The sequence below is a fragment of the Corylus avellana genome, chromosome ca5, assembly GCF_901000735.1.
Source record: "Corylus avellana chromosome ca5, CavTom2PMs-1.0".
In the NCBI taxonomy this organism is placed as follows: domain Eukaryota; kingdom Viridiplantae; phylum Streptophyta; class Magnoliopsida; order Fagales; family Betulaceae; genus Corylus; species Corylus avellana.
Genome location: NC_081545.1, coordinates 28,826,897 through 28,928,319, shown reverse-complemented (window position 1 = coordinate 28,928,319; position 101,423 = coordinate 28,826,897). Strand labels below are relative to the sequence as shown.

At 35.8% G+C, this 101,423-nt stretch overlaps 12 protein-coding genes across 16 annotated transcripts; 5 read left to right on the top strand and 7 right to left on the bottom strand.

The window, feature by feature from the left end:
* Positions 1-7,337: 7,337 nt before the first annotated feature.
* On the top strand, positions 7,338-15,131 carry LOC132182280 (T-complex protein 1 subunit zeta 1). Its single transcript, XM_059595478.1, has 15 exons — positions 7,338-7,643; positions 7,730-7,793; positions 8,502-8,637; positions 10,018-10,169; positions 10,358-10,405; positions 10,568-10,660; positions 11,347-11,453; positions 12,218-12,332; positions 12,441-12,527; positions 12,793-12,997; positions 13,119-13,213; positions 13,739-13,807; positions 13,904-14,011; positions 14,129-14,247; positions 14,743-15,131. The coding sequence occupies exons 1-15, from the start codon at positions 7,510-7,512 to the stop codon at positions 14,816-14,818; spliced, it is 1,608 nt and encodes a 535-aa protein (XP_059451461.1). The 5' UTR covers positions 7,338-7,509; the 3' UTR covers positions 14,819-15,131.
* Positions 15,132-18,235: 3,104 nt separating this feature from the next.
* LOC132182749 (uncharacterized) lies at positions 18,236-20,353 on the bottom strand. Its single transcript, XM_059596080.1, has 2 exons — positions 20,280-20,353; positions 18,236-20,196 (listed from the first exon to the last, which is right to left on the bottom strand). The coding sequence occupies exon 2, from the start codon at positions 20,174-20,176 to the stop codon at positions 18,566-18,568; it is 1,611 nt and encodes a 536-aa protein (XP_059452063.1). The 5' UTR covers positions 20,177-20,196; positions 20,280-20,353; the 3' UTR covers positions 18,236-18,565.
* A 4,476-nt stretch (positions 20,354-24,829) lies between these two features.
* On the bottom strand, positions 24,830-29,498 carry LOC132182447 (uncharacterized). Its single transcript, XM_059595692.1, has 3 exons — positions 29,306-29,498; positions 28,651-28,798; positions 24,830-25,139 (listed from the first exon to the last, which is right to left on the bottom strand). Exons 1-3 carry the CDS (start codon positions 29,358-29,360, stop codon positions 25,061-25,063), a joined length of 282 nt encoding a protein of 93 aa, XP_059451675.1. The 5' UTR covers positions 29,361-29,498; the 3' UTR covers positions 24,830-25,060.
* A 3,392-nt stretch (positions 29,499-32,890) lies between these two features.
* Positions 32,891-35,712, bottom strand: LOC132181098 (uncharacterized). The gene is made up of 3 exons (XM_059594163.1): positions 35,569-35,712; positions 34,240-35,483; positions 32,891-33,325 (listed from the first exon to the last, which is right to left on the bottom strand). The coding sequence occupies exons 2-3, from the start codon at positions 35,445-35,447 to the stop codon at positions 33,214-33,216; spliced, it is 1,320 nt and encodes a 439-aa protein (XP_059450146.1). The 5' UTR covers positions 35,448-35,483; positions 35,569-35,712; the 3' UTR covers positions 32,891-33,213.
* A 5,213-nt stretch (positions 35,713-40,925) lies between these two features.
* Positions 40,926-44,371, top strand: LOC132180828 (14-3-3-like protein A). Its single transcript, XM_059593797.1, has 5 exons — positions 40,926-41,033; positions 42,103-42,616; positions 42,788-42,910; positions 43,394-43,510; positions 44,105-44,371. Exons 2-5 carry the CDS (start codon positions 42,131-42,133, stop codon positions 44,177-44,179), a joined length of 801 nt encoding a protein of 266 aa, XP_059449780.1. The 5' UTR covers positions 40,926-41,033; positions 42,103-42,130; the 3' UTR covers positions 44,180-44,371.
* Positions 44,372-47,548: 3,177 nt separating this feature from the next.
* LOC132180938 (ultraviolet-B receptor UVR8) lies at positions 47,549-54,087 on the top strand. The gene is made up of 11 exons (XM_059593949.1): positions 47,549-47,790; positions 47,907-48,051; positions 48,190-48,300; positions 48,383-48,443; positions 48,630-48,748; positions 50,735-50,820; positions 51,017-51,218; positions 52,314-52,367; positions 53,065-53,178; positions 53,589-53,645; positions 53,731-54,087. Exons 1-11 carry the CDS (start codon positions 47,759-47,761, stop codon positions 53,956-53,958), a joined length of 1,209 nt encoding a protein of 402 aa, XP_059449932.1. The 5' UTR covers positions 47,549-47,758; the 3' UTR covers positions 53,959-54,087.
* A 76-nt stretch (positions 54,088-54,163) lies between these two features.
* Positions 54,164-59,746, bottom strand: LOC132180939 (membrane protein PM19L-like). 2 transcript variants are annotated; one of them, XM_059593950.1, is made up of 4 exons: positions 59,265-59,746; positions 59,011-59,188; positions 54,428-54,497; positions 54,164-54,345 (listed from the first exon to the last, which is right to left on the bottom strand). In XM_059593950.1, the coding sequence occupies exons 1-4, from the start codon at positions 59,395-59,397 to the stop codon at positions 54,166-54,168; spliced, it is 561 nt and encodes a 186-aa protein (XP_059449933.1). In that variant the 5' UTR covers positions 59,398-59,746; the 3' UTR covers positions 54,164-54,165. The 2 variants fall into 2 exon arrangements, with proteins under 2 accessions (XP_059449933.1, XP_059449934.1); XM_059593951.1 differs by having other exon boundaries at positions 54,428-54,476.
* Positions 59,747-59,984: 238 nt separating this feature from the next.
* LOC132182564 (RHOMBOID-like protein 9, chloroplastic) lies at positions 59,985-63,722 on the bottom strand. 2 transcript variants are annotated; one of them, XM_059595847.1, is made up of 7 exons: positions 63,578-63,722; positions 62,927-63,422; positions 61,962-62,139; positions 61,655-61,820; positions 61,132-61,302; positions 60,718-60,872; positions 59,985-60,374 (listed from the first exon to the last, which is right to left on the bottom strand). In XM_059595847.1, exons 2-7 carry the CDS (start codon positions 63,414-63,416, stop codon positions 60,137-60,139), a joined length of 1,398 nt encoding a protein of 465 aa, XP_059451830.1. In that variant the 5' UTR covers positions 63,417-63,422; positions 63,578-63,722; the 3' UTR covers positions 59,985-60,136. The 2 variants fall into 2 exon arrangements, with proteins under 2 accessions (XP_059451830.1, XP_059451831.1); XM_059595848.1 differs by having other exon boundaries at positions 62,927-63,376.
* Positions 63,723-66,505: 2,783 nt separating this feature from the next.
* Positions 66,506-73,615, top strand: LOC132181528 (uncharacterized). Its single transcript, XM_059594784.1, has 13 exons — positions 66,506-66,773; positions 67,245-67,342; positions 67,449-67,535; positions 67,624-67,792; positions 67,876-68,448; positions 69,025-69,167; positions 69,265-69,462; positions 69,591-69,681; positions 69,774-69,942; positions 70,679-70,789; positions 70,935-71,031; positions 72,437-72,549; positions 73,295-73,615. The coding sequence occupies exons 1-12, from the start codon at positions 66,579-66,581 to the stop codon at positions 72,504-72,506; spliced, it is 2,001 nt and encodes a 666-aa protein (XP_059450767.1). The 5' UTR covers positions 66,506-66,578; the 3' UTR covers positions 72,507-72,549; positions 73,295-73,615.
* A 250-nt stretch (positions 73,616-73,865) lies between these two features.
* Positions 73,866-82,064, top strand: LOC132180422 (uncharacterized). The gene is made up of 9 exons (XM_059593230.1): positions 73,866-74,209; positions 74,316-74,362; positions 74,523-74,625; positions 75,811-75,897; positions 76,648-76,731; positions 80,505-80,558; positions 81,062-81,142; positions 81,353-81,398; positions 81,513-82,064. The coding sequence occupies exons 1-9, from the start codon at positions 73,925-73,927 to the stop codon at positions 81,593-81,595; spliced, it is 870 nt and encodes a 289-aa protein (XP_059449213.1). The 5' UTR covers positions 73,866-73,924; the 3' UTR covers positions 81,596-82,064.
* A 1,974-nt stretch (positions 82,065-84,038) lies between these two features.
* LOC132181062 (uncharacterized) lies at positions 84,039-88,146 on the bottom strand. The gene is made up of 5 exons (XM_059594112.1): positions 87,879-88,146; positions 87,747-87,791; positions 87,329-87,622; positions 87,010-87,191; positions 84,039-84,518 (listed from the first exon to the last, which is right to left on the bottom strand). Exons 1-5 carry the CDS (start codon positions 88,093-88,095, stop codon positions 84,327-84,329), a joined length of 930 nt encoding a protein of 309 aa, XP_059450095.1. The 5' UTR covers positions 88,096-88,146; the 3' UTR covers positions 84,039-84,326.
* Positions 88,147-90,559: 2,413 nt separating this feature from the next.
* On the bottom strand, positions 90,560-98,014 carry LOC132181410 (uncharacterized). 3 transcript variants are annotated; one of them, XM_059594617.1, is made up of 8 exons: positions 96,924-98,014; positions 94,881-95,180; positions 94,246-94,371; positions 94,025-94,101; positions 92,823-92,889; positions 92,669-92,746; positions 92,404-92,512; positions 90,560-90,856 (listed from the first exon to the last, which is right to left on the bottom strand). In XM_059594617.1, exons 1-4 carry the CDS (start codon positions 97,822-97,824, stop codon positions 94,037-94,039), a joined length of 1,392 nt encoding a protein of 463 aa, XP_059450600.1. In that variant the 5' UTR covers positions 97,825-98,014; the 3' UTR covers positions 90,560-90,856; positions 92,404-92,512; positions 92,669-92,746; positions 92,823-92,889; positions 94,025-94,036. The 3 variants fall into 3 exon arrangements, with proteins under 3 accessions (XP_059450600.1, XP_059450597.1, XP_059450599.1); XM_059594614.1 differs by having other exon boundaries at positions 94,025-94,105; positions 96,924-98,012; XM_059594616.1 differs by having other exon boundaries at positions 90,560-90,847; positions 94,025-94,105; positions 96,924-98,012.
* Positions 98,015-101,423: the final 3,409 nt, after the last annotated feature.

The window sequence follows — 101,423 nt, the reverse complement described above, 5'->3', positions numbered from 1 at the left end:
AGCCTTACGATGAGCCTATTAATTCTCTAAAGTACAAACATTCCGCTTAACTTTCAATATCTTTAAATTATATTGTGAGAATCTGTGTATTTACTTTAAGATATATTTCAACCTAGTACATACCAAGTGTTCACTTTTTATTATTTGTATTATTTTATGTCATACTTAAGTTTTAACATGTAATATTGTTACAATATAGGTGTGTTAGCACCATAATAAAATTATTATATTTGTCTTAATAACTTTTTTTTTTTGTTGCGAATAACAGGAATGGTATCAGGACAAGGTGGTAGTATTTGCTTTGAGCTTCGTGGCTGTGTTACTCAGATTTGCATGTCCCAGTGCAGCATGTTTAATGTTATTCCATATTGTTTGAATCCAAATAAATGTTGTTGCCCGTCTCGACCTCCAATTGTTTAGCTTGAGAATTTTATAGATTTCAAGGAGTTAAAAAAATAAAAAAAATAAATAAAGTGAAAAGGAAAAAGGAGGGCTAGAGAGTGTTGTACGAATAAATTGAAATGAATAAAATAATGCTTTGGTATAATCATCAGCTTCTTCCCCTCTCTCTGTTTTTTTTTTTTCATTGTTGGAAAACAAATTCAAGAATTTTCTACAAATAAATATTCAGTCTTAAATTATTTATAATAACTAATAATCCTCAAGAAGCATTTCTCCTACGGTATTAACTAACATTGATAGTTTTGTTATCATCTATGTAGAAAAAGACAACAGAAAGATAATTGTGGAGAAGAAATTTGTATTTCTGATGTGATTTCAATTGTACAATGGAATGGCCTATTTATAGTTGAATGAGGCCTTAAAAGAAAGGAAATACAATAATTACAATAATTACAGAATAAATTAACTTGCAAGAAAACAATCTCTATAAGGAAATTAACTTGGCAACCAAGCCAAGAGTAGGGACCAAGTAACTTGGCAACCAAGGCAAGAGTAGGGACTAAGCAAAGATTCATAATATTCTAACATCCCCCCTCAAACTCTAGGGGGCGAAGCCAACTTGAGTTTGGAGATAAGATCAGTGAGTCGTCCAGGTGGATGAGATTTGGTAAAGATGTCAGCCAATTGATCTGCAGAGGTGACGGAATGAAGATGCAAAATACCTTGCTGAAGATGATGGCGGATGAAATGACAATCAATCTCGATATGTTTTGTGCGCTCATGGAAAACATCATTATGAGCAATCTGTATTGCACTCCTATTGTCACAATAAATAGGGGAACTAGTGGACTGAGAAACACCCATGTCGGACAAAAGCCATCGTAACCAGAGAAGTTCAGATGTAGTGTCAGCAAGAGCACGATACTCAGCTTCAGTACTAGATCGAGCAACAACAGATTGTTTCTTACTGCGCCACGAAATTAGAGAAGTTCCAAGTAGGAAACAATATCCAGTGGTAGAGCGACGATCAGTAGGATCACCAGCCCAATCAGCATCAGAGTAGGCTCGGAGCTCAAGAGATGAATGAGAAGAGAAATGAATACCATGAAACATAGTGCCCTTGACATAGCGCAAAATGCGAAGAACAGCAGCATAATGAGTAGATCGAGGTGCACTCATAAATTGACTCACCAAATGAACAGCATAGGCAATATCAGGTCGTGTAACAGTAAGATAAATAAGACTACCTACTAGCTGCCTGTAGAGAGTAACATCGGATAAAGGCTCACCATCCGTGGCTAGAAGTTTGACATTGGTCTCAAGGGGGCTGCTCGCTGTTTTACTGTCTGTCAGACCTGCTCGGGAAAGTAGATCAGATGCATATTTGGCTTGAGAGAGATAATAACCATCATTACTCGAGGTAACCTCAAGACCAAGGAAGTAGCTAAGTGTTCCTAAGTCCTTCATTTCAAAATTTTGGCTAAGGAAGGATTGAAGAGCACGGATGCCTGAAATATCATCACCAGTAATAATCATATCATCTACATAAAGAAGGATAAGGATAGTACCATTATCAGTAGTCCGAAGAAAGAGAGCTGAGTCATAAGAACTAGAAACAAAGCCTTGTTGAGCAACCACAGAATTGAACTTGGCAAACCAAGCACGAGGAGCCTGCTTGAGACCGTAAAGTGCCCGACGGAGTCTACAAACTTTGTGTGGCGGATGGTGATAGCCAGGTGGAGGGTGCATATAGACTTCTTCTGTAAGATCACCATTGAGGAATGCATTTTTAACATCCATCTGAAATAACTGCCAATGCCGAACAGCAGCAACTGCAAGTAAGGATCTAACAGAGGTCAGTCTAGCAACAGGAGCAAAAGTCTCCTCATAGTCAATACCATACTCCTGAGCAAATCCTTTCGCAACAAGACGAGCCTTATAGCGTTCCACAGATCCATCTGCACGAGTTTTAATTTTATAAACCCACTTACATCCCACTGCAAACTTCCCAGGAGGCAAATCCACCAAGTCCCATGTATGGGTTTTAGAAAGGGCATCTAGTTCATCAGACATAGCTTTCTGCCAAAGAGGGTCAGCACTAGCCTCACGATAAGAGTGAGGTTCGTGAAGAGTAGCAAGAACAGAAAAACAATGATAATCATGGAGATGGGCAGGTGGTGCTCTTACCCTATCGGAACGACGAAGTTCAGGAGAAGGCTCGGGAGTGTGTGATGTAGCAGGAGGATCCGTAGTCGAATCAGGCAAATTAGAAGCAGCCGTAGAAGGTTCGTCCAATGAGCTTGAGTTATCTGCAGATGATCCAGGAAATAAGACAATAGAGGGGTCAGTGAAGACAGGAGAATATGCGGAGGAAGAATGCGGAAAAGGCATTTGACTGGTGAACATTTTATGTTCCCAGAACTCTACATGGCGAGAGATCCTAAGTCGTCGGGCAATGGGGTCATAGCAGCGATAACCTTTTTGAGGGATGCCATAACCAAGGAAGCAACACAAGCGAGAGCGGGGTTCAAGTTTAGTATGCTCATGTGGAGGAAGAGTGACAAAACAGATACAACCAAAGACGCGAAGCAAAGAATAGTTAGGTGTGCTACCATACAAGCGCTCATAAGGAGTTTGGTTGTGAATAGTTAGGGAAGGCACACGATTAATCGTGTAAATAGCAGTGAGAGCAGCCTCACCCCAAAAGCGTTCAGGAAATGAGGCAGAGATGAGAAGAGTTCTTACAGTGTCTAAAATGTGACGATGTTTGCGTTCTGCACGCTCATTTTGCTGAGAAGTGTAAAGACAAGAACGATGAGAGAGGGTCCAATTTTGTTTTAAAAAATTTTGAAAAGATTTCTCATTATATTTCATAGCATTATCTGAACGAAAAATTTTGATGGTACGAGAAAATTGGGTTTGTACCATTTGATGAAAAATTTGATAAACTTGAGTGAGTTCAGAGCGATGCTGTAATAAATATATCCAAGTATAACGAGAATAATCATCAAGAAAAATAACAAAATAGCGAGATCCCCCCTCAGTGGGAACAGGGACAGGGCCCCAAATATCAGAATGAACTAAATCAAATAGTGTAGAAGATGAAGACTCACTTTTATTAAAAGATAAATGTGTTTGTTTGCCAAGATGACAAGAAACACAATCAAAAGATTTTACATCTACTGATCCTATATGACCTTGAGATGCAAGAAGTTGGACACGTGGTAGAGAGGCATGACCCAAACGTGAATGTCATAAGTTGGAAGAAGCAGTGAGTATTTTGACAGCAGCAGCTAAGTGAGTAGGAGTTTGCAAGAATGAAAGCTCAAAAAGATGTCCAATCTTACGGCCGGTCCCAATTAGTTGACCCGTCTGTGGATTCTGCACATCAACACCCCTGTTAGAAAATGTCAACTCCAAACCTAGTTCACAAAGTTGGCCAACTGAAATAAGATTTAATGACAATTGGGGAACAAGATATGTGTTATCAATAGACAAATTAGGTGAAGAAATAGACCCACTGTGACTAACAGGTAACCTAGAACCATCAACAGTATAAATGACAGGGTTGGGAGAAAGGGCAGACTTTTACGAAAATAAAGTGGGGTCATGGGTCATATGATTACAACAAGCAGAGTCGATGAACCATGAATTTTTGCCTGATGTGATGGACAAGGCAGTAGAGGAACGAGACAGAACCTGATGGATTAGTGCCTCAACGTCAGATGCAGTGAGAGCAGAGGATTGAGGTTGGTTCTCAGTGTAAGATGCAGGTGCAGAGGAACCAGATGAAACAACTGCAGCTGTTTGTTGGAAAGGAGCTCGTGACTGATGTCTGTTTTGGAGCTTATAGCAATTAGCAATAGAGTGACCATGTTGCTTGCAATAGTTGCAAATTAACTTCATGGAGGAAGACTGTGGTGTGGATTGTCTAGGAGGAAATTTAGGAACATTCTGAGGTATAGCAGCGACAGCCATATCTGGAGATTGCAAGTGCATAGTGAACCGTCGAGTCTCTTCAGAAATAAGTTCTGCTACAGCAGCTTCCAATGTGGGAAGAAGATTGCAATGTAAGAGAGAAGCCCGAGTGGGTTCAAAATCCGCACGAAGAGCCATCATAAAATGCATAAACTTCCGACGATCCTGATACTTTGCAAATATTTCTACATCTTCAGGATGCTTCAATTGAGGATCTGTAGCGGATAATTGCTCCCAAAGACTATTAGTTTGAGAATAAAAATCAGCAATAGACTGACCTGGCTCTTGACGTGTCTGATAAAGTTTAGTTTCAATCTGAAACTCAAGGCATCATAAGTACAATTGTATCGTGTTGCTAAAAACTCCCAGGCAGCCTTTGCATTCCCAAGCTTGGGGAGCAAACTATGGATGGAAGGAACTGAAGTATTGATAAACCAAGAAATAATACGATAATTTGCACTATCCCAATCTTCAAATCGACTGGCAAATTTGTCGGCTGACTCACCTTCTTTTTGTGTGGGTGCAACAGTTTCTCCACAAATATAACGCCATAATCTCCTCCCTCTCAAAAAAACTTCCATATTTTGAGCCCACAACATATAATTGGAACCATCTAAAATATTGTCAATGGGACGGACAATATTATCAAGATTGGTAGACATTTTTTTTTTCCTCGGAAAATAAAAAAAAAAAATTAAATAAATAAACCTGTGGGTAGTAATCCGGTGTGGCGAAGGTGCAGGTGCAGCCTCAGGGAGCGATCTGGTGTGGCGCTTGCACAGCAGCTAAGGTGCACAAATATTCCGATTTTGAACAACAAGACCTCTAAAACTTCCGTCACATACAAAAAAATAGCCGCAACAAGCGTTTGGTGTATTGTTGAAATAGAAAGAACCACCAAAAAGAACGCTCAAACGGAAAAACAAGAAAATTGTACGGACGGAGAACGGAGGCTTAAAAGAGGCACCAAGAAAACGGTGTCTTTGATACCATGTAGAAAAAGATAACAGAAAGATAATTGTGGATAAGAAATTTGTATTTATGATGTATTTTCAATTGTACAATGGAATGGCCTATTTATAGTTGAATGAGGCCCTAAAAGAAAGGAAATACAATAATTACAGAATAAATTAACTTGCAAGAAAACAATCTTTATAAGGAAATTAACTTGGCAACCAAGCCAAGAGTAGGGACCAAGTAACTTGGCAACCAAGGCAAGAGTATGGACCAAGCAAAGATTCATAATATTCTAACAAACGCAATGGTCTTAGCGAGTCACCCTCGAGGATTAAGCGATATGGGTTGAACCTGCACTATGCACTGCACCAATGCTGGCCTTGCCTTCCCTATTCTTTCCGGGAGCACGCGTCGCGCTGGTGCCAGGCCGAAGGAGCTGAGCTGTACGTGCATCTCGTTGTGCTGGGAATATTATCTTAACATGCTCTATCAACGGGAGGGCCTGAGGAGGAATCAAACCGTGATGGATTGCTTGATTTCTAGTGAACTGATGATGAGCGTGGATTGTGGTTTGTGGAAGAGGGAGGAAGGGAGAGAAGTAGAAACAGATAAAGGGGAGCCCCGAACCTTGCTCAATAGTTATTCATAAGACTAATACAAAATGATTTGGTTTTAACTTTCATCTCTTTACTGTATATAAACTTTGAGCATGTTTATGATTGCGTTGAAAAATAGAGCATTTAAATTAAAAAATATTTTTTGGCAAAAGTTTTATTTTTAAGCTTTTACTAAAAGTGCGTTTTGGCTATTTGGCTTTTTGAACCTTTAAAAGTGTTTTCAATTTCTTTTACTAAACGGATATTTTTTTATTCAAACAGACTTTTTGAATGTTAAATGCACTTTTAAACCTATCAAATACACCCAAATAGGCCCTTAACACTCAAGGGCCCTATATAGCTCATAATTATTAAGAATGTCAATGGTCAAAATACATTTCACAAAATAAATTCAATTAACCAATATTCCATATAATTAAGAGAAAGCCTTAGTTGCATTCTCTTGTATATCTATTAGATATGTGAGACTTTGCAAGTTTACTATATTAAATTTATGATAAATTTGCCAAAGAGATGTACAAGAGAATGCATCAAAGCTTTTCTCTATAATTAATACTAAACGTAAATTTAATATATGATACAATGATTAAGACCAATCTTACTAAATAACACCTAAACTTAACTTCGGGATATGATTCACTTCATTAATTTATTTCCTGGTCATGATTTAAAGTTGATGCACTTAATATAATGCTAATATTGACACGTCTTTTTAAAAAAATAAATGATGTGGTGTCATGTATACTGTTAAAGCATCTCCAACAGTGTAAGACGAATCTTTCTAAACAACACCTAAATTTAATTTTGTAATAGGATTACCTCTATTTCAAATTAAATATATATTATTAATTTAATGATCATGATTTAAAGTATGTGTATTTAATGGTGTACATAATGTAAATGTTAGCATGCATTTTAAAAAGTTTAAATAACGTGGTATCATGTACACTATTTAGATCCACAAACATTAAATTTTGGCCAAATGAAGTAGATTCTCGTCCTGAGTTTATAGTAATGTTACTCTTCACACTTGTTTCATACCGAATGACATAATATGTTTTAAATAACTTTCTATATTAACTACTTAAAACATACTACATAATAAAATAATAATGTTACACTTATTCCTACTTTTTTATATAATTTTTTTACACTTAAAACTAGTTTTTAAAACTAAAATTTTAATATAATGATAATTTTAAAAGCTACGTATATGTGAAAAAATTATTTAAAGAAATGATGTAGAAGCATAAGAAAAAAATGAACCCGATTAAAACTGGATCATTTTTAACCCGGCATGTAAAGACCGGACTCGAACCGAACGGACCCAACCCGACCACAGTCTAATTCTGGAGGGATCTCGCTAGAAATGAACATTAAAAATTAAAATATCGAAGTTCCGGAAAGGAGCCCTAAGACCCCCACTCTTCTTGTTTCTTCTTCTTTCTCCTCAGTCTCTAACCACAGTTCCGTCACTTTTGCAATCGCCAAAGCGGATCGCTCTCTCTCAATCTCTCTAGAAAGGAACCACTCTGGTTCACCGAGGCCGAAGAAGATGTCGCTGAGAGTGCTGAACCCAAACGCGGAGGTGCTCAACAAATCGGCCGCACTGCACATGAACATCAATGCCGCCAAGGGCTTGATGGACGTCCTCAGGACTAACCTCGGCCCCAAAGGCACCATCAAGATGTATATGTTATATTATTCTATTCTTTCTCTTTGTCTCTATCTTTTCTCCGATTTGCTCTCTGATTTTCTCGCATTTTCTTTTCAAGGCTTGTTGGTGGGGCCGGTGATATCAAGCTCACCAAAGACGGAAACACTCTCTTGAAAGAAATGGTCAGTACTCGATTTATCTGTTTGTCTTTCTCGTAAACCCTAGATCTTTTCGATTCTTCAAGTTATACTACCAGCTGTGTGGCATGTGTTACTAGCACTGCATTGCTGCATTTGTTGATACTAAATTTGAGTGAGATTTGTTCTATTTACTGTGTGATACCCCAGAAAGTTAAAGTCCCACGTTGGTAAGTTGTGAAGGAGTTTTATTGGTACTGAGTCCCTCTTCCGTTCCTTACTAGATGAAACTGACTCTATTTGATTGATTAGTTCTTATGGGTGCGTTGTCCTTTTGTTTTTTTTTATCAAAAGATACAATATGTTAATTCCAAGCTATTCTGGAAGTTCATATCTATAAACTATAATATGTGAAGTAGAAAAGCAACATGGGTAGAAGCAGTGAACAGGGATATGAAAAGTGGGAAGGCAGCGCAGAGAGTACGATTTTAGAAGGGATGGAATGATGGATAAGAATACATGCGACTCATTCTGATTAGATGGCGAGCCAACCCCAATTTAATTCGGATTAAGGACTATCATTGAAAAGTAAATATCTTACTGAATGTGACTGCAAATCTTCCTCATGAGCATTCAGATGCTTAACATGTGTTTAAAATTCATGCACAAATTACTGGTTAATGTAATAGTCATGCTACTGCCTATATTTTTCTAATAGTGGTTCATTGCTTGATGTTTGATCAATGGTTACAGCAAATTCAAAACCCTACGGCTATCATGATTGCGAGGACGGCTGTTGCTCAAGATGACATAAGTGGGGATGGCACAACTTCTACTGTGCTCTTTATCGGCGAGCTTATGAAACAATCAGAACGGTACATTGATGAAGGTCAGTGGTGCCAATTAGATTAAAATCTCCCTTGAATTCAGTTATCTAAAACATGCAATATTGTTTTTGGTTCATTATATTGAGATTTAGGGCATGTTTGGCACACGGAATAGCTATTACATTGGGAAAAGAAATAATTATTACTAGGAATAGAAGAAGTTAGAATGGAATATCTATTTCTATTTTTCCTTCATTCTCTGCCCCCGTCTCCCTCACATTCTTTTCTAGTCTTTTCTATTTATTGCTCCAAATGTTAAGTATCAGTGGCATAGTGCAGTGCACAAATGTTGTGCTGAGGGGCTATACGTGGTTTCTCCAATTGTTGGCTTTATTTTTTTAACAGTTGTTGTATGGGAATTACAGCCTTACACCTCGTTATTAACATACTGAACACTTGGAAAAAAAAGTACTTTCTCTGTGTCGAGTCACGTGGTCAATTTGTAATTGGTTGCCTTTTGGAAGTTAACGGAATAACTTCTATCTAGAATCTCCTGAAGCAAACAAATACCATGTTGGAAATACTCGTACTAGCTAAAAATAATAAACTCTAGCAGAATATATTTAGAAGGTTAGCCAAAATTGCTATCATGTTTAAAGATGGGATATCACATGAACTCCCAAAATTTACTGTACAGTTATGAATAAATTGAGAGGCCTTTTTATGATTCAACATGTCTTGTGCTAAAAGCATTTTTTATATTTTTTACAATCTAAGAGCATTCCTAATGGTGGAGCCAAATTTTTATGCAAAATAGCTCCTCAAAACTCACTTTTTCTAGTTTAGCTAATGAATTTTTAAAGGCCTCGTACATCTGATTAGCTCTATTTTTATCTATATCATTCAAATATCTTTTTATTAAAAACTGTGAAAGAATATTCTCATAATGATCCCTTGAAAAGTGAAAAGTTTTGGGAAAAAGAGAAAATAGGTGAGAGAAACAATAAAAAATAAAATGGCTCCCTTGAAAAGTGTTGCTACATGTAGCTTTTTTTTTTGCTAATCCAATCAAATATCCATTTTGCATTTTTTTTGCTAATCCATTGTGGGGGGTTTTTTACAAATTTGATTAGCCAATTTAGATAAAAGTACCATTCGGCTCATCCATTGGAAATGCTCTAAGTGGAGTCAGTATTTTGCTATATTGAGTGGAAAATGAGATTTTTGTTGCCAGGTTGTACCAAAAGACCTCTTTTTTTTTTTTTTTTTTCAAAGAAGAGATGAGGTTGTTGTTCTATAAGTCTCTAGTTTTCTGAAAGGAGAACCAGGTTTAGTGGATGAGAATTTTCCACATAAAGGAAAATCCAGAAACAAGTTATTTCAATTTTTTTTAGTTCTCCATATTTTATATTCATGAATCATGAGACTTATTCTTGTTCCAGGAATGCATCCTCGTGTACTGGTTGATGGTTTTGAGATTGCTAAAAGAGCAACTCTCCAATTTATTGAAAAATTTAAGACTCCTGTGGTTATGGGTAATGAGCCTGACAAAGAGATCCTAAAAATGGTAGCAAGGACAACTCTCAGAACAAAGGTAACCTGTAATTTCTCTTTTCTTTAATATTCATGTTAATAATTTTATCAACATAATCTCCATTGTTTAACAAATGGTCCTTAGATCAAAGGGCATCTCCTTGCCCCATAATGGATTTATGAGTTGTATTAACCTATAAATAAGTCCATTATTTATGGTTTGAATCTGACATTTCCTTCTGTCCACAGTTGTATGAAGCACTTGCAGATCAATTGACTGACATAGTTGTTAATGCGGTGAGTATGACGATGTCGAAATGTATTTATGGCTGCGTGTGAGACTGCTTATTAGTCTATTTAAGATCCTATTTTTCATCTATTAACTGGCTTATGCAGTAAGCAGTTTGTGGTAGACCTTTGCATATTGGTGTTTGGTAAACTGTCCTTTGTATGTGCCAGGTGTTATGCATTCGCAAGCCTGAGGAATCCATTGATCTGTTTATGGTGGAGATTATGCACATGCGGCATAAATTTGATGTAGACACGCGCTTGGTATGTTTATCTTTTATAATTGGTCTTATTTTTGGTAATGAATATTGGATTAATTCTATGAGAATAAAGTCTTTCGTGCTCAAGTTGTGAATATTTGTATTGTATACTTACCCAAAAGGAAGTTGTATTTTATCAACCTACCACATATGCTAGAACCTTGATTGCTTGTACTTTGCTTGTGTGAATCATCAATTTTACCTGCTGCTTTTAAAACTTTTTTTGGTTGACTTTTCTTGCTGTTTTTGGGAAAAGGGGGGGGAGGGTTTTGGTTTGACTGCTTTCTTGTTATTTACTTTCTAATTTGTGTTCAAAAGCATATGTATTTGTGGATTCACTATATTCCTCTTTTGTAATGACATTCATTGTTTACTTTTGAGGGGCAAGAATGTTAACAATTTTGTCAACATAGATAAAAGCACAGTAAAGTATGTTACCATGCATCTATGATTTTGGTGGCTGAGCTCATTGCCAGGGATGACATGTTTCATTCACTACCATCATCCTTTCTCACTTCTAGGTCTTATGAAGATACTTTGCAGTCATGATAAAGCTTCCATTACACTTTTACCATTAAGTTCTGAATGATTTCTTTGTATGGTGTAAGCTTAACAGTAGATTTGCTTATGTTCATGAGTTACCTTTCATTGTCCTACAGTTTCTCATTTAAGCTTCTGTTTTTTTTCTAGGTTGAGGGTATCGTCCTTGATCATGGCTCCAGACATCCTGATATGAAGCGGCGAGCTGAGAATTGTTACATCTTGACATGCAATGTCTCTTTGGAGTATGACAAAAGGTGAATTTTTTTTTTCTTAAGTATGAGAAAAAGTAAATATGGACATGCATATTCAATTAAGAAAGGAAAGGAAATGATATATTTTGGAGTTTGATTTTAATTTTGTATTTCAATATTGTTATTTGTTTAGTGTGTGTATATATATATATATAGTCCTTTTTCTGTTTTTCTCTATTTATTTGGACAGCGGCTTGTTTAGCTCTTTTAATGATTAGCTTTTCTGACTTTCTTGTTCTATTCTCTTCCTTTACTTGGGCATTTTCTTGTATACTTTTTGTGTACTAGGGTTGTGCCCTTCAGCTCTTTCTGATATATATATATATACTTATCAAAAAATAAATAAAACTTATGTATATGTACATGTGTATGTATTATTTATTATTACCCATATATAAGATGGACATTTGTTTATTTTATACTAGGTTGTGGGCACACATAAGATGCTTAATGGTGGATGATATAGGAGTTGACATACAAACTCTTGATTTCTTCCCCTAGTTTTTGAGCTAGTAGCACCGGCTGAGAAGTTAAAGAGCAGTGTCATTTGGATGATGATCACTGCATGTGCTGGTTATCTTTATGTTCAATGTTATCTCAGCTTGTCAATTAGATATTTCTTTTAAGCGTACTTATTTGATGTGGTTTTAAACAATTAGCCCTGATAAATAAGGATTAGAAATAGCTGTACCTGAACTTAGATCACCTGATCTTATAAATAATGTTTGTGAACGCCATTACCTTTTTATTAACCGTTTTCCTTTCAGTGAAATAAATGCAGGCTTTTTCTACTCAAATGCAGAGCAGAGAGAGGCAATGGTTGCAGCGGAAAGGCGTCAGGTTGATGAAAGAGTTAAAAAAATAATTGAACTGAAAAATAAGGTAGTTACTTTAAAATGTGTATTTGTTTACATCGTATGCATCATATAAGTGTTGGCATGTAGCATCTGAGGTTTGTGATATATCACTAATCTTTATGGTTGCTTGCAGGTTTGTTCTGGTAATGACAATAACTTTGCTGTCATTAATCAAAAGGGAATTGATCCCCCATCGTTGGACCTACTTGCAAGGGCAGGGGTAAGTTGTGCACCATTGATGTTGTCTTGTTTCTTATTATTGGTTCATAAATTAGGTGTTCATATACTTATCAAAAAAAAAAAAAAAATTAGGTGTTCATATCATTTGTTAGATGATTGGTCCCTATTAGTTTCTAAAGGGATCCTATGCAGCACCAATCCTGACCACTTATTATTGTCAAATTCAATCCTCAAATAGATGTAAGCAAGCAAGAAAGCATGAGTCTTTACCTTGTTTGTAATTCGCTAATTCTCTGATCTTCTAGATTGTTGCCCTTCGGAGAGCGAAGAGGAGAAATATGGAACGGTTGGTTTTGGCCTGTGGAGGAGAGGCTGTAAATTCTGTAGATGATTTAACTCCTGATTGCCTTGGTTGGGCTGGACTAGTCTATGAGCATATCCTTGGAGAAGAGAAGTATACCTTTGTTGAAAATGTGAAGAACCCTTATTCTTGTACAATCTTAATAAAAGGTACTTGACCAAGAGGCTATTGCAGTGACATTTGTTGGCACTGCTTGTTGAGATGCGTTGTTTTATTGCCATTTGTAAATTCAGTTGTGATGCAATCCTCATTGCCATGATAATGTTGCAGGGCCTAATGACCATACAATTGCCCAAATAAAGGATGCTGTTCGTGATGGATTGAGGGCAGTCAAAAATACTATTGAAGATGAATCTGTTGTCTTAGTGAGTATCCTCTACATAATTTCTTTGAATTTGCATGAAATTTATGAAAGTTCTATCGTAGTAAATCATAGAGACAATTATTTTGTTAGTTTCCTTGATGATGTTTATCCTAATGTCCTTGTTATGCGTAATAGGAGAGTGTTCCCCTGTGTTTGGGCGCTCCTTTTTGTTTTTCTTGTTATATGTTTAACTGGGTACTGTGTACTTGCTGGTTAGCCTTTGAGCCTTTGTATATTGGATTGTTGTTACCCATCACCATTCAAGAGATAATGAGTGAAGAAAGAGAGCAGGAAAAAGGAAAAGGACATATCAGCAACTAATACAAATGCTGGATTAATTGCTTGTGTAGCTACTGATTGTGCTGTTAAACATCAATTATTTTTTCGTATTTTGTATATGGTTAGCTTTGTAAGATTACGCTTTAGCCCATGCTTACCTCAGTGCTTCCCCTAGTTGAAAAAGTGGCTCACCTTTTCTGCTACTGTTTTTTTTAGATGGTGAGTTATGTTTCTTGTCTTTGTTCAGGGTGCTGGAGCTTTTGAAATTGCAGCTAGACAACATCTATTGAACGAAGTAAAGAAGACTGTTCAAGGGGTAACAAAATGTCTTCCAAAATTCAGTGCTCATAAAAATATTTGTAAGCATTGATTATCTTTCTAAACATATCTGGTGTTTACAAACTTGGATCAGCGCGCTCAACTTGGTGTTGAAGCTTTTGCCAATGCTCTTCTTGTGGTGCCCAAGACGCTTGCTGAGAACTCTGGGCTTGACACTCAAGATGTTATCATTTCTCTTACGGTATACTTTCTTTAAAACTCATTATTTATGTTCCTCTATTATTTCCTTTATTAAAGAAGGGGGAAAGAAGCGAAAGATAAGCATGTTTGAGCTTTGTCATGCCATCTGGATGTTCAGGGAGAGCATGACCATGGGAATATCGTGGGATTAAACCAGCACACAGGAGAACCTATTGACCCCCACATGGAGGGTATTTTTGATAACTACTCAGTGAAGCGCCAGATCATAAATTCAGGGTATGTGGGAATCATTATTTGAATTTTGATGCTCTTTTGATGCTCTTGTTGTTCACTTTTTCGGTGTTCACGTTTGTCTACTAAATTTGTTTAGATCGTAAACTTGGCATCTTTCTCTCTCTCTCTCTCTCTCTCTCGCTCTCTCTCTTTTAACCACTTATTTTCTGATAAAGACCGTCCTCTATTAGTTTCATGCTCATTGTTTGATCTCATGAGCTACATTAACTTGAGAAGAATAGTAGTGCTCTCCACCCGCTACCATCATGATGATGGCACATGTATCAAGGGAAGCATATTGGAAAAATCCTTTTTCCCAAGCTTCTGATTCCAAACCATCAAATCTTTTGTTTTTGCTTTTTTCTCTTGTATATATTGTGTACTTGGGTTGTATTTTTTGGATTTTATTGATATTTCTATTATTTATTAAAAAAATTTCCGTCTTTGCTTTTATGTTTTGTGGTATTGTGTGAATGATGCGTGCTACTCTGCTTGCAGGCCTGTAATTGCATCCCAGTTGCTATTGGTGGATGAAGTAATTCGTGCTGGGAGAAACATGCGGAAGCCAACTTAACTCGTGATATTTTTGAGGATGTGGTTTTTTAAATGTGGAAGTTTTCAACTGAATATGAGAAACTAACCTGATGTGAAAAGAGGGTCTTTTTTAGAGGATCGTTATTGAGGGAGTCTCCATTTGCATCTGATATGGGATTTTTTTTTTTAGTGTGCTATGTGTTGTTATCGGTATTCCTCAAGATCCGCAGTTGTAATGGGGGCCTGTCACGAGGAATGTCTTATGGACATTTCTTGCTTTTGATAACCTTTCATTGTTTTAAATAGCACTTTGAAATGAAAAAGTAAACAGACAATCGTTATTTCTACTTTCATTCGGACCCTTCATAATGAGCATATGTGCATGTGTGCGCAATCCATTAGAAATTCTCTATTATTTAATGTTGTAAGATTTGGAACCCCTTTCAGTTAGAGAGAGGGATGCAGGTCGAACTCCGCTGACACTGAAGTGTTTCCATGCGAAGGCATTCCTCATGAATAGATTCGTTAGAAAGATTTTTTTTTTAAAAAAAAAATTTTAAGTAAGAAAGGTACAGAAAACAAAAGCTAAAACTACACCAAACAGAGAAGGAACAAAGCAAGCAAATTAAGGAGGGTCTTTTCTACTCGATCGAGATTGAGCTTGATCTGGGGAGAGGTGGGAGTGCATCTAGTGTGGAGTTTGGAGGTGCCCATTTTGCCCTCTGTTGGGCACAGAAGGTTGAAGGTTGCACTTTTGTGAACTTTTCTGGCCTCTCAATTGTGAGAGGCAGGAAGGGTGGAGATGATATCCGAGTTGATTGGGGAGATTTTCCAATCAGTAGATCTCGATGATTGAGGGCTAGAATGATAGTTAAAGAGTCTCCTTACAGGATGAACTTCTTGAGGTTTAGGGAGACAGCCACGCAGCTGGAAGTGCTGCTAAAGCTTCTATGAGAAATGCTCCAAAGCATCCTTCTAAATCTGTGTAGCCAATACTAGAGCATCAGGAGAAGGGTTATCATGGATGAGGATGACCATGGTTCTGGTGAACCAAAGCAAACAGCTGGCGATTGAGGCAAAAAACCGGGAAAGGTGAATCTCTTGTTTGGGAATGTTAAGAGACTTGATGGGGTCAATACTGATATGGACATTATGCCATGGAGAGATTCCCCAGAGAAAGTGTGTAAGGGCTAAAAAGATTCCCTCCAACCAACTCGAGCAAAGGTACAACTAAGAAATAAATGCTCAAGGGATTCGTCATCACTCTTGCAAAGGAAGTACATTTCACGAGATTTTTCAAGAAGTAGTTCAAGTCTTTTGTGCAGATTTAGCTTTCCAAAGGGCCTTCTATTTATTTTCTGCGAGAGGGAGAGAGTCCTCTAATCAATTTGGAGCCGATAAACAAAATTGGAGGAGAAGGTTCCAGATGAATTATGAATCTAGATTAATTTGTTCGACAAGGCTCTGGTGGAAAATATTTTGGGCATTAGAAAGAAAGATTGATGCAGATTGAACTAAGCACTATTTTTGCTTATTCATGGTACAACTCCAATGGAACTTAAAAATGTAATAGGTTTATAACCCAATCAGTTAATTAAGTGTGTACAGAGAAGATCTATTCCAGTACCGCATTGCGTGACCTGAACTAGTCTTGCAACATTAACTAATTGGCTGAAAGATGACACCCCAAATTGAAAGGAATGAATCCATTTCCATTCTTAAGAAAAGAACCTTGATTTCCCACATGCTCAATTACATGCATCCATTCCAAGTCCGACAAAATTGCACATCAAAGTATCTCGAGTGTGTCCAACTTCGAATGCTATGCTATGCAGCATTGAAAACAAGTACCATTCCTGCAATGGTCTCCAATTCGGCAATTTATCAAATTGCTACCCAGAATTAATCAAACAATTGTTAAATCAAACAGCTGATAAGTCAATCCTCGTATTCCCAAAATTAACATCTTCATACCCAAGCCTAGAGCTAGAAGCATGACTTGAGCTAATACAAACATGCAACTCGTAAATATCTGAAGCCAAAACTCAGTTGCAGCATAACATGCAACACCCAATGGATAAAAACTCTTAGATCATGCATTAAATAATAAATTGTACGTCAAATGTTGCACCATAAAATGGACGCTCAGCTTAGACTCCTGAAGATCCCTTTCCGTCCTGTTGAAGCATGTAGTCTCTCTTCATTTCTTCCGAAACAGAATCATTGGTGCTGCAACAGCCAAAACAACTTCTAAGATATTTGAATATTCATAGTCATATAGTTTAAAGTATTTCCTGACTGTTTTTTTTAATTTACCCTTCTATATATTTTAATTTTTAATTCCATTTCACTACAGACAAGAATGAGATCTTCAAACAATTACGATTGAGCTTTGCATGCACATACAGCAACGTTCATGTCTGAACTGAAGCAAAGAAAATCTGAAAGTGGCATTCAAAGTCTTGAGTATCTTAAGAGTGGAACTTGTAAAAGTCTCTATGACCAGTAGGATTTCCATTACTGCAAATTGACAAATGTTTTCTAGAAAGCTCAATTAGGACGACTAAAAAAATGCATGGAAGCCATAAACAATCTACGAGTAGAACTAAAATTAGAATAAAAGCGTCATGAACATCAGGATCTGAAGTTCTGAACTAGGATTCAAATTATGCATACAGATGCATATGATAGCCAGTTGCAAGTAGTTGGCTTTCATGTGTGTTTTGGCCTACTTCAAAAGCTAATGCACAGGGGACAACACCACATCATATTAATCATCCATTTTCAATTGCAAAATTGAATCTTACTCATAGAATCTTTGTTTGTAATGTTGCTCATGAGTAATTTGCCAAATGGGGTTCAATTAACTTTGATTGAGCAGAGGAAACATCATTATATATGGACATAGCATATGGCATATGCAACATCACAGGTTGTTGGATAAAGTGTATTAAAATGTCTTGCGGATGAGGCTAGTCTGAAGTAACAAAAAATTGATCACAAATTGCATTTTGAAAAAAAGAAAAAAAGAAAAAAGCTGACCCTTTTTGTTTGGCTCATATATCTTCATTATTTCCCCTCTCAATAATCTACAGGTCATATGACCACCTTATTTTTAGATTAATTGGGCCCAGCCCATGCCCATACCAACGTACGTATTTACTTTACATTCCTTTCTATAGGCCTTCAAATGAATAGTCGATGACTAAAATGCATTATTCCCTAAACCCAAAAAAATACGTTGCAACAATTGTGGTGTATAATGAAGCTTATGCATGTGTGGCGTGAAATAAGATGATATTATTATATGGTTATGAATTAGGAAGCTAGAAACAAGATGAATATAAATTGCATACCACCACACATTTCCTCTTCAATTCTCAATTGTGTTGCTAATTCCAAGCTAGAAAATTGCATCGATTGATAATAGTAATTGCAAACCACACACAAGAAGTTTGTGGGTTGGCAAACAAAGGCATCCACCTTCTCTTCAATTCTCAAAGCTTCATTTTACAAATGATTTTATGCAACGAGGAAATGTGTGGTTTAATTATAACCTCCATCCCCAGGATATGTCAACAAGAATGAGAGTTGTAAAATGAAGGTCGAGAATTAATTGAAGATGACTTTATTTGCCAACCCAAAACTACTTGCAGAGGCAGAAATAAGTCTAGTAAAATAAATTATACAATTACGACTTACGAGGATCTCTTTCTAGCATAGACACAAATTTGCTAGCTAGTACAACAAATTACAAAATGATATTTTTCTAATCAATGCGAAGAAGTTATTTTATTCTGAATTTTTTCATACATTCAATCCATAGATGGATGAAGGATTTGCATTGTGTACAGTTTATAGCCACATCTTCATCGAAAATTTCACCGCATGAATCACAAGGGCGAGAGTCCTCAGTTCTTCGGACAAAATTGAGAGGGTGTTGGTGATCGGGCCAAGTAAAATCTCTTCCATACTTTATGTAAGGATGCCTTCCAACTATGCATCGAGGATGAGCAGCAAAGTCGCATTTTTCACAGTAATAGAACCATTGGTTTGGATTTCTTTCTTTTTCGCAAATTAAACAATAACAATCTTCATAATCGTTTTCAGCAGTGTAAGTAAGTAAGAGGGGATGTCGGTCAAGTTCATACTCAACTTTGAGTGGGAGTGTTGCACATTCAAAACCCAAGGCAAAATTGCATTCCTTGCATAAAAATACACCATTGGCGCCCTTAGGCCCCTCACCACAAGAATTGCACTCTTGAACCGAATTTATAGCATGGAAGAGGGAGTGCTGGTGACCCTCATGCTGAAGGGTTTTCATAATCAAACAACATCGGATATCAAGACTGTAGTTACACTCCAGACATGCATAAGCGAAGCCATGGCTAAGACGACGACAAGCATTACAACCTACGGTGTCACCAATATGAAATCCAAATTGGTAGAGGGTAAGCAAATGTGGGTGAGTTGGGTCTTGCTTTTTTAAGGGTAGTCTAGCACATTTGCTATGGAGAAAGTAATCACATTGCTCACAAGTATAAAGTGGGGGGGAAATTGACTGCATACAACCTTCACAGAGCTTATGTTCATGATGAACCTCCACTTGGTTGCGGCTGAGGAATAAGTTATGTTCATGATAGAAATGTTTGAGCTCCTCAAGTTCTTCACCCTCTTTAAAGATGGTACCCTCCTCCTCTATGCTTGAGAGTATGATATCATTTGCTCCAATCCGATTTTTGTGTGCGCAACTCAAGTGGGCTACGAAATCACATTGTTGACAATAATAACCGGCATACTTGAGTTTGATCTGTTTATAACAGAGCTTACAGAATACATGATCGTCGTGCTCCTTGATGACTTTAGCAAGTGAATAGATGAGAGTGAGCAAATGACGATCTGCCATAATTTTGATGGTACGTGGCATTTGAGTACAAAGAGTGTCAACCAAGAGTTGACAAATGCGACATACCTGGGCAGCGCTGTTGCGATCCTCACCACAGAGTTCACAAGTGAAGTGGATCTGTTGAAAGATGGGAACGAATTCGTGTTGGTGACCGTCGTCAGTATTACTTTTGGAGGCACATTCGATGTCAATGTCGAAATCGCAACTATTGCAGTGGTAGAAGAAGCATCTGTCGCAGTCCCTACGGCAGGCATCACACAATTTAGACTCTGATGGTTTTTGGAGAAGAAGGGTGTGGTTTGGATGCGCAAGGTGTTGTATTTCTGTGGATAACTCGGCGCACGACTTGTGAAGGAAGAAGTTGCAGTGGGAGCATATGTAGGCAGGAGCGCATACTGATTTATTGCAACCTAAGCAAACACCTTCACCTCCAAACTCTTTTACAAATATCATGGGATGCTCCTCGTGGCTAAAATGTCGGATCACCTCCATCTCTCTGTCTCTCTTACACGCTGCAAGCACAGATCAAAGCTAAACCCATGAGCTTAAATCAAACAAAACTAAAAAGAGAAATGAAGGACGTCGGAATGTTCACCTTTGAGATCAGTTGATCGAGCAGACCCAATCGAAGCTCTAAATACTCAAATTGAGAGCAGATATTTGTGTATGCCTTGCAATCTTAATTTTTAATTTCCTATTTATTGCTAAGCCTTCGTCATTATAATATCATTTTAATTTTACTCTTTCAACAGCCTTGTCATGCAATGTTCTCTTTTCTTATTGTACTGAACCAGTAAAAAAGAAAAAGTAAAAGAAAAAGAAAAAGAAAAAGAGAGGAAACAGGAAAGGAAGGATAATCAAAGTGCTGGAGTTGGGCAATTCTTTTTATTATTATTATTTTTTTTTTCTGAGCAATCCTTTTAAAAGCACTCATATGTTTTTTTTAAAAGTGGTCTTTAAACAGACAATTTTATTTTCCTCTAACAATTGAATTATTTATTTCTATTATCTTTCAAGTAGATGTTGTTGAGTGAGACCCACTATGGAATTTATTTGCAACACGTTACCTTTGATTTTCGGAATGACTTGTCCAGTTAGTTAGGTATCGAAAATCTTTTGTACACTCATGATTAGAGTTACCTTTGTTATTCAATACAAAAGAGAAAGCGTCAACCGTCAAATTCATGGAAATTAAAGGAAATTGCGTGATATACAATATATATGAGAATTCAACAACCATATGGTCCATATCATTTTGCAATCAGATATATCGATCAATCTTTTCTTCAATTAAATGATTTTCAGCCAAACAGCAGCCCCAATACTCAATCACCACAAAAATCAACAACCCCCAAACATACCGTAGAAAAAAGACAACAGAAAAATATTTGTAGGGAAGAAAATTGTATTTCTGATGTATATTTAATTGTACAATAGAATAACCTATTTATTGTTGAATAAGACCCTAAAAGAGTCCCCAAGAGGTAGTTCAATCGGCTGAGACCACACTTTATGAATTGGAGGTCACTAGTTCGAATCCCTCTCCCCTTTCTTGTGCGGACATGTCAAAAAAAAAAAAGACCCTAAAAGAAATTAAATACAATAATTACAAAATTACATAAAATCAGCATATTTACAATAATGAATACAATATCAAATATTGCAATAATATGTGAAGAATATTTCCGTCATATATTGAAAATATTACGAGAATATTTTATTACATAAATATTACGAAAATATAATATTCTAACACATACTATATCTGGAAGACCCCAAGTCCTACAAAATTCTTCATTATCTTTGCTTCTTGGACACCCACCCACCCCTCAACATAATCCTCATAACTTCCCAATTAATCCTCTAAAGTATTTGTTTTTTTTGTTTGTAAATGGTTTCCATGTCTAATACTTTTTCTCTCCTTCCATACATGAATTGTAAACAGAGGCACTCAAGCACAATCTACGTAATAAAACAACTCTCAAGCCCTTACCAGACCAATCCCATTCACTTCCGAAGTCTTAAACAATACGAATTGTTTTGCAATACCACGAAACTTCAAGAGTTTTCTCCAACTACAACAACACATGTTGGGTTATGGATCGGCCACTGCAAAGCCCAACAACCCTAGACCCGGTCCAAGGCACAAGCCCACTTGAAATGGACCCAAACCGAGACCTAAATCGGCCCAGCCGATACATGATCAGCCCACCAAAGATATATCAATCTTTTACTGGGAGTACAACAGTCTTTCAGGCGATAACCCAACGCTTAGGCACAGCACCCACGTTCGCCAGAGTGTGGTTCAGCTGTCAGCGCCCAATCAAGACACCTGCACCCGAGGGTTACTCGTAGTGGCAGAGCCAGACAGTTCATATTGGAGGTGCCGCTAAAATGTTTTTTAGCACCCTAAAATTTTTTTCTACTCTAAAAATTTGGTAATTTACACAATTACTATAAAAGTTTATAAATATGTGCTCAAATTGATATGTTAGAAATGTAACATGTTGGCATTATATCAAAAAAACAGAAATACAAAAAAAAAAAAAAAAAAGTCCAGGATTGCACCTTACGGTCTCTTAGAAATACAAAATCATTAAGTATCGAATATAAATCGAAGCTTTCAACAATTTCCCTTTGAATATAGAGAACTAAACTATTTGCAAGAAAATCATTCTCCATTTTGTTGCGAAGTCGTGTTTTAATAATTTTTATTGCTGAAAATGCTCGTTCGATAGTTGGGTGCCGTGTGGAAGATTTAACATAAAACAAGAACATGAAACCAGGAATTCCCCAGAAAATTCAGAGCATATAAACTCGCAGAATATTTAACATAAACTCTGGTAGTATAATTACTCATAATTCCCAACAATTTAATGAAAAACCACAAATCCTAGCTAACAATTTAGTGAAAAATTGTGTGCTTTTGCGGTTGAATTTGGGAATTATGAGTAATTATAATTCCACCGCAAAAGCACACAATTTTACAAAATAAACCCAACCCACGTCATATTTGCACATATAATGGGTAGGTAAAAGAAATTTTTTTAAAAAAATTTTTTATTTTAGGGTGAGAAAAAAAAAAAAAAAATTTAAATCTTGGCACCCCCAAAGAATGCTGTGGCTCCGCCACTGGTTACTCGGGTACCCACGTCAACAAGCAAACATGGCCTCCACCCACAACCCATTTCGCCGACATGGCACACATGGATCCTTGGGGAAGTGGGGCCCACTATTCTAGGGGGACAGCTGCTACTTGATGCTTGTAAAAGGGAAGCTCAAATTCATTATTTAGTAATTTGGAAATTTCTCTCTCAAGCTTTCATTGTTTATCTACAATCTCCCTACCAAATCACTTGCTAATTTAGGCATCGGAGCTATTTCCTGCCGGCACACCACCAACGACTCTTATCCTACTCTTTGTTATTTTGTAGCCCGACAACTCCTTGGACATCCCAATATTTTTCGAAAATCGTGCCACGTCAATCCGCGAAAAACTGTCATTAACAACACACTTGAGGGATTTTCACTTACCAAAAGCTTTTACCTTTTAACAAGTATATTTTCACCCAAGCCACCCACAAAGCGACACCCCTAGCAAAAGTCTTGCTCCAATCCTCCAATATCTTCTGCCATATGTAGACGATCTATCAAAATATACTTCTCAACAGCAGACACCCCAAAGCAGAACGCCAAGCTTTTACTTGGATTAGCCTTGAAACCCGAGATAGCAAGAAATTCGGCCAACATAATATCGTTGATAGCTTGGACAGTTTTCAATGTTGCAGCAGAGAAAATTAGTAGATCTTCATCAACACATCCTAGCTAGTTCTTTTATGATGTAGACTAGAGCCCAGGGGAGTTTATGAGGAAGATTGGAGCAGATGCAAGTGTTGAGGATGCTCACGTAATGGTGCCAGCTAGGGACGTCCGAACAAGATCACAAGCTCGTTCGGATGAGTTGTTAAAGAAGGGGTCTCAGAAGACCTCGTTCGCTAGCTCGTCCGAACGGGCCTACAAACAAGGAGCATCCCTTGATGTTAGTGGAAGAGTTGGAAAATAATAATAATATGGGTTAAATAGCTTTGTGGTTTAATAATTTTATTTTTTGCTCATTAGGATTTAGTTTTTATTACTACCTCGAGTTTACATAAAAACGGAGATGGTACTCTATCTAAATTCCGCCCAAAATTTGACGAAAAGTCACGTCAGCACCATCAAAAAACTCAACACGTGTCAATATATTAATTAAAAATTTTAAAATTAAAAATATTATAAAATAATAAAATAAAATAAAAAAAGGAAAGGAGTGGCTCGGGACAAGATGGGGTGGCTGGCCACCCCCATTTTGCCCTTAGGGGTGGCCGGCCACCCCCTTGGGGGTGGCTGGAGAAGTCCAAAAAAATTGCATCCAACAATCAGAAACAAATTGTAACTTCAACGCGTGCGGAAAATAACATGATCTCTTCAAAGAAACAGATCCTTAGTTTTCAAAGGGCCTTCTATTTCTGCAAGGGGTAGAGAGGGAGAGAGTCCTCTAATCAATTTGGAGCCGATAAGCAAAATTGTTGGAGAAGGTTCCAGATGAACCATGAATCAAGATTAACTTGTTTGAGGAGGCTCCAGATGAATTATGAATCGAGATTAATTTGTTTGAGGAGGCTCTGGTGTTGATTCTCAAGTGGAGAGTATTTTGGGCATTAGAAAGAAAGATTGATTCTGGTTGAACTAAGCACTACTTTTGCTTATTCAAGGTACAACTCCAATGGAACTTAAAATGTAATAGGTTTAAAACCCAATCAGTTAATTAAGTGTGTACAGAGAAGATCTTTGATCAGTCATTTTTCTACTCTTCTCTCACTATTCCAGTACCGCATTGCATGACCTGAACTAGTCTTGAAACATTAACTAATTGGCTGAAAGATGACAGCCCAAATTGAAAGGAATGCATTCTGCATTCATATCCATTCTTAAGAAAAGAACCTTGGTTTCCCACATGTTCAATTGCATGCATCCATTCCAAGTCTGACAAAATTGGATATCAAGGTCTCCAGTGTCCAACTTCGAGTGCTATGCTATGCAGCATTGAAAACAAGTACCATTCCTGCAATGGTCTTCGGCAATTTATCAAATTGCTATCCAGAATAAATCAAACAGCTGATAAGACAATCCTCGTATTCCCAAAATTAACATCTTCATACCCAAGCCTAGAGCTAGAAGCATGACTTGAGCTAATACAAACATGCAACTCGTAAATATCTGAAGACAAAACTCAGTTGCAGCATAACATGCATCACCCAATGGATAAAAACTCTAAGATCATCATTAAATAATAAATTGTACGTCAAATGTTGCACCATAAAATGGACGCTCAGCTTAGACTCCTGAAGATCCCTTTCCGTCCTGCTGAAGCATGTAGTCTCTCTTCATTTCTTCCAAAACAGAATCATTGGTGCTGCAACGGCCAAAAACTTCTAAGATATTTGAATATTCATAGTCATATAGTTTAAAGTATTTCCCTACTGTTTCTTTTAAATTACCCTTCTATATATTTTAATTTTTAATTCCATTTCACTACAGACAAGTATGAGATCTTCAAACAATTACGATTGAGCTTTGCATGCACATACAGCAACGTTCATGTCTGAACTGAAGCAAAGAAAATCTGATAGTGGCATTCAAAGTCGTGAGTATCTTAAGAGTGGAACTTGTAAAAGTCTCTATGAACAGTAGGATTTCCATTGCTGCAAATTGACAAATGCTCAATTTGGACAACTAAAAAAAAATGCATGGAAGCTATAAACAATCTACAAGTAGAACTAAAATTAGAATAAAAGCGTCATGAATATCAGGATCTGAAGTTTTGGACTAGGATTCAAATTATGCATACAGATGCATATGATAGCCAGTTGCAAGTAGTTGGCTTTCATGTGTGTTTTGGCCTACTTCAAAAGCTAATGGACAGGGGACAACACCACATCATATTAATCTTCCATTTTTAATTGCAAAATTGAATCTTACTCATAGAATCTTTGTTTATAATGTTGCTTATGAGTAATTTGCCAATTGGGGTTCAATTAATTTTGATTGAGCAGAGGAACCATCATTATATATGGACATAGCATATGGCATATGCAACGTCACAGGTTGTTGGATAAAGTGTATTTAAATGTCTTGCGGATGAAGGCTAGTCTGAAGTAACAAAAAATTGATCACAAATTGCATTTTGAAAAAAAAGAAAAAAAGAAAAAAGAAAAAAGCTGACCCTTTTTGTTTGGCTCATATATCTTCATTATTTCCCCTCTCAATAATCTACAAGTCATATGACCACCTTATTTTTAGATCACATTCAAAACTGAAACACCAAATTTAAAGTTTCACAAACATAAAATATCACTTTGATTGTCTTTTTCATCGGAGAGCTTTTAAGTAGTCATATAGTTGGAAAGTTCATCTTCATGTGCCAGCATACAAAATGTCTTTTCTAGCATCACCAAATAAAGTTAAATTGTATTGATACTGCTGTGTACCATTGACCAAATCTATAATGATGAAAATATAAAATCCCTACGTACCCTTGATAAGCCAGTATCTAGAAACACTCTAAAATTTAATATGAGCAACACCGAAACCAAATGTCATTGCAGAGTAAAAATTAGGTGATGGCAACATAGTCATCCATACCACAACCGTTGCACATGTATTGCAGGATGGCCACAGAACAGGTCAAAGGCAACTTGTTAAATTAGTGTTACAAAAGTTGGATTAAATTGTTTGAAATATAGTGATTAAATGTATTTGAGTTTATGGAAGTCAGCCAGGTATGCCATTGTCCACTGTCACATCTGGAATTGTTTTGCAAATGTGTAAGTATTACAACCCTCGTCTAGTGATTCTCTGAGTTTTCAACAATATTTAGCTGACCGCCTAACCGAAGAAAAAATCTTAGGCCAGCTGTCTTGGAAGGTGAAAGTGAACGCATCAAATCTTTCATACCAACCCACTCCCCCAAAGGAAACCCCATCATCTAGGTCAAAGTGACACTTCTCTATTGTGACACAAATTTGGTGCTCCAATACCTTGATAGAACCTTTCACAGGAGGTGCATGGCTACATGAACTCACTAGACATGAATATTCCTTTCAAGAAATATTCCAATAAATGCATATAGGCACAACGCCAAACAAGTGTCAACGACTACTTCTCCTTATGCTTTCCAAGTATTTTAACCAAGTTCAACAGCTACTAGAGAACAATTTATGAAGAAAGACTTTACAGCACTATGTCCAAGTAGAAATGTATTTGCAAGACCAGCAAAAAGCTCAAAACTTGGTAACGCGGTTAGCCTTTTAGAAGACTTCCCTGCTCTAGAGCATACAGCACAATGAGTACTGAACAGTCGCAGCAAGCTATAAGCAGATGAATATCCTGCTTAGATGCTTTGTAATCAATAATGGATCTAAAGCAAATATAATATCAATGATTCATATTTGTTTTTGTGATGGTATTACCATATTAATCACTAATTGATGCTTTTCCAGCATGAGAGTGAACTTTTACAACCCCATTACAAAAATCCATGCTAACATCACATTTCAAAAGCCAAAGCAAAATCATTAGAGATTTAAGCAATATATTTACAGGATAGTTGGATCCTATGAACAGCAAAAGACAACTTTATTAGCTGTATTCGTGGTCTATAATATAATCTCAGAAGACTAGGTGGTGACAGTTACACAACTTGTGAACATTTCAAAAACGAAGTCACTGTTTCCCCAATTCCACAATCAGAGGCGAAGGGAGGGGAAACCAAGCGCGCCCCCCCCCCCCCAATCAAAATTTATTCACTTCCTTAAAAATTTGAAATCGAGCAATCAGATTTAACTTCACCTAGTCTTTAATAATTTTGAGTTTACTTTATTCTACTACTGCTTTGTTGTTATTTAGGTTACAATCAATCATCATTCATGAAAGTCCACTAAATTATGGGAAGATACAAATTAATATTTTCAATTTAATGAGATTGTATACGTATTTTATTTTCAATAAGGATTTCAATCATATATCAATGTAGTCTGGAGAAAAAATATGAGCATTCCAAAAGATTTTTTTTTTTATTGGTAAGTTAAGCATGTACCCAGTAGGACTTGAGCTTACGACCTCACCCTCCATCTTACTACAAAGGAAGTACCATTTGAGATAGAGCTCATTGGTTAGCATTTCAAAAGAAGAAAGCTTAAAGAATCTCTATACCTTTATATCAGGTGAAAAGAGAACCTATCTGCATGATGCTTAACAAGGAAAAGAGACATCAAGATTCTAGTGGTGCCACTAAAAAATCATATACAACTTAAGGTCCATCATCACCATCTCCAATCAAATTACCCAGTATTGTTTAACACATGATCGAAATTATATTTGCTACCCCATTCATTTGTTTGGTAAAAAACATTAACATTCATCCTTTTGAATATATATTTGTATTTTCTCCTTAATTGCTCTTTTTTATTTTAGAGTTATATCTCCGACCTCACCAGATAAAAAATCTTGTCTTCGTCCCTGTCCACAATATCACTACCAACTTCAGGGCATCCAACTCATGCGTTTTCTTGCAGGTCTACAAAACCAGTCCCTAGGCTTGCTATGTTTATACATGTGAATTAAGGTGGAAAGCTATTTCTGTATGCAAAATATATTTCATTATTTATATTTTCGTTTTCTTCTTAGCAAAGAATAATAGAATCTTTTTCATTTGTGCAGCCAACACCCCTCACAAAACACGAAAAATATCAAATTAGACCATATGCATACCACTAACAAAGACAAACATATACATGCACATACAGATATTTATATACAATTGAAACAAACATACTCCACATTGCTAGCATACATACCAAAAACTTTAAAACAATGAAATGAAATATCGATGCCAATAGGTGTCCGATATACAAAATCACACTTACTATTGATGCAAGCACTCATTCAACTCCTTAGCTTGCTTCCTACACTGCCAAACAACAGATAATGTTCTTCCCAAAGAACATTGAGCATACTTTGAAGTGTACTGATCACACTCCTTTAGCGCCTTCTGCTTCATTTTGCTTCTTAAAGCTGGTATTCGTACATAACAGACATTTATTAGCTCTTTCAAACTCAGATTGGTGGCATACATAAATAACTCTAATTAGAAAAATAAGAAAGACTGCATATAGAAAAATGTATGAAATAAACAATTTCCTAGCAAATCAAAATTTTCAAAAAAAATTAAATTAAATTAAACACTCAATTTCACCTCAACTCTCCGAATTCTCTCTTGAAGCAAATTAGCAAAGGACTTTTAGCTCCTAAAGCGATACAATAAAAAATGTAACAAGGAATTCCACTAAGCATTCAAGAAATCAGAGGAAGTGAAACTGTATGCTCGTTGCCGAGAAATGGTGAGAGAATTGGAGAGATGAAAATTCCAGAATATTCCAAAACTATGAAAAGCATTTGAATCAATGCAAATATTTCTTTGAATTTCTTTTTGTTTTTGTATTATTTTCCCACGCTTTCTTTTTCTTTTTTTTGGGGAACCAAACGGGGGTTTAGGGTTTTTACGTGATGAGAAACCATTACCTTCTTCAACTTTCTTCTTGACGTGATTCTCCCGAGCTTCCTGTACGTATCCCATTGAGGAAAAATGCTTTCAAAGCCTCGGGGACTCGGAGCCCTTCGGATTTCAAAGCCAAGTATCACTATGGCTTTGCTCAAGTGAGAGAGAGATTTTGATTGGATCACCGTGTCCAAATCGCAGGGTCCGGGAGTTTCAGCGTGTAAGAGCTGAGGCGTCTATTTGTCGTTTATCTCACGGGAAGGTGACGATATCATGGCTTAATTGTATGAAGTTTGGGCCCAACTGCCCAATTTCATAAAATATTTGGGCCCACTTATTATCCTGTTGCGCCAGATTCAAGGGTTCCCTCACTTTCCTTTCAGAATAAGGCTCAGAGGGAGGGTGTTGGGTTCCTTGGGATTGGTTGTAAATATCCGAACCTCTGTCTCCACGGGCCACACCCTAGCCACAAGCCTCAGAATTTCAGGTTGGCTGGGTTGCTCCTATCCATACTGCCCGTTGGATCCGAACTAGGTCATACTAAACCCGGATCCAACAGCAAAGAAGAAAAACAGACAAATAATTTTATTTTTTTTCCAAAAAAAAAAAGGTCCCAATCATTTTTTCTTCTAAGCTTAGTTTGAGGGTAATATTGGAATCCAAAGGATCTCTTGTCAGATGTGCTTGTATTATTATATGTCAGAATCTTTCGGATTGTATTTCCTTTTCTGTCCTGTATTAATTTATCATGTTGCTATTTATATTTTTATTTTTTTTAAATAGAAAACATTTTATACTCATTCATTGATAAAAGCTCGCGAGTAAGAGCTCTTACAAATAGAGCAAAAAACTTTAAAACAAATCATAGCCGAAGCTAAAGTTACAGTTATCAACTAATCAGGCCAAATAAAGGCAACAACATCCGCTAACCCATGACTATTCATCAAGTTTAAGATTAGCTCTACACCAAACAGACACCATCCAATGTATAGGTAACGCTTATTCCTCGACCTTGAGAGCAAAGAACCCTATGCCGAAACTCATCCTCCTCGACCCGACAGCCAAGATACCGTTCACATCCACAATCCAAAGGTCTTGACCAAAAATAAAACTGGCTGATCATAGAGGGAGGACAAAACCTTATTACAAACAAAAATATGGGAAATAAAAAACGTACAGGGAAATAAAACAAGAAAGTAAATAACAAATACATGGAAAATGAAAATACAAGAAGCACACAAAGCGGATGACAGCAGCTAAAAGAAGGCCGATCGCGTGTTGGCCAGAAACTAACACGAAGGGTGGCATTAGAAGCTCATCAAGAGGGGATGCGTGAAAAGACCCGGCAGCGGACGGTGGACGACAAAGCAAGTACAGAGGAGATCGGCGGCACACTCAAAGAAACTGGGGGAAGAGTTTGAGTGAATCTCCCAAGAGTGGCACCCACAAAGTGTGCCAAACATGCAAAAACAACAAAAAACAAACACAAACACAACGAGAAGTAAATGGCAAATAACAGGCAAAAACAGGAAAGGAAAAAAGCCACAAAAAACATAACAGAAACAAACCACAGCCAGAGCGACGGGTCCGATGCGAAAAGTGGGATGGACACTGACAGATCCAGAGAGAAGGAAGGCGAGGCACGCGTCGAGGTGGGTCAGACGGAGGAAGGAAGATCGAGCCAAGGCAAGCCGATCCAAAGCCAAGCCCAACCTTGACAAGACATGGCAGAGACAGATGGGGGTGAAAAATACGGCACAGTGGAGAACGGTTATGTGGGCACAATGGCAAAGGGAGAAAGGCAAAACGCCAGAGAACGAGACAAAAAGGAAAAAGGGCGCATAGAATGAGGAAAAACCGCACAAGCCGAAGAGGGATGGAGGAGGCAACGGAGCTAGGGGCATCAAATAAATAGGCTAGCTCACCATGCGGAGGGGGCGAGAGGAGAAGGGAGGCATCCAACGGCCGTCCCTTCTCCCCAAACTTGGGTTTACCTTACCTGTGCGGCTCTCTAGAGAAAGAGTTAGGGTTTTTATTTTTTTATATCATATATAATACTAACAAACATTATTACATTATAAATACACTTAATCACATTAATTGACAATGTCCCCACCAAACTTTCAATTGTAACAATGCCCCTCCAAACTACTTAAACTTGTTAATGTTTCCTCCAATGACGAAACTATCCTTAGTAAAATAAAAATAAAATCCAAGGGTTGGCCAAATTTAAAAATAAAAAAAAATAATAATAAAAAAAAAAAAATCATTTTTATAAGAAATTTTTTTTTAAAAAAAAATCGATTTTTTTATAAAATTAAAAATTTTCTGTCTTTTTTTTATTTTATTATTTTTTTAATTTGTTTTATATTGTGTTCTGTTTTAAAAAAATTAAAAAATTTCGTTCAAAAAAATAACAATTTTCGTTTTTTTTTTTAAAAAAATAAAAAATAAAAATCGTTTCTTTTAAATAAAAATTTCCGTTTAAAAAAATATAGAAATTTTCATTTTAAAAAATAAAAAATTTCATTTTAAAAAAATGGTTTTTTAAATTAAGATTTTCGTTTTTTAAAATAATTATTTTTTATTTTTTTAAATTTATATGCGTATTTTTTTCTTATTGAGAAATCTATAGAGACATTTTTTTTTTTTTTTATTAGTCTTTAGTTAATGAAGGATTTGGGAAATTGGTTTAGGAAATTTTAAATCGAAAACCAATTTACGGTGGTTAATGAAGGATTTATGGTCAACGAAAAATAATTTCAGTTTGACTACTATTTTACGTCGTACTAAAATGCAAAAATCATTTTATGTTGAAAGAAACAGAGTCTAAGGTGAAAGTAGTTTTATAAATTATTTTTTTGATATTTTTATTTTGAAAAAGAGAACAAAAACGAGAAGAAGAAGGAAGTGTTATCAAGTAAAGCTCACTCTGGTTTTCCAAGATAATCAATTGACTTCTTTTTCTTTTTCTTTTTCCATGAACAAATGTGAGTTTGCTAAAAATCTATGTGAGAATTATATGATGTGTTAATCGTATTAAAACTCTAAATGAGAATCACATATTTTAATAGACTACATTAAAAGAATTTTTTCAAACTCAATTTTTATTTTATTTTTAAAAAAATATTTTCAGTGGAAAACATTTTACGTTTCTTTGAGCCTAAATATTCCTAGAAATTGATTAAACTTCCTAAGAGATGTAGCTTAAACCTATGTTGTAGAACTTACCGCCTCAGACTTCATCAGTTACATATCCATCCTAACATATGGAAATGAAAATTGTTGAGTTTGGAGAGGACATTCAAAGCATTTTCTAATGAATAACATGATAATACATATACACATAGCACATATATAGGGTAGGCCTACTGCCAAAGCTGCCTTTGCAGCTTCCATGGCTAATTTAGGCAGTTCATTTCCAACTGAAGCAACTTGAGAGCATTCAAAATCTATTTGCAATCACTTCCTTAGAAATAGAATAGTTATAACGGAGAGGAGGATTTCTTCCGGGCTGAAAGGAAACTTCTTACTTGCTTAATCAACCAATAAATAAATAATCAATTAACTTATAGACCTATCATGCGAGTAAACTATGACAGTTGGGCAAAACCAAAATTAGCATTGAATATAGAGAATCATTTTCTATTAGCAGAACCATAGAACAAAGGCTAAAATATAACATACAACCTCTCAGGTGATGTAATGTGTCATGTTAATCAGGAAACTTAATCCTCATTCATCCCTAGAATAGACAAGAACAAAGCTTTTCTTTCTAAATTCAAAAACATTACACAGAAGAAATTGGAGAGAAAATCCTTCAGATTTCTTCTTTCTCCCTCAAAAGAGTTTAAAAAAACTAATTTCACCTTTACATCTTATAAATAAGTTCATCCCCCCTTCTCCAGAAGGCCATCATACCCTGTAATCTTTAACTTCCACAAATTGCACACTTATGAAACCCAGGTACTCCCCTATGTGTGGAGTCACTTTGACACTTTGTAATGTCAGCCGCTGATATTGCACTACTACTTGATGTGTCCCTATTAAGTGTAATAGAAAGCATGCGGGGTTAGAATTTCATGGAATCATAAGTATAGCATGGCATATTCGGTGAGAGAAGAAAATATGACCTGTGTATTATCCAAATTCAACCAACGTGATAAATGTCAATTGCAATAACTACAACTACTGCTACCAACATTTTCTATGGATACAAATTATGTCATGGCAAAAATCCCTTCCTCACCCATACCTTGTATAGAAGTTAAATTTACTTTCTTTTCTTTTTTAATTAAAATAAAAGCGCATTCTTAAGAAAATTCTTCGCAAACATGCTTTTTTTGATGATCAAATCCCAAAACTTAATAACTCCTATTTAAGATATTCATTGTAAAAGACATATATAAAGCCATGGAAACACACCAGAATCTAACACACATCTTTTCCAAGAGACATGTCCAAAAGGGAAGGGACGGAAAAAGAAAGGCAACAAACAATACTATTCTAGATTATCAGTATTTTGAAGATTGCATTATGAGCGTAATGCGTATTTCATCCTTCGCTACTGTTGTTATGGACTAAATATGTATGTATTCCGCTTCATACTTCACATATATCAAATCAGCCACACCAGCATGCACACTTTCACATATTTCCTCACTATTAGTTAGAAAAACAACACAGTACACTTTATAAGAAAATAGCATCATCAACAAATTTGACCTAATATAAATAAGAGGTTATCTTGACTCTTTTATTTTGGATGATTAATTTTTAATGACGCAAAAAACGAATACAAACTCTCTCTAGCCAAAAGCTAACTAAAAACCAAGAGGCTAACAACCAACATTTTCTTCATTCACCTTAACTTTACCATTCCCACAATAGCATTGCATAAATTATTAAAAAACAAAAAAAAAAAGAAAGGAAAATTTAGAGAAAGCAAGAAACTTACAGTGAAAAGCAATATGATATGTCAGTGGGGGCCTCCGTCTTATATCTAAGGACGGCAACCACAGATATTACAAAAGAGCTCCTGACAATGGTGGCATCAATTATGACAACTTGAAGTTCAGGTGCAGATTGCACAAGGCCGAAGAATCGACCCTCTAAATGAACAAACCCAGGCATACACATGAGCGTCTGATTTTCCACAAACGAAATTCCAAGGCCTTTGAGACTCCCTTGGAGCCACATATCTTTCTCTACATTATAGGCTAGCAAATCTGCATCACTTGTAAGCCAATAAACAGTATTAGCAACTGTAACCGCCCTTTCTCCCCATCCATCCCATCCGATAGGACATTTACGGTGTATTGGGCGCTTGCCGAGACAACTCCAAACACGAAGCTCCACATCATATACGTAAAATATAGCGGAGTATTCTCCCGGGACAACAGGGGCAATAAGAATCCTCTTTGGATTTTCAAGAGTCCCATAAATAAGCTTACGTCCCACATAAAATGGAGGCTCAGGCAAAGGTTTCCACGGTTCCCATTCATTAATTTTGGGTTTATTAATCTTGGGTTCATACATCTCAACCAATGGCCCAGCAGTAGCAGTAGTAGTAGCAGTAGAAGGAAAACCCCCTACAACAAAGAGTTTCTGATCGTGGACTAAAATTAGAGGCTCTATTCTCGAAGAAGTCATGTAATTATTTGCAGGTACCAAATCAGGGGTGCTAGAGGTGAAGTCTAGTTTGAGCACATCGGGAATAATTGAGCGTGGAAAGCAGTAACAATCGGGAACGTGGAAACCACCTATATAATAAATTTCGGATCCTAAAACTGCAACCGAGGAGGCTACTGGAACAAAACCCTTCCAAAAAGGAAAAATTTCTACGGGCTTGAGAGGAAGGAAAGCAGGTACCTGAAGGTGGTACCACCTGGAAATCGGCATTGAGTGATGATCCGTGCGGCCCTCCGGCTGCTGAGTAGGCATACAGACGACGATCTCGCAAGGACGAGTCAAAATTCTGGTAGGATGATGAGAATATAAACGCGCTGAATAAGGAATTGCTTGCATCCGTAGGTCTTCTATATTTCGGGAAGCAGGAGAGAGTTCATCAAATGATGACCAAGAACGCGACCGTCTCAATTTCACTGGTTTATTCACCACTGCGAAGCTTTCCACCATGAAGGATTCCTTAGCCTGCCTAATCATTCTCAAGGAAAATGCTGATGTGCTTCAAATTAATTTCTACAAAGAATGTAACAGAAAAATAATTACAATCACAATACAAACCAACAAATGGAATTAGTAGCAAAAAAAATTAAACACTTACCCAGCTGATTTCTGTTTGGACGCCGAGAAACACGTACAACGGCCAGAGTTGGGCCAAGGTCTCCCACCCCAATCGCTTTCCTCCGCACACCGACAGTGGCCAAGCCACTGTGCTTCAATCCGCAAACGATTTTCTGGAGAGAAGGGACGTAGGGAGGGAGAGAAGGGAAAAATTGCTTTGAAAGACTCAAACAAAACAATGGGCATTTAAATTTTGAATTTCATATTGCTTTACACATAGCATATTCTAAGTTGTTTGTTGTAAAAGACGGCCAAAATTAACAAAATTGGGGGCCGGCAATTTTTATAACATTGCCGGAGATCCTGATCTTAAAAATACAACTAATATTTAATATAATATAAAGATAATATATGTTATAAATATCTACTTATGGTTAGAGTTCTACAACAATTCAAACACATAAATAGGATAAATAGGATAATATGTTTTGATATCCTAATGGGTTCCGGTGAAAACAAGATAATACTTTATTTAAGATGAGAGTTGAACTATAATAGAATTAGAACTCAACACCAAATCCCCCTCTCTCCGGATTTAGTCCTTAGTTTAAATACAATAACTACTAATATGATACTTTGAGAGAGAGAGAGATAATGATGAAAAAAAATGTTGAAAATCCCCTTCAGTAAATTACTGCAGAAGCTGCACGATGACAACTCCCAGAGAGAGAGAGATACCTGCAGGAGGAGTCGACGACGGCTCCTGTGCTCCAGCTGCTCAAAGACGGAGGGTCTGAAGGCTGGGGCTGGAGAAGAAGTTGAGAGGGGAATATTATTTTTTAATTAGTGGACACATGGCATATTCTAGACCATTGGATGAGAATTAATGGTCAAGATTTAAAAAGAAAATTGAAGGGCAATTCGTAGGATGATTCTTTGTTCAACGTAATTAAGTTCGCACAGGCGTTTTTTTTTTATTATATTTTTTTTTATGGAACACTTTTGTTGTATCGTGATTTACGTGATCTTGTTGTATATGATCACTGACCACCATAACTCATATGCATCATGTACGTCCCGTGCATGGTTTGTTTTAAAATAAAATAATGGACATCGACCAGACAAATTGTACTTCACCTTTTTAATTTTGTTGTTTATGTTTTAATCACGCACATCGATTATGCGTCTGGTTGTTGTTGTTGTTGTTTTGTTTTTTTAAAAAAAATAAATAAATAATAACTAATTGGGCTATGATCACAATTCACATCAAACCAATTTGCGCTAACACGTTAAATTACCTTTTAGGCCGAAAGAAAATGATAGATTTAATTGATTAATATTTTATCACTCTCCTTGTGTGTAGGTTTAAACTCTTTTTTAACAAGTAAGATTTAATATGTAAAATATTTAATTGAACTAGAATATAAATATTGGATTTGAACTCATGAGATTACCGGTATTAGGGGCGGACCCACCTTATAGAGTGGGGTCCATGGCAACCCCAACAAAATTTTTTTTCCCCTTAAGCCCTTTGAAAAAAAAAAAACAAAAAAACATCTAATGGCGCTTTCAAAATAACCATTCGAACCCCCCAACAAAATTTTCCCCCTAAAATTTTCCTCCTTCAAATGTTTCCCCTTAAAAAAACCCACTTGGGCCACTTGCCCACTTTAAGAATAATAAAAAATATAAGCTTTTATCAACTAACACATTCCTAGAAGAATAGGAATGCCAAGGAAAATAGGAAAAAAAAAAAAAATTATTATAGGTCCCTAGCCTCACGCAGCCGACTAAGAGCCCAATTTGCCTATTTCTAAGAGCCAGTTTCCCTAGTCTTACGCAACAGGTCGGAATAATCTCCAGAGCTTAAAGACAAAAATAAAAAATCATAACATTCTATCGGTAATGAGGGAGGGAGGTATCCTCAGGGGCAAAATAGTAATTTAGTATATATATAATTGCTTGCATGGCCGGTTGACATGTATCTAGCCCCATTAAAAAGTGACAACTTTTTATATGTGGACAATATAACCAGTGACAATTTTTAGTTAAAATTTGGACAAAAATAGTCACTTGTAAAACTGTAAGGATAAGTATATTATAAATCCTTGAGTCAGTCCGCAAAAATTGAAAACTTTTTTTTTTTTTTTTTTTTTTCGAATTTTTACTTATAGTTAATCGAAAAGGCAAATAAATCCACACCATTATATATTTTCCAATTTTTTAACGGTGTCAGTTTCGATTTTGGCCAGCGTTAGTCAGTATAAGATATTTACAAATTATAATGATCAAAATTAAAAATTGAATCCTTATTTACCACATAGGCAAAAAAAAGGTTGGCTTTGATACTTTGCCTTTTGTTTTGAGAAATGCTGGAATTCAATATTTTTCTCTATTTTTTGCGCTTATGGTGTAACATTTGAACTTGGACTAATAATTAGTCTAGCCAACTTTTCTATCATCATACCAAATTTGACTTTTGGGCTTGAATTAAAAACATATGGAATTGAAACATATAATTCAAAGGTACACGTCACCTCCACCACCTTGAAAATCATTCCTTCTTTTGTTTTTTTTTCTTTTTTCTTCCTTTTACCCTAAAACACATTCGGGGTATAATGCCATAATGAGATATTGGGATTTTTTTTCTTCCTATTTTGTAATTATTTTCAAGTTATTAGGATTTTTTTTTTTTTTATCGAGATGCTCTGCAATACACCTGCAATTCCTAAATCGCGGCAATTCATTTATAATGAAGTGCTAAGATTGCTACATCATGGAAAAATAACTCACCCCTTTTTTTTCTTCATTTTCCTTCCCCTCTCTCTTCGATGACACACGACTATGGAGATTGGAGACTCAGAGCTAGCCAAGGACCCACACGATTTTTTTCTAATCAAATTAGAAAAAGCGGGTTACAGTATAAAACAACCAAAATGGATGAGCACTCCCAACAACAAAGCTCAAATGGTAAATACAGTACAAATTCAGTAACAAATTATGAATCCCGTCCAAAAGGACTCGCATGGAAAAACCTTCTACTACCTTGAAGAGTTTAATTTTACTCTTAAAATATGATCGTTAATTGCAACCTCAATTATGTCATTAATGCAATGGCGTGACTCTAACCTTTTCACGTCTTATAAACAAAAATTGACAACTCATGGTTTTAATGTAATAATTTGAAAGCAAGATGGGTCTTGCTATTCACCAAATACTATATATGGAGAACACTTTTCAGGGTGGATGAATTCCGCGTTAAATACATATAAATTCTACAGCGTGAGGTAGATTTTTATTTTCCTTAATTTTATTACTCTTGATGATATTTTATTTAAATTACATTTTTTTTAATTAAAAATTGAGGAATACTAAATAGCATACTTCAATTATATACTATGTTCATGTGACATTGTCAATTCACTATTAAATTAATATTAATTAAACAAAATTAAATAATAAATTGACAATACCACGTTAGCATAGTGGGATGAGAATATGTTATTTAAACTCTCTTTAAAAAGTAGCAACTCACAAGCTCATATTAACATATTAAGGGTGCGTTTGACATTGTAATTTTATAAACAAAAAGTGTGATTTAAAAAAAAAAAAAAAAGATTGTTTGGAATTGAGATTTTTTTTTTTAAAAAAAATTAATTTTAAAATTTTTTTTTTTTTCAGATTTTTTTGAACATGCATAATTCTAAAGGCTATCTACAATTTGAAAGGCCAATTTATAATTTTGTCAAACGTTTAACTGCATTTTTAAAAATCACACTTTCAAATTCTTATTTTTAGTAGCACTTTTTGAAATCCCAAACCCAAAAGAACCCAAAATTATGGGAAGCATTTAAAGTGTATCCACTAAATTTATTGAATTGACTGCCAATAGATTCTAATCTATGTATCCATATATTCAAATACAATAAATTGTGTCCAAATCTTAGGAAATGATCTAAAAAGATGGCTATAATTAAATGAACAACGCGTTTACAAATAAATTCTGGTTAAAATTGTAGTTTAGACTTCATACCATATAAATTCATCTATGTGCGCGACTTGTGATTTAAAAACAATATAAATTTCCAATGCTACCCCATCTTACTCACATTCACCCATGCCACAACAGCAAGCCATTATGACTTGCTCCCACCGCGACCAAATGGACTCACAATTCAATTTTCGTGTGAATATTATTCTGGCTTTCGGGTTGAAGATGATGAGTTTTGGTTTAAAGTTTTTTGCCCTTAATGTCGAGTAATAAGAACTACTTATACATTAGTTTGAGTCTATTTGACACAAATTTACTGTTTAATTTAAAAATTAGTTATAAATTAACTGATTTTGTATGAATCTGAAATGTAATACGTTATTTTTAACGCTTATAACCTCGTAACTTCAGCTATGATTGCTTCAAAGTTTTGCTCTGTGTTGTTTGAGCTTTATGCTCGTTTATCAATAAATAAAATGAAATTCAACTGTTTAAAAAAAAAAAAATTATGATATTTCTTAAAAATGAAATGAAATTCAACTGATTGCTTCAAAGTTTTGCTCTGTGTTGTTTGAGCTTTATGCTCATTTATCAATAAATGAAATGAAATTCAACTGATTGCTTCAAAGTTTTGCTCTGTGTTGTTTGAACTTTATGCTCGTTTATCAATAAATGAAATGAAATTCAACCGTTTTAAAAAAAAAAAATTATGATATTTCTTAAAACCGAAGCAACCAAAACGTAGCAGTCTCCTCCCATCCCCAAGAAGTAAATCCCTGAACAAATTCATTAAAAAAAACCAATAATACGACAGAAAAAACAGAAATTAAAATAGAAAACGGCGATAATACGACGTTTAGACAGAACTTAGAGCCCCTTCGATACCCAAATGGAGACACCCCTTCGTCATCTTAATGCACAAGTCTATTTATTTTATTTTTTTACTTTATAATTTTAATTAATTTTCAATTTACCAGTCACATCTAGCTTATTAAAAAAATCAGAACATAAAACCACTAGCAAATACTTAAATGAAAAACTCTTTATTTTTTATTCTTGATTCAATTGAGAATAGTTAAGAAATATTGATCAGTTTTATAAATTAAAAATAAAAATAAAAATAAAAATCGGAAGATAAAATAGAAAACGGCGATAATACGGCCTTTGAGGTGAGGGGCTCCATTGCCAGGCTTCTGCATAGCTGTAAACGATAGTCAAGTCCGCCCTCCCCACAACAAAGACGTAACGATGACGTGGTGCCCGGAAGGGCCTGTTGACGGTCAACGCTAGCGTGCAAACTTTCGCTCTAAGATGACATAAAGACCAAAAACTCCCACGGATTCTCCGCCATCCACCACGTGTCGTGCTCTGATTGGTCCATGCTCTTCTTTTCTCACTCGTGGCGACCTTTATTAAACACCACAACCCCTCCTCCCTTTCCCTTCTCATTTCCATTTCTTTCTCTAATTTCACGCACTCAGAGAGACGGAGGATCTTCTACGCGGACCAGAAAGGTATGGTCTCTGAAGCTCTGATCGGTTTCTTTGCTATACAGGCTTAGGCTTGGGGTTGGTTTTAGGGTCAGATCCGATGGATTTTTGTTTGTTTTGGAGCGTTGATGTGTGTTTTGTAGGCTGGTTCTTATGAGATCTAGAGCTATTGTTTGCTCGATTTGTTTTTTCCTTTGTTATTAAGTTATTTTTTGGTTTTATTTTCGGTGTCTTTTACTGGATCTGCTAGATTTGAGCTTTTGACGCTTGTTGATTTGACCGGAGAACTGTTGAGATTTCTATTTATTATTTGGTTTGCAAGGAAGTGTCTGAAAAGAAAGAGAAAAAGGAAAATGATTGGAGTGTGAATCTCGGTTTTGTTATTGGTAAAGACGGAGGGTATGAGGGTATGAGAACCTTTCGTCAAGTGAGTGTCAAATGTCTGTTTGTAATAGTTTATGTGAGTTTGTGGTTCTTTGAAGAAGTTATATATATAGCGTAAGTGTGATTTGATCTGTTTGGTTGCTGAGAAATTTTGAGGCAAGGAAAGAAATAAACGTGTTCGGTATTGGTGTTAGGGTTTGAAACTTCAAGGGAGAAAACAAAAATATTTCTCTGAACTTTTACTAATGCTAAATTTGTCACCTTTCTTTCTCACATATTTTAGCAACCATACTTTGAGTTAATTTATTTTTGCTTGCTATGTTGATGTAAATGATAATAGATTGCTAAGCAATGTGTATCAAGTTATGATTGAGAATTTAAAGTTTTGGATTTTCAGAAAATTGATAATTGTCCTCATTGTGCCTCAATCATGTACCGGGGGTTGGGTTTCATTTTTCTGTATATCACAACAATTTTAGTCATAAGATTTCAATAATTCCATTTTATTTTTGCTTCCTAATATCTGTTAGCAAACCACACAGATGGTCTGGTGATTAGTTGTTAATTGGTGACTGCATTCCAATGTTAATTCCGCATGTGATTTATGATTGTTATGCAATGTTTGTCAAGTGGCTGTATTGGTGTTTGATTTAGAGTTTGTAATATCTAGGTCATCATATTAATAAGAATATTTTGAATTGATTTGCAGACTTGAGTAATTGTTTGGTATAGCAAAGATGTCACCAGCTGATTCTTCTCGCGAGGAGAATGTCTACATGGCCAAACTGGCCGAGCAGGCTGAACGTTATGAGGAAATGGTTGAGTTCATGGAGAAAGTTGCAAAGACAGTGGATGTTGAGGAGTTATCTGTGGAGGAAAGGAACCTCCTCTCTGTGGCTTACAAGAATGTGATTGGGGCCAGGAGGGCTTCATGGAGGATCATCTCTTCCATTGAGCAGAAGGAGGAGAGTAGGGGAAATGAGGATCATGTTGCAGTCATCAAGGAGTACAGAGGCAAGATTGAGTCCGAGCTGAGCAAGATCTGTGATGGCATTTTGAGCCTTCTTGAGTCGCATCTCATCCCATCAGCCTCATCTGCTGAGTCGAAGGTGTTTTATCTTAAGATGAAGGGTGATTACCACAGGTACCTGGCTGAATTTAAGACTGGATCTGAAAGGAAGGAAGCTGCTGAGAGCACCTTGTTGGCTTACAAGTCTGCTCAGGTAGGTATTTCGGTGTTGGTATGTTTTTTTGGCTGACAATCTGCTCAGGTAGCTTGTTGGCTCACCACAGGTACCTGGCTGAGGCTTTTAGTTATGATTGTTTTACACTATTTTTGTGGGTATTTTCTGTGATAATAATTTCTGAGCCTGCTTTTTTTCTTCTTTATACAGGATATTGCTCTGGCTGAACTTGCTCCTACTCACCCAATAAGGCTCGGTCTTGCACTTAACTTCTCTGTATTCTACTATGAAATCCTTAACTCACCTGACCGTGCTTGCAATCTTGCAAAACAGGTATTTTTACTAAATTGCTTTTACTTATTGTTTTGCAGTTGTTGGTATAGGGGTATGCTTTACTAGAATGTGTTGGATTGCTTGATTCCTAGTTGTACATGTAATTTATGAAATTATAGGCCATTCTTTTGGCTGGTTCAAATAAATATTAGCTTCTAAGAAATACATGTTGTCTGGTGATGATTGAGATCTAGATATTGAGTGATCTTTATAATATATCCAAGGGTTTTGTGAACATATCCATGCTTGCTTTAGATACATTATGATAGAGGGATGATTCAATAGTCTTGACTGTAGGTTATATGAAGGTTCTAAACTTTTTATTCCTTTGTTGTAGCATTTTCTTTTATAAATTGAATGGCATTTGTTAAAAAAATTGATTTAGCTGTCTGAAGTTTCACTGAAATTTTGACATGAAGGATTTAAGCCATCCACAAGGTTGTATGCCCTCTTTCTTATTGTCACCCCCTTAATATTTTGCAGGCTTTCGACGAGGCTATATCCGAGCTGGATACATTGGGTGAGGAGTCATACAAGGACAGTACATTGATCATGCAGCTTCTTCGAGACAATCTGACTTTGTGGACTTCTGACATAACGGTTTCTCTCTCTTTTCTCTCTCTCTCTCTCTCTCTCTCCGCCCATGTGTGAGCCCATAAGCATTCATACCCATTGCATGTGTGTGCCACCTATGTGTGTTTGTGTCTATATATCACTTTACGCTGAATTTTTGTTGTCCAAACTGTTTTGTTATCATCCTGAACATAAATCAGCAAACCTACCTACTAGGTTTGACATTAAATTCTTCTTCTTGTGCCCCCCCCCTCCCCCCAATTTGGCATTTGGCATTTATAGAAGGTAAGCTGGTCTGAGCTAGGTTGGTTTGATATTTAACCCGGATTGTGCTGGGGTCAAAAGCATCATTACTAGGTTTGACCTATATGGATGGATCATGGTACCTAAATTATTGAAGCTTACCTGGACCCAAAATTTGTTTCTCAGTACATTGAAAGTAACTGTCAAAATTGACTAAGGTTGAGTTGTACTGATTCTTATTCGTTAATCTAAGTCGTGCCCAATCCGTTAATAGTGGGTGGGGTGGGTGCACAAGTGCAGTTTGTCTATGATTGTTGCTTTCTCAAGTTTTCGTGTTGATTTGTTTTTGCTAAATGCATATGTTGTTTTCTATTCTAGGATGATGCTGGGGATGAGATTAAGGAAGCATCTAAGCGTGAGTCAGCCGAGGGGCAGCAGCCGCCGTCGCAGTGATAAATTCGTAGGATGTGTACTTTGTATTTTTAATCTTGAGACCTTTACATAGATGGCATGTGGGTTGTTGTAGCAGGATTTCATAATGAACTGGTGATCTTGAGTGCTTACATCTGCACTTGGGGTTGAATTGTTCCGAAAGATATGAATGTGCTTTTATTATTGATGGGAAGAATGTGGTTTGGCGTTTGAGTGATGGTGGTGTATAATTAGCGTTGAAATTGATGCCTTTTTTAAGTGTCAGTTGCATGGCAATTTTGGCCCAGTTGTTTTTGCTCTGTTGTTGCATAAAATAATTTTGGTGTATCAGTATACATATATTCTTAACGCTTGGTAATATAACTATTCCGAAGTTAATCTATTATTATACCATTTTCCTGTTTTAATAAAAATTATTATTATTATTATTATTATTATTATTATTGTTATTTTAATGGAATAGCCAGCCTGTTTGGGCTTGCAATTAAGAAACAGAGCTTTTAAGTCAAAAATAATTTTTGGATAAAAGTTTTATTTTTAAGTTTTTATCAAAAATATATTTTGGCCATTTTTAGAGCCTTTTCGGGTCTGCAATTAAGCGCTTCTAAGCCTTGAAAAGCCCATTTCAGAAAAACTAGGATCGTTTGGTAAAATCCTATGAAAGGACTTTCGAGTTTGCAAATGCTTCAAACCCACGTTTAGTCTAAAGCTCAAATTCAAGGCTTTTGACAAAAAAGACTTCTAACCAAAATGCGCGCTGCAATTTTGGTTTAATCAAAATCACAATTGGACAAAAATATCCTAACAAAGTTCACATAATCACAACAATACTGAGATATATATACATATTTTTCCACGTTTTACATCCTCTTCAATGAATCTGAGAGCTGCAAGCCTGCAAACCCTTCTACGATTTGGAGAATTGATGAGCTCGTTGCTTCTCTTCGATAGCTGGATATTGTGGTAAGTTTGATCATTCGACTGGGTCTTTTTGGGTCTCAAAACTCTCAACCGCCATTAATGTATGGATGAGCTTCCGTTGGAATGATGGATTTTTGGGGTCAAAGATAAAGAGATGAATTTTGGAGTTATTGGTTTCTTAGTGCACTCTAGTTTTCTTGGAGCGATTAGAAGAGATTTATAGAGTGAGAGAGAGACGATGGTTCTTTTGATTTGGGCGAGAGAAAAATTTGTGACTAAAGGAGAGAGTTCTTGGAGAGGAGAAAACGCATTGATTTTTTTTTTTTTTATCTCTATCTCTATCTTTGGGTATCTCGTTGTGCAGCAAAGAAAAGTGTGGTAGATATGGGTTTGTCAGATTAACTTTTTTTTTTTCTTTTTTTTCCCTAAATTGTTTCTAGAACATATTTGTTTTTTTATGTTGAATTGTTCCTTTTTGCCCATTCATGTTTCTTTATTTTTTATACTATTATTATAGTTTTGTATTTAAAGTTAAAACATCAATAATCTTTCATGTCTTTTATTGTCATTTTTGTAACTAAAAACACATTTTTAGTTTTGTTACCAAACATCAATAATTTTAAAAAAGCGCTTAAGACATGCCGTTCCCAAACATGTAAACAATTTTTCAATAAAAGCGCTTTTGACAAAAGCTCACAAACAAAAGCTCTATATCCAAAAGCGTTATATCTCACCGCAATACCAAACATACTCTTAGGCTTTTTAGATCCTTAAAAGCACTTTTAATTCTTTTACGAAGTGAATATATATATATATATATATATATATTTTTTTTTTTTTAAATGAATTTTTTGAGTGTTAAAAGCACTTTTAGATTTCTTAGACGCAATTTCAAACATGTCCTTAATCTAAGGACAAATTTGGAATTGCTTTAAAAAATAATGTTTTTAAGTCAAAAAGAGCTTTCGGGCAAAAATTTCATTTTTAAGCTTTTGTCAAAAATGTTTTTTTGGCTATTTTTAAGCTTTTTAGACAATTAAAAGTGCGTTTAATTTTTTTACCAAATGAATATTTTTTTTTCTTCAAATTGATTTTTTGAGTGTTAAAAGTATTTTTAAGCCTCTCAAACCAAATTTTGAAACAGGCTCCAAGTCTTTCTTTTATCAATTTGAAATTCTCTATCTCCCTCCATTAGCTTAGAATTTGGGCAGAGGCTGGTTAAAGCAACATGACCTTTTGGCATGGATGCTTTATGGTAGTGCAAAAAATATTGAAGAAATTAATGATCAGTCATCGCACTTGATGCAAATAGAGAGAATCTTATTCCATCTTTGCGAGGTTCGGAATTCCACAATTGGGTTGACGCTGCTACACTGGTTTGATGCCCTAGCCAATCTGCATGCAGCCTAAATACATTTTGAAACAAAATTAAACGTTTTCAAAGGTGCAATAATTGTGATTACGGGAAGTATTCTTGTTATATAAGAGGGGTAGGGAGGAAAAATGAAGGGGGAAGGCACCCTTAGTTTGAGAGAATGACTGGTTTTATTTTAAGCGCCAATTTAATGGTTTATTATTATTGTAATAATTTTATCTAATTATATGACAATTGTACATGAGTTTGATAAATAATATTAATAGTTTATAATAGTGACAAGGTACTCGGTTTGTAAAAAATTTATATTCATGGTAAAACTATACTTTTTTTTTTCCAACGAGAAATGATACTTTGTTTGAAAGTAAACTCAAACTCAAATTTTGATCCTAAATTTAAAATTTTCATATAGTATGGATGTTTTGAGTGCTTGAAATTTGTGTCTAGTGTGTAAAAAGCTAGGTAAAACTTCGCATTTTTTCATATAATTGAATTCCAAATTTGCATAAAAATTTGTATTAAAAAATAATAAAAGGTTCCTTTGATAACACTTTTTAGAGTATTTTTATAATTAAAAAAAATATTTTTAAGTATTTTATGAATATTTTGTATTTAAAATTAATTAATAATAATTTTATGTTGAAAAATCAAAGAAAATAATAAGATAAGATAAAGAGATTATAATATGTGAAATTAGTTATTCAGGAACTATATATTATTTTTCTCTATTATTGTGTATTTTACATATTATTCAATACTTTTTTTTATAAATATGGAATCATAATGGGAGGTTAAAGAATATAAAAGAGTAGTACATGAATCAAAAAGCTATATTAATATATTACATAAATGTTATAAGAATTTTAAAAAATGACATGAATGTGTAAAATTTTAAAAAAATGAAACAAAGTGGCTATCCACGGTATACGTGAATGAATGCATTCATATATAACATTTTATTATTAGTTTTTATTTTTTTATTTTTGCTGAATGCGTTATCAGAAGAGGCCAAACACGAGGGTAAATGGATGAAGTGACGCTTGAAAATTTATACCTCACCGTTGTTTTTTTGTTTTTTTTTGTTAGATACCTCACCGTCGTTGGTTCCCACAATTTTGTGCTCGTCTTCACCATCATCATCACTGCACCAGCAAACGTATTTTGGAATCGGATTCGCTTTATCCAACCGATAGAAAGTGACTTTGTCTCTATCCCAATACATTTTTTTTTTTTCTTTTCTTAAAAAGGACACTCACACTACCCCTACTGCTGCTTCAACTTCAAGTACTCTCCCAATCCTTCTGATGGCCTCCAACACATCCGCCATCATCGCCTGGTCCGTTTTCCTCTCCTCTCTCTCTCTCTCTCTCTCTCTCTCTCTCTCTATATATATATATATATATATATGGTAATGGAAAAGAGGGAACTTTTTCATATTTTTATGAATCTCAGGGGCTCGGGAGAGGACGGGCAGTTGGGGATCGGGGACAACGAAGAGAAAGAACGGGTTTGCGCCGTCAAAGCCCTCGACTTTCACTCTGTCCGCTCCGTGGTCGCCGGTAGCCGCAACTCCCTCGCCATTTGCCACGACGGCAAGGTCCCCTTCACTACTTTCTAGAACCCTCTTTTTCTTCTTCTTCTTCTATTTCTATTGCTTTAGATTCACTATTACTTATCTCAACTACTGCTGCTGCTATTATTATGATTGATTTTGTTTTTGTTGGGTGGTTGTTAGTTGTTTACGTGGGGATGGAACCAGAGAGGGACACTGGGGCACCCACCAGAGACCAAGACTGAGAACATTCCGAGCCAGGTTAAGGCGCTTAACAATGCTAAAATTGTTCAGGTAATTGCTTAAGTAATGCTTTCGATTTTAAATGCCGGAAAGGTTGGTTTCTCTTTTCATGTGGTCTTTTGATTTGTTGTAGGCGGCCATTGGTGGGTGGCACTGTTTGGCTGTTGACGATGAAGGCCGAGCTTATGCGTGGGGTATTTAATTACTCTTTCTTTCTTTCTTTTCTTAAAGATATCTATATATTTTCATTTATGGTTATTTTGGTAAACTTTCCACTTAACAAAATAGACGTGATTTGATATTGGTTGCTTCGTTTCTGTTGTGTTGTTTCAAAGAGAGGGTTAATAGGATTTGCATTGATGCGTGCGAAACTAATGTAGGTGGAAATGAGTACGGGCAGTGTGGGGAAGAACCGGAGAGGAAAGATGACACGGGTAGGCCCTTGAGAAGGGATATAGTGATTCCTCAGCGCTGTGCACCAAAGCTTGTAGTTCGTCAGGTAATTTAGTCGTGCCAATGCATGGTATTATGCTATAGGTTTATCACACGGAATCCTCTGGCTGTGTTTTGTTTCTGGGGAATTGTCATTGCATGCTTTAAGTGCATGAGCTATACATTTCAATGTTATGGATATTGTTTTTAATGAACTTTGTTTGAGCCTCATGGCATGCAAATGAACTTGTCGTTTTTGGGGAAATGACTTGTCAGCATCATCCTTGCAGGCTGCTATACCTTTAAAATAGATGTTCCATGGCTAGGGACATGACTGAAGAATTGGAAAGTGAGCTCTTTTAAATTCCTCCAATATCTTGATTCTGGACCAAGATCAGAAGAGCTAGAGTCCCATTATGTTTGACATTATACTGACTTTGGATATCTTTTTAACTTGCAATTCAGAAATAGAGGTTGGCACTGGTTTAGAAACTAAGTTGGTGTAGAACTAGTGGTCTCATTAGGGAAGACAGTGGAGAGTTGGTTACTGGGCTTGCAGTTAATCTGGGTGCCTTTTCTAATATCAGAGATGAGTTATGGGGTCTTCACAACGGGCCCTTAGTTTCTTTGGATACAGGTTTGCTAAGAATTGAAGTGGAAACAAATTAAGTGGCCATTATTGCTTTAGTGAATGAAGCATCTGTTGGTCCATTGTAACAGGGATCTAATTCAAGATTATCACAGTTGCTTGATTACGAATGTACCACCAAGCATTCATGTTGTCAAGGTAACTTCTTGTGGGTTGGTTAGTTAATCATGATGTAATTGGGGATAATTTGGCCAAGTTTTGTGGCTGTGTAGTTAGGCTTAAGCCCCCTTTCTAACAAACAGACCAAAAGAAAAAATGAAAAGAATAATAAGAACTGGAATGCTGTATCATTCGTGTCTCGTTTTAAATTTCTCCTACCTAGAGGATGCTCCTTTAACATCATAGTTAATGGAGCATTCTAGGTTCCTAAGCTCCCTTCTACCCTTAACCTTCGTAGTTGCATATAAATATCTAAGCCTTTCTTTTTCCTTTTCCTTGGGTTTATATGTTTTTTTCTTCATTTTCCTTTATTTGTCAACATGGTGTCTGAATGATTTAAGAACCCTTTTTTTTCTTTCTTTTTTCTTTGTATGATGGACATATGCTAGTGCTATAACTATAGTCAATTTATGGATCATTATGTTCATCTTTACAACCTGGAAGCCACCCATGCATATTCATATGCCTTCTACCCAAACTATATCACTCCATTATACTCTTGCTGCCCCTTTGCTTTGGACGGCGAATCCATCTCAACATACATTCTCTCATGTTGAGCTCAACTTTGTGACTATGCATGTGGGTGTTTGTGTGTTCATCTATGTTCTCCTATCTCAACAGTTAGATCAAGGTAGCCAACATTTTTGTTTTCTCCCTTGGTCTTATATTTATCTGTTTATTTGCCCTTATCTGTCGACATGGTATAAAAACAATCTTAGACCTACATTTAGAAAACTTTTATCTTCATATGATGGATATAGTGTTGTTGAACTTGAGGTAAATGTCACTGTAGCCTGCTATTTTGCACAATGTTGTATTTTCCAACCTCTTCATGATTACTTGTTTTGAAACTCATTCGATGAGCTGAATCCACTTGTTTTCAAACTATATTCCAATTCATAGGGCAGTTAATTCCAAAATCATTGTAGTGGTTGCACTTATCCGTGAAACACATAAGCATTTGAAGCTGTTTTTAGCTAAGATGGCTCTTTATTTACAAAATCAGTCATATTGTATATGTCATCTATTCATGCATTGATAAGCATATCAATATTTTGATTAATGCAACTGTAACCTGGGGGTTTAGTTTCTTAAATTGGCATGACAGTAATTTTCTTGTCTCCACCTCTTCTCCCCCTTCTCCATATTTGTGTTTATACATTGACGTGACCGTCGGAATGTGTACGAGATACCATAAGGTACCCAATTTGTGTATTTAATAGCCTGTAATTGCTTATGTCACAGGTGGCTGCAGGAGGAACTCACTCTGTGGTACTTACACGTGACGGGCATGTATGGACATGGGGTCAGCCATGGCCTCCTGGAGACATGTATATTCCCCTTGGACTTAATTCTGTCATTTTATTTTAATTCATCTCTTTTACATTATTAATAAACCGGTTAGCTTGTTACAAACCTTATGGGAGTGTGTTTTACTTCTTCTGTCACACTGTGATAGTTTGCTGCATGCTTGTAAATAAGTAGTCTCTATTTTATGTTTACATATTCTTTATGGCATATTCACAGAAAACAGATCTCTGTTCCTGTTCGAGTTCAAGGTCTTGAAAGTGTGAGGCTCATTGCAGTTGGGGCATTTCATAATTTGGCTCTCCAAGAGAATGGAACTTTATGGGCATGGGGCAATAATGAATATGGACAACTTGGAACCGGAGATACCCAACCAAGAGCACAACCTGTTCATGTCCTTGGACTTTCTGGTCTTACTTTGGTTTGTAACTCATCATTTAAAATCCTTCTGTTTATCTGTATGTTCCATTTCCATTAGGTATTAATGGGTTGCACTATTGATGCTTCCTCTCAATTTTATCTGAATGTGTGGCTTCTGAAATTTCATAGATTAGGCACAAGGTGAAGGGTGGGGCATTTATAAATCCCGGGGTTGACTTACTATGCTTCATCTAGTTGCAAGCTTTTGAGCTTTCAGGCATGACCTTCATGATTGGAAACCTTGGTTTGCAAGGTGCAGTTCAAGTGTGCCTTGACCCAGGACAATATTCTGTCAAAGCAAGTGAAGAAAAAGGGCTTAAGAATCAAATTGGTCAAGCAGTGTGTTTTCTATTATTTACACATTCTTTATCGATTCGTAAATTACATGCTCACTCAATGAGTCTTGAACCCACAATCTTATCCTCCACCTTGTTTTATTAGTATGATTCAGCACGCTTGCTCAAAAGTTTCTAAGAAGCCTTCAACTGAATTTGTTTTGTTGAAATCCACTTGGCTTAGTGTATCAACTTAGTCACCAGTTCATATAGGTTTGAGGTCAAAACCATTGGCACATATTCTGCCCGTTCTTAACAAAGTAAAAATGCATGCTTATCCAGCCAATTTCTTCTTTTCTTCCATCATAATTAGTCTAAAAACCCATTCTAGAGCTCTTGCAGAAACATAACTGATTACATGACATAGTTTCTTTTCAAATTCATCTTTTACATCTACTCTCAAAGATATGAATCTTTGAGAAAAGACTGAAGATTCATTGTGGTTTTCTTCAGTAATGAATCCTTTGTGGAAAGGTTTAGAACCAGTAAAATTAGATCATACACCCTGCTTAACATCAAATAAAGCCGCAAATCTGTTTGCTTCTATTTACTTTCAATTTCCAATGCTTAATTGGTTCTGAGATCTTATTCTGGCTTAGACCTTTTGAGCAGTTCATCTTTGATTTCTGTTATTGACATATAGCTAGGATGGAAACAATGTCTTACATATGTTGTGATGGTTAAGTGTTTAGAAGTGTGCTTGTTTGTTGGTATGCGGTTTAACTTTTCTGATAGCCCCTTTGACCTTTATGCGCCTCTAGGTTGATATTGCTGCTGGAGGCTGGCATTCTACTGCATTGACTGATGAAGGAGAGGTGTTCTCTCTCTCTCTCTCTCTCTCTCTCTGTATTGTGTGTTGTTTAGGGTGTATATCTATTGTGTTGTTATATTTACTTGTTCAGGCACATTTAGATTGACGAAATCAGGGTCTGATCTGGTGACCTTTTGTTTAAGAATATAAATTAATCCCTCAAGAACCTAGATAAAGTTTTAATTAAGTTTAAACATGATTTGTGACGAGCAAAATCACTGTTTGAACCATCTTTTAGTATTAATTTGTCCTTTACTTTCTGTCTCATATTTGGTTTATCTTTTTGTGGTAGGTCACTTTATACGAACATTTAAATGCTTTTTTCAGTTTTAAGGCTATGATTTTGGCTTTGTGGTCTTCTGAAAAATGCAAGAATTGACTTTTCCCTTTGGGTTGAAAGTTATGTACTGATGGCTTCCTGGTTGGAATATCATATATAAAATCTCATCTCTTGAGTGAGTTTCGTCTCTGTGATATAGATTTTGAGTGCCAAAAAGTCGAAATTGGTGATGGAGATAAATGCAGAACAATGCTTTGACTGCACCTTTTTTTTTTTTTTTTTTGCAAATCTTTTCTCCATTCTGATACTTATCATAATGTATTACCTGAATCGGCAACTGACTGAGCGGCCTACTGGAAAAGAAGCCGATTTACACAAGTTTTCAAGTGTATTGCCTTAAATATCAACCATTCCCTTGCAGGTTTATGGATGGGGAAGAGGTGAGCATGGGAGGCTGGGATTTGGAGATAATGACAAGAGCAGTAAAATGTTGCCTCAGAGAGTTCATCTTCTAGCTGGAGAGAACATTATTCAGGTACTGGCATAGTTTAGTTTGCATAGATTCATTTTCCGCCAACCACTATCTATAGATTAGCTTAATTGGAAAGATGGGTGTCTGAAAATCGTAGATGAATGTCCAAATAGTACAGCTTGCAATTATGGTGTCATGATCTGAATAGTGTTGGGTGAGTAAGATACAAATCAAATCTTCGAGTTTCTAACGTATGCCATCTTTAAAGCCAAAGTCATCATTCTTGCGGTTTCATCACCGAAAATAGAAATCCCAAGGGTCTGCTAATGGAAGCAACATTTAAAGAATTTTTGGTGTTTCCCATTGTACTTAAATCCCTTTTTCAGAATTGATTTTTAAATAATCATTACCTGTAAAATCTTTTTTTTTTTTTTTTTTGAATCTAATAAATAATTTGCTCGTCGGTGGTCCAGGTGTCTTGTGGAGGCACGCATTCTGTCGCTCTCACATGTGATGGGCGCATGTTCTCAGTAAGTATCTTGAACAATGAACACTCTCGTTTCCGGAAATGCCATGGTTGTATTGATTGTCATTACTGGTCAATGATTTTGGCAGTTCGGTCGAGGTGACCATGGACGTCTTGGATATGGTCGGAAGATGACTACTGGTCAACCAATGGAAGTGCCCATAAACATCCTGCCGCCAAAAAATGCTGGCAAGGATGCAGCCGAGAAGTGTTGGATTGCTAAACTCGTTGCTTGTGGGGGACGCCACACTCTAGCTATTGTAGAATGGGAGACTGATGAATCTAAACACACAGATACCGATATACCAATTGTCTAGAAACAAGCGTCATGAATTTCAGTCTCTAGAACTTACAACTTTTAAGATCAACAAACCCACATAGAAAGAACAATTTGATAGATAAACAGGTGGGTGATCAGATTCTATAAATCATCCATTTAATGTTTTGCTGGGCTTGTTGCTTCGGATTTAGTGGTAATTGTTTGCAAGATTGTCTCTGCTTTATATACATGGGTGTGAGATGTTTCAGGCGACAGAAGTGTCTGTCTTCTGGGATTCCTGACCCATGGCAATGCCACCGCCATGGTCGTCACCGGAGCTACGATAACCTGGTCCATAGCTGCCGTCAAACACCCCAGCATGCAGAAGCACTAGATATAGCAACTGAGTCATTAGTGATATGAATATGAAGGTCTCCAATGTTCGCTGCAAATTATCAGGTTATTAGGTTAGCACATAGTTTGCTTGAAGGCATGAATGTCCAAGCAATTTACTTGAGAACTCTTACCAAGCGTTTTCCTCTGTGTCCTCCCAAAATGATTTCCTTGCACACTAGACTGCCAAGATATCCAACCAAACTTGAGTAAGAAAAGAAAGTTAGCGTGGGAGTTCAAGATTTGGTCTTTGGTCTTTTGACAAAACATGATTGGAATGAATTTAAACATGATTATTGTTGGGTCATGATCGGCCACTAGAAAGCCCAACAAACCCTAGATCTGGTCCAAGGCACAAGCCCACTAAAGACGGACCCAGGCCGAGACTTAAATCAGCTCAGTCCAATACATGGTCAATCCACCGAGGGTATACCAATCTATTACTCAGCACCCAAACACAGCCGCCACGCTCGCCAGAACGTGGTATAGCAGTCGGTGCCCAATCAAAACACGTGCACCCGAGGATTGCTCGGGTATCCACGTCAACAAGCAAACATGGCCCCAACCCACGATCTATTCCACCAACGTGGCACATGTGGATCTTCGGGAATGTGAGGCTTATTATGCCACCAAAGCAACTGCTACCTAATCATATTCATATATATATATATATAAAAGCCGAGTTTTGACGTAGGGAATGCTTAGAATTGCGACACGTGTCCTCCTAATTCTATTTCCCACGTCTCTCTCTCTCTCCCTCTATCTCAACTTAAATGTCTTCAACTAATTCAATGGTTTAAGACATTTAATTAATTGTGCTAACTCTCACTCTCCCATAATTTGTATTTCAACCGTTTTTGTCTCTCTCTCTCACTCTCTCTCTCCCTCTATCTCCTCTTAAATGTCTTAAACTAATTCTATGGTTTAAGATAATTAATTGTGCTAACTCTCACTCTCCCATAATTTGTGTTTCAATCGTTTTTTATTTTTATTTTTAAATTAATTGTGCTAACTCTCTCCCATAATTTGTGTATATATAAAAGCCGAGTTTTGACGTAGGGAATGCTTAGAATTGCGACACGTGTCCTCCTAACTCTATTTCCCACGTCTCTCTCTCTCTCTCTCCCTCTATCTCAACTTAAATGTCCTAAACTTTTTTGAGAAAAATGTCTTCAACTAATTCAATGGTTTAAGACATTTAATTAATTGTGCTAACTCTCACTCTCCCATAATTTGTGTTTCAACCGTTTTTGTCTCTCTCTCTCTCTCTCTCTCTCTCTCTCTCCCTCTATCTCCTCTTAAATGTCTTAAACTAATTCTATGGTTTAAGATAATTAATTGTGCTAACTCTCTCTCTCTCTCTCTCTCTTTCTCACTCTCTCCCTCTATCTCCACTTAATTGTCTTAAATCTCTCTCTTTCTCCCTCTATCTCAATTTAAATGTCTTAAACTAATTCTATGGTTTAAGACAATTAATTGTGCTAACTTTTATTCTCCCATAATTTGTGTTTCAATCGTTTTTTGTCTCTCTCTCTCTCTCTCTCTCTCTCTCTCTTTCTCTATCCCCACTTAATTGTCTTAAATCTCTCTCCCATAATTTTATATCTGAATTCCTTTCTTTTTTTTTTTAATTAATTGTGATAATTCTCACTCTCCCATAATCTCTCTCTCTCTCTCTCTCTCTCTCATAATTTATGTTTCAACCGTTTTTTTTTAATATAATTTTATATTTGAACCTTTTCTTCTCTCTCTAAACTAATTATATGGTTTAAGTGTCTTAACTATTTCTCTCTCCCATAATTTTGTCTCTCTCTCTCTCCCATAATTTTCTCCACTTAAATGTCTTAAATCTCTCTCTCTCTCTCCCATAATTTATGTTTGAACCAATTTTTTGATTTTTTATTTGTAATGCATTGAGTTGTCTTAATAAAGAATACAAAAGGTTTTCAAATTCTCTATTTCTCTTTCTTTATTTAATTTTCTTTTTATCTTCTCTTGCTTTATGTTTATATCTTAATGTGAAATATATTATTATATATATATATATATTCATCATCATCATAATGCATTGAATTGTCTTAATGAAGAAAACAAAAGGTTTTCAAATTCTCTATTTCTCTTTCTTTATTTAATTTTCTTTTTATCTTCTCTTCCTTTATGTTTATATCTCAATATGAGACAATTAAAATATATAAGTTTTATTTGTAATATATTTAATTGTCTTAATGAAGAAAACAAAAGGTTTCCAAATTCTTTCTTTCTCTCTCTGTTTATTTTTCTTTTTCTCTTATCTTGCTTTCTATTTATATCTCAATGTTCCTCTGTCAATTTCACACTCAAATCAGGAAAAATACAAGACTACAAGAGAGAGGTAGAGAGAGTTTCTAATCGTTGTTTCTCAATGATTTCTTTTCTTTATTTTATTTTTTTGCAAGAATAGTTCTTTTAAATTTTCCAATCGTTGTTTCTCAATGAAAAATTATACTATTCTCAATGAAGAGTAGAATAGTTATTTTCAATTATATTAGTATTTTCATTTTATTCGTTTTTTTTTATCTTTATTTTCGGTGCTTATGTTCTTCCATTTTTGTTTTTGTCCCTTATATCTTTTTCTAATTTTTTTTTCTTCTCTTACTTTCTATTTATATCTCAATGTTCCTTTGTAAATTTTACAATCAATTTAGAAAAAAGACAAGAGAGAGAGAGAGAGAGAGAAAGAGAGAGATTTGCATTGCTGCTTCTCAATGAAAAATTATACTATAGTTATTTTTTTATATATATATTTTTTTCTAGAACAGTTCTTTTCAATTTTTCAATCGTTGTTTCTTAATGAAAAATTATACTACAGTTTTTTTTTTTTTTTTTTTAATCTAGAATAGTTATTTTCAATTAGTATTTTTTTTTCCTTTTTTTATCTTTATTTCCGGTGCTTATGTTCTTCCTTTTTTTTTTTTGTCCCTTATTTTTTTCTTCTAATTTATATATTATTTTTTATTCAAATGATTACTTTTCTTTGGTAAATTTTACATTGAACTCAAGAAATAATAATGAGAGAGAGTTTCTTATCGTTATTTTTGGTTGATAATTTTTTAGTTTGTACATGTTGTTGTTCATTGAGTGATTTAATTTTTTTTATCTGTTTACATGCTTAATTAATGGATGACATTGGTTTTTAAGGTTTCATTGGAATTGAGAAACGTATACAGTAGAAAAAGACAATTCTTTCAATTATATTAAAATTTTATTTTTAGTTTTTTATTTTATCTTTATTTAATGTATTTATGTTCTTCCATTGTTATCCCTTAAATTTTCTACTAATTTATATATTATTTATTCAAATTGAATATTTTTCTTTTGTAAATTTCACATTGAATTAGGAAATGATAGTGAAAGAGTTTCCTATCATTATTTTTGGTACGGTGTAGGATGCTTTTTTAGATTATGTCAATGTTCATTGTGTAAATTTTTTCGTCTTTGTTTCCTGTATGTCTTAAAATTAGTTTCATTTACTTTATATATGTGAAGGATGGCTGTTAAAAAAAAAAAAAATTGGTTATGTTCTTCCATTTTTTTCCCTTAAATTTTATACTAATTTATATATTATTTTTTCAAATTGATTAGTTTTCTTTTGTAAATTTCACGTTGAATTAAGGGAAATGATAGTGAAAAAATTTTCTATCATTATTTTTGGTACGATGTATAATTAGATTATGTCAATATTCCTGCCAATGTTTTTATCTCTTTCATTTTTAAAAAGAAAAATTAAACTACCAACATTCTTTTGTTTACAAAATTAGTAAACATAACTGTAATCAAATATCAATATGCTCATATATTTTAGAACACTTCTTTATTTTTGTTAGTGTAATAGAAAAATTTATCAAAAAAATTGTTTATGAGGAGAAAGTTCAACTCCTGAAAGACAAAAGTTTACTATAATGGATTGTGTAGTGGAGGAGAAGTGGTGTCATTGTTGGAATATAATGATTAATCAATCATTTTGTATAATTGATTAATCTATGTTTTTATTTTGAATTTTTTTTTCCTTTATATTTCATTTTAAACTACATATATGGGAACAAATATTTAATATGTTTCAGTTTATAAGAACTAAAATTTATGAATTTTTAAATTTATTAGATATGTATTGAGTAAAACTATGGTTTAAAAGGATCTTATGAACATTTGTCATTTTTAGTAGCTAATTAGTTAATTAAGAGAAGAAAATAAAAATTGTTGTTGATAATCTTTTAAAGAATTTTTGAGTAAATTACAAAATTAAAAAAAAACCCGGCGCGTAGCACGGGCTCTAAGCTAGTGCCTATAAAATGGGAGCTTCAATTCATTATTTGGTAATATCAATTCTCTATTGCTTAAGCTCTTACTGTGCTTATATTCTCTCAAACTAAATCACTAACTTAGGCATCAGAGTTATCCCTGCCGATACACCACCGACCGCTCTTACCCTACTCTTTGTTATTTTCTTTGTTATTTTGTAGCCCAACAATGGACATCGCAACATTCATCAGGAATTGTGTCATGTTACTCCTCGAAAAACTGTCATCTACCAATTATCACTTTAGCTCATTCATTTTTCGTACAAGTCAAAACTCTCAAAATATATTTTCTATGCTGAAACAAAAAACATTTTACGTCAAAAGACTCAAAACAGTTTGAATATTGAGATTAATTATGTAGAGATGATTGTGTGGAATACCCAAAAGCTAGAGCAGTAATAGCCCAGGAGATGACAGCTGAAGAGCTTGCCCCAGCCAAACTCTCACTCCGCCAAGCCCGAAGATGCACTAGCCCAGAAAGAACAGAACAAACACCCACCACACCAGCCATCAAAGCGAAGATCAACATAAAGCTTGTTGATGGGTTCCCACCCAAATCTGTAAAGGCATCACAGAGAAACACTCAAGAGAGATACCCAGGTAAGGTAACTAGAGAGAGAGAGAGAGGGCATACGGGGGTGATTTTGTTCGCCATTGATGTATTTGTCAAGGGACCATCCAGCCAGTCCAAGAACGATAAGGTACGCCACCAAGTTGGCCACCAAAAGAGGGCCGATTAGGTCTCTACCACGCCTCCCAACGGCCATTCTTATGCTCAAGCTCCACTTGTGTCAAACATACTGACGGACAGAGACCGACAGAAAGACACGGGGTATGGGTGGTTTCTGAAGTTGATGAAAGAATTTGGTAATTGCTGAGTGGTTTCTTGTTGAGGAATTCAAAACATATAAATATACAGGTGTTGTGTATTTGGAAGTGTGTAGTACCGTGGAGCGGTGGAGGGATCGTCATGGAAAGATTTTAACCTCATGGAACTGATGGAAGGAAGTCCAACTCTGTCCTGGGGTTTTGGGCCTTTTGGCTAGCCCATCCAACCTTGGCAAGTTGCCTTTACGTGCATGTATTTGTGCGTTATCAATTCTGTGGCATTTCTAATCTCGTTCAATTATTTTGGGATCTAAAATGCTTTCATTTTTCTTGTAGTATGATTTTTCACATGCCCTTTCTATTGCTCGGAGATTGTAAAAACTTCTTACTTGTGCTTCACATAATATTTATCGATCAAACTGACAAAATAATACGCACCTCCATCCCTAAACATCTCACTAATTTTTTAATCAATATTGTGATATAGCCCATAATGAAATTCAACAACATTTCAAAAAGAGAAAAATACAGGGAAAAAAGAAGAAGACATTTATTCTTCATTTACATATATATACTTGTCTTTATTTCCGACCAAGAATGGCCCTCTTACATGATACAAGAGATTATAAAACACTACTATTGATACACATATATATGTTGCGTCGTATTTCCACAAATCTATGCGAAACTGACAAATTCAAGGGCGTTGAGAGGAGGTTCAATAAAGAAAAGCAAAGAGCTCAAAACAAGAATGAAGATGGTGAAGAAAAGAAGTGATTTACAAGGATCAGAGTATCTTCTAACAAGTGTGATTCCTTCTTCTTGACCACTTCTCGAAGATGCATCATCCAACTGAAGCGTTGGGCATGTTAAAAACCCATATGCTATACCAGTAAAAGCTGCTCCAAAATGTGTCCTACATGCATCAACGGCTTAATTTCAAATTTCAAAAGCAGCATATTAATTTTAATCATTCTATAAAAATTTTGAAATGATTTTTGTTTTATTAGTGAATTGCGCATGTAACCGGTCTCTGGACATCTCAAGAGCCCGTTAGAGATTGCGTTGAGAAATAGAGTTTCTAAAGTCGTAAAACTTCGTTTTTAAAGTTTTTCAAAAGTGCGTTTTGACATATTTTGAGAATAAAAGTATTTTTTAAGCTCATAAATGTAATCCCAAATAGACTCTAATTAAATGAATGACAACAACCCTCATATAGGTCATTTAGCCTAGAGAATTTAAAGTGGTAGGGATGTTACCAGTCATCAATTGGACCAAAATTGCTTAATATGAAGCCAAGAGCAGTAATAATCATCCCCTTCTGGAAAATACTATCTGGAACATCTTTTGCAGTTACATCTTTGTTTTGGAGTTGATAAACCAGCCAAGCTCCTATTATGGCAAACACTGGTCCCTACATGTATGTGTGTGTAATGGACTTAGTTAAATATAGAAAGGTGAAAACAGAAGTGATAAGAATCACATAGAATGACTAAGGGAAATTGATCACAACATAGGCAACCTCATGGAAAATTGCAGGTTTATATATATATATATATATATATATATATATATGATAGCAGTAGCATGTGATCCTTCGAAGGAAATATATAGAACTAATTAAAGCACTGTGGAATCATTGAAAGAGAGGAAAGAAGTTGCAAAAATCTTACTGTCCCACCAACAGTCAGCTCTGGTGTGTGAAGGAAGCTCATCAAGTTGCCAGAAATTCCACCAAGTATATAGATCAAGAAAAATGTAAACGAGCCATAGCCTCTGCAAACTGGAGGCCCAAATGTAAGGAGCCCCCAACAACCAAGAGCCATGTGAAGAAGTCCTGAGTGCTGCACATAAAATAACATTTTTAGAGGTGTAAATGATGGACTTGTGTCTTCCAATAATAAGGAGAGTCATCCCTCAAAATAGGAATATATATAGGATCCTCTCCAATTCATTTAGCATTCATTTCGATTTAAAGTTGATGCATTTAGTGATATTAAAGATGAACCCGTAATGTATATGTATCGTCAGTATATAATTGACACCTATGACCCCGTAATGATTTTATTCCTCAAAATGTTGGAAAATGATTTGGTATGCGAAATAGCAGTGCCAAACACGCTCTTAAACTATTAAATAAAACAAATGCTAAGCAGCTATAGAATGGAAAGACGAACCCAATCATCAATCTTGTACCAGAAACATTGGTGTCACCAGCCTCCACCATTCTCCAACCAAGATCAAATGATTTATTTTTGCTCCATATAATAATGGGAGAGAGAAGAGCTCTAAGTCAGAGTTCCTTATCGGACTTGCCATCTCAAACAGGAAAACTGCAATGTTTATAGAAACCAATGTACCTCTGCAGCCAAGACAAAGATTAAAGAAGCATTAGAGAATTTTCAAACTCTCAGCCATTATTACAAAACATGAAGTGAAAATAACAGCAAGAAAATTCACTGTATCACATATAAAACTTCATTGAAACAGACCAGGGCCTTACATTAAGTACAGATTGGATGTTTCATCAAACTGCTGTAAATCTTGGGAACTTTCACCATCTCTATTTCTTACTTCCTTGTAAATCTTCCATTCCTCCTCATTACCTCTTTTGGAATTTTCACTGTCAGGGACTTGTTTTTCTACTTGATTGCCTTTGGCAGTATGCTCAACAAAAGTAGCTACTTGAAGGAAAGAGAAGATATAATTAAGATCAGTTTTCTTGAAGGAAACAACTACCCACAATCTACATGTAAAGATACATAGAATCAAGCACTGGTCCCACTCTTAAGAAGAAGAAGCATGGTGGTTGGTTCTAATCACTGCATTTAAATGCTTCAATTGCTTTTGTAACAGGAAAATAGACCACTCGTTTTTGGTGTTGTCATCAGAATTTTAAGTTTGTAATTGTCTTACAAAGTGATAAAAGCAGTAAATCACATCTTTGTAAGTTAATCTAGGAAATGAGAATGCTGGTGAATGAGTGAAAATAGTATAGAAGACTTGATGAGGAGTATTGGGAAATTTAGGGGCTGTCCTGAGAAGAAATAAGACACAGGAAACCACTTGAGAAGGTTTATGCGTGTATTGAAAGAGTATAGCAGACACTAGTAAGCTGAAGTCAAGGTTCCATAACTCAATCTTCACCAAAAATGGGCTTAATGGTACTAAATTTGAGTCACAACCCACTGTAAATTTGAGGTTCAATAATGGTAAAGTTTTGAATCTCATCAATTTCTTGATTCTTCCGTTTTTAAGTTTTTCCAATCATTCAGCACAACTTGGGTAGAACACTAATGGAGTCCAAAGGGAGGTGTTCAAAAATTATGGTAGAATCGGATGATCATGAAACTGTATATATATGTATACTAAAACTGCATGCTCTTATCATCTTTCTCAATATGTCAAAGATGTGTAGATTATAAGCATAGCAGCATAGGCATTCTTTGCTAAAACCAACTTACTCACCTGTATTAAGTTTGCCAAGATAGGTGTTGAGAGAATTCAACCACTTCTTTGATCTGAATTCATCATGTCTACCATGCAACTGCCTTGTCTTGTTTGAAGTATTTGAAGGAGACAGATTTGCATCATCTTGGAGTTTTCCAAAATAAGTGTCTAATGAGCTCAGCTGCTCTGTCCTGTTTGAAGCATCTGAAGGTGACAGATTTGCATCACCTTGGAGTTTTCCGAGATAGGAGTCCAATGATCTCAGCTGCTTCTCACTATTACTGGACTCTGATGCATACCAAACCGTTGAAAATGTTTCTCTATGTGAATCATTGTCTGAAATGGATCTTAGATGGACAGTTACTTCAGTTATGCTCCTGAGTGGCAAAGAACCTCCATAACAAAGTAATCTTCTTGGTGCATTCCCTTCTCTTGACATATTCCATCTACTCAACATGTCACTTTGGTCTTTACAAGGCATTTTGCAGCATATCGGAACCACAGCCATGTAAAACTGTTAGTTCCAAGAAAACCAAAAAAAAAAAAAAAACTAATCAGAAGACACTAAAAAAGCTACACTTACAAGAACAAAAGGCCAAAAAAACAAAACCACAAAGGTGAATTATTATGAATGCCATAAAAGGAAAGCAAATTAAAGTTGATTATTACCGACTGGGATGACGGACTATACTTGGTATGAATTCCCAGATATTGGGAGATACTGTTGTACACTGTACAGGCTTAGGAAATGGGCAGTTTCAAGAGTTGTTTGGTACTTCTTAGTACTTCCATGCCTGGCTCCATTAATGGAACTCAGGATTGAAAATAACTGGCAGGATTTGTTTTTTTTTTTTGTAACAACTGGCAGGACTTGAAATCCAACTATTACTGCCTTATCTCTGTTGGTCCATTCGTATTTTGCCACGTGTGACTAGCAAATCCCACTCCTGATAAGTATGGGATTTGCATGGACCCACTGGAAATGTTTGTAGTCTCGACTCTCTGGCTCTCTGCACTCAAATGTCAAAGTCTGACCAATAAGGTGGGGTCTGTGGTATCACGATACATTCATTCAAGTTTCTGGCTTTAATTCCTTGATTTTTATTTGGTGGACAATATCAGAGAGAAAGTCGAGTACAATTTAAACCTGTGGACTGAGACACCTCTAGAGATCTCAGAAGATTTATGTGTTCAGCCGAGCACATCACAATTATGGCAAATTTTGATGATGTTTGAAAAAAAAATTGCTTTTCACTGTCTCACTCTTACTATATATGGAATGGATAGAAGATAATGAGTTATATTTATATATCAATGTATTGATTATCAAGATTTTTTTTTTTTTTTTTTTAAAAAAAAAAGATATATGCGGAATATATATGAAAGAAGAAAATAAGAAAAATCACTTCAAAAGAAAAAAAAATAAAAAAGAACATAAGAAAATAATAACGGTCCGTCGATATCATGGCTTGATTAATTGTTGGTTATAATATTCTCCCTCAAACTAGGCCGAGGAGCAGTGGCAGAGCCACGCCCCTGCAAGCAAAAACAAAGTAAAAATAATAATAATAATAATAATATATATAGAGAAGTAAATGTTCTCTCTTTAAAATGCCTTAATAATGAGTTCTTGAATCTAACATTATATATATATATATATATATATATATATATATATATATATATATATAGAAAAAACATAGAAACATACCTCTTAGGATCTCACGTTGTCTTCATTCTTTCTCTCTTTCACGCTCAAACCATTTCTTACTTGTGGTGGTGTTTACTACGAGAGCAAAACACACATCTTCCACAGTCTAAGAGCCTCACATTGTCCAGAAAACAAGAAGAGAGAGATATAGATTGCTGGCATAGATGCTGCGAAAATGATTTTCTCACAAAGAAATATAACTGTTTGACAGTTACATGCCAAATGTTACCAAAGGTAACGGTTGGGCTTGCCAATTGATGTGCGCCCATATTTTCTATATATATATATTTTTTAAAAATTTGGCCCTCCAAAGATTAAGTCGCGGCTCTGCCACTGTCGATGAGTGAGACTTAGTTTGATAAATAAGGTAGTAAAGTGATCATGTGATAAGAGTTTAGTGAAGATATTGGTCACTTGATTGACAGAAGAGATAAACTTGGTCACAAGTGAACTAAGAGCAACCTTCAAATGAACATAGTGATACTTCACCTCAATATGCTTGGAACTAGCATGAAAATTTGGATTGATAGTAGGATATAATAAAGAGAGCTCAAATTATTACAATACAGCGTAGGTGGCATAGCCAAACGGATCTAATATTATAAAGCACAAAACTAAATCATGTAAGTTCGGTTGAAATAGAGGTCATAGAGCGATGTTCAACTTCAATGCTATTGTTGACCACAGTAGGATGTTTTTTTGCACTCTGTAAAAGACAATTATGTCCTTAAAAATGTGCAACCCATAAGTCCACGAGTGAGAGGCAAACCAGCCCAATCATCATTTGAAAAAGCATATAAATAAAGTGAATCATGGGCTTGAAGGTGTAAGCCTTGAGAAAGAGTGCCCAAAAAAAAGTAACGAAGAAGCCGCTTATTCGCATGATAACACTAATGATATGTTCGGCTTAGTCATTGTGAGATATTGAAGCCCACCAATACGGCTATGAAATTAAATAAGGTTGCCAAAGGAATGTGAAGTATGTTGATGGGCTGGATGTGCACCATAGGACTAGAATCAGTGGAGACCATCACTTGTACGTTTAATCTCAATATTAAGGAAGCAGTGGATAAAATCAAGATCCTTTATAACAAATTCACTGCTTAATAAATAAATAAAATAATGAAGCATAGTAGTATTATCACCGGTAATCATCCACCATATCAACATGGGAAAATTTGTCAACGACAAAATATGAATGGAAGAGATCCCTACGTGTATTTTTTATATTGTTACTCTAGAGCAGTTTGCTCTTTCAATTTAGAGCCATGGAGCTCTAGTTGTCTTATTTTATTAATGAAATCAAAGAAGAATTTATTCAAAAAAAAAAAAAAAAGTTCGAGCAATTTCATTATAATTAATAACGCATTTTTAAATTAACGTGGCAAGGGTTTTTTAATTAAAAAAAATATAATTTTCTCTTTTTTATCTGTCACTTACGGTCTGCTACATCAATTTATAAATTTTTCTAGATTTATTTGTTTGACTCCATATACATGGGTGCAAGCCAAAAAAACAATATTATCTCTACCTTCTATCAAAAGGAAAATAAAAATAAAAATAATCCATGTCACGAATTCTCTAATTTCTCTTTCAAATATATCTAAAATAAAAGTTTAATGCATGATTATAACCATTAGATAGAGACGTGTGATTTATTTTACAAAAAATTTGATGAATAAAATCTCACACGTTGATCCAAAGGGCAACGTTTTTGGACCGTCCAATTTTCCGCGCCTTCCGTAAGCCTTCCAAAATTCCAAATCGCGGGAATTCAGTTTCCCTATATTTTCGTTGATTTTTCAATTTCTCGCGTCCCGCCACTGCCGATAAGAAATAAGAGGGAAGAAACGAAATTCAAAAGAAGTTCAAAAGGCACACGCGCGCCAAGCAACGCTCTCATTTCTCTCTTAAGACAGCAGAAACAGAAAACGGAAACTCTGAAAAGACTTTTCAGAAATGGCCGTTGCTTCTTCGACCTCTGCAACCATTGTATCTGCTAAGGAGAAGGAGAGCAAGGACACGAAGAAGAGGATCCAGGTCGTTGACGACGTTGGAGATAATGGGAACAAAGCGAAGCGCTCAAAACGCCCCGGAGTTCGCGTCGTCGGGAACCGAATCTACGATTCTGTGAACGGGAAGAGCTGTCACCAGGTGATTCCCGTTTGGATTTCGAATTCCCCGTTTCCGTTATGTTTGGCTGACGAGAAACTGAGTATTTATTAATATTCTTCTCTGTTTGCGATCCTACGAGCCCTGAAAAACTTCGCTCCATTAAGCCCGGAGGCATTAATTTGATGTAGTGGAAGTATGGTGTCCCTTTGTGACTTGAATGTCCATTTTTGTTATTTTTGGTTGGTGAGAAAAGCGTGGCATTGTTTAGAAAATGTCCTACTTAGTTGGCTTTACAACTTTGATTTAAGTTATTGTATGGGAAATGCCTACATCGCAAACCCTAGGTTTCAGATTTTTTTACTTGTGGCTATTTGGAAGATTATTTTCTCTTCTCAGCGATCGAATGGAGTGCTAATGACAATTTTAGTTGCTGAAATTTTGATTGGTTGATTTGTTTTTCTGGGATAATTTGCTGATTGTTTTCTTATATCTTTGGATATAATGGTGAAGTGTCGTCAAAAAACAATGGATTTTTCGGCATCGTGTAAGAACCTGAAAGCGAACAAGCCTTGTACTATAAAGTTCTGTCACACATGCCTATTGAACAGGTTAGATTTGATGATAAACTTCTTCTTCAAGTGTTAATTTTGTGGAATAATTGATACTAGTTTTATAAATGCTATTGGCTAATTCATTTGCTTAATATTAACTTAGATATGGAGAGAAAGCAGAGGAGATGGAGATGTTGGATGACTGGAAATGTCCCAAGTGCAGAGGCATTTGCAATTGCAGTTTTTGCATGTTAGTGTTCAATGATGTGAACTACCTGTTATTTTTATTTGTTGTTGTTAGTATTTTTGTGATTCTGAATAAGAACTTTTTTTTCTAGGAAGAAAAAAGGTTACCATCCCACTGGTCAACTAGTGCTAACAGCCAAGAATGCTGGTTATTCATCTGTTTTGGAAATGATGAATGTCAAAAGTCCTGATGATTTGGGTCAAGATGAGGTTGTTGAAATTGCGAGTGTCTCGCCGACGAAGTTGGGTGCTTCAAACAAGGTTTGATAGTGTTTACTTAGTACCATGCACCAACATTTTAGCTTTTGGTTTGTTTGAGTGATGGGGTTTATGTTCCTTCACAGGGATCTGAAGGGGTTTCACCGAGGAAAATGGGGAAGGAAAATTCTTTTGATGGAAAGACTGATGCTGACTTGAATTCTAAGAAATCGGTAACAAACTGTAGTGAGAAGAAGTCAAAGAAAACAAAGCGGGAAGGATTGAAGGAAATGTGTAATGGCAGCAGGGATGAAGGTGCTCACCCAAAAAGAAGTAGCCTGATAAAACCTACAGCGTCTGAGGAGATCTCTAAAAAAGAAGTTCAAATAAATGGAAAAGCTAGTAGTGTCCTCTCCAAGAAAAAGAATTCTAAGACATGGGTTTCAAATAATGTTCCTGTTAAATCTGAAGATAAGACGGATGCTAAAACTCAGCAAGATGCAGGAATGCTGAATGCTTTGAAGAATGAGAATGCCAGGGCCAAGCCTAAGAAAGTCAGAATGCCATGGTGTACCATGAATCTTGAGAACACAGAACTGGATGCTGACATTCCTATGCCTCAGGGTGCCAGCTTGGCGACTATAGCTGACATTGAGTTACCTCCTGAAGATGTTGGACATGCATTGCAATTTTTAGAATTTTGTGCCTCTTTTGGAAAGGTAAATTTTACTTTGGTTTTATTAACTATTAGACCAAAATTCAAATCTGTGAATCTGGTAATTGATTGCAATATCTTTGTATCTTAATTATATATTAGTTGATTGTGCAATCATTATGGGCAATTAAACGATTCAGCATCAATTGTTTCGGTCATGGTTTTACCACCAAACAACCATAAAATTCTTTTAGGATTCATGAAGACCATTACCAGGTACTTATAGATCAAGCCCCATCCAAGAAGCCCTCAAGAACTTATCAAGAAAAACCTAATTGAGTGCTGAATTTCTTAAATATACTGCATCAACTGGTTATTGCAAAATTCCTTTCAATGTCAATCTATTAAATGGTCTATGTTCCCATACAAAAATATGCCACTAAGCTTCTTCCTCTACACTGTTGCACTCTTAAATTGGCTATTTCGTGGTAGGTTGGAGATTGGTTTCCTTGTATTGCATGTCAGTTATATATTTGTTTGTATAATTGTATGTACACATATTTAGATTGGCAAGTTATACACCAACCCGACAGGTTTTGAACTCATGACATCATTCTTTGTACTGTTTTTTTATATTTAGGTGCTTGACGTTAAAAAAGGACAAGCTGAATCTTTACTTCGAGAATTAAGATATGGGCGACGTGGGCGGCGAGCTGAATATTCAATGACAGTTCAATTTCATATCCAACTTTTGTCTTTAATACAAAAGGATGTGGGGGAAGAGTATGAATTTTACATAATTACTTTATATATAAAGTTGGCTTTTATTTTTAAAATTTTGGATGGACGAGTTGGTTATATGCTAGCATTTTTTGTTTAGGTCTCTTTCATCAAGTCCGACAAGCGGAAGAAACTCATGGTGGCCAGCTCTGGGGAAATGCATCTCCGAATCCCAATGTGTATTAAAAGAACTGCACTTGGATTGCTTTGATAGAGGTGCTGATGAATATGACAACTTAGACTTCTCAATGAAACTCAGAATCTTAAATTTTCTTTGTGATGAGGCTCTAGGCACAATGTAAGTAAAAACAGATTTAATGTATAAATTATGTTTTTAAATATCTATTTTTTCCTTCTCTCTTTCTTCTTTTTAAATTTATACCCCTGGTTTAGAGTATGATGAGGAATACTTTATCGTACTTCTAGAAAATTGAGGAGTTGGATTGATGACCAAAATTCAAAAGTTGTAGAACAAGGGAAGCAAGCAAAAGAAAAGCTTATCGTTGCAAAGGAGAAGGTAATGAAAATAATAAAGCATGCATCTTTCCAAGCTTAGAAATAATGTTATTCTTTAAGTGGTTTCTAATCTGAAACTGGTTTTTGGTATAGGAGAAACATCTAAAGCAGAAGTTGCGGGATGAGGTGGCCAAAGCTATTATTGCAAAAAATGGTGTTCCTCTTTCTATTTCAGAGCATGAGGCTATTATTTCACAAATAAAAAGTGATACTGCTCAAGCTCATGCTGAGATGCTTGATGCTAAGGGCATGGTATCTAAGAGTAAGTTCAGGATTCCTAATTTTTAAAGTTTATGCGATTTTGTGGTGTGCAAGATACTTGTTCTTTAATAAAAATATTTGTAGGAATAGTTGTTCTTTCACTTGTGGAGTTAACGCTGTAAAATTTATACAGGGGAACATTTCTATATTTGTCTTAGGGTTTACTATATTAAACATATTGTCTTCTAATATTATGTTAACCTTTGAGAATCTATTTATTTAATTTAAGCTTTGGTATTAAATAGAGTCTGACACTTTTCGCATCAATAAATGCTAACTCTTTTTTAAGTGTCTTAAAAGGCAATTCATCCAAAAGAAGGAAGTGTCTGAAAATGTCTTAGATGCTAGTATCCTCATTACAAATTCCTGACTAGCCAATGGCTGATCAAATTTTATTTCTTTGGCATATAATATATGAAAATTGAGAAACAAAAGCAGCATATTGCCGATCAAAATATCATGTTTTGACACTCCGGTTTAGGGAAGTTGCAGGCAGTATGTATCGCCATACAAACTCAAGTAAAATGTGAAACCAACACATAGGTAGACTGATTAAATATAACCTTAGTAAACTATCCACTGTATTGCAAATTATATTGGTTTGGTTATTGCTTTACTAATTTTCAAAGTTATGTATGTTTGTGAACCTCTATGTATGGATTTGCATATGTATATTTTTTAAATACTTAGAGAATGTTGTGTTTTTCAAACTCTATTTTGACATTCCTTTCTTATAGGGAGGCCAAGATTTGATGCTATTAGAACAGAGGCTATGTTTTTGGATGTCGATGGTCGTGCATTTTGGGAATTGAAAGGCTATACTGGTGAAAAGGATATTTTACTTCAAGGTTTGTTTTGTTTCTAAATGTTTTAATTTACTTTGTAGAGATCCAGTTAGTGAATCCAGATGTCGTGTTTACACAAAAGTATCAAGGTGTTTTTTATTGGAGAGAAGCAAAACGCAATCTACAACTATCATGTTTCGTTGTACAGATATGGGGACCTGGGATGCAGTGGCGTCTGATGAAAAATGGTTTGTCTATGGTGCTGAACAGAAACAAGCAATTGAGCAGTACTTTTATTCTTTAAGGTCAAGCACTTCTTTTTTATTTTTTATTTTTAAAAAACATTTTAAGTTGAAATTGTTATGTACAGTTAAACCTTTTGTTTTATCAAAGCTATATTTGAGGGTTTGGATGCTTTTTATCTCTCATCAGAAGGTATTTATAAGAAAGTTCATCAGGGGTGGGAAGGTATTTTGTAATATAGAAATCCTTTAAAATCACATATTGATGTGGATATTTTTTCTTGAAACTAGTATCAAATTCCCTTTTGAAATTCTAGGGAAAGGTTTTTAAGCTTGCAGGAAGCTTTTAGAGACACATTGGTAACATTTTGAAGTGGCTTTGATACTGATGTTATTTACAGGTTTGTCTGGACAAGGTTTCCAAGAATTTCATAAGCAGATATTTCTTAAGGAAACTCTTAATTCTTTTTCCGTACATTTTGGTAATGCTTCTTGCAAGTTGTGGCATAGTCCAGGTTGCTTCTTAGTTGATCATAAGCTATTTCCCTTTTTCCTCTTATTGGGACCAAGGGGATCTCTCTTCTGTTTGTGTATCACAACTTGGTGTTTGTGGGAACTCTTCCTACATGTTCAGTTGGCACTAATTAGTACAGATGGAAAGCCAACTTTGGTTTGGTTTCCCAGTGTTCGTATAGCATGAATACTGGACCTCCCAGGAAAGGTACAATATTTCCAGCATCCTTTGTCTTGCACTACACCCATCAATATTTCCTACATGATTTACTTACAAGAGGCTAGAGATTTCTTTTCCTAAAAGACAATTACAATTATTTTATCACCTGCGTGCTAACTAACGTACCCCATGTAAGGAAGAACCTACATGGTAACGGAAATGAGACATATTACTCTCACTACCCTCACCAATCATTTTGTTGGCTTCAAATAATGGTTAAGTTATGTAGAAACAAATTCTGTTATAAAAGAGATTTTTGAGGGCATGGCTGAAATTGGTTATGTGATGAAGCTAGGGACATAAGCAGATTATAGAGTGAAACTATAGTTTTGGACACTAATAACCCACTCTCAATATCTTTTGTGCAAGGATGTAACCTCCCTATCATCAATTTTATTTATTTTTTATTTATTTTTTTAAGGCTAACTGAGATACTGTGGTGAAGTTTTCCATATTCCTAGGTCATTATACGGAAGGTCATTACCCAGTGGTGGTCTCGCCTAAGTGGGGTCCTAGGTCATAGTATAAATTATAAATTTATGGAAGTATCTACTGTTGATATTTATGTGGATCTACACTCAGTTGTGACACTAAGGAAAGATCGAAAGTATCTGTATGAAGCAAAAGTATCTAAATGCATCTCTCAGATGCCAAGGATTTGTAATTTCTGGTCCTGTTCTTGTTTGGTCTCTGCTGTGCTTCACCATTTTGATTTTTCTTGTGCTTTGCTTGCAGGGGAAAAAGGCTGAGGATTCAAAATGTTGGTCACACTGTTCCAAGTGGAAATAATGAAGCAAAGATATAGCTGATGCTTGGATAATTTGCCACCTATAAATATTAGAACTTGGGTAATTTTACATGAACCTCTTCATTTTTGTGATTGTACAATTCAGGTACTTGGTTGCAAATAGAAGTGAGTTTTTTAAGGTAAATGCACCATCAAAATCTAAAGGGTTTGTGAAATTATGCAATAAAGGTTCAGTTTAATGTTGAAGCGAACTGGATTCAGGCAAGCCAAAGCAGATTTCAATTGTTTCAATGCCTCTTGGTTGATGTTGGACCATGTATAATTGGGTTGGATAACCACTACTGCATTATACCCACTGAAAATAGGACAACTTGTTACAAACCCTTCAACCATTTAACATTTCGTTTAAATTTGGGGAATTTTGTTATTGATCTTGAATTGAGTGCTGGATGCCTATATTGTTTGTAGCTCGATTGAACTTTGATCACCCAAACATGAACTGTTTTGTGGAACTCAACCCTAACTATTGATCTGGGTTTTGTAATGGCAGCTACCAACCCAAGCTAATGACAGTGGGTAAAATTAGTGTGGGGGGTTTTTCATGCCAGCTATATTCCAAGTCTTGGAATACACCTTCTTGACTGTCATCATCCTTATCATTTACACTATGATTGTATCTGTTATTAGAAGCTGCATATTGGTTTCAGTTTGTTCTAGAGAAGTTTTTCTAGGACAGGTGATTTGAAAGCTTTTCTTGTAAATTGGGAGACTGCTGTTTAAATGCTAAAAACCTTTATAGAGAGGTCAAGACTCAAGACTGACCAAATTTTCTTTTTATGGAGCAGGCAGCTAAGAAGTGAGAGATTTGATTTCTGCTGTACTTTGAAGTTTGAACCATTCTCTTGCTTCCATTTTTTGAAGATACAAATGTGTACATCTAAAGGGAAGCGCGAAAAGATCATATGAACCAATGATGGTTTTCTATCTTGTTTTGTATCCAGGAATGTAGCTAGCTAGTATTAGCATGTATGCCTCCCTGTGAAGGTTATGCCCTCTTTTGTACTTGTACATCGCCTTTTTCTTTTATTTTTTCCTGAACAGAAAATTTCTGATAAAAAAGCAGATTATTGCATATTAGTCCATATATCGATCTTGTATTTGTACCCTCCAGCAATTATTCTCCTTTTTGGATTTTAACATTTCTTATTTATTATTTTATTTTTTTCTATTTAGAGTTAGTTTTTTATTTTTTATTTTTTTATTTTTTGGGTAATTAATAAAACAAAACAAAGAAGAGAAACCATTTTTATAAATATTTTAAAGGGATATAAAAATTGGAGAAAACATGAGGACACGTCATCTAGAATTTGGCGGTTGAGAGCAGCCCAACAGGTTTTCAGTCCTCAAACTGTATCAACCATCCTCTCCTTTCTACTTTCTTGGATAGACTCAAAGCACTGCTCTGTAAAACAAAAATGAAAGCAATATCAGCGCCCAGAGGAGGAGCCATCCTCTGCTCCCACACCCACCACTTCACTCTCTGCAACCGCCTCTGCTTTCTCTCCCTCCATCCCAGCTGCCCACCGCGACCTCATGGTCTCCACCTCACACGATCAAGCCGCTTCCTCACCCACTCTACACCCCTTTCTCCCAAACCGCACCGTTTCATCCTCCAAGCTGCCGAGTCAACCCAGCCTACCTCGCTCTCCTCGTCCACCGACAAAACCGTCATCGCCGACGCCGAATTCTCGCTCGCTAAGGTACCGGCACGCCTAGTATTGAAGTGGATGAGTTTGCAAAGGCTATATAAATGTGAAATTATTATTACTGTAAAGTCAATAAGGGTTTGTGACTGATTTTTTGCAGGTTTCATTTGGTGTTATTGGCCTAGGTCTTGGGGTTACACTCTTGTCGTGAGTGATTTATATATAATCTTTGAGAAATATATATATATATATATATATATATATAACAACATTTTCATATTCTAATAACACAGAGTCGTCCAATGCCATTCTATATGAAGGTGGATTGCTCTGAAATTTTATGTATTGGTTTGTTTGCAATCTGTAGGTATGGGTTTGGGGCTTACTTTAATATCCTCCCAGGATCTGAGTGGTCAGCAATAATGCTAACATATGGCTTCCCTCTTGCAATTATTGGCATGGCTCTCAAGGTAAATTGATATATTTAAAGATTACCCCATTAAACCTTCAACTGCATACTATTATTTGCTTACTTTGTAGAGATTTGGCAATGCAGACGGAATTTTGTATCTAGAAAATGAGAAAGATAATAGGTATAAGCAGCAGTCTCCTCATTATCAAATTTTAGAATGCTTAATAGTCACTCCTACTTTTTACTGCTCTACCGTTAGAGATATATAGCATATCAGCTATGTTTTAGCTGCTGAATGGTTCAAAATTAAGTTCTACTCTCATATGAGTACTCAACTTTTACTTTCTCGTCTTAATTCCATTGGAAAAAAAAAATGCTTTGAGAAACTTGTGGAATTCATTTAGAGAACATCAACGATAATCTTATAAACCAATGAGGACAACCTAGAATTTTAGGTTATAAAAAAATAAAAATAAAAATCCTTGAATTTATATCTGTGCACGAAGGCTCATTGAAAACGTAACTGAAATTTAGTTTTGGAGGCTCAAAAAATTAAAAAAGACTCAGAAGCTCCTGCCAAAATCCAATTGGAGCTGCTGCCCACAATGACCTTATGGGGTATGAGCACCCAATCTTGCAAAACATGGACTGGCAACTTACTCTAGAAGGAAACGGCATTAAAAGGTGGGATTGATCTGCCATTGAACTGTTACTAATAATCCTACGCTGAAGGTGATACTTTGCAGGAAGGTATATTGACATGGATTGTAACATATTTAGGCCATTGTTCCACCATTGATTTTCAACCAATAATCTTAATGTTACTTTTCGGCATAACTATGGATAAATCAAAATGCTATTCTGCATTCCTACTTACCAAAAGCCATTCTTGATTTCCATATTTATTTAACAAAGTTTTATAAGAAATGCTAAGAGCAGTTTTAATTGGCATGTAAAGGGGAAAAAAGTGTAGCAGTCACAGTGATCTGACCATTTTTATGGTGCATAATTTAATTTCTCCACTTGATATTACCTTGACTTGTATTGTTAAAACTACATATCTCTCAAAGATTTTTTTTTTTAAAAGAAAATCTATGTAGTTTGCTTGAATTCCTTTTCAGGATGTAGTTATGATAATTTCTTATGTATTAAAATTTCAGCACATTTTTTAATTAATAGTGATGATAATCACTTCATGTGTCTTTGTGACTGCATCATAGATAGCCTTTTGACCATTTTGCAGTATGCGGAACTGAAACCAGTCCCATGCTTGACTTACTCAGATGCTCAAAATTTGAGAGAAGCATGTGCCACTCCAATCCTTAAGCAGGTACTTCAATCAAATCAGCTCACTCTTCTTAGCTTATACAGAATCTTAGCAAATAGTGCTGCTCACAAGGTTCTCCTATAGCTGTTGTAACCGTTCTTTCCTCAGTTTGACAATTGAATAATGTCATGAACATTTCCAACTGTTAGAAGCTTGATTTTTTTTTTTTTTTTTTAATCTTTTGTTCCTTGTGTGTATATACTCATAGCAACATCGTTTTTCTTTTTCTTTTTGGGGAGGGTAGAATATCAAAGCCACATGTTTTGTGATTTCTATATCTTTTGAATATAAGGCGATTGCAATGAGTATACGCTCAACATGTTGTCTTGATGCTGACTGAGAAAAAATTGAAAAGAGAATGAGAAAAAAAGGAAAGGAATAAGGGTCTTGATAACAATGGTTTTTTGTACATAAGAAGCATGGAAATATGTCATGTTGGGGAGATAATCTTTTTGAACATAAGCATTGAAGTTGATGTCCCTTTGAGACCCTTTGATCAGTCAATTTTCAGTGAATTCTGTCTTTAATGAAAATGTGGTGTAGATCTGTATCATGCACATCATTACTAAGCCTTGTCCCATTTTGTACTAACCTTATGCTCGAACATGTTTGAGTTTGTACTGATTACTCCGTATCATTACTTGATATATATCTTTTGAACACTTGTATCCAAAGTAAAAATTCATAATGTATTTTGCTTGATCTTGCCCAAATAATTTTATGTATGGTTTGCCTTTTTTGCATATTTATTAGGTCAGAAATGATGTTATAAGATATCGCTATGGGGATGAGCAGCATTTGGATGAGGCATTGAAACGGATTTTTCAGTATGGTCAAGTATGTTCTCTAATATCACTTATACTACGCAATTTGTGTTTTTGATTAATCCTCAAACTTAAATGTATTTTAAAAATCCATGATGCATAAAACTATTTTTTCACCCTTGAAAATTTCCAAATTGATATACTACCGAGGCATTTTTCTCTCCTAATTGTTTCAAGCTTCTTAACCATTTCCTACCTCAACCTTAAAAAGGAATCAAGAGTACAGTTCCATTGTCAATCCTGCTTTTACTCTTACTCATCCTTGACATATGAGAGTACATATTTTTAGGCAATATCTGATGAAGAATCTCACACATGCTTCAGTAAAAAGAGAGATATGGAGACAAATTATATGAAAACTATTGTCTAGTGCTTCATTTGATAACAAATTTAAATAGCTGTTCACAAACTTCGTGATTTGGACTGGCTGCTTTAAATATGAATAAAGCAAACTGAGACAAAACTGTAGATGCTCTGGGGCACTTGGGTTGAATTTTTTTTTTGTTTCAATCTCATTGTCAAGCCTATTCAATTATTTATAGGTAATACATAATATGTGTATTTGCATGCATGTGTGTGTACATGGATATTCATCTTGTTTGAGAAACTTGCCTTATGGGTCAAAGAAATATTTTCCTGTTGTATCCTATTGGTGGGTTTTTTTTTTTTTTTTTTGCTTTGGTAAGTAATGTTATTACCAAAAGAAAAAATATATGCAACAATGCTCAACACAAGCAGTGGGGTCCCTGATCCCTATTGCGCCCTAGAAACATGCCCCTCCATTCATGGGAGGCCAACAACCTGGAGTTCTCTCACAAACTTTGAGATTAGGCTCTCCTAAAATCACAAGCTACAATAATAAATACAATATAACAGTTCAAGCACACAAGTACATTCAGCAAGTCCAATTACTCTCACAGCTCGAGAGTTTAGTTAAGCTATGGAGGTTTGCTGAATTCTTTCCTTTCCAGTCCCACTTTGGTGCCTTTGGAAGAGTCTTTCCCAGTCTTTCCTTTTGTTATCTTCCTGAGAAGACACATCTTTTCTAGAATGCTTAAATTCCACCTGTCCAGAAGAGCTCAAACCCTCTTTCACTTTGTAGGAAGATAGAACATCAAACATATTACTACTGCCACCATTTGTTTGATGATTATTAGCATCTTTTACACTGTCTTTACTCTTGTTGGCAAATTCAATGTCAAAACATCTTTGGGTGTAAGTTTTAAGTCTAGGGTTGAGTCAGTGCATTTTTGGAGCTGAAAGAGTGAAAAACCAAGAAATTGAAGATCTCATTCGAACGAGACCAGGTTTGTTCAAATGAGATTTTGTGCCGAGTTCCAGAATACTTCGGCTGTTGTCCTGGTCGCATCCCAACCGAACGGAGGATCAAGCATAGTTCCATATAGTTCCATTTGCAAATTCATTCAATGTCTGTTCGAACGGGAGGATCACATAATGCTTCGGGTGGAGTGTCATTCGAAGTTTGTTCGAACGTTGCATGTTCAAAAATGAGAAACTCTAGGTCTCGTTCGAACGAAATTTGCGTCAGGTTGTGAAAATTCTAGCCAACTTCGTCTAGAAAGTTTTGTTTTCTCCCATCTATATAACCCTCACATACCACAACTTCCATACACCAAGAGAGGCATTATTCCTTTGTCGCGAGAGAAGTTTATCATTATTCTTGGGCCTATACAGATCATAAACTTTTTGTAGTTTCTTCTTTACCAGATCAAACCACAGAAGAGCCTGCAACTACTGAAGTTTCGATTTTGAAGCATACAAGGTTTATTTGTGAAGGTGATCCATATAGAAGGACAAAGGTTCTAGAGCTACTGCGGTGAGAGGTGAACGTGTCATTTACTGGGGTTATGAGATTGAGTCTCCAGAGTTACAAAGGTTTTGTAAGTAGAAGAATCTGTAACTTAAATCTTCTACAGTAGATGCCTTTAGGGTTGGCTGGCCCTCAGAGTGGTTTTAATTTGAGGAGTTTTTCAAAAGATTTCCATTTCGTTATCAAAATCTTTGTGTTTTTTTATTTTATTGCTTTCTTGATTTTGGTATTGATATCTGTGGTGGTTGGATTGAAAGTTGATAAGTTATTAATCTTGATTGTTGTTAAGATTGACATATTGACTTTTTGTTACAACTTGGGGTCTAAATCATATTTTTTTAAGTCTCAACCTCACTAGGATTTGTCTCTACTCCTTTCTGCTTTCTTTTCCACTCAGTATTGTCTAGTGTTTGTCTAGTCTTTCTTTCCCTCCACTCTTGCTTAGGTTGGTCTTATTTTGCTTTTGGATGCAAACTAGCATTTGTAGAAGCATGCCCAAAGGACTTGCAGCTTCCGCATTTGGGAGGTCACTGTGGCATTTCAACACCAACTTCAGAGACTTTACCATACCCAGGTTCAGATTCATGGATATAGGAATCTCCTGGTCTACTTCAATCTCAACATGGATGTGAGCAAAATTGACCCTACTCCTGGTAGAGAGGGTCCACAATAATGCTGCCAATGTAACTTAGCCGATCATCCCACAGTATTCCAATAGGAGCGTCATACAATTTTAACCAAACCAGGATCTTTGTAAAGGTGCACGTCTTCTATATGGTACGTGGTTGCCATTTGTTAACAATTAAGAGTTTACCAGCAGTGTAGTATGGCCCCTCACTAAGAATCTTCCCCATTACTTCCCCATCCCAGGCCTTAAAGATGTAAAAACAGTAAAACATAAACAACATCTATGTAAAATCTAGGGAGTAATCATTGGGAGGGCAAACTATTTTTTTTTTTGTTGCTATTGGAACTTTTGTAATATTTTTCAAATCTTTGGGGGGCCCGTGCCATGTCTTCAATTGTCAATCTGTAAATATAACAAGGATCTGGCCACAGCTTTAAGCCTGTGGGACTTTTGGGGCTGTCTACCCCAGAATCTGCCCCTGCCTGCAAAAGGTACAATGCCCTCAAAAGAAGCAAGTTGCCTGCTTATTTGAGTTGTTGCAACCTTTTATGTCTCTTTATTTTTTTTTTTTACCGCCCTTTTTTTTGGGGAGGGGGGTAAATGAAAGAGTATATGGCAGAAAACAACCAGGAGATGAGCTTAATTTAAAGGTACATTATTTATGTGCACAATGTGCTCGTGTTTGGTGTATTCACCATCATTTTTGTCCACATCTTGTTCAAGTAGGGCGTCTGCTTTTTTTCCTTTTTATATTTTTCGTGTATCTGATGAAATATTAGGGGTGCAACTGATGTGAAATATAAAAAGCATTGGAGGAAACTCTAGTTTAAGTGGGACCAAACTAACTCATGTAAAATAAAAGAAGTGGGGACCAAGCTCTAGTTTTTTTTTTTTTTTTTTTTTTTCCTGTAATGGAATTTTTTTACTTACTGGGGGAATAAAAGAACTCATGTGAAATATAAGAAATGTTATTTTTATTTTTTTGGGTGTCCAATTTATTAGGCACATGAAACATAAAAAGTGGTATATAAACCCTAGTGTAAGTGGAGGCCACTAAGAAATCATAATTTTGTTGAGACACATTAATTTGGGTATGTTGGTAATTAGATAAATAATGTAAGATATTTTGCAGGGGTCCCCCCCCCCCCCTCTCAAATGCCTATGTAATCCTTATAAAATTAAATTTGTTACCCCCCAAAAAATTTTCTTTTTAGTTTTACCCCATATCTAAAATTCTAGTTCTGCCCATGTCATGATTTTTCTAGTTGGTCCGTACTCTTGCCCATAGATATGCTTTGACGTCAGTTTTTTCTGCTGTTTTTCTCAGGGTGGAGGAATTCCACGGAGGAGTGCTCCTATTCTACAAATGATTCGTGAAGAAGTATGCTTCCTTGACTTTTATTTTTATTAACTATATTTTTTGTAATAACTTATGAATGTTCTGCCATACACAAAAATTTCTAACTAAATCAATGTCATTGGTGGCTACTTCTTTAGTCATTAGCATTTATTCTTCTGTTGAGGAACTGGTACATTTCAAGATGAGTTTTCCAATCATGCGCAAGAGAAGGTTTTTCAACCTTTTGCTTGCTCAATTATTTTTTGGCATCGTGCATTTATATAGAGATGTTGAGCCTTCAGTTGTCTGAGGCGCTCAAATTTTGATATGATGATATCTCTTGCGTATTTCACTGCTGGCTTCTCTAGAACTCATTCCACGGTCTATCTGTTATGCACTGTGTTGTTACTTGAGACTATTTGCCGTTTAACAGGAGCCTTGCTTACTGAATTAGTTCTTCTAGATAATGCTTTTGATTGATTGGTATCTGTATGTGATGATCAGTACCCCCTTTTCTGTTGCCTTATTTTGCTACAATCTCTTAGGTCACAGAAGATGGTAAATACTGTTTAGTCCTAGTGTTTGAAGCCAAAGCTCTGCAGTTGTCAGATTTTGAAAAAAGACAGGTAAAATAATTCTCTAAGCTTGCAGGATTTTTTTTTATTTTTTGGGTATATGTGAATCATGAAAATCATGTAAAATTGGACCCTTGCACTTCATAATTATTTTTTTTTATTTTTTTTTTCATGCACTTCATAATTTTGTTTGTAATCTTAATGCAAGAATAATAGAATATAAATGCATACTAATTTCTTCATTTCCAATTATGGGTTTAGGCAAAATTTGCTTCTTTCTTTGGACCGGGGATAACAGCTGAAGTTGGTAAGCATTTCATGTTTAAAATACTTTGATTGATTCAAATGAAAATCTTAAAGGCTTGAAAAGCACAAAATTCGTTACATGGAAAACCTAAGTACTATAAACTTGTGCATTCAGGAAAGAGTGGGAATGATGATCTATATGAAGTCCGACTTATTTCCAACTCCAACTCCAGCCCCAACCCCAATGCATCTCCTTAGCGCAGTGTATGATGGACTTCAATCTAATTCTGCTATCTGGCTTTGGCTTCACAAGTCCCTTGTAAAGTTTTGTATAATGTTTAGAATCAGCTGGGATAACATTATTATAACAAAATCAAATTTTTGAAGAGGAATATATACAAAAGCAGTTGGGAAGATGGATGACTGGAGGCTGCAAGCCTGCAACTGCATGCTGTTGTGGCAATTCGCTCATGCTAACTTTTTTTTTTTTTTTTTTAATTATTTATGATCATACAAGTAACAAGCTACTGTGGATGAATGTATTCATACACTACAAGCGTTTAACACATATAGGGCGTGTGTTTCGTCACATTAGGGTACATGCAACTATCCTCATTATTGACTTGAGAAATGTTATAAACTCCTACTCCAACACTCTGAATCTGAAGTGCACACTTCTTGACATGACACTGAAAATTATGATTATATCCAAAATTTGATAGTGATCTATCACTTCTTGACGTGGTACTGAAAATTTTCATTGGATTCAAAATTCAATAGTAATCAATCTAAAATTTAATGGTAACTTTTAGTGCTATAGGCCCCGTTTGCCAACAGCACGGGGCAAGCACTGTAGCTGGAACGGCACTGTTCTAGCTACAGTGCCATCTGACAAGTGCAGGACTTTTCAATATTTAATTTAATTTAATTTTTTTTTTTTTTGTACAAAAAAAAAAAAAAAAAGGGAGTGGAGGAAAAGATGCAGGGTTCCTACCACCCCTTGACACAATGGGGTGGCCGACCACCATTTTGACCATGGGTATTTTCTGGTTTCAAATCTCTAATGATCCAGTGGTCCTACCATCCCAAATGTAACTGATCCCCCCCCCCCCCCCCTTTTTTTTTTTTTTTTTTTGCCTTTGGGGTGGGAGTTCACCATTTCAGTTAGTGGTTTCGCACCCCATTATTTGTGCTGGGAAAGGGTGGTCAAACCACTCCTCACCTTTGGGAAGGTCCAAACACCCCCAAATGCACCCCGACCTTTCTTGCATTAAGGGGTGGTCCTGGCCACCTATTTGGCCAAGGGGTGTATCGGAACCACCCCATCTTTCTCCTCCTTTTTTTTATTTATTTTTAATTTTTAATTTTTTTAATATTTTGCTTTAAAAACAAAAATAAATAAATAAATAAATTAAATTAAATATTGAAAAGTCTTGCACTTATCAGATGGCACTGTAGCTGGAACAGTGCCGTTCCAACTATAGTGCCGGCCTCGTGCTGTTGGCAAACGGGGCCATAGAGTGCACTTGAGAATGATCGAGTGAGTGTAGCATTTCTCTATCGATTACCGGACTAAGACTGTCAAAGATTCTCTCAATTTCAAAGAGAAATAATTAGAAGAGTCATTTCAGTGGGTTATATAGTGACTTAGCTTGATTGAACAGTAGTGGAATAATGGGCTAGAATATAGGAAGATTATGGCCGCAAGAAGTGGGCCAAGTGATGTATTTAAAACCAAAACATGATAATGGGAAATAAATATATCTGTCCAGCCCAAATACATTGTTTGTGGACAGTGGCTTCTTGAAATAGCTCTTTAAAACTCACAAACATTCTTAACATGTCGAGCACAACAAATCACTAGCATCATTGCCACCGATCCACGCACCTAATTCTCCACAACGTGAAACGACACAATCTGTCTGGAAGCCGCCGGAGCTTGCCAAAGGAATAGTCACAATTCTCTCCGGTCCATTATAAATTGGAAGGTATTTGGTTTATAACTAGAATTTCTTTAAAGAAATCCTCGCGTAACAAATAGGCCACATGTCCTCTTAATAAAAAATAATAAAATATTAATTAAAACTTAAAAAATAAATAAAAACTAAACAAAAAAAGGATGGCGGCCGGCAACCCCATAGGGGGTGGCCGGCCACCACGGCTGGACCTGGGGTGGCTTCGACTGGTCTGGGGTGGCCAAAGCCACTCCAGGTCCAACCATGGCCGGCCACCATTTTTTATTATTATTATTTTAGTTTTAATTTATTTTTTTATTTTATTGAAATGCCATGTGGCATATTTGTGGTGCTAAGATTTCTTTAAAGAAATCCTAACCATGAATTGAATACCCTTCAATCCATTATATCGTTAGCAATAAATTCAACAAATTAAGAACGAAAAGATTTGATTGAAAATCAGGAAAAACACACATATTTCGTTAAAAAAAATTAGAAATCCAAAAGAGTTATTTAAAAACAGACAAAATCATAGGATATCACTTTGATTTTTTTCCACCATTCTTCCTCTTCTTCCAAATTTTAACACAAATAATAAACAGGTTGTAGATTGAGAGAACAAACATTACATTATATGAGTCATTGATGCATGTGATATTATATAATCGATTAATTATAATGAGCAGTTCACAGGCTGTTGGGTTTATGTGTGTGTGAGAGAGAGAGAGAGAGAGAGAGAAGGAGAGTTGATGAGAACCATTCCATTTCCATGGCTGAGGCAGAAACAAAAGTATGCACGTGAACCCCCAAGCTGTCAGCCTATCTAAACCACAACAAAAACAGAACATATAACACAACACATGAGCAACACGAATTAACCAGAAAGAAAACAAGCGGCATAGGAGATAGGACCCCATCCCTTCATGATTGCTCTCATTTTTTTCCTACGGGTCACACTCACCGGCCCTGCTAAATCCCTGAAAAAGAGAGAGGAGAGAGAATCTCCCCAGCCTAATATTCTTTACTCTTTTTCATCAGCACCCATTGAGATGAGTTAGAAAGATATTATTCTTTCTTGGTTTGCGTTTCTCTCTCTGCCTTTTTCTTCTCATCGATATCCACGACAAGCACCCAGCTTGCCTCCACATTTGCTCTCCTTTCTTCTTTCTCATCGCTTCCTTTTCTCTTCTTGTTTCTTCTGTGTCTCTTGTTTCTTTCACTTCCACCTGCACTCCATCCATATACACTCACATCAATGTCACGTTTTATTCTATCTTTCTCAACCAAATTATCTCATTATATGTACTTGGCTGCCTAAATTAGGAAATATATATATCAACATGAGCTTAATTTTCCACATAAATTCAGGGAACAACTGCATTTACTCTTTGTGGTGACATCTTTGTTAGCTAGCTAATGTCATTATGTCAACGCCACCACCTCAAGCCCTCTAACCAAAGTTCGAGTAATATTATTTAGTAGGCTGCATTCAAATTTTCATACATACAATTGAGCTGAAGAAATAGTGATTTTTTTTTTTTTTTTTTTTTTGTTACAAGTGCAGATTCTGATTTTCAGTGTTACACCAACAAATTGTCTAACAGTCGTATAACAATCTATTAAATACCATTACATTTTTGTATGAGCATAATTTGATTTTGAGCTGCCCAAGTTCATTGACATACAATTTTATGCGGCCTAAACTAATAAGAGCAGAATTATCAAAGTTAATGATCCAAGATTAATTCCAAGAAATTAAGCTGCTACTTCTTTTTCTTTTTTTTTTGGCTTAATTTGACTCCTACAATTTACTCATTTGACATTTTGTTGATGAAATAAAAAGAGGTAGTAAAAGTGTCCACTTCATGGGGTGAAAAGCATGGGGACACAAAGATATAAATATCTGCTAATGTTTACTGCTAACGCTTTTTCCAGTTAATTAAGTTACATATATCATATCTAAACAGATAAATAATGGAAATTTTACCTACTCAGTCAAAGAAAACTTACCTTTTCATTTCAAAAAAAAAAAAAAAAATTACCTGTTACTTGCAGTTAAATCTCTCTCTTTTCTTTAGGTCTCAATTATTGTGATCTATATATCCATATGCAAACTTCTTTGGGCCATCGTTTTCCCCCTTTTTACCGCATCCAATTATTTATTATTTGTTTATTCATCTGCACACCAGATGGTACTTTCTCAGGTTTTCTTTCTTTTTTTTTCCTCTAAGCATTGCGTTAACAATCGCAACGTACCAAACAAGGCTGCAGCATACCTGAGGACTCCATATAAATGACAAATTCTCCATAGCTGGAGGTACAATTTACTGCTATCAAGTGTCAAGGTCTTATCGTGTGTCTCTTTTGTGGATGCAGATGCAGTAAAAATGATACCCTAAATAGCTTTGCGCAGTACAATCATCATCTTTTATGATCAGCTCTGAAACGCATGACTAGTGTTTCAAAAAGAGGAAAGACAACTAAAACAGTGATAAGGCATTTTCATTGAGAGAACCCAAATAATCGAAATAAAAGTGATGACACAAAATCTAAGGCTACAAATTTTCCTTCATTTGGGTCCAAGAATCTCCAGTGGCTTCACATACAACAAACAGAAGATTGCCAAAAAAAAAAAAAAAAAACCCATTAAGAAAAAAGGGTAAATGTAAATTCAGTGAAATGGTAATTATACTGTGTCTTTTTAATTAATGTTTCTTTTTTTTTTTTTCTTTCCCCTGGAAGTACCTAAAGAAGAAGGTTTCACAAAAGCTAATGCATAGACGACAGAAGGCCACTTGGGGTAGAAACATAATAGGGACCAAACTAGCTAGAGCCTAGAGGGACATGTGCAGTGCAGATCAAAACTAGAGGACCTAGATAATCTATTTAGCTCCCCACCTTTGAAAGGGTACAGTACAATTATATGACACCAATCATGAAACCTGATCTTGGATCTCCCATCTTGAGAGATGCACCACTAATTTGAAAACATAAAAAAAAACAAAAACAAAAAGTCTATCTTTTTGGGGAGCGGGAAGAAAACAGGGTTAGAGATTTCTAACAATTTTATTATTTGAATAGCTGTAATAAATGTAAAAAAATTGTTTCAACATGTTAAGACAGATGGGTTTTATAGAAGTTGTCTTATATTTACTGTTTGTATAGCATTCTAGACAAGAACATTGTTGGAAATATGAATCTAATTAACCAAAGAGGATGCAGAACATTAGAATTAGGCCGAAGAAAGTCTAACATTAGGCTGAATATATAGTTTGGCATGATAATACCAAAATGAAAAAAAGAAAAAAAGAATCCAAATCTTAAAGAAAGGATGACTGACTTTATTTCAGAACTTTTAGAATGTGATATTTCAGAATCTTGAACCATGTGAAGTATATAAACATACAGTAACAATGAAAGAATGGGACAAGCTATATGTTTCCTAGGTTATTTCACTGTGGTTCCTTTCAGAATATATGTAATTCTAACCTAGAATAAAACTTTTAGTTTAGTGTAAACAAATATGATTATTAATTTATTATTCCCTACTGACCAGTTTGGTTGTCGAGAAACTAGTTGATTCAAAATTTCCCATCCCCCGCCCCCTCTCATCAATAGGGAAAAAGAAAAAAGGAAAAGAAATGAATATATAAACGTTTTGTCTATTGCATTATAAATGGTATTTAGCTAATGAAAAATGAAGAACACTTAACATACCTCTTGCTTGGTTTTGATTATTGCACTTGAATTAGGTGAATCTCCGGCTTCAATTCCAAATCTCTTTATTGATCTCTCTATGATGGGAGGGGTGGAAGCAGGGCTAGGACTGCTTGAACTTAGCTCAGGCGGTGTGCTTTGAGTCCCCACATCTCTAGTCATCATACCCTCCATTTTCTTTTCTGATCATCAGTTGAGAAAATAGATTAAACATGATAATTCTAAACAACTCAACTAATCTCTTTATCCCCACATAAAAACTTTCAAATGCACACACTCCTAATTAAATCACCAATATTAGATTTTGAATTCAATGAACCTGGAATTGGCGATTGGAGAAGTGGAGCATCTTGTGCAGAAGCTGAAGGCGGCTTAGTTTGGAGCTGGCGTGAATGGTGGGAAGGGTAAACAAGAGGAGCAGACATGGTGATTCTATTTGTTAAGTTTCGAAAGGATCTTCCGCTAAGTGTTTTAGCAGAGAGACACTCCATTGGAACCTCCCCGGAAAGAGGGTTGCTTATATATTTTTCTGCTTCATTCCACTTGGAATTCAAAGCAAACCCATCTGGGGATAAGCACTCCCAACTATTAAAGCCAGACCTCGCCTGCAATGCTGCACAAAGCGCGCGGCTTAATCGCCATATATATATATATATATATATATATATATGCATCAAAAACAGAGACCATATTAATAATAATAATAATGATTAATTAATTGGTTAGCTTTGTTGTACCTTTAAGGGCAGTGGAAAATGAATATGTGGAAGGGTCGATTTCATCTGCAAGAAATCAATACTCAAAGAAAATTAAGGTGAGTGAATGAATGAAAGAAAAGAAAAGAAAGAGGTGGCGGGGGGTATACCTACCTTTTAAAGGGTAGCCAGGAGAAGAAGCGGTGCTTGAAATGGTAATGTTTGATCTGAAAGACCTCGTGTCCTCTCTGAAGCTTCTGATATTGGAAGCAGAAAACCTTCTGGAATTGGTGTTTTCACGGCTGAGGCGTGCCTTGAGGGCCCATTCTCTCAAATTGAACTCTGATTGATCATCCCTTCGACGGGATTGTTCCATGGTGGTGGAGGCCATGAAAGTTGCCTATAACTCGTCCTCAAAGCTTTTACAGTTTCAGCTACTCTATTTTAATTTCTCAATTTGCCTCTTTTTTATATGTGTAACTTTTTTTTTTTTTAAAGTAACTCGTTGCCACGTCAACCGGAAGATGCCTCAAACAAAAATGTTCGATTGTTAGGTAAGCCTGCATTGTAACTTTGGTCTCTGATTAGGTGTTAGGTAAGCCTGCATTGCAACTTTGGTCTCTGATTAGGTATATACATATATAGGTTAAGTAATGCTACTCATATTTTTACTCGCACTTTGACGTGGAATTCAAAATCATTATTGAATTCAAAATTCAATAGTGATTTTTAGTATTTAGGTAAAAAAAATGTGCATTTGAGAGTGCGTATGGCATTTCTCAACACTAATAATTGCCTTAAATCTTGTGCAAAATTTAGATCGCCACCCCCTCCCATAAGTCGAGCTTCAAACGCTATCTCTTTTTTGAACTTAATGTAGCCGGGGTATGAGGGGCATTTGATGTGACAAATTTGTCGTCGTAGTGTTGACACCGTGCACATGACATGTCAAACGTGGTACACAACAGAAAGACTTATTTGGAGCCTAGATCGATAAAACCTAGGAATTTAATTGTCAAAATTAAAAACTCAGTGAACTAAATTAAAATCAAATAAAATTTTAAGAACTAAATATGATATAGGATCGATCCACATGCACTGTATGCAGAAAAGTAAATTCGGGACATCATGTACGTGGAATTAATGTTGGCTTACGGATCGGCTAAGAAATGACCATTCGATCATTAATTTCTCTTGCAGGCCAAGGAAAAAAAAAAAAAAAGGTGCAATAAAATGGTTTTCCCTATTGGGGAACTCCTGTTATGAATTGGTTGGGTAGATGATTGGGTATTTTATGGAAACCTACTGAAATTGGCAGAGAAGAGTCCAGAAGACTTTCAAGACCAAAAATTTGAGTACAAGGTTTGATTCTCTGCAATGGGTAATCTTTGACTCGGAAAATGGTAAACAAGAAAGACAACTAGAGAATACTGGCTACCAAAAAAGCAACTAATTAACAAAGCTTAATAAGGCATGTACGTGCTTCTTTGAATGGCACATTGGCGTTTAATGACCCAATTACTGTTAAAAGATTGAGCAAAATTAATACAGAGAATAAAATTAATGTTATTAGAGAAAAATATCTTCTGATGCAATTACAATTTGCAAAGGACTGAGACCCAACCCCCAAGTAGACATATTTCAAGACAAAGATGGGGTCCCTGAAAGTGTACCGGTTGGTTGGATGAACAGGAACCCCACAGAATCTTGGACACCACCTAAAATTTTTGAATATTTTTGAATTAAGAAAGGTCAAGGACTAGGAGTGCTTCCCTCCTTTGACTTGGCCTTTTGAGAATTGAGAGCCACTTTGATTTGGACACATGGCGGAAGCAGTAGAAGGGTGAGCCCATCTGATTGCCACTCTTGGAGAGTATGGTCTTAAACAGATAATAGATGGAGTAGATATGATTGTTTGGTTGTTTTCAGCGTGGGCTGGACTCTGGAAAAAGAGTGGATAGCAAGAAAGGAGTGGGCGATGGTGGTGGGGTGTGGTGGGGGGGACGGTTTAGCGCGGGGACTCCGGATATCCATGGCTTCCTGCTTCTGCTTCGGCTTTCTGCATGTGCATGTCATCATCGTCGTGAAAATGAGCGAGGTCCTCACAATATAGGAGCAGGGGCGGGGGGGTCCCACATGGGGCTCATCATGGCCGTCACTTTTTGTCTGATGCGCATGCAACGTAGGTTTCACGAAAGTGAGAGGTTCACTGTAGGGTGTCAGCTTGGGTCCATCCTGCTTCATTTAATCTCTAAAGCTTTTTCTTTTTTCTTTTTTTTTTTTTTCCTTTTCATCGAGATATCTTTTACCCTTGAATCTTAATCTTATCTTCCTAGGTTGGTTGCTCTTTTTAATTTTAATTTTTTTCTTTTTTCCAAAAAGAAAAGAAAAAGTTGAAGGGAATTATGACACATTGACATCAGTCCCTTCATTCATGCATATTGTCCTACATCTTTCTGAAATGTCAAATCAGCAGTTTTTCCTTGAATTTTTTTTTCAAAGAAATATACACGTGCTGTAAATTGATTAAATCTGCATTAGATGATTTCCAGATGATTGCCAAATGGAAATCATCCTCAACACATGTTTTGACATTTTCAAGTACTTTTATCTTCAATTATAGGAAAATAATTGTCTAATACAGTTGAATGGCACTTTGAGTGCATGCTAATTATCATAATTGCAAAGAAGAGGCAAGAGTATAGACAATTTATAACCAGATTTTTCATATGTTCCATGAAACCTACCAAATATACTTGCTATTCGGTGTTACAAGCATAAATACCACATGTTGCCAAAGGCGACCGGGTACCCCCATTTATCTGTACCGGTTCAAAGTTGGGGAAATTACAAAGTTTTAAGACCTGATAGTGTCAAGAATTATTATGATGGAGTTTCATCCAAATCAGACACTATCTTGCAACAGATAAGCAACTTATTATGCAGTCTCATATCACCGCCAATGTTGTTGAATGCTCTGGCTGAGTCCTGCAGTAGATAACCTTAAGACTTGATGCATGCTCCAAAAGTGGGGAAGCTAATGGAGGCAGGCCGCATAGCAGAGGTGGCTTTGTGTTTGTTAAAAGATTTTTATCTTCATAATTCAGAACTCCGTGACAATTACCCAACTGGTTCCCATGATTCTGTACTTCCTGACGTTGAACAAATTAAAAAAAAAAATTAATAATACCAATAAACTCTAATAAAGTCGAGCATAAGATGCAAACCATTTCACTGAAGTCAAAGAGGGGGGGAGAGTGGGAGAATAAAAGAAAAGAAGAAAGAAAGCAAAGGATTTTTGCTTTCATACAATCATTTAGTAGGGAGAATTCTGCAAGTAAATGGGTCATTAGTATCAGTCATAAAACCTAATTTTAATTAATTGCGGGTACAAGGGGTAAACATCTTAACATATACAAACGTAGATTCATAATCCCATAAATCCACAAAACTGATGCATTTAGCAAAATCAAAACCACCTCACTCATGTTTGCCAATAGAGACATGATCTTATCAAAAGGCCCATTCACTAAATTCATATTTCTAAAGTAAATACCAAGGACTCGAGATTTAAATCTTTTGGCCTCAAAAATTATTTTATATACATCTCATGCCAGGGTATGCACAAAACTATGGAGGGATACTCAAAAAGTTTCCCCCTTTACTGAAGTAACCCGTAAACGGAAGTGTCATGAGTAAACTGGTGTAACAATTCAGGAAAAAGTGCTAGCCACATCTGCACTATCACCCCAAATTTTGGAGTGATAGCGCAAATGTGGCTAGCATTTTTTCCCGAATCATTACAACCGGAGGGGAAACCACTCCATCTATTCCAACAAAGATCCCTTCAACTTCAAGTTTTGAGCCTTAATATAATTCTGCTTAAATATCCAGACCCAAATTGGAAAGTTCAAGGTAGAGGGATCTCCACGCCAAATCTGTTCAGGCATCAATCCAACAGTCTGGGGCTTCATTAATTAGAAAAGATAGCTAATGAAAGAAAGCGATCATTGATCTTAGATCCTGCACTTATAAACAAGGGTAGTCTTTCTACCATAAATTCAAAAAATTCCAATCAACCTAAAATAGGTTTCTCAAGGTCTAGATTAATGATTACACATACTTGAAAAAAGGTCCCCATCAGACATACAAATACTTTCAGGAGGATTGACTAGAATTTCCTAAAGGTTACCAGCCAAGCTAATGGGACAAGATGTCTAAGACTCCAGCCTCCCCCAATAGAAAAGGGAATGAATGATGCATCTCCAAATTTAATTATTCCAATAGAATGGGACTTGTCAAGGACACTCGACGGGTCTTATCAAATGGTGTCTAATAATATGAACAAAACCCAAGCATGAAACCGTCCAAAATCAGAGTTCTATTTCTACCAAAATCGGAGAGTCTTATCTAATTGTTTAAGCTCAAAGGGCCCTCACGAGCAGTTACCACGAACCTAGGACATCAATCTAGCTCTTCGAGTCAAGTGTAGCAAATTTCAGTTTATCATCTTTCTTTCCTCATTCACCATATAAACTATGGCCTTATAACAGCATGTCAACGTATTTCAGAACGTAAAGCAATATATTTACACAATTTCTAGTACCATTTGGAATTGAAAGGCTATCATCTCATCCAAGTTCACCTTCTAAAGCTGTAGAATGTCTGATCCAATAAAAAACGCTGTAATCAAACATACCTTCAAGAGCTCAGCATTAAGGTTCGAGCACCACAAGCCAACTGCAGCTCATGACTCAATCAAATGATGACACCGGAACCATGGTAATCATAGGACGCATGACAACTGACTGAAATTCAGGATAAATGAGTCAAATTCTAAACCAAAATTGGTAGGTTATACTATATTTTACAGACAAAATGTGACAAATCTATGTTAGAATTTTTTTTTAAAAAAAAAAAAAAAAAAAAAACAAACAAACAAACAAACAAAAATACAAACTTACTGTGTAAACAGAACAATTGATCCAGGAACCCACTCAAACTGGCAGACATCATCTAGAATCCCCTGGTACATAGATGCCCTGAAAATAGCTAGCTTAGATCATAAGAAGAAGAGAAAGTACAATATAGGACAAAAATACAGGACAAGCTACTGACCATTAAAAATGATATAATCACCAAGAACCTGAGTAACTTCAGGAAATCGCATACGCATATAAGTTTCCTGGTTAACATAAATAAACATTAGCCAAGAAATGAGGAGAAAAGGAGAGGGATAGGGATGTTAAAGCAGAGCATGTGGCAGATCAGAAATTAAAAATTATGAAGAACGCAAAAACCTTCACAATAACTGATTTTTGATAGATTGTTAGGCAACTGAGTGCATTTTTATACAGCTTATCCTCTCAGTCTGCCGACAAGGTGCACACTTTTGGCATCGGAAAAATTTTATAGTGGGCTTAAAGATGTCGTAATTGCTCTTCAACTAGATGGTTGTGACTAATTATTTTACTCTTACATCTTTGGTTGATCTACTGAACTTCAGAAGCTAGGTCCTGCATTTCTTGCTTCCTTTTTGGTGCTCTATTATAACTTTCTGTTAGGTTTGCAATGTTTTTTGCACTGTTTATTGAATTATTCCAATCAAATTTATTTTTCAAAAGTCTTCCAATAGGAAAAATCTATACATGTCGCAAAAAGAATGAATTAGAGAATCAACATTTTATAGAAAAATACAAGGTAGTTAACAATCTATTAAGAATACAAACTACTATACAATAAGCTATTAGTGCTTGCTATGCAAGTTAGTACATTTTTCTAAAGCTTGCACCTTCAGTCATCCCACGGGAAATATCCCAGATATACCATCTGTCAAATTATGCAGCATAGCTAGTGTAAGATGCATTGATTAATATCTTTTTGAGTTTCTAAATCACATATCATTAAAAAAATAGATTTCATTTTTTTCTTGGCTAAACTATACTTGCTGTCCCTGAAATATAGCAAAAGACTTTAGTCCCTAAGTTTTAAAAAGTTCCAAATCGTCTTTGAAATTATGAATGGCAAGTAATTTAGTCTTTCAGCCCAAATTGATGACTATGCCATCACAACAATTGATGATGTAACTCTTTTGCGTGTTTGTCATGTCGTCAACTTTTGAAACACCATTATAACTTATAAGTCTTATTGACAGGACTAAATTGCTCAGGAACCAAAAATATAGTTTAGCCTATTTCATTCATTTCGTAGGTCCAAATTTAACTTCACATGTTCAATTTGATCTGATCAGCTCTTTTATTATTTAAAATTCTAAAGCACTCCTTTACAGATAATTTTAAATAAAGGAATCCAGAGATTACCTTGTCCAAGAATCAAAACAGCGTTCGGAGCCAAAGGAGTAAAATCTTCCATCTTTTCACCAGTGAAAATTGCCTGACTAACTAACAGACAAATAAAAAATAATTAAAATTACTTCTACCCACAGTGAGAGAGAGAGAATGCATGCACGAAGCTCAAATACTCCATTCCAAAGCATGTGCAAACGCTAGGTAAACAAATATAATTATGGAATTATGGAAACCTGAGATTTGCATTAACTTTTCTTCACTCTCATTTCTGCCATTCTCATTAACAGCAGCATCCATGTCAGATACTGCCATCATGTGCACAGAATAACATCCATCTGATATCCAAACAGTTTGGTTTCCTGCAAAACAATGACCTGTGTCATTTAGCTGTGGAGAGCAGAGAAGATAGTGAACAATGACCTCATGGCTTTAGTCAAGGTCAAAAAGGCAAAGATCTAAAAACTTATAATATGAGTGCTCTCTGCTGTTCAGATATAAACCAAGCACAAATGCCAGATTACCCACAAGCCGACCCCTTAATATGAAGATTGTCTGGTTCTATCCTGGTTGCAAGCGCCTCAAAACATCTTCAACCAAATCATTAAAATTCACAAGACCTGTGGTCAAGGAAGCCAACCAACCCCTTTAACATCTAGATTGTCCTGGTTCTATCCTGGTTGCACCAAACCCCACACCTTCCACTTCAACCATTCACAAGACCTGTGGTCATGAAGACGACTCCTTAACATGTAGATTGTCCAGTTCTATCCTGGTTGGTTGCACATACCTCAACCCCCAAGCGGCAACTAAATCAGAGTCCCCATTAAAATTCAGAAGACCTGTGGTCAAGAGAGAGAGAGAAGCGTACTAATAGAAACATCAGGAAAAACAGCCAGCTTTTGCACTTCCATAATGTGGGGCAACTGCTTCATGTGACAAGATGAATCTGATCCAATGACAGAATTGGATAGGTGCAATAGGTGTAACTCTCCAACTGAGTCCAAGATTACAAACTTTTTGGGAGATAACGCCTGAATGGAAATTGCCTTTACTGACATCTGAAGCTTTCTTGTAGATGCCGAGGATCCAATCTCACCACTTCTGAATGCCACAAAACATGCACCTCCTTCACTGGAATCTTGTCTCAATTTAATGGAGCTCTGCTTGACTGCAAGTTAAAATGCACAATCAGCTGTAACTACTAAGACATATTGGAAGCAATAGCAATCTAGCTGAATAAAGAAACATGTAATAAATAGTCAGCATACTAATATCTATGGAGGTATCGATGAAACAAGATTTAGTGACCCGTCTACCAGCTAGAGATTTCATTTGGAGAAGAAAATTATGACAGATAGCCCCTAATTAAAGTTTTATTTCTGACAATTAGTAATTTACCATCTAGAGGCATCCTTATGTATTAACCAAAGAACAGCACCTTGCTTAGGTATCACCTGGTCAAAAATACCTAAAAAGCAATTTGTCAGCGGAATTTACAACAAAAATATAAATTTGCTATAAGTAGTGTGCGAGTATGTACAGAAGGTTTGACTACAGTCAATTAGCTGTAAAATACAGTAAAACCATATTTCGGAACATGCAAGCTACAGTATAAGAGAAACTCTAATGGCATCGGGAACTGTAGTAGCACATCATGATACTAAGGTCCTTCAAATGACTCTAGTTAAAAGCAGTAATAAAAGAGAAAGTGATCCGAATGAGTTGATTTTTTTAGATTAAATTTCAAGGTTAACCTCCCAACTAGATACAACGTATCGTTGAATAAATCATAAATAATAAAGAGTTAGATTGAGAAGGTGATTATTGTCTATTTTTTTGCCCTCTATCATAGACTCGTAGTTATCCTTTCTGAATTTAGTATGAGGAATGTGATTTGCACATGACATAGAGAAAAGCTGATCCTTTAATTTGAGCTTTCTGAGGTCATTATAGTAAGTCAAAAAATGGAGTTTGCTGTCGAACCATAGTTTTGGCATTAAGCTTAAAAACCTGACTTCCTATTGTGGGATTTTAATCTTCAGCAAATACCTAGTTTGAAAATGTAAGCATAGCAACTTAAGCATTTTATTGGTTGTGAACTACCATATCCATTTTATGTTTATGATGTTTCAGAAAAATTCCTCATTATCACTTATCAAAAGAAAGATCTCATTGTCTGCAGAAAAAAAGAAAAAAAAAAAAAAAATCTGCTATTAATTTTTATATCATTTTTTTTTCCAATTCATAAAATTTCGTTCATTTGGTGTCTACGGTTTAAACTTCTAACATGATAAACTTCTAACAAATCCTCAAATTCCAACAATGTAGAAGATGGTTCCATCTTGCCTTTGTGTGGTGTCTTGGGAGGAAAATGAATAATAGACTGCAAGAGGACAGTGGTAGAACTAAAGACGTTTTGTTTTAGAACTTTTTTACATTGAACAACTGCTTTAGATATTAATGTACTTGGTTTTCATGATTTTTTTAACCTTCTTTCTCTTTCTAGTTCGGCATTTCTCTTGTATACATCTTATGTACTTGGGTTGTGCATTTTGCGCTTTTCAATGATATCTCATTTGCATATAAAAAAAAAATCCAAAACTTTCATTTCAAACCGTTTTTCCACATAAACTACTTAACAACAGTATTTAGCACATGTAGTTTATTAGTTAGAACATTAGTGTTGCCATGAATGACACTGCAATGATCTCAACCAAATAGTTCTATGATGCAACTCCATTTACTTGAACAAAAGCTAATAACCAATTCCTTTCCAAATTAACCACATTTACTTGAACAAAAGCTAATGATCAATTCCTTTCCAAATTAACCAACACCACCAACACTTGCAATAGAAAGAACAATAATTCAAAGTCAAGGTAACATATAGAACAATAATTCGCACACTTACCAGATCGGTAATGCTTATCCACCCTCCCATCCAGGTAACCATTCCGAGTGATCCATGAAGCTCCTTCACCGCCATTTTTGCCACCTCCATGCTTCGCATAATCCTCGCCAATCAGACCATTTGGCAAATGAAATCCTCGACTCTCCAATTTCCCATTTGCCAAATTCATACCCAAATTCGAATTCAAACTCAAATTATTGACTTTCCTAACCCGCCCTTTCACGAGGGGCCTCAAATTGAAAACCCTAACCCCACTTTCCTCCCCCAAAATCAAGAACCCGGACGAGACGCTGATCGAGAAGACGGGCTTCGAGCACTCAATCACAGCACACCTCATCAATTTCAAAACCACCCCGTCCTCGCCACCATCCTCGTCACCATCGTCACCCACAGTTCTCACCGCGAAAACAAAAATCTTCGAGCTCGAAACCGAGTGCATGGCAAAGAAATTGACCGACCCGGAGAGCCGAACCGAAACCCCGTGATTCACATCCACCAAAACCCCCAATTTGTCATCGAACCGAAGGCCTCTCTGATTGCAAACGAGCCGAGCTCTGGCGAACGAGTTGGTCTTCCGCAGTAGAACATAGAACCGGAGTAGCACGGAAGACCCGCCTCTGTACGGACCGGACACAACAAAGAGTGCGCGTGGATTAGGGCTAGGGTTTTGGAGGAGGAGGAAGGTGGAGGAGGAAGAAGGCGAAGGGATTAGGGTTTGGGGGGGAGGGAGCGAGGAGAGGGAGAGAGGGGAGAGGGACGGGTAGAGAGAGAAGGAAGAGTCGGAATGCATGAGGGCGAGAGAGAGGGACTGGGGTTCGAAGAGAAGAGAGGTTGTGAGGGGTGGGAAGGAGGAGATGGAAGGGGTTGGGAGTTTGAGCTTGGAAGCTTCGACAACTACCATTTAGAGACAAACAAAAAAACAGCCTTTTTAGTTGGGGAGCCACCTGAGACAGACCACTGAGATTGGCGTTAGAGGAAGACGCATTGAGCTGCAACGAACATCTTCAGGTTTTCGTTTTGGTCAAAGGGACGGGAGATCCAGAATTGTGTATTGTTGTTGGGAGCCTCTAAGACTCTGTTCAAGTCTGTATTTAGGTGGTTGGGTTGGGAGACCAAAAAATTAAAAAATTAAAAACAACTTTTTCTTTTGTTTTTTTTTTTTTTAAACTTGGAAGGTGATGCGTCAATATATATATATCTATGTGTGTTAAGATAAAATTATTAAAATTTAATGCCCATGCTAAACATGGGATTCTAAACTACTTGAAATAGATAATATATTATATATCAAGAAAGAAAGAAAGGATCAAAGGAAGCTAGAAAACAATTCGGATTGGAGTAGGAAACATAATTCGGGTCTAACTAAACCTCTCTGCACTCAAAATCAGAATTGAAATATGAAACACAATTTAGCTCCAACTAAATCTCTTTGCACTCTAGGTGGAATTGAAGTAAGAAACACAATTTGGGTCCAACTAAACCTCTCTGCATTCCAAGTTGAATTAAAATATAAAACACAATCTGGGTCTAAACAAAACATCTGTGCTATAAATAGGCTCATGCACTAGGTACGAATAAGAGACTAAACAAATTGTGCTTTTGAGATTATATAGCTTTCTCTAGGAAATTGACTTAGGCATCGAGTAAAACCCCACAGGCACACCTGACGAGCTCCTTTGTTTAATTATTATTGTATTACAGTAATCGAGAAACACGCGAGTCAACCGGTTCAAAACTGTTATAATATATCTCATTATCAATTTTTGTTGTAAGAGCATTCCCAACAAATTTCCATAAGGGAGTTTGTTCCCTATGTGTAGGGAATATGTCCAAAAAATCACAAAAAATGTCATAAAGCAGACTCCATAAATGAACATCAACTATGAGTGGAATCCAAAGTATAAGGTTCCATTATTGCAATCCTTATGATTATTAAAATAAAATAAAAAATGTTTTTCTCTCTTCTCTACTCTCTCCTCTCTCTTCTTTCCTCTTACAATTTTCTCTCCTCTCTCCTCTCATATATATAATATAATTTTAAAAAATAAATATTTTAATGATATAGGGAAGCAAAATGTAGTTTGGATCCTTAAATACAGGAAAAATTGTGAGGAAGCTGCTCGGAATGTTCTAAGCGATTCTAAGGGGATAATGAGAAAATGGTAGTTGGTGAAATAAGATTATCTCAATTTCAAATAAAATGAATAGTTTTTTTGTAATGGTTGTAATTTAAATATTATTCATTTCAAGAATCCTTATCCTAGTTGGTTTGTTAATCATAAATGTTGTCAATGAACAATTGTCAATTAGTTGCAATTACAAGATATCATTGTTACATGTGGGCACCAATCACAAGCATATGTCAAGATAGTGTTAAATGTTAGTATTATGTAAGATTTATAGAAATAAACCAAAAATGGATATCACTTTTTATGATGAAAAATTATAAAGGCACAACTTTTGGCACAATTTTGGTCTAACTTTTTTCTTATATAGTCATTTTTTTAAAAAAAAAATTTTTTTAAAAAAAAAAAAATTATGAAGCAACAATTTCCTACATTGTCCTTTTTTTATTTGGTATTTTTTTATAAAAAAAAAATGGTATTTTTCTTCATAATAATGACAATTTTTTTTTAAAAAAAAAAAAAAACTTTTTTTTTAAAAAAATGTTAAATAAAAAAAGGATCACATAGGATGTTATTACTTCAAATAAAAATAAAAAATAAGAGAAAAGTTTGGTCAAAATTGTGTCTTTATCATGCCTCTTTTATGATACACCTTGTAAGATTTATTACCAAATCAAATATGCACCTTATGAAATTCTTTGGCATTAAATTTCAGAACATCACAAACCCTAAAAAGAAAGCAGCACAGAGAGAGCATAGTAGAGTGGGGGGATGGAGTTACGACTCCCTCCTCCCCGCCCCCTTTCTCTTTTTCCCCTTCTCCCTCCACCCTGCCCCCTTTCTCTTTTTCCCCTTCTTCCTCCATTTTTCCGACTCCACCATAGATCGATCAGGGCATGTGTGTTAATGGTCATCGAGGTGCTTTTTAGTGGCGTGTGGCTGGCTAGCGGTGGCGTGCGGAACGCGTTAGGGTGTGTTGGGTTTCTATTATTGTATTTTCGTTGTTTTTAAATAAGAATTTATTCTCTCTAAATCTGCTTTTAGTAGCAATCTATGGGATGAAGTTTTATTTATTTTCTTAGGTTTTGTTTTCACGAATCCTTAGAATAACATAATTGGTTTTCCGGTCTATCTTTTGTTTTCTTATGGTTTGTTTTCTGGGAGTAAATCATAGATCGATGACAGAGGAGTTATGAAGCATAAAGAAGAATTATCATTATGATAAAGATAGTGAAGGGGATTGCGATTGATAAAGCACTAGTAGCAGAGATAAAAAAAAAAAGTCAAGGAATCAAAGACCTGACAATGGATAGAAACGTGATTTGCCAAAATTTGTTGTAGATCTGAAACTGAATGAGACGGTGACTTTTCATAGATATTGTGTTATAAAATCCAGAGAGGCTATTGTGTATATCATAGATAATGTTTGAGTTGTGAAGATTCCAAATTATATATTTGGCATTGTATGAAGCATTTTAATTGGAAGGGGCTAAACGATTAAAGTTTGGGGGCAAATACAATATAGGTACGAATGCTAGGCTTTTGGTGTAGATGTTATTTTAGTAATAGGTAGACATTATTAAAAAAAAAAAAAATAGACCCTTATTTTACTTGGGATAAAAAAACACAAGAAAAACTCTTAAAATTTTCTATATACTATTACCTTTTAATGTGAAATTTCAAAGGACTAGAACGGGGTCATGGCCCGTGGCAGCTCCCGGGACTCTTGGTCCATCTCTATTACCGGATATCGTCAATCTTCAAATTTTTTTTTTTTTTTTAAATTTTTTTTTTTTTTTAATTTAACCCTAGTAATTTATTTTTTACCCAGCACCTAACTAAAGCGAATCCAATTTTTACCCTTCTTATTGATCCACATGCTTGCTCTGTGAAGTGGACAGCCCCACCTTTTGGAAAGTACAAGGTGAACTGGGACATTGCACTGCCTCTTGAACAGAAATGTATGAGCGTGGGAATCATTGTTCGTGACTGTCAAGGTTATGTGCATGCTGCTTTGAGTAGAACTATCCAAGCTATCCCGGAACCAGTAAGTGCGAAAGCAATGGGGACCTTAGCGGCTGCTAAACTAAGTAAGAAACTGGGAATACAAGATATCATACTGGAAGAAGATTACCTACAAGTGGTTAAAGCTATTAAGGACAATGGACCGTCGCGGGGGGAAATAGTGGTGGGATGCTAGAGTGGTCCTTAAATCTAAGAGGAGCCGGATGATTTGTCATGTGAAGCCGGAAGCAAATGCAGCGGCACACGAGCTTGCAAGGGCAGCAGCTAGAGATCCAATAAATTCAATTTGGATAGAAGAGACACCTCTTTGTATTTTTGATTTAGTTACTTTAAAGCGTTTAGCTCTTTA

Bases quoted from the DNA above. Each gene is read 5' to 3' on its own strand.
- LOC132182280 (XM_059595478.1), top strand. From the start codon at position 7,510: ATGTCGCTGAGAGTGCTGAACCCAAACGCGGAGGTGCTCAACAAATCG. The intron at 7,644-7,729 runs GTATATGTTATA...TTTCTTTTCAAG, and splicing joins CCCAAAGGCACCATCAAGAT to GCTTGTTGGTGGGGCCGGTG. The intron at 13,808-13,903 runs GTAACAAAATGT...AACTTGGATCAG, and splicing joins TAAAGAAGACTGTTCAAGGG to CGCGCTCAACTTGGTGTTGA.
- LOC132182749 (XM_059596080.1), bottom strand. From the start codon at position 20,176: ATGGAGGTGATCCGACATTTTAGCCACGAGGAGCATCCCATGATATTT.
- LOC132182447 (XM_059595692.1), bottom strand. From the start codon at position 29,360: ATGGGATACGTACAGGAAGCTCGGGAGAATCACGTCAAGAAGAAAGTT. The intron at 28,799-29,305 runs GTAATGGTTTCT...TACGAATACCAG, and splicing joins CAAGAAGAAAGTTGAAGAAG to CTTTAAGAAGCAAAATGAAG. The intron at 25,140-28,650 runs GTAAGTGTGATT...TGGCCGTTGCAG, and splicing joins AATGAGTGCTTGCATCAATA to CACCAATGATTCTGTTTTGG.
- LOC132181098 (XM_059594163.1), bottom strand. From the start codon at position 35,447: ATGATTAGGCAGGCTAAGGAATCCTTCATGGTGGAAAGCTTCGCAGTG. The intron at 33,326-34,239 runs GTAAGTTTCTTG...TACACTTAATAG, and splicing joins ATATCATATTGCTTTTCACT to GGACACATCAAGTAGTAGTG.
- LOC132180828 (XM_059593797.1), top strand. From the start codon at position 42,131: ATGTCACCAGCTGATTCTTCTCGCGAGGAGAATGTCTACATGGCCAAA. The intron at 42,911-43,393 runs GTATTTTTACTA...AATATTTTGCAG, and splicing joins CTTGCAATCTTGCAAAACAG to GCTTTCGACGAGGCTATATC. The intron at 43,511-44,104 runs GTTTCTCTCTCT...TTTCTATTCTAG, and splicing joins TGTGGACTTCTGACATAACG to GATGATGCTGGGGATGAGAT.
- LOC132180938 (XM_059593949.1), top strand. From the start codon at position 47,759: ATGGCCTCCAACACATCCGCCATCATCGCCTG. The intron at 48,444-48,629 runs GTATTTAATTAC...AAACTAATGTAG, and splicing joins AGGCCGAGCTTATGCGTGGG to GTGGAAATGAGTACGGGCAG. The intron at 50,821-51,016 runs GTATATTCCCCT...GCATATTCACAG, and splicing joins CCATGGCCTCCTGGAGACAT to AAAACAGATCTCTGTTCCTG.
- LOC132180939 (XM_059593950.1), bottom strand. From the start codon at position 59,397: ATGGCCGTTGGGAGGCGTGGTAGAGACCTAATCGGCCCTCTTTTGGTG. The intron at 59,189-59,264 runs GTATGCCCTCTC...ATGCCTTTACAG, and splicing joins TGGCGAACAAAATCACCCCC to ATTTGGGTGGGAACCCATCA. The intron at 54,346-54,427 runs GTAAGAGTTCTC...GATAATTTGCAG, and splicing joins GACACAGAGGAAAACGCTTG to CGAACATTGGAGACCTTCAT.
- LOC132182564 (XM_059595847.1), bottom strand. From the start codon at position 63,416: ATGGCTGTGGTTCCGATATGCTGCAAAATGCCTTGTAAAGACCAAAGT. The intron at 61,821-61,961 runs GTAAGGCCCTGG...TCTTGGCTGCAG, and splicing joins ACATCCAATCTGTACTTAAT to AGGTACATTGGTTTCTATAA. The intron at 60,375-60,717 runs GTAACATCCCTA...TGATGCATGTAG, and splicing joins TTTGGTCCAATTGATGACTG to GACACATTTTGGAGCAGCTT.
- LOC132181528 (XM_059594784.1), top strand. From the start codon at position 66,579: ATGGCCGTTGCTTCTTCGACCTCTGCAACCATTGTATCTGCTAAGGAG. The intron at 67,536-67,623 runs GTTAGTGTTCAA...TTTTTTTTCTAG, and splicing joins TGCAATTGCAGTTTTTGCAT to GAAGAAAAAAGGTTACCATC. The intron at 69,682-69,773 runs GTAATGAAAATA...TTTTTGGTATAG, and splicing joins TTATCGTTGCAAAGGAGAAG to GAGAAACATCTAAAGCAGAA.
- LOC132180422 (XM_059593230.1), top strand. From the start codon at position 73,925: ATGAAAGCAATATCAGCGCCCAGAGGAGGAGCCATCCTCTGCTCCCAC. The intron at 74,363-74,522 runs GTGAGTGATTTA...TGCAATCTGTAG, and splicing joins CTTGGGGTTACACTCTTGTC to GTATGGGTTTGGGGCTTACT. The intron at 75,898-76,647 runs GTACTTCAATCA...CATATTTATTAG, and splicing joins CCACTCCAATCCTTAAGCAG to GTCAGAAATGATGTTATAAG.
- LOC132181062 (XM_059594112.1), bottom strand. From the start codon at position 88,095: ATGGCCTCCACCACCATGGAACAATCCCGTCGAAGGGATGATCAATCA. The intron at 87,792-87,878 runs GTAGGTATACCC...GATTTCTTGCAG, and splicing joins TCCTGGCTACCCTTTAAAAG to ATGAAATCGACCCTTCCACA. The intron at 87,623-87,746 runs GTACAACAAAGC...CGCTTTGTGCAG, and splicing joins ATTTTCCACTGCCCTTAAAG to CATTGCAGGCGAGGTCTGGC.
- LOC132181410 (XM_059594614.1), bottom strand. From the start codon at position 97,824: ATGGTAGTTGTCGAAGCTTCCAAGCTCAAACTCCCAACCCCTTCCATC. The intron at 95,181-96,923 runs GTAAGTGTGCGA...TTTAACTTGCAG, and splicing joins GGATAAGCATTACCGATCTG to TCAAGCAGAGCTCCATTAAA. The intron at 94,106-94,245 runs GTTTCCATAATT...TTTGTCTGTTAG, and splicing joins AAAGTTAATGCAAATCTCAG to TTAGTCAGGCAATTTTCACT.